Below are 140,406 nucleotides of genomic sequence, written 5' to 3' on the forward strand. Positions count from 1 at the left end.
TAGCCGCCTCTTAGCATTGGCAGGTCAGTATAAACCCCTGACTCTGATCAGGCCTCTGCGGACCTGATTCTGCCTTGAGCCGTATGAGGTCATCAGGGAATCACAGAACAGGACCCACTCAGGCTGCGTAGACAAAACTATGGAGCATGGGCACTCACACACGCATTCAGACAGATTGCAGACTCCCACCCAGGACTTCCCTGTCCTATATGGCGACTAGGTCACCTGCAAAGTGATCAAGCTTCCCTTCTGCCTCTAGGGCAGGCTTGATTTCTGCTCTGGGTCCCTGGGATCTTTTACCTGATTCAGTGGCCCATCCTGGCAGAAATTTCTGATTCCTCCTGGAGTCCATTCAACCGCAATGGTGGCCAACTATTATCTGCTGGTGAGGGTCATGACCCAGTGAAATCACTGGAGGGGCGCCTTCCTTTCCATTGCAGCGGCCTGCGATGAGTGGCCTCTCTGCTGGCCTCCGACAACGGTCGCTCAAGGAGCCAGCGGGGCTGCTGGCTTCCTAGCCAATGCACCAAATGTGTTACAGCAAATACTCGGCACACAGGAAGAGAGAAGCAACACGCGGTCGGAGAATCAGAAATGACGTTTATTTCACACCAGTGCCAGCTCAGTGGAGTCCTCTCCAAAGGCTGAGACCCCAGCCCTGGCACTAGCCTACTTTTATGCCTGGCCAGCTTCCGGGTACTTGGAAACTTTCTATCGCCTGCCCAGGGTGGGATTGCAGGGGCTCAAGGGAAAAAAGAGGGGGCATTTATCGGTTGTGCTACGTGGGCAGTTGGCTGATCAAGAGACAAGCAAGATTACAGAAGCCAAAAGCATGCAAGGGGAGTATCCGGGTTCGGACATCTGGCTGGCTCTATACCCAATGTGGGACTTGAACTTACAACTTGGAAGAGTTGCATGATCTTCCAACTGAACCAGCTAGGCACTCCTGGAAACAAAACAAAAAAAAAAAAACCCAAAAACTTTAAAAATTACACAAAGATAAATATCTGAGAGGAAATGTAATGAAAATATAATTGCAAGGATAAAAAGGAATGATATAAAATAACTGATAAAGAAGAGGTTGTTTGTTCATGTACTTTTAAAAATAGGTGATGGGGGAGGGGGCGCCTAGGTGTCTCAGTCGGTTAAGCGTCCAACTTCGGCTCAGGACATGATCTCCTGGTTGAGGTCATGATCTCAAGGTTTGTGAGCTCCAGCCCTGCATCAGGCTCTCTGCTGTCAGTACAGAGCCTGCTTCCATCCTCTGTTCCCCTCTCTCTTTGCCTCTCCCCAACTTGCTCTCTCTCTCAAGAAAGAAATAAAACATTAAAAAAGAAAATGGGCAACGGGGTATCAGATTAGAGCATTAAGATTACATGGACATATCTAATGTTTGTTTATTTTTGAGAGAGAGACAGAGTATGAGCAGGGGAGGGGCAGAGACAGAGGGAGACACAGAATCGGAAGCGGGGGCTCCAGGCTCTGAGGTGTCAGCAGAGAGCCTGATGGGGGTGGGGTGGGGGTGGCTCCAATTCACTGACCTTGAGATCATGACCCGAGACAAGGTTTAACAGACTGAGCCACCCAGGTGCCCCTATATGGATGCACTTAAAAGAACGACGTAACAGTTTTATTTTCAAATGTTGTTATGATATACCCGAGAGCTGCCGTCTGCACAGCCAGAAGTGCACCATTACCATATGATATACCTGAAATTACATCCTTTGCAATTCTTTATTCTTACATGCAAAATGTTAAATATTAACTAAAACCATGTAGGGAGATTATTTAGGGTTTTTTTTTTCTTTCATGGATTTTTTTACTGAGTAAAATTCACATAACAAAATTAACCATTAACCATATTAAAGCCTACAATTCAGTGGCATTTAGTGTATGTATAATATTGTGCAACCCTCACCTCTATTTCTAAGGATATTTTCATCATCTCAAAAGGAAACTCTGTACCCATTAAGCAAGAACTCCCATTCCCCCACTCCCTGCCCGTTTCCTGGCAACCATAAATTTGTTTCCTGTCTCTGTGGATTTACCTGTTCAGGACGTTGCAAATAAATGGAATCATACAATATGTGATCTTTGGTGTCCGGCTTCTTTTACTAAACATAATGTTTTTGAGGTGTATCAGTACTTCATTCCCTTTCATGGTTGAATGATATTTCATTGTGTATACCACATTGTGCTTATGCATTCATCACCTGCTGGACATTTGCCTTGTTTCTGCCTCTTGGCTATTATGAATAATGTTGCTGTGACATGAGTGTACAGCATTTGTTTGAATACTTGTTTCCAGTTATTTCGAGTCTGTACCTAGGAGCAAAATTGCTGATAATTGTCTTTAACTTTCTGAGGAACTGCCAAACTTTCCCACACTGCACCATTTTATGTTTCCAGCAGCCATGTACAAGGTTCCAATTTCTCTGCTTCTTCTGATATGCCCCGATTCGAGAGACCCCCCGAAAACAAACCACCAGAGTCCAGAATCAAAGCCAAGCGGCAAGGGTCGTTTATTGCAGGTTCGAACCCGGTCCTCCGCGCACTCGTTGCTGGTGACGCTAAGAGGCCCCGAGTAAGGATCTTACAGCTTCTTTTATAGACCCGCACAAACAAGTTAGGGACCTTTTTTAGAGGTTACAGAGCTGTTGTTGGTTAACATTTAAATTTGAACGCTCAGCAGAACTCGATTGGTTCCCGCCTTTATCTTAAACCATTCAGCAGAACTTGATTGGTTCCCGCCTTTATGTCAGACTACAACCGGGGCCCGCCCTGGCTGGTTTTGGGAACGGCAGGGGTGGGGGGGGGGGGAGATCTTTTCTTTGCAGTTGTGAGTACACCTGGTAATTTTTCTCTTAGTCTCTCACTTCAATATCTCTTGTTATTTTTTTCATTATAAAAAAGTTATGACTAACCTAATGGCTATAAAGTGGTGTCTTTTTGTGGTTTTGATTTGCATTTCCCTAATAACTCATGATGTTGAACATCTTTTCATGTGCTTGTTGGCCATGACTACCTAGTTTTTCCTATTTTTTCATTTTAAGGGGTGTGCAAGCAAAAATGCTGTGTTCCACAGCTGTAGAACGAAGCCACCATATTTCTGAAGATCTTGTCTAATGCCCCTCTGTTCTCCAAGCATTGTGCTATGGCCTCAAGGCTTTGCAACAGTTTGTCTGAGGGACACTTCTCCCATCCGGAGGTACAGGACTAAAAATTAAAAAAACTTCCTCTTCAGTGGGGTGGCTTTGAGAGTCTGTGCAGACTGAAACTACAACTTATAATACTGAATCTTCTTTCTCTGCTACCTGCTAAATTAGCCCTCCTATATTCTGAAGACTTTAAATTTGAATGCCAAAGTTAGCTAGCCCCTTGCACATAGTGAGCTTTTTTCCATGCTTATTTGTTGGTTTGACATGAAGTCAGAAGGGACCTTTAGCTGTGCAAACTGAGGGAGAGTGCTCTCAGAAAGACAGTTCTGTGTCAGGCTGGAGGAGAGTGAGGAAATGAGGGTGCGTCTGCATTAAGTTGTGCCTAGGCAGGGGGCTGTGAAGGTAACAGGAAAGTCTTGGGGCCCATGTGTCTGCTCTAGGACGTCAGGGAGCTTTATGATTGGCAGTCTCCCCTGGATAGGTTGCTACTTCACTGAGGGCAAGAATAGCATCTTAGTTCTATATCCACATATGTTCCCTAACTCAGAACCTGGAACATAGTAGTTACACACAGGATGTTTACGGGGTTGGATTGTGCACTGGTGATACTCTGTTCCCTGACACATTGAGCCCCCTTGCCTCCTTGATGGGAATTAGGAAGGAGACATCCTGGTTGCTGCTCTTGATTCTCACTTCATTCTGGTCCATCTCAGACTGACATCCTCCAACAGCTCCCCATTCCCTCCATTACTGTGTTCCTTAGGGGTCCCAGTGTGAACATAAAATATCACCTGTATCCTTAATCATTATTTCTAGAGTATTCCTTCCACTTCCTTTTTATTTCAGTTACATTGAAGCTACCCATAGGCATGGACATGTTTGAGGCCTTAGAATCACATCCAATCTTCTATAGGAGGAAAAGCTCAAGAGACTTCCAAATTTTTTGTTGATAGACCCTTACCCAAGATGTCTGTTAATTTGGGATTGTTCACTGCCCATTGCCTGTAAAGAAGGCTCTTCCAGGCTCCCATGCAAAGGCTATAACCCTGGTTGAGTGTTTGAGAGCCAGGTGGGAGAATGGGCAGGGGGCAGTGGTGGAGCATTGTGATTTTTCTCTGTTCAGTGTATACACTTTCATTCATTTCCTTGTTTTAAATCCACTGCTTAAATCTGACCCTTTGCTATTTTTCCCCCCAGAGAGTAAGTGTATTGTTGCAGGGTTTGGGAGAAGTCTCTGGGCTGTGTACGTGTGGGTAAGACCTGCAGGTCCAATTTCTCCTTGTACATCTGTTCTATGGCTCATCTCTGCCTTGCAAAATACCTGACACCTGATGGCTGATTCCTGAGCCTTTCCACTGGGTGAATCAGCTTGTCCTGTACTATTAACCATGTGTCTTAGCCACCCCTCCCCACCTGGCTCCCATGCAAGGCTTCCCTTTGTCTCTGGTTATCACTTTTCTATCCCTTTCCATCTCCCTCAACAGTGTCAACAGCTCTCCTCTGTTTTCATCCCGTTTCATTCTCATGTCCTTGTAGATTCTCATCCTTTTTGTACTTTTAATGTCATGTTATAGGGTCCAGGAAATGTCTGTGTTCTTTCTGCCTGTATTTCAGAAGCAACGGTTCTTTATGGTTATCAGTCCCACGCAGTGTAATACTCTACAGTGTTAAATGGAATAATGTACCTACATGTCTGGACCTGTGACATGGACAGTATAGAAAGTGAAATGAAAAAAGCAAGTTGCAGGTTCGTATGTATAATGTGAAACTGGTTTCATTAAAAACATTTTCATATTATAATGTATACATATACATATACACATACTACACACACACACACACACACACACACACACACACACATTCTCCTTAGCATTACCTGAGATAACATAAGTAAATATCAGAATTAATACCTAGAGAGCTACCTGGATGTTTTCATTTGGCAAAAAGACTTAAAAGGGTCTGATTCAGGGACACTTGGGTAGCTCAATCGGTTAAGCATCCAACTTCCACTTGGGTCATGACCTCATGGTTCGTGAGTTCAAGCCCAGCATCAGGCTCTCTGCTCTCAGTGCAGAGCCCTCTCAGATCCTCTGTCTCCCTCTCTCTCTGCCCCTCCCCAATGTATGCACGTGCTCTCTCTCTCTCTGTCAAAAATAAACAAACATTAAAAAACAAAGGGATCTGATTTAAAGGTCTAGGCAATCTGGTGAATCTAAAAATTTCCTTTGGGGACGCTGGAGCCAGGGAGCACCAGTCACATTGTGTTCTTTGTGAACAGAGCCCTGTGGATTTGCACAGCTGTGGTGGCACTTCCTGGTGGTTCCCCCAAAGAAGCCCCTGTCATCCTCCAGGGCAGCAGCTGGAGCAAAGGAGTTGTTACTCCCATGTGTAACTCCTTCTGGGCTGTTCCTGGGATGTGATTGTTTGTCTTAGTTAATGATCCTCCTGAACCACACTAGGGAAGCCAACTCCTAAGTGAGGCCAATAATCAGCAAAATTACATTTGTGGAGATGTACATTCTGGCAAGTTGTGGGAAACCTGCAGTTCCTCACAAAAGCAACTAACTCTTCCTCCTTCCAACCACCTTCAACCCCCAACTCATGATCAAATGGGAAGGTATGGAAACTTGCCAGTTAATACTCAGTGATAAAGGGTTGAAAGGAATTTAGCCACATATTCAAATATTCTCTAGCAACAGGTCTCCCTGTTGAGATTTTCCCCCTCAAACTTTGCTGCTTATTAAAATTACCTGGGAAGGTTTTAAAATTCCCATGCCCGGGCCGAACCTGTTACGTAAACAGTTGAATCTTTAACAAGCCTTCTCAACGTTGGCCCTACTGACATTCGGAACTATGTAATATTTTGCTTTGAGAGGCTTTCCTGTGCATTGTGGGATGTTTAGCACTGTCCCTGGGCTCTATGCACTAGAAGCCTACAACAAAAAGACATTTGCAAATCACCCAGTTGAGAATCACTGCCATAGGAGGTGGGACCCAGACATCTATGTTTTAAAAATCTTCCCAGGTGATTCCAATGTGCAGCCAAGGTTGAGAACCAGTGCCCTGATAGAGTTTCCTTTGGGAAGTGTTCCCTGGTGGAAATTCCTGGGACTTCTGGAGTGGGTTTTTATAAACTGTTATTTAATACTGATTCAGTAAGAATGGATATATCCCAAGCCAGATGAGTAGTTCCACTCATCCTATCTAGTAAGCACCTGTTTCTTTCTATCAAGAGAACTTTGGAAAACAAAGAGGCTGTGAACATCTGGAGAGGCTGGCAAAGCCAGCTGAGCCTGTAACTTATGGAGAACATATATAGAGTGCTGGTTCCGGGGTGGCTCAGTTGGTAGGGCTCCAACTTTGGCTCAGGTCATGATCTTGCGGTTCGTGAGTTCAAACCCTGAGTTGGGCTCTGTGCTGACACTAGCAGCCTGGAGCCTGCTTCAGATTCTGTGTCTGCCTCTCTCCTGCTTGCTCTCTCTCTCTCTCTCTCTCTCTTTCTCAAAATAAATAAATAAACATTTAAAAAGTTTTAAATGGGGAGAGCAGCCTCCTGGGTTCTCTCACCAAAGGCTGCAGCTTTTAACTAAGGCTGTTGTAAGTGTCCATTTGTTTTGGAGCATCCAAATCCACCAGTTTGGTACAAGAAACTGGTACACAGAAGTTATCGTTCCCAGTCTTTAATGATTACTGGACTTTGGCAAGAAATATCAGGACAGAATGTATTGTATATGAACTGTAAGAGGATAGTGAGAAGATAGCTCACTTATGTTTAAGTTGTTGTGTTAGTAATTAGTAATTACTAATTAATAATCAGTAATTTCTATTTAGGATAGTATACTTCATGAGTACATAGGGTCTCGTCCTCAGTGAAAAGAGGAAGGGCTTTCCAGATATTAGAAAAACAAGATCTCCCATTTGTGAAGGCTGTCTAGGTAAAGGCAATCACCCTATTCACAGGCTTATTTACCCTTGTACTTATGGAAAGTAACCCAGTGATCTAGGCAGAGTATTTCTCATCCATTTAATGTATTGATGCTTTTAAGAGTATTTTAACCTATTTACATTTATTGTGATAAAATTTGGTCTGATATCTCATCTTAATTTTAATTTTTGATGATTATTTCTGTCCTATTTTGTCCCTTCTGCTATTGGACTCTTTCTTTGCTCTTTTATCATCTTTTGCTATTCTGGAAGATATTTCTCCTATTTTTATTCTACTAGTGGTACGATTAAGATTTAAAACATTCTTAGAAATATTTTAAGTGTAGAAAATTATAGAGTATCAGAAACATCTATGTACCTCCCCTTAGCTTTATCATATGTAAAAATTTTGTCATGACTTGTTCACATGTTTCTAAGAATTAAAGTGTTACAGATGTAATTGAAGTCCCCTGTATTAAATTGCATTTCTCTCTCTGTGGCTCCAGAAGCAGTTTACCATCTGAATATGGTGTTAATTGTGCCCATAGATGCTTTTAAAGTTGTTATATATGGTTATTTCCATAAACATCATAACATTATTTTGCATATTTTGAATTCGCATAAATTCAAACTTTCTTTTAAAATTCAACATTGTGTAATTGAGATTTAAACACATTGTTTAATTCATTCATTTCCACTAATGTTTAGTATTTCATTTTTGCGGGATAAAGCTATTGACTTAGCCATTGTCTTAATAGTGGACATTTTAAGTTGTTTGGAATTTTTGGTTTTGAAAAACTGATACAGTGAACATTGTTGGACATGTTTCCTCATGCACATGTGAAATTATTTTTCTATGACATACTTAGAATTGCTGGGTCAAAATGTAGGGTGAGGGAAAGTACATTGTAGATGATGGAAAGAACATGTAACTGGCAACAAGGCCTGGTTTATTCTGCTTTGGACATTTTATTTTTTCAAGATACTATATATTTCCTTTATAACAGCCTCAGCTTGTCGTTGGTTGGTTGAGGTGATTGGACAATGATATTTAATAGTCTTATGATTTTTTGATCCTGTTGATTTTTCGGAAGCAATTCTTTTTTTTTTAATTTCATTTTTTATTTTTTAATTTTTTTAATATCAAATTTATTGTCAAATTGGTTTCCATACAACACCCAGTGCTCATCCCAAAAGGTGCCCTCCTCAATACCCATCACCCACCCTCCCCTCCCTCTCACTTATTTCTTAAGTGCAATATTGTTTTCTTTTTCTTAATATAGAACCAAGACTGCAAATGAATTCATAACAACAAAAAATATAGCAAAGGAAGAGATGATGTTCTCTAGTAAACTCCAGAGAGACATTTTCCAGGGAACTACCTTTTTAGAAGACTATGAATCAAAGAGACAATAGGAAATATCCATGGTGGGGAATAAAAGTTTTTTCCAGTAGGCATGGAGAGGATGAGAGTCTCCACTGGAGAGGTTATTTTAATCAATATACAAACATTTTATCATTTTCAGAGCATTCCCACTAGGGAGAGGTTCTGTGAATGTAAGATACGTGGAAAAGGCATCAGCTTTAATTCAAAACTGATTCAGCACCAAAGAATGTACGAGCAAGTGAGACCCTTCAAATGTATAGAGTGTGAGAAAACCTTTGGATGTAACTCCCACCTTGGCACCATATAAATCCACACTAGAGTTTTGAAGCTATATCAATGTAAGGAAGGTGGCAAAAACCTTTGATATGAGTGCAAAACTAACTTGGCACTAAGCCACACTGTGGAAAAACCCTTCAAATATGTAGAATGTGGAAAGAATTTCATATATAGTTCTTGCTATATTAGACATAAAGAATCTAAATGGAGAGAAGCCCTATAAATGTAATGAATGTTGGGAAAGCTTTCAATGTCAATGCAAATCCAATCAGGCATCAAAGAAACCATAATGGGGACAAACTTTATTTGTGTGTGGAATATGGGGATGGTTTCAGTTGTAATTCTATCTTCGACATCAAACAAATCTGCATGGGGAAGAGACTATAATGAGTGTGGGAAAGACTTCAAATGTAGCTGCCAATGCAGAAATCATCAGCTTATTCATACTGGAGAGAAGCCATTTCAATGTAAGGAACATGGAAAAGGCTTCAGCCTCAATGCAAAATTAATTCAGCATGAAAAAATCCACAGTGGGGAGAAACCATTAAGTGTGAGAAAGCTCTTAAATGTGTAACTTCACACTTTGCCAGCATCAGGAAATCCACACTGGGAAGACACCTTATGAGTGAAGTGGTTGCAGGAAAGCCTTCAGGTGTATCTTCCAAGTGAGTTAATATCAGAATACCTGTACTTGAGAAGAGCCCTCCACATTGTTAATGCAAAATTAATTGGGCATTCAGGAATCTGCCATGGGAAGAACTTAGAAACTGCTTGTTGTATGAGAAAGGCTTTAAATGTAGTTCTGCAAGTACCTCCCAGTTTGATATGCATCAGAGTATCTACACTGGAGAAAAACTCTACCAATATAAGTGCTACAGGAAAACATTCCATATTGTTAAAGAAAAATTAAATGAGCATGATGATAGGAAGAACCTCTATATGTATGAAGCACGTGAAAGGTTTCAGCTATAGTTGTAATGGTATTATGCATTACAGAGGTGAGAAATCCACTGACTGGAAAACAAGAGTTACATCCAATTTAGACAGCCCAGGGTGTACCCTTGGAAACAAGTTCTAACAATACATCTGAAAGCTTTAGCATTAAAGCAGAATGAATATAGCATCTGACAGTCCATTCCAGGATGAAAGTCTAAAAAAAGACATTAGCTTTATCATATGTAAACATTTTGTCATGACTTATTCACATGTTTCTAAGAATTAAAGTGTTACAGATGTAAAAAGACATTATTTATACTTTTAAATCTTTTGTTTTCAATGTGAAATAATTGATATTTCAATTTTCATGTACCCACAATCTAGGTTAAGCAAATATTGGCATTTACCAACATTTCAAAAATATTTCTTTCACAACTAAAGCCTTGTTTCCCCTGCCCTTCTTCTTTCCCCTGTCCTTCTTTCTCCTTCCCTTACCCCTCCTCCCAGTGTAAACACCTATGTTGGGGTTAGTGTGTATCAAATTATCCATAAATATTATATATATTTATAATTTATGTATTTTTTTAAACATGAAAACATTTTGCACTGTGTCCTTTTGTCACGTTTTTTTAAACTCAGCATGATTTTTATGAGATTATCATGTTGAAGCTTCTAGCTCTAGATCATTTTAACTAATGAATATAATTCTCTACAGCCTACTTACCTACTCTTACAATTTCCAGAAGTGCCATAGTGAATATCCTTGTATGTGTTAAACCAACTCAAAAAGGTCTATAGGGAGAAAGCCAAAGCAAAGGGGTCTTCATGTTTAATAGTTGGTAAGTTCAGGGGTGCCTGGGTAGCTCAGTCAGTTAAGTGTCAGACTTCAGCTCAGGCCATCATCTCACAGTTCATGGGTTTGAGTCCCGTGTCAGGATTTGTGCTGATAGCTCAAAGCCTGGAGCATTGCTTCAGATTCTGTGTCTCCCTCTCTCTCTGCCCCTTTCCCGCTCCTGCTCTCTTTCTCTCTCTCTCTCAAAAATAAATAAACGTTAAAAAAATTAAAAGAAAATAATTGTTAAGTTCATTCTACTTCTATAATAGGGGAGTTAGACAATGAAGGTAATAACTCAGTAAGAAATCAGTAGATGTATGGCACAAAAACAGACACTTAGATCAATAGAACAGAATAGAGAACCCAGAAATGGACTCACAAACATATGCCCAACTAAGCTTTGACAAAGCAGGAAAGAATATCCAATGGAATAAAGACAGTCTTTTCAGCAAGTGGTGCTGGGAAAACTGGACAGTGGCATGCAGAAAAGTGAACCTGGACCCCTTTCTTACACCATACACAAAAAATAAACTCAAAATGGATGAAAGACCTTAATGTAAGATAGGAAGCCATCAAAATCCTCAAGGACAAAGCAGGCAAAAACCTCTTTGATCTTGACCGCAGCAACTTCTTACTCAACACGTCTCTTGAGACAAGGGAAACAAAAGCAAAAATGAACTATTGGGACCTCATCAGAATAAAAACTTCTGCACAGCGAAGAAACAATCAGCAAAATTAAAAGGTAACTGACAGAATGGGAGAAGATATTTGCAAATGACATATCAGATAAAGGGTTATTATCCAAAATCTATAAAGAACTTATCAGACTCAACACCCAAAGAACAAATAATCCAGTGAAGAAATGGGCAAAAGACATGAATAGACACTTCTGTAAAGAAGACATCCAGATAGCCAATCAACACATGAAAATATGCTCAACATCACTCATCTTCAGGGAAATACAAATCAAAATCACAATGAGATACCACCTCACACCTGTCAGAATGGCTAACATTAACAACTCAGGCAACAACAGATGTTGGCGAGGATGTGGAGAGAGGATCTCTTTTGCCCTGCTGGTGGGAATGCAAACTGGTGCTGCCACTCTGGAAAACAGTATGGAGGTTCCTCAAAAAATTAAAAATAGAACTACCCTATGACCCAGCAATTGCACTACTAGGTATTTATCCAAGGAATACAGGTATGCTATTTCGAAGGGACACATGCAACCCAATGTTTATAGCAGCACAATCCGCAATAGCCAAAGTATGGAAAGAGCCCAAATGTCCATCAATGGATGAATGGATAAAGAAGATGTGGTACACACACACACACACACACACACACACTGGAGTATTACTTGACAATCAAAAAGAATGAAATCTTGCCATTTGCAACTACGTGGATGGAACCGGAGGGTATTATGCTAAGCAAAATTAGTCAGAGAAAGACAAATATCCTATGACTTCACTCATATGAGGACTTTAAGAGACAAAAGAGATGAACATAAGGGAAGTGAAGCAAAAATGATATAAAAACAGGGAGGAGGACAAAACATAAGAGACTCTTAAATATGGCGAACAAACAGAGGGTTACTGGAGGGGTTCTGGGAGGGGGGAATAGGCTAAATAGGTAAGGGGCATTAAGGAATCTACACCTGAAATCACTGTTGCACCATATGCTAACAAACTTGGATGTAAATTAAAATAATAATAATAAATCAATTAAAAAAATTAGTAGATGTAGTGTGCTCATTACATATTAAATGAATAAATTCAATTTCCTACAACAAGCATATACTAACAAGTACTTTTTTTTTTTTTAATTTTTAACATTTATTCATTTTTGAGAGCGAGAAAGGGCATGAGCAGGAGACAAAGAATCTGAAGCAGGCTCCAGGCTCCAAGCTCTGAGCTAGCTGTCAGCGCAAAGCCCAACACAGCGCTTGAATTCACAGACCACAAGATCATGACCTGAGCTGAAGTCGGACCCTTAACCAACTGAGCCACCCAGGGGCCCCAACAAGTGCTTTTTTGTTTAGCAAGTAGAGCATGCTAAAACAATTTCCCTCAACAAATATGTTTTTAAAAAAAGTTTGCAGTAATCGTATCATAATCTTGTCATCTAAAGTAGGGAGGCAAATATAAAATTTATGTAGTCAGTAGTAGAGCTTTCTCTTTATTAATGGAGGCATTAGACAGAAACCCAAATTCATTATAATAAGACACAGTGTGTGTTTGTCAGAGTTTAAGTAAACCAGATTTATTACATGGTTTTAGAAGCTTATAAAATAATTGGGGAGGTTGAAGAAATAAATTTTAGGTAAATTTCTGGGAATGACTCCCACAGCAACACTGCAGGTCTATACCATCAAAGGTCAAAGGTGCTATGATTCCTGCAATAGATTTGAAACTGCCTTCTAGATAACAGTTGGGGGCTTCTGAACCATGCTGCCTCTGTGGTGAACTGCACCACTTGAATCACGAAAGTTAATCCTGCATGAATACATCTATCAGTGGAACCTACCCAGAAACCCAGCCACAAGAATATGGGAGATTTGGTGTTTAGCTTTCCATCTTGTAGTACAGAAAGGCACATCAGAAGAAGGCTGGAAAAGATGTTAAGTGAGCCACTCCACAGTATCTACCACATATAGTATGCATTGATTGAACTCAGACTACACTGGCATCCCATCTGGCTAACGCTTCTCTTTTTAACGCTTCTCTTTTTAATGCCTTTAGGTAAATGGTATGTAATATTTTTAAGTGCTTCTTCAGAAAAACATAGGCATTGATTTCTCAAAAGCATGTATAAGAATGTTCATTCCTTTAAGATTTCTCATTAAATACCCTTGTTACTTGTGATTTATGGTATCAACAAAGTTTTGACCAAAACTGAATGAAAGTTTGGGGGCTTATAATTTTTTTTTTTTACATATGCCTCCATGTGCTTGTGTGCAAGTTTTTAAGGTTATAGGAATATAACCTACAGGGTCCTAGTGCATATGCATTGTCAGTTTTATGTGATATTGCCCAGTTGCTCTCCAAACATCAGTATATTCACATTCTCAAGAACAAACGAGTACCCACTTCCCTATATCTGCATCACTTGTTCTCCTACTTACTATTCTCTTCCTTTGGATCTTTATTAGCTGTATAATGGATATTCTGATTTTGTTCTTCATGTTTCTTCACTTCATTTGTATTTTCCATCTCTTTGTCAAACTGTGCTATAGTGTGTGTCTGTATTGTTTCACTAAAAGTTTCATCAAGTGCATCTCCTGAGGCTCCAAGAACATGAGTAGTTACCAGCTAGAAGCCTGGTTTTATCAGAGCAATAGACTAGGCAGAAGTCTGCCTAGAGTCAAAGTTCCCTTTGTATTGTTACTACATATTTGAATTTGAACTGAATCACAGAGCCTATAGTCGGACCTCATCAGGACCTGCTATTTATCTGTCTATGGAGATGTAGGACTGGAAGCGTTTGCAGATGCCCGAGTGACAATGAGAGATAAATGTCAGGGTCATAATGCAAAGATAGCCAAGAAGCCTCCTACATCACTGTGAGATCTCTGATATTTCATCTTCCTAGGATTCAGTTCCCTCAGTGGTATAATAGATTTGGGGGTGAAGAAGGCAAATCTAACATTTTGTTCTTTGTCAAGCCAAGGGCACTAAGACAGAATAAACATTGTCGATTTTGGAGCAGTTTGGGCGCTGATGATGCGTAATAAGAAATTAAGAATATGTAATGATTAATATCTAAAGAGGTACATCTAGAAGTCTAAGTAAATGTATTCATATAACCGTGCTTGTGTGTGTCTGTAGTTACAGCTGATTCCCGTTGCAGAATAGCTTGTAATAAATGTTAACGGCAGAGTTATGAATAATACTGCCTCTGCTCTTCATTATTGTGCCTAAGCCCTTTTAATAGCCTCCTAACTGCTCTCCTGCCTAACTTAAATCCATTTTTCACACTGCAGTTAAAACTCGATAGATCTACAATGAAATCCAACTTGATCCAATGAGCAGAACCAGCTTGTGTACCGCCAAATAAGAGAATCCCAAGATGCTAGCGCTCATCCAGGATGACCTTTGGTTTCCTCTACCCGGTGGGAAGGGTGAAAGGCTGTGCGACCGCAAGCTCCTCCGAGAGAAACGCCTGCCTCCTCCCAGGGGTCGGCCCAGAGGGAACCGGAGGAAACCCGAAAAATCGCCAGAATCCTAGAGGGGAGGAAGCGCGGAGCGAGAGACGCGCCGGGCGATGACGCACTTCTGGCGCGCCTCCTGCCCTATGCCAGCAGTCCGCCGGCAGCCGCCGGCCGCGGGAGGTGAGTGCAGAATGAGAGCCTTCTGTCCCGCGCCCCAGGCTGGCTGCTCCTAGATTCCCGAGGCGCTGGGGGAGGCCTACCTGGAATGGAGTCGGGTGATGGCGTGGCTCCCGAGGAGAACGAGGCGGTCTGCGAGCTGTCCCACCCTTCCCCGCACTCCCTTCACTCGTCGCCGCGACCGCATAAGGAAAGGGGGGTTGAGGGTGTGGGCCGCCAGTGGCAAATGTAGCCCCCTCGGATGACCCACATGCTACGGTTCTAGTCCGTTACCCCACTGAGCGCTTATTAAGTGCAGTGTATTTCAGGTTCCGGGGATGCAGCAATCAGTGAGACAGCCGCAGGGAACTTTCAGCCCAATGGGGAAGTGGATGTTAATAAATTCTGATAATACCCCTGCGCCTGCTCATAATGACCCCATTGATTTTGGGCAGAAGCACGTTCCGAATATTCACGGGCCCTCTTGGCTTGGCGTCTCGCAGCTTCTTCATCCTCGGCCTTGCAGCCCACTCCCCTTCCCCTGTTACAGGCTCCTTGGCCTTGTAAAACGTGGTTCTTTCGTTCAGTATGTCCCTCTGCCCCCGCCGCCGCTGTTGTGGGCTAGTTAATTCCACTTCTCAAGTCTTCCTCGGTTAGGGCATTACGCCTGCTTTCAGTAGCACTGTTGACATCATCATGGGGTTGCAGACCACCATATACCTTAGCACTTAACACAGTTGTAACCTCACATTTATTTTAGTGCAAGTCACACGAGAACAAGAAGTTTCTTTCCTGTGTTTGAATCCCTAGTGCACCAAATTCCCGTGCACAGAGTATACCTCAGTAAACATTGACTGAGAGGGCAAGCAAATATATTTGTAATTGCAGTGTAAGATACTTGATATAAGAAAAGAATACATGTCCAGCAGATCTGACTTAATTTGGATCTTCCAGGATATGACTTTCCAATTGAGATCTGAAGCCGTGAAAAGGAGTTGTTAACAGGTTAAAAAGGGGGCAAGTCAGGAAAGGCTATTAGAGGCAGGGGGAACAGCATATGCTAGGACATATTTGGGACCCATTCAGCCATTTAATACTTGTGTTATGACATTTCTTTTAATTAAAAAACTAATTCTATTTCTAGTTAAAAAATTAGGGAAATAAAGTGGCAGAAAGAAAAAATAAAAATCATCAATAAGACTACCATTCAGAGATACTGTTTTAAAATTTTATCTGTTGAATGGTTTTGTAGGTATAAGTACATATGTATGATTTTTACACACTTGAAAGTTGAAATATGAAATTTTTTCACCTGCATTTGAATATTTTCCTATGTTGTGAAATATTCTACAGCATGATTTGTGGGGTTTTTGTTTTTTTGTTTTTTTTAATTTTAGAGTGTAAGCAAGGAAGAGGCAAGCAAGAGAGAGTAGAGAAAATCTTATGCAGGCTCCATGCCCAGCATGGAGCCAGACATGGGGCTTGATCCTATGACACTAGGATCATGACCTGAGTGGAAATCGAGTAGGACACTCAACCAACTGAGACTCCCAGGCACCCCACCACAGCGTGATTTTTAATGACTACTTTGTTGTTTCTGATTTGTACCAAATTGTTGGATATTTAACTTTGTACCTTTTTCATATAAGAAATAACTGTGGTGAATGCTTATGAGCAGAAATCTTTGGACACATCTCAGATAAATTCCTCAAGTTGGAACTTTTAAAAATTGGGTTTAGGGGCGCTTGGGTGGCTAAGTCAGTTGAGTGTCCAACTTTGGCTAGGGTTGTGATTGCGCTGTTTGTGAGTTCAAGCCGCATCAGGCTCTGTGCTGACAGCTCAGGGCCTAGACCCTAGTGTGGATTCTGTGTCTTCCTCTCTCTCTGCCCCTTCCCTGCTCCTGCTCTGTGTGTCTCTCTCTAAAAAATAAATAAACATTGAAAAAAATTGGTTTTAATATTTAACTACCTAGGGGCACCTGGGTGGCTCAGTCGGTTAAGCCTCTGACTTTGGCTCAGGTTGTGATCTCATGGTTCATGGGTTTGAGCCCGGTATCGGGTTCTGTGCTGACAGCTCAGAGTCTGGAGCCTGCTTGGGGTTCTGTGTCTCCCTCTCTCTCTGCCCCTCCCCTGCTCACACTCTGTCTCTCTCAAAACTGAACAAATGTTAAAAAAATTTTTTAATAAAAATAAAATAAATAAAATTGAACTACCTAAGCAAATTTAAATAGTAGTACATGTGTGTGGTAAGAAAAAGAATTACCTGGGGTGCCTGGGTGGCTCAGTCAGTTGAGTGACGCTTGATTTTGGCCTAGGTCATGGTCCTAGGGTTGTGGGATTGGGCACCAAGCTGGGTGTGGAATCTGCTTAAGATTCTCTCTGTCTCTCTCTCTCTCTCTCTCTCTCTCTCTCTCTGTCTCTCCCCTTGACCCGCTCATACTCTCTCTCTTTCTAAAATTAGAAAAACAAAACAAAAACAAAAAAACAACCAAGTATGGCTCTTGAAATTTGGCAAACTTGGCATAAAATCCAAGTTTGACCATCTGTTCTTTGTGTGAACTTATTGAAGTGCCTTAATCTTTTAGCTTCTGTTTACTCATTTGTTTGGAGAGGTCAGTGGGTGGGGAATGACCCAAAAACCTAAATCTCATTTAAAAGAATATTGTGAGGTTAAATGAGAAGATGTGTATGAAGCATTTAAGCATGGTGCTGAGCATGTACAAGCTCTTAATGAAAGGAAGCTATAACTAAATTTGTATCTTAGTTTGTAGGAAGGTCAGCGTTTACAAAAAGTTTAATATTGATTGTTTCCATCCAGGATCATGTTTTGCCTTTTCATTTATGTTTCTCAGTAATATTTTTGATTTTCTCTACATGAATTTGTTATGTTTCTTATAATAAAAAAATTTTTTTTAATGTTTAATTTATTTTTGAGACAGAGACAGAGCATGAGCAGGGGAGGGTCAGAGAGAGAGACAGAATCCGAGGCAGGCTCCAGGCTCTTAGCTGTCAGCACAGAGCCTGATGTGGGGCTTGAACTCATGAGCTGTGAGATCATGACCTGAGCCACCCAGGTGGCCTTGTAATGTCATGTTTTTTATTAAGTTTAATCTTGGCTTTTTTTTTTTTTTTTAAGTGTATTTAGAGAGATAGAGCACAAGCTGGGGATGGGCAGAGAGAGAGAATGAGTGGGAGAATCCCAAGCAGGCTCCTTGCGGTCAGTATACAGAACTCAAAGCTGGACTCAAACTCAAAAAACCATGAGATCATGATTTGAGCTGAAATCAAGAGTCAGATGCTTAACTGAGCCACCCATGTGCTCCCTTGGCTTTTTTTTTTTTTTTTTTTAAGGTTTGATTTGTTTTGCTTTTGTTTGTGTGTATTTTTGCCCCACTGTATTGTTTTACCTAGGAAAGATAGCACTACCTAGTGGTTATGAATACAGCTCTTGTGGCCTAAGATAATTACTGAAACCCTCTAAGTCTCATTTATTTATTTATTTTTTTTTGGCAAAATGAGGACAATAGTTTTACATATCTGCTAGTACTATAATGAATGGAAAGTGCTGAGCTCTGAAGCTGGCACATTGCAAGGTAGAGTGAATGTCAGTTGTTATTAGCAGCTAATGCAGGTTTGCAAGTTTAAAGGAAAGTCACTGCCTGGGTCAATCTCACTCTTGGTTCTCTTCTTCTTCCCTCAGCCCCCGCCCTTCATTGAGAGGGAGCTCAGGTGATGGCAGCCCTGTGCCTGAAGGCCTGGCACCAGGTGAGCTGAGACTCCCTCAGATCCTTCAAGAAATCTTATTTCAGTGAAATGAGAGATAAGAGGGTCAATTCTGGCCAAAGCGTTAGAGCCAAAGCAGATGCCCCTGTTCATCCTCACAGCGGGACTGGATGCTCGGGGAGAGAGCTGATGATGACAGACTGAGACTCCAGGGTGCAGGAAACAATGGCTGGAGATGGCTAGAGAGAGTAGGAATCAGAAGTACAGCCTCATGCACTGCCAGGATCTCTGCTGAGCTGGAGGACCCCCAGGTTCAGTAGGGACCCCCACAGAGGGATCCGTGAGATATGGGACTCAGGCTGATGGTGGAGATATCCAGTGTTTGGTGGGAGTGTTCAAGATTAACAAGGTTGCAAGGTTCTTGGGAGGCAGGACCAGACGGATGGTAAGAGGAAGAAAAGAAGGGGCCTATACCATTTGTCTTCCAAAAAGAGAGCGAAGCTGGGGGTTCAGGATCAGTGACAAAAGAATTGGTTCAGGAAGGGCACGTGAATGTCTATCTCTCTCTCTCTCTTTTTTTTTTTTAATGAATGTCTGTCTTGAGAGTCAGTTGAGGGAAGCAGCATGCTGCAATATGAAACGTGGTACTAGGTGATAGGAAATTTCAGAGTAATTTCCCCATCAGCCCTCCAGGGCGTTGTAACTTTGAGTTAATCACTTGACCTCTGTGCCTCAGCTGACCTCATCGGTCAGATGGCAGGAATGCTATTCATTCCAGGTTAGGGAAAAGGATTCTGCCAGGTGCCTTTCAGCTCTGCAGCATGGTGGGTTGTTGAGTGCTGCTTGATGGGCTCTGTCTTCTTGGGACCTCTCTATGTCACATCTCAGCATCTGTGATCTTATCCCAAGTACCGTTCCCAGATCATCCATTGTCTGTGGGTTCCTTTTGGCTAATATCGCTTTGCCTGGAAGCCTAATCTCAACACATCAAAGCACAACTCGTTGTATCCCTTGCCCTTCCCATTCCTCCTGCCCTTCTGCCAATTGCTAGTATCCCCATGCCACCATCCCTGGTCACCATTTTTAGATTTTTAGTCATTATTGACTGTTCATTCTCCTTTGTCACCTTGTTCATTCAATCCAAATCCTGTTTTTCCTGTCTCAGCAACCATTTGTCTCTTCTTTGTATGGTTCTCCTGATTTTATCATCCCTTTCCTGGATATTGTCAGCAGAACCTGTCAATAGTTTCCTTTGTCTTGTCTTGGGCTTTCTTGTCATCTGACATTTATTGCCTATAGAGCTCAGGCTCAGGTTCTTGAATTTGAGTTTGTTGTTGTATGATGATCCATCTAAGAGCTTTAACCCAGAGAGTTGAAGTCAGATTGGCATTTTACAAAGATCGTAATAGGTGTTGGACAGAAGGTGGACTTGGGTGATAAACCTGGAGTTAGGGACCATTGCCTTGGTCCAAAGGACAGTTGCTGAGGACTTGAATTATGTGGTGATTAATGATGTTGCATAGGCATCAGATCCAAGAAATATTTAGGGGATAGAATTGGCAGCATTTGATTGCTGATTGCTTACCAGAACTAAGCAGTGACTAGGGGGATAGTTGAGAATGATGCTCAGGTTTCCAGCCAGGAAGACCAAGCTGAAAGTGGTGCTACTGATTGAGACAGAGGATCAAGATAATGACCAGCATCAGGTTTGAGCACTTAGTGTTTGTTTCTCCTTGTACTAGGCAGGTCATATGAATTAGAAGTAGCCATTTTAGGGAGGGTGACGAGTTCGGAATTGGACATGTCAGGAACATAACTGACATGTAGATCACTAGGGCATCTGAGGCAGGCATGTGACTGATGCCAGGACCATGTGAGACCTTGGAGGGAGGATCATGTCCATAAGGGGAAGGCACCAGGGAGACGAGAAGGACCACATTGGTGCTGTCTGAGAAGGAAGACTTTGGGCTGGTAGGCATTTTGGTTGATGGAGGACATAATATTTGAGAAATATAAAGAGAGATAGCCAAAGAGCCACCTAGAAGCAGTTAGAATCAGGAAACACTTTGTCCTAGGAAGACTCCCTGGAGGTAAGGATGCTCTTCCAACACCAGAGTCCTTTCTGCTGGAGGGGCTCAAGCAGGGGCAGCACAGCCCCCTTTTGTTAAGGGTGGAGGGGTGGTGGCACAGCCAGGTTGTGCATCAGGTGAAGGTTTCAGGGAACAGGGCCCTTTCTGACAAACCATGACTGTTCCCAGTAGGTGGGTGTGAGGATTGGGGTAGGGCAGACAGATGTGGACACACAGCAGCACTCTGGGTAAGTGCAGAGAGCAGGATGGATGGGCTGGACTCTCATCAGTAAAGTGAGGACAGGTAGCAGGGACATTGAGGGATGTCACCCATGAGAGGTACAGTTGGAGTCCAATCATCTGTTCATGGAGTATCTGAAAGACCAGAAGAGCATGCGCAGAAATGATGAGGGTTTACTTCAGGAGGGTGAATTTGTAAAAGATATTCTGTTTTAGTTTTCTGTGTTGTGACATTGTCTCTTGTAATAGTCTCATGTGCAGTTAGAAGAGGCTCTGATAGTGAAGGCAGTCTTGGAGTTGCTGGCTGTAGGTGTGGTCATTCATCAGCACTCAGGGCTGTGTCCTGTCACTCCTCATTTCCTGTCCATCACGGGACTCTCCCTCAGCCCCTACACTGTCCCCTGGGCCCCACACTCTGGCTCTGAGCCAGAGGATTGGCTCTGGTGCAGCAGGAACCTCTTGTTTTAGGAGGTGGTGACCTTCGAGGATTGGCTATCTACTTCACCCGGACAGAATGGGCTGGTCTTTCTTCTGCACAAAGGGACCTGTACAGGGAAGTGATGCTGACAAATTATGGGAACTTAACTTCCCTGGGTAGGCCACTTTGCCTTTGGGACTCAGACTCATTGGACAAGGGTAGGGTGGATTGTGACACGAATCTCACAACCTTTCACATATTTGCAGGGGCAAAAATTCCTAAACCCTCAGCCCCAGAATATGTCAGGCAGGGATGGAGGGGGAAGTCTGAGGTTACTTTGGGTCTAATGTGGGTTTGGCCATTCTCTGGTGAGAACAGTTCCCATCATAGGGCTTCTGTGGAGGGCACTGTGGGAAAGAAACATCCTCTGTTGAAGTTCATGCCTTCACCTCTCCCTGTGATCTAAGGAAGACATCCCTCATTGCTTTTCTGTGCTTGCAATGTCTTACAGGATCTCACGGACAAACTCTGCATGGTTTTTTACGAAGAGGTCACAAATGCTTAGTTTCCTCTTGATCAAAAAATCTCCTTGGGCTTCCCCACCCTCCAGCCCACTTCTGTGGGCCTTATCCTTACTGAGCTGCTTTGGGGTTTCCTCCTCCGACTGTAGACACAAGGTTACAGGGTACCTCAGGAGCACTAACACGAGACTCCCCTCCAGCACCATTTTCTTCTTCCTTTGCAGGATACCCTGTTTGCAGACGTGTCCTGATGTCACTTCTGGAGGAAGGGGATTTGTCTTGGGGCCTGGAGACACAGGATGATCCACCTGCAGAGAGTACCAATGATGTCTGTCAAGGTAGGTGAGGCAGGTTTAGAACCATCAACCACAGTCCTTTGTTAGATGCATGGTTTGCAAGTTTTAGAGCACTTGCTGTGTGCCAAAATGGAACTTCTTGGAGAAGCTCTGGAGGATACTAGTTATGGAGACCGATGTAGAGAGCTAAAACGGAGAGAATGTGTTAAGTGCTGTTGGTATATACGCAGCAGGCTGTGGGACACAGCAGGAGAGGTTAGAGGACTTCTCACTTAGAAGATCAGGTAACACTCCTTCAGTGGCAGGCCATGTGTTCTGTGTTCAGCATGTAAGAATGCATTGCAGAAGGAGTGGGAAGGGAAGATAGTCTGGCTGGAGGAAGGGAATAATAAAAGATCCAATATAATTTCTGGCATAATATAATATCTGGAAAAGGACTAGAATTTGGAGTATATAAACAACTCTCAAATTCAGCAATAAAAACAAACAGGCGGTTAGAAAATGTGTGAAGGGTATGAAGAGATGTTTCACCAAAGAGAACACAGAAATGAAAAGATGCTTGACATTAGCCATTAGGAAAATGCAATTTAAAACCACAGTGAGATATCACTACCCCCTAATCATGTATATCAGCATAAAATTGTGAAGAGCTTCATGGTTTGATGTGCAGGGGAATTACCTGGGGAGTGTTATTTTAAAATAGATATTTCTGAGGGCCACCTGTGAGCATTTATTCTTTTCTCTTTTTAAGTTAGCGTTCAAGAACATGTGGCTTAGGGGGTGCCCTGCGTCGGGCTCTGTGTTGATCAGTAGTCAACATAGAGCCTGATTGGGAGTCTCTCTCACTTTCTGCCTCACCCCACCCCCCAAAATAGATGAACTTTAAAAAGAAAAAGAACGTGAGGCTTAGGACTGAAAGCCTAAGTAGGACTTCCTTTTGTTGACTTCTGTGTTGTTAACATGGTAGCCACTAGCTATGTGTGCTTTATTAAATTACTCTTAAGCACTTGAAGGGGGCCTAATTCAAGGTGAAATGTCCTAAAAGTATAAAATACCATATTTTGAAGATTTAGTACAAAAAAAGTATAAATGATCTCATTTATAATTTTTATGTTGACTTTATGTTGAAACAGTATTTTGGATATATTGGGTTAAATAAAATATTTTTATTTTTGAGTGAAAGATTTCTGCTCACAATCCGCTACATCTATTTCATGACCCACTAGTGGTTCTCAGCCAATTAAAAAGAAAAATCGAGCTAGTCTGGGAAAGATAACTACCCTCCATTGGACCTGAACAGCGAAAGTAAGGAGAAGTGAAAGGGGAGAAGGGAGAGGAAGTACCTGCTGAGCTCTGCTAGAGGAGTGGGAAGAGCTGCCGGAGAGAGGCGCAGCCGTAAAGGGAAGGTGGGAAATGGGCGCCACCGTGTGGGAGTGGAGCGCGAGGAGGTTGAGGAGCACCTTTGAGGTCGTCTTGGTTTTCCCAGTGAGGAAGAGGTGGCAGTGACTGGAGAGTTAGGTAAGGGAGCAGGTGGGGCTTTAGGGAAAGTTGTGATTGCCTGGAAGGACCGCTGTGGGGAACCTGATCAGTCGAATGATAGGGTTCTAGGGTGTTAGAGAAGGAGAAGTGTTTCCTTGTCATCTGTTATTCTAATCTGGATAATGTGACACTTGCTTTTTACCAAACAGCAAGAGAAATTGAGAATTGACTTCCAGGCTCCACATTATTCTGGTCACTGTGCTTCAGATTATTTTGCTGTTCACAGTTTCATCTGTCTCCTTGTTCCTGTGTCCCAGCACTTCCCTTCTGAAGAAGCCCATTCAAATTCACACACACAGAGAACTTGGTAGATAACCCCCACTCCCTATTAAAATAGAACTTCTCAGGGGCACCTGCGTGGCTCAGTCACTTAAGCATCTGACTCTTGGTTTGGGAACAGGTTAGGATCTCATGGTTGGTGAGTTCGAGCCCTGCCTCAGACTCTGTGCTGACAGCGTGGAGCCTGCTTGGAATTGTCTCTCTCACTCTCTCTCTGCCCTTTCCCCGTTCACTCTCTCTTTCAAAATAAATAAATAATCTTAAAAAACATTTTGAAAAAGGGAAATATTAACCAAAACAAGTAGATCAGCCATTATAACATAGATACAATTATTTTTGAGCCATAATAATTTTATTATTGCAGTATATAAGTTGTATGCTTGTGTATACAGAGTAGCAGTTATTCAATCATTTATTTTATTGTATTTATTTAGTACCTACTGTGTGTCAAGAATTGCTCAAGACACCCAGGATACAGCAAGAAAGAAAACAAAGCCCCTGCTCTCCTGAAGCTTATGTTCTAGTGGTTTAAGATCAAGGACAGCTAATTTGTAAAGAAAAGGAAAGATAAACAAGCATTCTGCACATAATTTTATTGTGCAAAAGGCATAAAAATGCTAATATCTGCTTTTAGCATACTAATGTTTAATTAACAAGAGTACAGATTGATAAAGATCAACACTTAAATATGAAATTGAAGTTTAAAAAAAAATGGATCGAATTTTAACAAACTTAATTAAAATGTCATCTTCCAGTCTTTGGAAATACAAATGTCACTGGACAGGCTGTTATTGTTGTCTGTTTCTCACCTGAGGTTTTCCTGTTCCTCACTATGAAAAAGGGGGCATTGTGCAGTCTCCTGCCTCAAAGCAAGGTGTCCCCTTTCCGACTAGCTGAGCAGACACGTTTTGAGTCCCAACAACAGCACACACGCAGCCATTTCTAACAGTTAGATGGCATACACTCAACTCTTGTAGCCCATCAGGTGTTGCCTCTTGTTCTTAGATTCCGTGCTGCTTCTTCCATGAGCATTTTCAAGCATTTAAGTACTATGAAGTCACAAGTTAATAGGGACATGAAAGTCTGGAGAAGCTTAGGAAGTAGTCTTCATTGTTGGAAAGTGTAGTGACCTGGGTTCAAAATCTCATTTCCTGTTCCACAGCTTCTATTTTTGGCCTCTGTCATATTTAGCTCTTCCAGTTTAATAGGTTTATATTTCTGGCAGGCTACACGGACGTTGGAATAGTAATCTCTAAAGGTCCTATAATTTCAGTGCTCTGTTGTTTCTAGTATAATTCTCAGGTGGCATGTGTCTTCCATTTCTCATGTCAGATGCTGAGACCAACACTGACAGTGAGTCCACATCAACACAGGGAATTTCTGAAGAAAGAGATGTGATGATATCACTTGGGCTGCTACAGAGTGTTTCTCGGGAAAGTGAATTTCCAGGAACATGTGAACTGGAGAAACACCAGGAAATCTCCACAGCGAAAAATATTAAAAGAAAGGATGAGAGAATCTTCTGTGCAAGGAAACCCTTCAGATGTGAGGAATGTGGGAGATGCTTCAGCTTTTTTTCTTACTATGTTAGACACCAGAGAATCCACACTAGGGAGAAACCCTACCCATGTGAGGAGTGTGGGAAATCCTTTAATGGCAATTCTTCATTAATTCGGCACCAGAGAATCCACACTGGAGAGAAACCCTATCAGTGTGAAGAATGTGGGCAAGCCTTCAAGAATAGTGCCAATCTAATCAGGCACCAGAGAATCCACAGTGGGGACAGACCTTATCTCTGCAAGGAGTGTGGAAATGGCTTCCCCAGTAGTTCTGAGTTGGTTATACATCAGAGAATCCACACTGGGGAGAAACCTTATGAGGGTAAGAAGTGTGGAAAAACTTTCACTGTTAAGTCAACACTAAGTCGGCATCAGAGAATCTACAGTGGAGAGAAATCATACGAGTGTCTCAAGTGTGGGAAAACCTTTAGGACTTCCTCTTCAGCTACATCGTCCTGAGTATGCCCACCCTAGGGAGAAGCCTGTCCTGGACCTTGGTTCCTTTGGCCTCCCAGCATTTTTTACCCCCTTTTCATGGTAATTACTGCCTTCCTTTTTTTGGAAAGCTACTCTTCCCTTACTCAACAATTGATGTGGTATAGGTGTGGCTCTGTTCCCCACTGGAAGGGTGGTACTTGTGGTCTAGTCTAGCCCATCTATACTCTTCCTTCCCTCTGCCACAATGATAGGTTCAAGTGACCAGGTTCATCCATTTTTCCATCTTTCTCCAGATTTGGGAATTGACTTATACAGCATTGCTAGAAGTAGCTATGAGGCTGTTCTTTTTCTGTGCTTTGGAACAGTTTCAGAAGCCTAGCAGTTATCTGTTCCTTGGAAATCTGGAAAAAAAAAATCCACCTAATAAAGCTGGCTGGGCCAGTTGCTTTTGTTGGCGGTAGTAGAGGAGAAGAGATCTTTACTACTTTATAAGTTCTTTCTGTGGCATTGAGCCAGTTACATTGTCTATTTTTTCTTGAATCAGTATTGGTAATTTATAATTTTTTAATTTTTTAAATTTATTTTGAGAGAGAGAGAGAAAATGGGGGAGTGGCAGAGAGAGAGGGAGAGAGAGAGAATCCCAAACAGTTTCCGTGCTGTCATTGTGGAGCCTGAAGCAGGACTCGAACTTAAGATGACCTGAGCTGAAACCAAGAGTCAGATGCTTAACTGACTGAGCCCAGGTGCCCCTGTAATTTATAATTTCTTACTGACACTTACAAATTATTAGCCCTGACTTTTACTCAGATAATGTATCCTGTTTAAAATATTTTCAATATATGCTCCTTGGCATTCTTAAATTTGTTGGTTGACAAAATCTGTATGGTTCTATTACTCATATATTTACATGCAAAAGCTTGACATTTGTCCTTATAATGCCTAGAATAGCATGTCTGCCATTACCTTATAACCAAAGAAATGGCCTGGGTTATCCATCTAAAGCAGGGTTTCTCAAACTTGACACTATCAGCATTTGGGACCTGACAGTTTTTTGTTGGCGCTATCCTATGCACCATAGGATGTTTAGCTTACTCAATGACTTCTGCCCACTAGATACTATTTGCAACACTCTTGCCTGCCCCCACTCATGAAAATCAAAATGGTCTCCACCCATCTAGAGAGATCCTAAGGTATGTTTTTGTAAAAATAAGGAGCCAGTCCTCTTCTTTGGATGCATGTCAGTCTGTGCCCTGTTCCCTCCCATGCCACTTTGTACTGTCAACTACTTGTCATGACAATTCTCAATTCTCAGTTTCACTTCCTAAACAGTTCTGCAGTAGTATCCCTTCTTCACAGTCCTGGTCTTTCTTTTTTTTTTTATTTATTTTGGGACAGAGAGAGACAGAGCATGAACGGGGGAGGGGCAGAGAGAGAGGGAGACACAGAATCGGAAACAGGCTCCAGGCTCCGAGCCATCAGCCCAGAGCCTGACGCGGGGCTCGAACTCACGGACCGCGAGATCGTGACCTGGCTGAAGTCGGACGCTTAACCGACTGCGCCACCCAGGCGCCCCAGTCCTGGTCTTTCTTAATGTGACTGGATCTTCACCCCTAAGGAGGACAGGTGTTTTGTTTTTTTTTTTTTTTTTTTAGTTTGGTTGGTTTTTTGGCTTTACTACTTCTTTGGCAGTGAGATGACATTTGTGGACCTACTCTGAAACTAGTTATATTAAAATACAGTTAAATGGCTTAAAAAATAAACCTGTGATACAGTAATTAATATACGTGTCTCTACCATTGTGATGAAATCAAATGACAAGATCTAAAGGTGAGCCCTAATAACAACGACGGTAATTTCGAATTAAAGAAGAGAATAACTCATATTTTGAGATATCTGCATCAACTGTGAGGTGATATGAAAATATCTGTGATTTCTACTGGTGACAAAGGCACGGTACTGCTGATGGTACTGGGGTTTGTTGCCAACACATAATTGAAGGAAATGCTACATTTCGGTGAGAGATCAGGGAAAACCCCAGTCGGCTGCCTCTCCTTTACCGGGTCTCCGAGGACCGCGGTCCCAGCCGCGCCCGCCCGCCCGCTCGCCCGGCCGGCCGGCCTGGGGTGTGAAGCCAGAGAACCACTGAGCGGCGCGCTCTGGCTTCCTAGAGAGGAAGCACGTGAGGCGCGGGCCCCGCGGCCCCGCAGTGACGCGCTTCCGGTCACGCCGCACTTTGCGCCTTTTCTGAGGTGAGTGGTCGGTTCGTTCGCCCGGTCGTCTCCGCTAGCGGCGCGCCTGTCACCGCCGGAGGAGGCTGCCGCCTTGGTCCCTGAAGCCGTGGAGGAGGCCAGTGGAGGCCGCTCGCGGGCCAGCGCCGCCCTCGCTCGGGTGCCGTCGCTCGCCCCGGCCCGCGGCGCCCGCTCTGGGACAAGGAGGCGGCGGTTGGAAAAGAGACGCCCCGTGCGCCAGACGCAGCTGTAGAGCCCTGCCCATTGGGCCAGCCACTCCTGACCTAGCAGCCGAAGGCCAGCTGGTGCTCGGGGTTCCCGGGATGCAGTTGTAGGGGACACCAGCGTGGGCTCCGCCTTCGGGGAGCTTTCCGTTTAATGGGAGTCACGTAGTCATTAAATCTGACCAGTTCACTCTACCTGTTTGTAACCCACTGGCTGCGGCCGGTCGCCTTTCGGTCGAAGACTAACGCCCTGCATGGCGTCCTCTTATGCGACTTGTATCCGCTCGTTTTGCAGCACACTCTCCTCGGCTCTGCTACGGCCTTCCTGGCCATTCACCTCCAGAACATGTTTTTTTGTTTTTTGTTTTGTTTTGTTTTTTTTTTAACCTAGTTAATTCCTATCCCGAAATGTACCCATCTAGGATAGATTCCCTGGGCAGTAATCACAATTATGATCTTATTTATGAGATTCTTTGATTAATGTGTGCCTTTGCTTCAGACTGAGCTCCATGACAAGAGGGGTTACACCCTTTTTCCCTGTCTCCACTATATCTCACACTTGGCCTGGAATGAATGAAGTCTACCATAAATGTTGAGTGAAGAAAGCACAAATCAATGCAAGAGTATAATCTCAATCTGGGAGACGTGGTATACAGGAAAGTGAACAAAGTATGAGTGGAGTGTTTAACATGGGGAGCTGACTTGGTTTGTAGAGGATGTGAAGGATGACCTGGCATTACCTGCGGGAAGGATCAGGCTGCTGGAGAGTATCCTAGGCAGAGAGTATCTGTTAAAAAGATCCTAAGGTTGGAGCAGAGTAGTTCATACAGACACAACAGCAGGTATAAAGATCCCGAGTTAGCATCGTAGAGGGAACGGAAAGAAGGCCAGAATGGCTAAATCAAGAAGGGTGGCATAATGTAAGGCCAGCAGGAAATTACAGCAAGCAATGAAGTTAAGGAACATGCTGGTTTTGGGGCAGAATATGACCGCTTAGCAAGAACACAGAGTCTGTAGGGGATACAACTAAAATAATAACCCAGACATTTTGGCATGTTGAGGTGGCCTTTCAGGGTCCTTTGCTAATGAGTTTTGGTAATCACTGGGTCCTAGAATGGAGTGATGAGCAAAAAGATGCCTGCCCCAAGGTCCAAGAAAAGGAAGACTTCCCCTTTGATTCTTTTTCTGAATTTTCTCGGTGACTCTATCCTTCTATATTAACTTCAGAATCACTTTATCAGGTTTTAAAAGAAATCCTGTTGGGATTATGATTGGAAGTGATTTAATGTAGTTACTGAACATGGCCTTTGGAATTCTGACAGATCTGGTTTGGAATCCAAATTCATTCATCCACCACCTTGTGACCTTGGTAGAGAGAATTATTCTCTTAGCCTTGTTTTCTCATTTGGGGAGAAGAAAATTCAGAGGATTATAGTGAAGACTGAATGAAGGGATGTGTATTTTACATCCCAAAACTTATTTTTTTAACTTGTTATGTTTTTCAGTAAGAGTTTATTTTTAAAAAATAAAGGTCTGGGTTTCCTTTTCCTCTTGTTAGGTTTTGCTTTAGTTTGTTTGCTTACTTGTTTGTTTCTTTGGGGTTTTTTGTTTGTTTGTTTGTTTGTTTTTTGCTTGTGTGTACTCCTATCCCCCCTGTACTCATGTCTTATGCAGGACAGGGAGCATTGCTCTGGTGCCTGAGGGCAAGTTACTTACTCTTTCAAAATCTGTTTCCTCAGCATTCAAACTTCATTGTATAGTGTGGATTGAAAGAAGAAATATATGCCACTTACCCAGTGGGCATTCAGTAAATGATGGCTGGTATTATTACTGGCAAGCAGGTTTGTTGGTTTAAAGGAGAGCCTTTGACTGGGCGAAGCTCACTCATGATTCTCTTTTGTTTCTTCCCTCAGCCTCTATCCTTCACTGAGAGGGAGCCCAGGTGATGGCAGCCATGCCCCTGAACGCCTGGCACCAGGTGAGCTATGACTCGCTCAGGTCAACCTTCATGAGATCTAATCTGAAGGAAATGGGTTATGAGAGGGATAATTCTGGCAAGACTCTTAGAACCAAATCAGCGGGAAAGTACCTCTTGAGTCTTTCTAGTAGGACTGAATGTTGGGGAGAAAGTTGATGGTGAGGGGCTGAGCAGCCAGAAGTCCTACAAGCATTGGCTGGAGAAAGTGTCCAGGGAATCAGAAGTACAGCCTCCTGTACTCCAAGGATCTCTGCTGAACCGGTTCAGTAGGGACCACAAAGGAGGGATCTGTGAGAATGAGGGACTTGGGCTGATGGTAGAAGTATCCACTGTTAGTAGGAGTGATCGAGATCAATGAAGTTGCAAGATTCTTGGGAGGTGGGAGAAGAGGGCTGGTAGGAGGAAGATAAGAAGAGGGGGTCTATAGTATTTGTCCTTCTAAAGAAAGAAGTTTGGGCTTTACAATCAAGGAAAATATATCCTCCTTAAGGGCAGTGCTGCTGACTAAGGTGAGGCAGCAGCAGACTATGATACGGAAAATCTGCACTAGGTCAAATCTGCATTAGGGCAGGTCACCTGAATTTAGGGATCCCATCGGGCCTCAGTGGTCTTGAGCCAATCAGTTAAACTCTTTGTGTCTTAACAGACTTCATCTGTAAAGTGAACATTAAGTACCTTACATTTGTGGGACTAGGAAATTGATTTCTTGCTGTGTTGCTTTACCATTTCCTCATCCTGGGATTTACTTATCCAGTGACTTAGCATCCATGAAGCATATCCCAAGTCCCAGTCTTGGATTTCTGACATCTGGCAGGTCCCTCTCCCTGACTATAATCCAAACAGTATCTTCCATATAGTTTCCACCCTCTTCTGATCTTCTGTAAGTACTGGTGAGTCACTGGTACCACCATATCACTGTCCTGACCACTCAGTTTCCGGATTGCTGAGCAGTTGTTGACCCTATTCTCCCTTGATACCACGTCTAGAGAGGCACCAAGTCCAGCTCCTTCTGCCTGCTATCTCTTCCACTTGTCCTGTATTTTGTATTTCCATCTTTCAGGGTTTGTCATTCCTTCTCTGGAATTTTGTCAGCAGAGCATTCCAGTTAGTTTCTCTGTGTACAGTCTTGTGCCTCCTTCTCACTGTCTGCCTGTCACCTGATGCAGTTCAGTTTCCTGAGCTTGGACTTTATCCTCTCGTCCTGGGTTCTTAAATTTTAGTGCGCTCCAGAATTACCTGGAGGGCTCATTGAAGCAGAAATGCTCTCCAGTGGGGCCTATCAGTTTGCTTTCCAAAAAGTTCTCAGTTGATGCTGCTGCTGCTCTGGGGATCACACTTTGAGAACCACTGTTATGGTTAGTGGTGACTCATTAAGTCATTGAGTTGACTGGGTCAGGTTATTAAAAAAAATTTTTTTTAAGTTCATTTATTTTTGAGAGAGAGAGAGAGCGCAAATTGGGGGAGGAACAGAGAGAGAGGGAGAGAAAGAATCCCAAGCAGGCTCCGCACTGTCCAAACAGCCCAGTGCATGGCTCAGACTCACGAACCGGGAGATCATGACCTGATCCTAAATTACGAGTTGGACGCTTAACTGACTGAGCCACTCAGGCACCCCAGGGTGTCATTTAAAACAATTTTTTTTTTAATGTTTATTTGTGAGAGAGAGTGATAGAGAGACAGAGTGCAAGCTGGGGAGGGGCAGAGAGAGAGGGAAACACAGAATCTGGAGCAGGCTCCAGGCTCTGAGCTGTCAGCACAGAGCCTGACTCAGGACTCGAACTCATGAACTGTGAGATCATGACCTGAGCCATTTTAAATTGATGATTTTATGTGCTGGCAGAGGATGGATTCAGTGCAGGACAGCCTGGAATTGGAGCTGTTTAAGTGTCCCCCAGCTATTGAACTAGTGTACTGATTGTGTGATGGTGAAGAAGAGTTGGACTGTAGAAATATTTCGGCGGTGAAACTGGCAGGATCTGATTACCAACTGCATGCCAGAAATGAGCAGTGATTGGGGGCGAGTTAGTCTAGGGTGAAATCTTAAGTTTCCAGTGGAGTCTGGGCTGAGATTGGTACCATTAACTGAGGTAGGGAAACAAAATTGTTGCTCACTGTGCCAATTAGTTTATATGATTTAGAAAAGGAGCCAGTTTCAGTTTGAAGATAAATTTGGTGTAGTTGGTGGGTCAGACATATTAGGTCACCAGGGAGTCTGAGGCAGTGCTGGGACTAGTGGAAGGTGGGGATCCACAGAATCAGTTGAGGCATAAGAAGGTGGGAGGATATTCTTTGCATGTTTAGGTAACCAGTTTGATACCAAAGTCTGAGGAGTATAGAGAGGATCTAAACCAGATGCTAGAACTTTCTGGGAAGATAGAGCCTCAGGGCCATCAGAGAAGGGAAACTGGGGTTGTTGAAAAATCATGAGACTTGGTTGGTAGAAGTTATTATAGATTGTCTTGGAGGTATAAAGAAAAGCAGCTAAAAGAGCTGCCCAGAAGCAATTTGATTCCAGAAGTATATTCTCCCAGGAAGACACATCAGGAAGTCTGTCAGAATAGACTGCTCCAGGCGGCACTAAGCTTTCTCTGCTGGACGTTCTTGAGCACAGGCAGGATAGTTCTTCAAGCACAGATGGGGCTTAGATGAGAATGGCTCATCAGAGCAAACCATGAAATTATTCTTGTTAATGTAGGCTTGAGGTTTGGGGCAGAATGAACACATCTGGGAACACATGGATTAGCTGGGCACTGAGGCAGTGAAGGGGAAAACAGGTCCTGACATGCCACCTGTGAGTGGGTGTCTAGACCGATTGAAGCTAATGTCCATTTGTAGGTATAACAATAAAAGATTAAAAGTAGTTACAAAACCAAAGAAACTGCTTTAGGAAGCTCAATTGATGGGAAGCTTTCTAAGGCTTTTGAAATGTTACTGTGTTTTATAATGGTACAATTTATGTCCTAATGGAAGCTCTTCTGTTAGAGAAGTTTTAGGTTTTTGGTTGTAGAAAGTCATTTAATGGTCTAACATCCAGTTCTTTCACTTTTTCTCATTAGTCATCCCTAATAGGACCCCTCCCTCATACTGTACCCAGGCCGAGTCAGAGAATTGGCTCTGGGGCAGCAGGAACTTCTTGTTGTAGGAGTTGGTGACCTTTGAGGACGTGGCTATCTACTTCACTGGGACAGAATGGACTGGTCTTTCTCCTGGACAGAAGGCCCTGTACAGAAGTGTGATGCTGGAGAATTATGGGAACTTGACATCCCTGGGTAAGGTTGCTTTCCTCCTGGGACTCAGGTGTATGCTTTCCTGTTTCCTTCCTTGTTTTCTCCTAATAGGCTGGGTGTGCAGTGTGGAGAGGGAGTGGTTGTCTCTGGTATCCTCCAGTGTGTGGCTCCAGGGCTGAGACTGAATGACCCACTTCAAAGGTTGGTGGATAGGGAGAGATCTTGGATCAGTTTGGTCCCAATGTATGGAATTGCTGTCCCCTGGTAAGAGTACATCCCATCCTCCCAGGGGCTCTGTGCAGTAAGGAATACATAGTTTCCATTGCCAGAGTTAAATTCTTAGTTCGTCTAGGGAAGGGTGTGACCCCTTCCCTGTGTTTACATATATGTCTTGTAGGATCTCAGTAACTTACCTACTCTTGAGTAGGAAGGGTCATAAATGCTCAGTTTCTTCTTTATCAGAATCTTGGCTTTCCCCAATCCTGAGCCCTCTTCTGCAGATCTTACTCTTATGGAGGCTCTTAGGGTTTTCCTTATATTGACACAGCAGACATATGTCTGAAAGGTACCACTTTCTCCCCTTTTCAGGATATCAAGTTCCCAGACCTGCCCTGATCTCGCTTCTGGAGGCAGGGAATTTGCCATGGGGCCTGGAGGCACAGGATAACCTATCTGCAGAGAGGACCAAAGACATCTGTGAAGGTAAGCGAGGCAGGTTGAGAACAGGCACCTATAGAGCTTGAGAGAGCAGTGTATTTTAAAATGAACCATGCTGGGAAGGATTTAAATAAAATGGATTATTTCTCCTAATAGGTAATAATATGAAACTTGTCCCATTAATTTTAACTCTTATCAAGATAACAAATTCCTCTTAATCATTTCATGCAATTTTTGAATCCATTACTCTTTTCTGAGTTTCAGCATTTCCTGTTTTAGTAGTCCTCCTTCTTTGGACAGGATGGATTTGTTCAAGGGCAGTTTTCAGCACTTGCCGTGTGCCAAGCTTTGTTTTAAGAAGTTCTGGATGATACATGCTATGGAGACAGATGTAAAGAGCTGGGGGGAAAATGTGTTAAGTACTGGTGTTGGTATGTAGTAGTGGGCTTTGGGAGCACAGCAGAAGGAGAACTTGGAGGAATTCCCATGTAGAAGCTCGGATAAGCTTCTTCAGTGGCAGGCTGTATGTGCCAAATTTGACTTCTTACAGTGGATCCCATGTGGAAAAAAAGAAGGTGGATTATCTGGCTTGAGAAAATCAATAGAGGATCCAGTAAATCATTGTGAAGAATTTTGCAGTTTAACATGCAGGACAATCACCGGGGAGCATATTTAATCTAATTTTATTTATTTATTTTTAATGTTTGTTTATTTTTGAGAGAGAGAGACAGAGTACAAGCAGGGAGAGGCAGAGAGAGAGGGAGACACAGAATCTGAAGCAGGCTTCAGCTCTGAGCTGTCAGCATAGAGCCTGACGCGGCGCTTGTATGCACAAACTGTGAGATCATGACCAGAGTCGTAGTCGGATGCTTAACCGACTGGGCCACCCGGGTGCCCCAGTGGGGAGCATATTTTAAAATGGGTATTTCTGGAATATTTGTCTATTCTAGTAAGCAGTGGAAGAGCCTGAGGTTTAGACCTCAAACCTAAGCGAGACTTCCTAGAATTTGGGGCTGGCAGTTTACAGTATACCCTCACCCCCTTTACTCAGCCAGCGATGGAGATGAGTATGGTGGGGTGTCTTACCCATCGAACTTTGTGTGAAAAATCTAGATTGCAGAGTTTGTGGTGGACCTGAGGGCTCTATCCTAAACAACTTAGGGCATGGGAATAGGAAATGACAGAGCAGGTAAAACCAATCATGCAGCAGGAGCAGTGACCCCTGTCACAGTGACTTTGCCTCTAGTGACACAGGCCCATATTTGGTTGCATTTGCAAAGTATTAACATAGTATGTGCTTTGGATTGGTCTGAAAGAAATTGAAGGAATAAAATCTTATTAAACTATTACTATATGTCAAGAGTTAACTTTTGAGTGAGTGAATTGGATAGGGGATAGTGGCACTGCAAAAATGGAAAAGGAAGGGTGCCTGCATGGCTCAGTGGGTTAAGCGTCCCAGTTCTTGATCTCAGTTCAGGTCTTGATTTCAGGGTCATGAGTTTGAGCCCTGTGTTGGGTGCCGTGCTGGGCATGAAACCTACTTAAAAAGTTAAAAAAAAAAAAAATGAAAGACGAAAGAGTATGTGTGGAGCTACAGTCGACCAGATCTTATCAAAACTTGGTCATCAAAGAGGAAAGTTGACTCAGATAACACTGGGAAGTCATGACATAAAAGGAGCTTTTTAATTCGTGTGAATTCAGATGTGAGCGTAGAGTCTGAGGTTCCTTTAGAATATGTATAAGTGGATGGCCAGAGCAGGCCATGGAGAAGGCAAGTGTAGAGTCTGAGATAAAGGTCAGGTCTACAGATGTAGATGCAAGTGTACTCTACCGGAGTTTTAATTGAAATGACACCCAGAGAGAACAAAGGGCTGAATCTTAAATGTTAAGGGTTATTTAATTTTGTTGAGAGAGAGGGAAGAGAAAATAGGCAGAGGAGGGTCCCTATGAGGGAACATGGAACTGAAGCCAGAGGTAGGAGTTTCAGGATAGGTATTTTGCACAGAGGGAGGGAGTAGGAGATGACAAAATTGAGGCAGCACTTTAGATAAGTTTATTTTGGTAAGTTTAGAAATGGAATAGAAGTATATCAAATGTTTGTCAAACTTTTTTTTTATTATGAGCCTCATGGGGTATTACATTTTACATCAAAACCCTCACTATGTACTCTGAGACTGGAGTATCAAGAAACAACATTTACCTTGGCATTGCAATGTACGTGAATACTGTTCTATGTTAGGCTAGTGTATTTCATTTAAAAAATTGTTTTCATTTAAAAAATGAATTTCATTTAAAAAATTGACACGATGTCAATTTCTCAACTAATGAGTAGGCAGTTTGATTAAACACTACTATAAGAAAAGCTGGATGTGAAGGGAAGATTGTTCAGGTCAAGTGGATTTGAGGATCTGCAGAAGGAGGTTGGTGATGAAAAGGAGGGATGATATAGCTGGTAGAGTAGTGTAGCAGGGGAAGGGGAAGACATGGCATTGGGATGACTGGGAAGTGTGACTTGAGAGGGCAGTGGATGGCTTGGGACTAGTGGGTGTGGAAATGGAAGGGAAAGACATTGAGGCCACTGCATCTGGGCAGTTGTGTTCTTTCAGCAGGAAGGTGGGGGTAATGGCTAGAGACCTAGGAATGTGGTTGCTTAGAAGAACTGCTATGGGGAACTTGATCCAGATGAATTTCAGAGTATGAGGTAGCAGGAAAATAGAGTGTTTTGGTCATTGATTGCTCATTTCTGGTTTTATAGCAAGAAGGAGGCAGGGTATGAGAGCAGACCACCAGATCTCCATTGTCATGATCATCCTTTTCCAGACTACTGGTTTTCCCATTTGCTTCAGTCTCTGACATCTCCTCTCCCACTGCTTTCCTCGTTTAACTCACACTCAAAGGATGAATTTGATTAATGAGCAGATGAGTCCCAGATAACCCAGATTAATGTTAAAATTAGTCTAACATTTTGTATAAAATAGATTGACTTTAACTTAGGTAAAATGGCATCCAGTCTTTTGGAACACAAATGCCATTTTATAGGTGGCTGTTTCTCTTCCTTTTGCTAATATGAGAAGGACTGCTCTGCAGTCTTGATGTATCTAAGTAAACTGAATTCCTCACTTTCCATATAAAATCTCTGCATTTTTGAGATTCAGACTTTTGTGAGAGTCTGATGACAAGACAGGAATTGTCAGCAGTTTTGGGGTATTCATTGACATCTATGGACCTGCAGTTAATAACTTCTAGGGGTGATGTCCTGCAGTTAAGAACCTCTGAGTGTGATTTTTTTCTTTGTCTTGCCACAGCCTAGTGCCTTTAATGCTCAGTGTCTCCAGTCTTTTGGGACATTTGCAGGGTATGCATTTTTTAAAAAAAACAGTTCATGCATCACGTGATCTTTGTATCCTGATTCTGTTTTCTTGTACTTGCCAGCCCCAGGGTCACCACTTGCTCTTGGGCCCTTTGCCTTTGATATTTTGTAGGCCTATTACTATGATAAGGTCAGAAGATTAAACACACTAGAGAGAAGTCATTAAAAAAATATGGAGTCTGGAAAAGCTTAGGAAGCAATCTAATGTGTGCTGTGTATACCAATACCCTGTTTCTCCTCAACTGTTCTCTGTGTGATACTTGGCACTTTCATTTTAGTAGCCTGTTCTTGCTAACAGTCTGATGTGCGGTTGGAATTGTAATTTCTAAAGGCCCTATAATTTATTTTTTGTTTATTTGTTTGTTTGTTTTAAAGGCCCTATAATTTTTGATGTTAGTTTGTTTCTAGCATAATTCTCAGGTGGCATTTGTGTTTTCTGTTATGTTAGATACTGAGACCAACATTAACAGTGAGTCCACATCAACACAGGGAATTTCTGAAGAAAGAGATGTCATGTTGTTACATGGTTTGCAGAAGAGTGTTCTTCAGGGAAGCAACTTGCTAGAAACCAGTGAACTGGAGAAACACCAGGAAATCTCCACAGTAAAAAATATTAAAGGAAAGGCTCCAAGAATCCACTGTGCAAGGAAACCCTTCATATGTGAGGAGTGTGGGAAATGCTTCAGTTATTTTTCTTACTTTGTTAGACACCAGAGAATTCACACCGGGGAGAAACCCTTTGAGTGTAATGAGTGTGGAAAAGCCTTTAATGGCAATTCGTCATTAATCCGGCACCAGAGAATCCACACTGGAGAGAAACCTTATCAGTGTGAAGAATGTGGAAGAGCCTTTAATGATAATGCAAATCTGATCAGGCATCAGAGAATCCACAGTGGAGACAGACCCTATCTCTGTGGAGAGTGTGGAAATAGTTTTACCAGTAGTTCTGAGTTTGTTATACATCAGAGAATCCACACTGGGGAGAAACCTTATGAGTGTAATGAGTGTGGAAAAGCTTTTGTTGGTAATTCACCACTGCTTCGACATCAAAAAATCCACACTGGAGAGAAACCCTATGAATGTAATGAATGTGGCAGAAGCTTTGGAAGGACTTCTCATCTTAGCCAACATCAACGTATTCACACAGGGGAAAAGCCTTATTCTTGTAAAATATGTGGGCAGGCCTTCAATTTTCATACGAAACTAACTCGGCACCAGAGAGTCCACAGTGTAGAGAAACGCTTTGACTGTGTAGATTGTGGAAAAGGCTTTAGTGCTCAGGAACAATTAAAAAGGCATCTAAGGATCCATATTCAGGAGTCTTCCTCTTTATGTGCTGAGTGTGGAAAAGTCTTCACTAGCAAAAGAAATCTTCTTCAGCATCAAAGAATCCATACTGGCCAGAAACCCTATGAGTGTGTCAAGTATGAAAAAACCTTTAGGACTTCTTCCAAGCTAGGTCATCATGAACATGTCTACCCCGGAGAGAAACCTGTCCTGGACATTTGTCATTTTGGCCTCCCAGAATTTTTCACCCCCTTTTACTGGTAATAGTACACTAAATTTCCTTTTGGATTTCATCTTCCACTCTAGTGGGATGTGTGACACAGGCCTGGCCACAGATTCCTTCCCCTAAGCTATAGTTATTGGTTCAGATGTCAGTAGTTCACCCACAATGGTCCAATTAGAGCCCCAGGACTTGGTAAGAATTAATAGGAAGAAATGCTCTTCTTTTTTTCCTTAGTCTTACAGCGGAGAGGAAGTCTTAGATTCTTGTGGAGACAGAATAAAGTTAACAGAGTCAAAGAGGAATCAGAGTTGAGCAATCACCCTGGAATCTTCTGTTTGAACAACTGTGTTAAATCATATCTGAAGCCAGAAATACATCTGGGTTTTTTGATTCCAGTAACCAATACATTTAGCTTTGTTTTTGTTCTGTTGTGTTTCTTTGTTGTTGTTCAAGCAAGTTTAGGGTAGGTTTTCTTTCCTTGCAACAGAGCCTTACCAGCATAACAAAAATCTTGAGGGATAACAAATCTTAAGGAGAAGTGTTTTGTGTTTCAGCAGTTCCTGTGATTGTAACAAGAATGGAAAACCCGTTGTAATTCAAGAGCACGGGCTATATCAGGACACCAGTATATAGAAGTTCTAGCTATTTGAGGGGCACCTGAGTGGCTCAGTTGGTTGTGTGTCTGACTCTTGATTTCAGCTCAGGTCATGATCTCACAGTTCGTGAGATCAAGTCCCAGGTCAGGTTCTGTGCTGACAGCATGGAGCCTGCTTGGAATTCTCTCTCTCCCTCTCTGTCCCTCCCCTGCTTTGCTTCTCAAAATAAATAAAAACTTAAAGTTTTTTTTAGTTATTTAAGCTCTGTGACAAGTTTCAGTGTTACTACAAAATTATGTCTGCATCAATGAATCCATTCTCAAGATAAATCTTAACTATAAAGCCAAAAGCTTCCACTCTTAAAGCTTTCATTTTGTTTGCTCAGTTTTTATTTGGAATGGACGCTATTCTAGGGATTAAACTGGTAAATGCCAGGCTATTGTATCTTTAATAGTGTGGCATTTACCAATTTGTCTAGAAGAGCATGCCCACCTTGATCTGGTTAGTGTGCCAAGGAAAAGCTCTGGTTCTCATGAAGGGGTGCTGAGGTGTCTCAGTAAGAAAACAAAGAGCTGGCCCTTTAGATGATGAATGTAGTCTGCACCCTCTTTTGTCTAGTGCCCTTTTGCTGCCAACCATCGTGGCAGTCACCCTGCCATATTCCAGACTACCTGTTCCCTGAAATCCAGCACCTGGTGGCTTCACCATCTCTTCCTTATTTGCCGGCAGTTTAACGAGCAGTTGTATCATGTCCTTGCACTGACCAATGGGTAATAGGCTGGGGGATCGCTTAACTTAAAAATTGAGGTATAATATACATACAGGAAAATGCACAAATCATAGTTGTACAACTTAAAATGTTATAAAGAACATAGCCTTATAATCATGAAAGTACATACCAGGACCTGATGTCTCCTTGCACCCCATTCTAGTCATTACTTCTCTCTCATAGTAACCTCTTTTCTGATTTCTACCATCACAATTTTTTACGTGAATGGAGTCATCAGTATAGATCCGTTCTCAATGCTGCATGGTTTTCTGTTACTTGAATATACCACGATTATTGCCTACTGTTGCTAGGCATTTCAGTTATTTCTAGGGGGATCATTTTGAGAGCAGATAATTTAAAAGTCACTCAGAATAAAACTGGTGAAAGTAAACAGGCTTTGGGACTTGGTTTCACATGCTGCCATGTGAGCCACAGCTGCCCTTAAGTAAATGATATCACAGCAGTAATACCCTTGGCACTCATCCTATGCCAGGCACTTTCCTAGTCACTGCACACACTTAAACGATTCTCTCAAGTGGGTGTTGTAATTAGTTCCATGTTGCAGTTGCATGGAACATGTTCCATGTTGCATGATTAGGCCACCCAAGGACACAGAGGTAGCAGAGTAGGGCTTCAGACACGGGCAGTCAGTCTGGTTTCAGAGTGCACCTGTGTCCTAGCCATCCCAGTATTCCCCTATAGAGATCCGAGTTAAGGTCAGTACCAGAAGAGGGGTTATTTGAGGAGAGTGATGGACTCCTTAGAGATGGAAGAGAGTATCAGGAACAAGATCAGGAGGCCTGTGCCTGACTTCACACAGTGAGGGAAAGCATAGATTGAGCTAGAACAGTAAGACGTGTAGTACAGATAGTCTCAATATGGCATACCCAGGAGGCAGAGGACCTGGCTCTTAGGTCCCTCAACCCTCTGAAATGCCATTGGAAGATGGCTATTTTCTGTCATGTACCTGAATCAGCTGGCTCCTCTGAGGTGTTTTCAGGTTTGAGATGTGGTGAAAGCCTTAGTGATTAGTCATTTTCATCTTTGTGTACTTAATTATCAAGTAGTTTGCATTCATGGTCCCTGACCCCAGTGCCGTTATCAGAAAGCCTTCTCCAACTGAGTAACCGCCTTTGAATTAGTTATGGTTAGTGTATTAGTTTCCTATCGCTGTGACAAAATACCACAAATTTAGTGGCATAAAACAAAAGAAACTGAGTTTTGGAGGCCAGAAGTCTGAAATCTGTTTTCTTGGGTTGGAGTCAGGGTGTTGGAAAGGCTGTACTCCCTGGGGAGACTCTGGGACGAGTCTGTGCCTTGTCTCTTCCGGCTTTTGGTGGCTGCCAGCATTCCTTAGCTTGTAGCCACATCACTCCAATCTCTGCTTCTGTCTTACCTCTGTGTGTCTAATCTCCATTGGCTTCTCTTGTGGCATTTAGGACCCACCTAGGTTATCAAATGACACCAGTAAAAACTGCCTTTAAAAAAAAATGTAATTCTCAAACTTGTATTTTTTTTTAATATTTGCTTTTGAGAGAGAGAGAGAGAGAGAAATAGAGCATGAGCAGGGGAGGGGCAGAGAGAGAGGGAGACACAGAATCTGAAGCAGGCTCCAGGCTCTGAGCTGTCAGCACAGAGCCTGACATGGGGCTCGAACTCACGAACTGTGAGATTATGACCTGAGCCGAAGTCTGATGCTTAACTGACTGAGCCACCCAGGCACCCCTGTATTTTATATTTTTAAAGTGTATTTTTGTTTCTAATGGTTTTTTATTAAAATAATTTTTAATGTTTATTGTTTTTATTTAAAAAAAAATTTTTTTTAACATTTATTTATTTTTGAGACAGAGAGAGACAGAGCATGAACAGGGGAGGGTCAGAGAGAGGGAGACACAGAATCTGAAACAGGCTCCAGGCTCTGAGCTGTCAGCACAGAGCCCGACGTGGGGCTCGAACTCACGGACCGCGAGATCATGACCTGAGCTGAAGTCGGCTGCTTAACCGACTGAGCCACCCAGGCACCCCTAATGTTTATTGTTTTTAATTTAATGTTTATTTTTGAGAGAGAGAGACACAAGAGTGTGAGTGGGGGAAGAGCAGAGAGAAAGGGAGACATAGAATCTGAAGCAGGCTTCAGGCTCTGAGCTGTCAGCACAGAGCCCGATGCAGGGCTTGAACCAACGAACCCGTGAGATCATGACCTGAGGCAAAGTCGGATGCTTAGCTGAATGAGCCACCCAACTGCCCCATAATGTTTATTTATTTTTGAGACAGAGAGAGGGAGACAGAGCATGAGCAGGGGAGGGGCAGAGAGTTGGGGAGACACAGAATTCGAACCAGGCTCCAGGCTCTGAGCTGTCAGGAGACAGCCTGATGCCAGGCTCGAACTCACAGACCACGAGATCGTGACCTGTGTTGACGTTGGACTCTTAACCAACTGAGCTACCCAGGCACCCCTCAAATATTTATTTTTAAGTTTTCATTTTAAATTCTAGTACATAACATATAATGTAATGTTGGCTTCAGCAGAATTCAGTGATTCATCACTTAAACACCCAGTGCTTATCACTACAAGTGCCCTTAATACCCATCACCAGTTCAGCCCCTCCCCTCCCCACCTTTCCTCCAGCAACCCTCAGTTTGTTCTGTATAGTTAAGAGTCTCTTACGGTTTGCTTCCCTCTCTCTCTTTTTTTTTTCCCCTTCCCCTATGTTCATCTGTTTTGTTTCTTAAATTCCACATGAGTGAAATCATATGGTATTTGTGTCTTACTGACTTATTTTGTTTATAATACACTCTAGCTCCATCCATGTTGTTGCAAATGGCAAGATTTCATTCTTTTTGATGGCAAAAACTGCCATTTAAAGTAACATTTACAGGTCCAGAAAGTGGGACCTGGTATCTTTGTTTGGCTATTACTCATTTTTTTAAACTTTATTTTGAGACAGAGCACAATCAGGAGAGGGGCAGAGAGAGGGAGAAAGAGAATCCCAAGCAGGCTCCACACTGTCAGCATAGATCCCGATATGGGTCTCGATCTCACAAACCATGAGATCGTGACTTGAGCCGAGATGAAGACTGATGCTCAACCAACTGAGCCACCCAGGCACCCCTGGTTGGCTATTACTGAGATCCACAAATAAGGTGGAAGAGGAAAGAAGTTAACATTAATTGAGCAATGCCTGTATTGTATGTACTTTAAGTGAAACAGCATATAGTATTTACAACAACTATGTGCTATTACCCCATTTTTCAGATGAATGGAATTTCAGAAAAATGAAGTGATTGCCCAGTGTTTCATTGCTAGTCAGGGAAGGAGCCAGAACTCCTCAATGTGATTCCTACTAAGTCACAGTGCCTCAAAAGCTGGCTGGTGTTTTGAACTTACTGACTAGGCAGTGTTAAGTTAGTGCACTTGATAACACATAACAAACGTATTTGTTTCTTTTTCATTTCCTGCCCACCATCTATATTGCATTTTCAAATAACCTGAATATATAAAGGACATTGGGGTTTTAGCAGTTTGCTATTATCCACTGTGTTTTGTAATATAGCCAAACGAGATAATTCAAGGAAAACTACCTTAAGGAACCAGAAGTACCTGGTTTGGCTATAGATGTAGTCTTGCTTTTTTATCATCATCACCACCACCATCATCATGTATGATCTCTTGCTTTTTAACTGAAATATTTAATCACTTGTATTTAATATACTTATTAATTAATATTAGGTTTAAGCCTGTCATCTTCGTATTTGTTTTCTATTTGTCCTATAGTTCTTTCTCACCACCCCCTTCCTGCCTTTTTTTGGATCAATGTAATTTTTATGATTTCATTTTATCTCCTTTTGTGGATGTTTAGCTATAATAGTTTTTGTTTTAGGGTTCTTCTAGGATTTAGACTATATATCTTAAACTTAGCACACTCTGCCTTTAATATTATAGCACTTCATGTACAGTATAAAAACCTTATAAAAATGTACTTCCATTACTCCTCTCTTAATCTTTTAAGGTTGCTTGAAATTGTCCCACAGCTCACGAATTATCTGTTCATTTATTGTTTAAACTTTTAATTTTGAGATGATTGTAGACTGACATGCAGTTGTAAGAAATAATACTGAGAGATCCCATGTATCTTTTACCCAGTTTCCTCCAAAGGTAACACAACAATCAGGATACCGACATGGGTAAAACTCAACATACTACACAGTTCCATATTCACAGGGATCTCTCATGCTGCCTTTCTAGAGCCACTTAGAACCCTCTCCCTTATTCCTGGAAGCCACTAACTTATTCTCTATTTCATTTTTAAAAATCACTTTAAGAATGTTATGTAAATGTTACCAGACAGTATATAACATTTTGAGATTGGCCTTTTTGCTCAGAGTAATTCTCTGGAGATGCATTGAGACTTTTGCTACATGTATCAATAATCTGTTCGTTTTTATTGCTGAATATATTCCATAGTATAGATACTCCACAGTTTCTTGAACTACTCACCTATTGAAGGACAGCTGAGCCATTTCTAGTTTTTGGCTATTATGAATAGAGCTGCTATAGATAGACATTTGTATACAGTTTTTGTGTGAAAGAAAGTTTTCAGTTGTCTTCTTTTTTTTTTTTTTTGAGAGAGACAGAGAAAGCATGAGCAGAGAAGGGGCAGAGAGACTCCCAAGCAGCCTCTGCACTGCTAGCACAGAGCCTGACACAGGGCTCAAACCGAGGAAACTGTGAGATCATGACCTGAGCCAAAACCAAGAGTCAGATGCTTAACTGACTGAAACACCCAAGTGCCCTAAGTTTTCAGTTGTCTTGAATAAATGCCCAGAAGGACAGTTGCTGGGTCATGTGATAACTGCATGTTTATAGTTTCCTAAGAAACTGGCAAACTGCGGGTGCCTGGGTGGCTCAGGCAGTTAACTGTCTGATTCTTGGTTTTGGTTCAGGTGATGATCTCACGGCTTTGTGGGTTTGAGCCCTGTGTCAGGCTGGGTGCTGACAGCGCGGAGCCTGCTTGGGACTCTCTCTCTCATCTCTCTCTCTGCCCCTCCCCCACTCTCACTGTGTCTGTCCCTCTCTAAATAAATAATTAAGAAACTGAAAAACTGTTTTCCAGGGTGACTGCACCATTTTATTTTACATTTCCACCAGTAACATATGAGTGATTCAGTTGCTCTGCATCCTTGGAGGCATTTGGTGGTGTCACTGTTGTTTTATTTCAGTCATTCTGATAGATGTTTATTGTATTGTGGTTTAATTTGCATTTCCCTCATGGCTAATGATGTTGAACATCTTTTGTTTATTTGTCATCTGTGTATCTTCTTCAGTGAAGTGTCTTTTCACATATTTTGCCCATTTTCTAATTGGATTGTTTGTTTTATACTGTTAAGTTTTGAGAGTTCTTTATATCTTCCGGAAATATATTATCAGGTATGTGCTAGTACTTCTTGGATATGTGGTTTGCACGTATTTTCTCCTACTCAATAGCTTTTCATCCTCCTAACAGGATCTTTTACATAGAAAATTTTTTTAAAATTTTGATGAAGTCTAATTTAGAACTTTTCCTCTTACAGCTAATAAATTTTGTGTTAGGTCTAAGAACTCTTTGCCTAGCCCCAGGTCCTGAAGATTTTCTTTCATTTGTTTATAAACATTTTACATTTACATTTTCACATTAATGTCTGTGATCCATTTTGGGCTTATAAGTTGTGATACTCAGGTTGGGATTCATTTTTTCCCTCTAAATGCCCAGTTGCTCTACTACTGCTTTTTGAAAAAGCCATCTTTCCTCTATTGAATTGCTTATACACTTTTGCAAAAAATAATAAGTTCAGCATAGTTGTATGGGTCTATTTCTGGGTTCTTCATTCTTTTCCATTGATCTATCGTATATTCCTCTGCCAATAACACAGTCTTGATTGTTATAGCTATATGAGACTTAAAATTGGATAGACCAATTCCTCCCATGTTACTCTCCTTTTTTCAAGCTGTCTTATTCATTCTAGATCCTTTGCCTTTCCATATGGATTTTAAAATAATCTTGTTTATATCTTCAAAAAGTCTGCTGGAATTTTGATAAGAGTTGCATTAAACCTGTATATCAATTTGGGGAGAGCTCACATCTTTCTTATGCTAAATCTTCCTATCTATGAACCTGATATTTATCCCCATTTGTGTAGATCTTCTTTGATTCTTTCATCAGCATTTTGTGGTTGTCAATATTCAAGTGCTGTATATGTTTTGTTAGTGTTCATTTATTTTTTATTTTCTTTTCTGTGTCTTTTTCTTTCCCTTTTTTAACTTTCTAATGTTTATTTATATTTGAGAGAGAGAGAGCACGAGCAGGGGAAGGGCAGAAAGAGAGATGGAGACAGAATCCGAAGCAGGCTCCAGGCTCTGAGCTGTCAGCACAGGGACTGATGAAGGGTTGGAACCCATGAACCATAAGATCATGACCTGAGCCAAAGTCGGATGCTCAACTGACTGAGCCACCCAGGCACCCCTTTCTCTGTTTCTTTTTGGATAGTTTTTACTGCTATGACTTCAAGTTCACTATGTTTTTTTTAAAACGTGTTTCCTCCCCCCCGCCCCCCATATCTACTCAATTCTGTTCAGTGTATTTTTTTAAAAAAATTTTTAATGTGTATTTATTTTTGAGACAATGAGACAGAGTGCAAGCAGCGGAGGGGCAGACAGAGGGAGACACAGAATCTGAAGCGGGCTCCAGGCTCTGAGCTGTCAGCCCAGAGCCCAATGCGGGGCTCAAACTCAAACTGTGAGATCATGACCTGAGCTGAAGTCAGACGCTTAACTGACTGAGCCACTCGGGCGCCCCCTGTTTAGTGTATTTTTAAAAATTTATTTGAGAGAGAGAGAGAGGGAGAGCAGGAGTGTGGGGGAAGAGGGGCAGAGGGAGAGAGAGAATCTTAAGCCAAGCATGCCAAGCATGCCAAACATGGAGCCTGATGAAGGGCTCAGTCCCACAACCCTGGGATTATGACCTGAACCAAAATCAAGAGTCAGATGCTCAACCAACTGAGCCACCCAGGTGCCCCTCTGTCCAGTGTATTTTTTTTTTTTCAGTTTATTTATTTTGAGAGAGAGAGAGTGTGTGTGTGTGTGTACTTGGGGAAGGGGCAGGGAGAGAATCCCAAGCAGGCTCTGTACTGTCAGCACAGAGCCCGATGTGGGGCTCAAACTCACAAACTGTGAGATTGTGACCTGAGCCGAAATCAAGAGTCAGATACTTAACCGAGTCAACCCAGATCCCCCTGACATAGGACATTTCTCTATTTTCCATGTCTCTATTTAATTTTTCAATCTGCAGATGCAGTTATAATAACCTTTAAATGCCATTGTCTCCAAAATCTATAATGACTATTTCAGCAGTTTTCTAGTTCTTAGATTATGAGTTACTGGTCCAGGTAGGTAGTATTAAACTATGTATTCAGTAATACAGACTATAATTCTAAATTCTTAGGGGACATCCCCACTACCACTCTAAAACCTACAAAAGGACTTCTTTGTTATCTCTCTTTGCTAGTGGGAAGATTTTTTCCCCTAATTTATCCTTTCCTGGGTCCAGGCATTTTAGTGGGTGTATGTGTTTGTGAGAAGTCCTAATTCCTACTTGTTTCATGTGGCCTCCTGAATATTATGATTCAGCCTCCTCAGGTATCAAGATCTTCAAATCTCCACTGTTTCTACTTGTGTTGGCCAAAGCATTCAATGCAGCTAAACTCATTGGTTTTAGTTGCTTGTTCAGGTTTGGTACCTGGGTATACTTTCCTGTGAGCTAGGTATAAAATCATGTTATAAATTGTATCTTATCCTAAATTTCTGGATACTAGTTTATATCTTTCACTATATTGCCTTAAATGGAACCTTGCCTGATAACATTTTTTGTCTTAAAGTCATTACTATATTAATATAGTTAATGGTATTTTTACTTTAGCTTAACACTTGTCTGGTATATCTTTAACATTCAGTCCTTTTGCATTTTTGTTTTAGTAATATCTTGTGAATATATAACATTTTTGCCCTAGATAAACCTTAGAATCATCTTCACAAGATCCCAAACAAATCCTATTGTCGTTTTATTTGTGTAGGACAATTCCTTCCACTTTCTTCTTTTTTTTTTCCAAAATAGTTTGAAATTGGACTTACAGGTCAAGTCAAGATGAATGCCCTTTCTTTGAAAAATTACCTCTGCCTTTTCATTTATACAAGTTTTTATTGTTGTTGTTTTTGTTGGTTTAGTCCCTGAGTATTTAAATTTTCCTTCGTCTATGTCTTAAACATTTATTATTAAGTTTATTCTTAAGTTTTTTTTGGTTTCTTTGTTGCTTTTTTGAATAAGACCTCTCCCTGCCCTATTTCTCCACATAGTAGGTTGAGTGGTTTGTTAATTCATAATAAGTAAAGAGAATTTTTATAATATTGAAACATTCTTGAACTCTTGAAATGAACCCCAGACTTTGTTGTTTTCCCACAATTTTCTAGAGGAAACGCAGGTAGAACAACCTTTACTGTGTCATCTTAAAACTAGAAACACCAAAAAATATTTTTTTAACATGAGAAGATTTGTCAGTTTCTCCTGGTGGGCAAGGGAGGAAAGGTTTTAGGGAGGCCCTGGGACTGGAGGGGCAGAGGATACTTAGAGCCGAGCAGAGGGAAACATGGCTGCAAGCCCAGCCTTCCAGAGCAGCGAAATATGAGAACCAGCCTAAATTTTTAAGTTTGTTTTTAAGTATGTATGATTTTTCCATCATCCCTTATTCCTAGGGGTATTGGTAAGGCTATCGCTGTGGGTATTGATTTGAAGAACCCAAATCAGTGTGGTTAAACATGATGACAACTTACTTCTCACTTATGTATCATCTGAAGTTAAGCAGTCTAGGGCTGGTACAGCAGCTTTATGATACCACCCAGCAGCTATGTCAACCCTAGGAACCACATCCTCATTCACATGGTTCAAGATGCTCACCCCCTTGTCAGCGTTCCACCTAGCTGATGGATACTGGGACAGGAAATGCATGTTCCTTCTATTTAAGGGCATGGCATCACTTTTGCTTATAGTCTATTTATCAGAAGTTGGTCGTGTTGTCACGCTTGGATTTAAAGAGAGCCAGAAAACGTGTTATTTTTTCTGGACTGTCTTTGGCTTGCTATAGATTCTGTTACTATATAAGGGAAGAATAGAGATCAACAGACAAGTGGTCTCTGCTTCTTCAGGCCTTTTGTAACTTGGTGTGTGCCTGTCCTCATACACTTAGGAGTCAGAGCTTCATGGTTACTTTGGAGGCCTTATTTTCTTATCTGTAAGATGAGTGACTGATTTATGATCTAACATTTGGGCCCAGGACTTCTGTGACACTGTGATCTCCTAATTCCTTCCTATTTCTTCAGTTAAGCCCTCAGTCCTAGCTAAAGGTCTGCTAAAGGAAAACAATAACAAAAAACAAACAAACAAACAAACCACGTAATGCCAAGAACAATGTAATCTCCAGCTATCACTGTGCTGAATCCTGGGACCATTTTTCTATCTGAACAAGAGAGGCCATGAAAGTGCTCATTTTAGGAAAACAGTGATGATCAAGGTCAAGGCAAAACTGAGAAGGGCTCCTGGTCAATGTTATGATTCCAGGCATAATATATATCCCACCTCTAGTGGCACAGAAATGAAGAAGGGTTCTACTCTGGAGTTGGGGTTGGAGCCTTTGGACGATGTCAACGACAAATGTTTATTGCATACTTCCTTTGTGCCAGGCCTTGTGCTTTAGCTGAGGATAATGGTGTTGAACAAGATAGATATAGTCCTTGCTTCTTGGAGTGAGCAGAGAAGACAGTTAAATAAACTGGTATCATTAAAAAAGCACACATGTGCCAAGTACGGAGAAATACAGAGTGCTGTGATGGCACATAACTGGCGGGCCTGCCTTATTCTAGGTGCTCAGGGAAGGCTTGCTTTCAAAGGGAAATGGGATTTGAGCAGAGACTTCAAGGAATAGTCAAGATTGGAGAGTAGGAAGGGTATTCTAGGTTTAGGGAGCCCTGTTCGGAAAGTGGGGCTGAAGTTGATAGAGGAGGAAGAATAGGCGTGGTGAGAGGCTGGAGAGGTGGGTGGGACCTACCACCAATCACATTCCAGTGCTGTAGCATTGCGGGTCCCGCCTCCCCCCACCTCCCATTTTGGAATTTTATGGGAGTATTTTTGTTACAGTTTGGTGGTGTTTGATGGGAGCCTGGAGAGCCAGGAATCCTGCAATGCACAGAAGGGTTCCACTTATTTGAAATAGTTTTCACATACTTTCAGGACATTCATGTAGGTAAAAACTTGATAAATGACCTGAGTCTAGAAAGTGTTTTCAGCTAGACACAACTAATTTTTTTAAGTTAATTCATTTATTTTGAGAAACAGATTGAGAGAGAGAGCGCGAGCGAGTGTGCACGTGCACAAATGGGGGAGGGGCAGAGAGAGAGAGAGAGAGAGAGAGAGAGAGAGAGAGACAGTGTGAGAGAGGATACCAAGCAGGCTCGGCACTGCAAGATCCTGACCTGAGCCAAAGTCAGAGGCTTAACCGACTGAACCACCCAGGTTCCCCTAAACACAACGATTTCTACACAGTTTTAATTAACATACGTTGATTCTCCAGAAATATAATTACTATACCTATAAAATCAAACGAAGATTGTACTGTTTCACTTAAACTTTACCAAAAAGTATTCACCATTTTGGATCGTACCTTGTGATTTTGAAACACCAGCGTAAGACAGACAGCGTTGTGGCTGTGGCGTTCAGGCACAATCCATGTGAAAAGGCAAATTATCCACCACTTCATTAGGTCTCCTATAGCAGTCACGAGCATACATTTGCATATTGAAAGGTGTATTTTATCTCCTCTATTAAAGCATAATATTAGTTTTTAAAATGTAGGTTGTTTATATTACATATGATCTTCTAAGTCATGATCGTAAGTTTCACGACAGGAGAATAAAACAGTCACTAGGAAATATTTGTTACAAAAAGGCTGCCTTAAGGTCTGTCGGCGTGTGATCGATCCACTGGCCCAGTCCGGAAACTCCCGAATCCGGTAGAACCGGGAGCTTTACTAAGATACAGATCCCCGGCGTCATTGCCGGCCCCCGACTCTTCCCCAGCCCACCTCGAGGAACAACTGCCCTGCTGCTCAGACCTGCTCAGACCTGAGCGTAGGGCGCAGGAGCCTCTGACACCGAGACTCAGAGCGCAGAGGCGGGGCCAGAGTGCTACTCACTGGTAGCAACTCTGCTCCTAGAGAGGCTGGGCCGCGGCCTGGTGACGCACTTCCGGCCGCGCCACGAAGCTGCCTGCTGCGAGGTGAGTGTGGGGCTGCAGGCGGCGGGGGCGGTGCCCCGGCGGGTAGCTGTGGGTGCTGTGCGGTTGGGCCTCCCGCACTTGCAGGAGTGGGTAGAACGGCTGCCCGCGGTCCTCCTCCGCCCCTCCTCGACTCCCACTTTGGACTTGGTGGCCGAATACGTTCCATCCCGTGGAAGGCGAAGCCGGATTACCGTCACAACCTCGGAGCCCCGAGCATTTAGCATTTTGTTCGGGGAAGATACTACTGACCTTTTGGGAAGATATGTCGGAGCAGCCAGGGGGTGGAATATTGGCAGGAGTGAAGCGGCTTGAGGTGATATCACTAGTGTTTTAACATGTTGAAGTCGTACAGGGGCTCTTACCTATATGCATTTCAAGTATGGACCGTATGCCTCCTGACTCCTAACATAGGGTCGTGAATCAGGGTTCAGTGAGAGCGCAGAAAAAGCAGAGCCCTCCCAGACACCGGGGAGCAGAGCCAGCCCGGCTTTTGAAGGGCACTGTCTCCTGGAGCTGTGCGTTCCAAAAGGTAACTTGGCCCTACTCCTGGGCCGTTGGGATGACAATGATCTGGGGATGATTTATAATCACTTATTTGCGAAGTCCTAGAATACACATAAAATAGCCCCAGAATTCCTCATTCATACCTTCATGAGAAGCAATTTTACGAAAACACTATACTACACTAAATTATAGTAATTAACACATGAAATTACACACACACACACACACACACATATGTATATATCTGTCTATCTATCTATCTATATGTATATATCTCTGGAATGTGGCTGGTAGTGTATGCAGAGGAAAATTTATGGCCTTAATAGATTTTAATTGCCAAATAGAGAAGAATGAAATGAGTAAATAAATCATGTATCCTCAAGAAGCATTTGAGCACAGGTTTTTTTAGCCTTGTAGTATCTAGTTAAAACACTGTTTTCCAAAGTTATTTAGTTCTTTTCTTTCCCACCACTTCAGTGTGGTTATATTAGTCAATTGTAGTATAGTTAGGCTCATTTGCTGTTGTTTGTATTCCTTTTTGGCTCGCCACCCTATCCCATCCTGGTTGGTTGGCTTAATGTCTGTATATTTGGATATGTGAAACATTACTATGGTTATGAGTGTCAGAACAAAAAGGCACACTCAGAGAAGCCTGTCACGCCCTCCTTTCCCCTGCCAATCTCATCTACCCTATTTCCTTCCAGCCTGTTTGCATCACAGGCTCCTTTCACTTCCTACCCATATTTGAGACAACCATTCTCCTTAGTTTCTGATTTATCCTTCTATTTTTTTTTTTTTTGTACAATTGACCAGATACATGTGTATTTTCTTATACTCCCATTTTTTGGTACACAAAAGGTAGCACTCTACCTTTTGCATTTGCTTGTTTCATTTGAAGATATATTCTGGAAACCACTCCATATCATAGAGATAAGTATCTTTTTAAAAAACGTTATTCATGTATACCGAAGACTGCATCTAGCATGACATTTAAGAAGCATAATGGTAAAACGAGCACCCATGAACACACCACCCCTTTAAGGAGGAGAACATTTCTGGTATTGGTGCCTCTCTCTGTGTGCTCCTTCTCAACCCAGCTCCCAACTTCCTACCCCTAGAGGTAACAACTAGAATTTTGTATTAATCGTCATCTTACCTATTTATAAAAATAATTTTATCACACAAAATATGTCTGTAAACATTTTGTTTTTGAGCTTTATGAAAATGGCATTGTAGTGTCTCTAGTCATCTGGGGCTAGTATAACTCAATTTTTAAAAAAGAAAACATTTTTATTTTTATAATTTTATTTCAGTTAATTTTTTTTTTTGAGAGAGAGAATTCACATGTGTGCAGGGAGGGGCAGAGAGAGACAGACAGAAGAGAGAGAATCCCAAGTAGGCTCCACACCCAGCGCAGAGCCTGATGTGGGGCTTGATCTCACGACTGTGAGATCATGACCTGGGTTGATATCTAAAGTCTGATACTTAACCAACTGAGCCACCTAGGTGCCCCTCTTGTAACTCAAGATTATGTTCCTGAAGTCATCTATGTTGTTGTGAGCTGTTCATTTTTTATGTTGTTTGTGAGCTGTTGTTTGTTGTGAGCTGTTACATCTATGTAATTGTGAGCTGTTCATTTTTGCTGCTGGGTAATGTTCATTTTTTGGTGGGGGTGGGTAATGTTCATTTAAAAAATGATAGGACAGGGGCACCTGGGTGACTCAGTCAGTTGAGCGTCTGACTTCAGCTCATGTCATGATCTCATGATTCGTGATTTCGAGCCCCACATTGGGCTCTGTGCTGACAGCTCAGAGCCTGGAGCCTGCTTCCGATTCTGTGTGTGTCTCTCTCTCTGCCCTTCCCCCACTCATTCCCTCTCTCTCTCTCTGTCTTTCAAATTTAAACTAAAAACATAAATTTTTTTTTAAAAAAGATAAGACAGTTTATGTACTCTCAGTGGATATGTAGGTTGTTTCCAGTTTTTTTTTAATTAAAATACTGATAATAATTTTGTACATATTTTCTACATATGAGAGTTTCTCTAGGGCATACATTTTTAAATTTAGGCATGAATATTGAATTTGATTAAATTCCTTTGGCATCTGTTGGGATGGAGAGTGTGTTTATTTTTCTTTGATTTATTCATGTGAAAAAGTATACTAATCTGTATCTTGATATTGAGCTTTACTTGCTTTCCTGGGATGATCCCTTTTAGTCATGGCATGTCACTTTAATGAACTACTGGAGTCTATTCCTTTATAGTGGGGTTTTTTCTGTGAGTATTCATAAATGAGACTGGTCTGTGGTTTTTACATCAGTATTGTGCTGGCATCATAAAAAGGACTGGGAAACTTATTTTGCTGTTTTTTTTCTACAGTTTCAGTACTGTTAGAACTACTCATTTCTTAAAGACTTGAAAAGATTTGTTCATGATACATGTGGGTTCAGTGTTTTGTGAGCATTTGCTCTTTACTGGCTATCTCAGTTTAATTAGGTAAAAGTGATCATGGATTACAGAAAAATATCTGCGTAACAAAATAAGTAGAGTTGATTTATTAGATTGAAATAGAATTATATGTTCTTCCATTATAGGATAGGTTTTCTTTTTAAGCATTCGTAGAATTTTTTTTAGGCATTTCAGCTAAAAAAAAAAAAAAAGCCCCCAAAACTCTGTAAAGCAGAAGTAAATAGATCAGGTTATTTAAACACCATGCAATAAAGCCAAAATTATGAACAGAGAAGAAATTAATAACAAACCATCCTAAACAATTCTGTGGTCAGAGACAAAACACAGTTGCTGACCAGCTATAAAATATAATTAATATAATTAAAACATAAAATATTTTTTTCAAAACCTTTGGCCTGTGGGTAATAGTGTATTCAGAGGGAAAATTTATGGACATACAGATTTTAATTGCTAAATAGTAAAGAATAAACATAAATGAATAAATCATGCATCCTCAGGAAGGTAGGAAAAAACCTTTCGCAGTCTAGCTTCCCCCAGAAGCAAAACACAGGACAGAGGTTTCTGTGCAGGCACTTTATTTGGGAATGTATTCCAAGGGCAGAGTGAACAGCAAGGGGAGTAAAACAGAGGAGGGAGAGCCAATACAAGGATGTGTTGTCAGGCTGGCCTGTCTATAGGCCCCGGGCGCTCATTCTTGCAGGATCTTTGAGCAGCCTTGGAATCTCATGGCTGCTAATGTAGGGGACTAAAGGGGAAAATATTTATCCATTGACTTCTATCCCCTATTGGTCAAGGGTGGCCTCCCAAGCCTTTACTTATCTGTGTTTCGGGACCTAGCAGGTATCCACAGGTATCTGCAGATGTCCCACACAGGATGCCAGAAAAGCCCCAGGGCAGGAGCCAGCCACATGTGGTATAGATCCTTGAGGAGGCATTGGTAGATTGTCCCTGTGCAAAGCTGATCAAAGCCTCTGGAACTGGGCTGAGACCAGAGGATTTGGAGTGGTACATAAAGTATCTGTTACAGAGCTAAAGAAACAAAGAAAGCAGAACATAATGAAGGAAATAGAAGAGTGATGTTCTAAATAAATAGAAAAGCTTATTCTTTAAAAATAAAAGAAAACAACATTCAAATAGACAAATCATTGTTCCACTTGACTTTGTTAGTCTGCTCAGGCTGCTGTAACAAAATACAGTAAGTTATTCGGCTTAAACAACAGAGATTTATTTCTCACAGTTCTGGAGGCTGGGAGCCCAAGATTAAGATGCCACACAATTTGGTTCTTGATAAGGGCTCTCCTTGAGTTACAGTTGGCTGTCTTCTCATTGTGTCCTCACATGGTAGAAAATGAACTCTGGTGTCTCTTCTGCTTTTTTATAGGGGCACCAGACCTCTCATATTATGGCTTTGTTTAACCTTATTACCTCATAGGATCTGTATCCAAATATAGTCATGTTGGGGGAGAGGACTTCATCATATGAATTTGGCGGGGTGGGGAGACATGTTCCATCCATAACATTAACAAAGGGGAAAGGGTCTAGAAAGCACACATATTCAAAAGAAGTGGGAAAAACAAAGTAGTTCCAGATATGGAAGAAATGGAAAGAATCATGAACCAGTGTTTTCCACAGTTCTGCACTAAAGTGAAACCCTAGAAGACATAGATGATATTTTAGGAAAACACAGGTTTTCAAGACTGACTTTGGGAGCAGTAACCAGAAAATAACCAGTCCATGTGTTTTGAATACAATGAGCAAGGAGTGTTCGGTCAAGGGACCCTAGATAATTGAGTGACCCCTCTCTCAGGATGCTGAGGCCCTGGCTTCTTCACTATCAGAGGGCTGGAAAGTATGAGGAGGCAGCATGGGACCTCAAAGGTAAACCTGGGCCATGTGGGAGGCTGGCCTCCCAAGATCTCTACAGAGGTATCAGGGCTCTTGAGAACACTCAGTTATGTAAGGGAATAAGCAGGATGTAGGGGAATAGCTGTCTCCTCCAGCTCCCTGGGGCATGACTCTCAGGCCTCTGTGCTGGGGCTGCAGCTGTGCTGGCCTGGCTTCCCTTGCAGTGTAATCGAGGATGATCCTTGTTTAGAGAAAAAGAAGTAAGTCCATGATCTTGGTAATGTTCTATTTCTTGAGCTGAATTGTTGCTTTATTATCCTTTAGGCTCTCTATACATTTTATGTATGTTCTAGCGTATGTGATATGTGTCAGAATTGTAAAACCCTAGGGTTCTTAGGATCAGTGTCATCGGTGGGAGGGGTCGTGGGCACTGGATCACCCCCTTCTTCTTGTGGCAGCTCCCGCTTGCATTCCTGTCTGGACACTGGCTGCCTGTGTCTCACATCTTCTCTGAGGGGCTGTGTTGTTCCTGCAGGGGCGGGACTTCCTTCACATCTGTCTCTCTGTTTTTCCTCAGCTCCAGGCCTTCTCTGAGAGGGAGAGCAGGGAATGGCAGCCATGCTCCTGACAGCCTGGCCCCAGGTGAGCTGTGGGTCCTCCAGCTCTTCTTCTGAGCAGTTTCACATTGAAGAAGGGAAGCTGGTGAGCTTTTTGATGGAAGTTGGAGGGGTCCTCCTCGCTTCCGCCTGGAACTCATGGGAAGAGCGGTGACGTGAAGGGATGGAAACAGCAGGAGAGCATCCCTGAAGGCAGGGGTGAAGTGTTCTGCACACTGAGGTTCTTTGCTCCTCTGGTGAATAGGCAACAGGAAGCTGCCCATGGAGGATGCTCCGTGCACGGATGTGAATGGAGGAGGGTAGCACCGGCTTAGGATGTCCAGAGACCAGGGCATAAGTGAAAAGGAGTAGTAGGACCAGGTCAACACAAAGGATGGCTGTGCCTCTAATATGGTGTGCAGACGAGGGTAGTGGGGTCTGGAGAGGGAAAAAACAGGAAGTCCTATGGGACAGGATGTCTCATTGTGTCCTGGAGAGACTTTCAGGGCTTGGGTGCAGGGGCTCAAACTTTAGGTTTCTGATAAAAGCTCTGGACCCTCCCCCTCCCTTAGAAAAATAAGCATGCAAACCAAATTTTCCATACAATTTCAGGGACTTCACGGACACCCTGAAGCACATCCATGGACCTCCATGGACTACAGGTTGGGAATAATCATAGTCACAGTAATTCCAATAGCACTGTTTGCGGCTTGCTATGCTGCAGGCATAATACTAAGCACTTGCATGGATCGCTCAGTCTTGATTCCTTGCCCTTGACATAGGTGCTGTGTTGTGCTCACTCTGCTACAAAACATAGGAAGGCAAAGGGGAGCAGAGTGCCTTTCCCAAAGTCACACAGCTGTTATTTGATTCTTCTCTGCTCATTCCTGTGACCTGTGCAATCAGTGACGTTAAGGTGGTCAGATTTGTCATGGCTGTGTAGGGAATAATTTTCAGGGTGATTCAAGAGGAAGGTGTCCACTTAGAAAAAATTCCATTGGTCCAGGTGATAATGGGCTTCATCAAGGAAAGTAGTTGTTAAAAAAAAAAAAAAAAAAAAAGAACCCAATTCAAGTAATGCTTAACAAAATCTTTAGGATATGGAGAGTCAGGATTGAGGGTAGAGTAAGAGAGAGGGAGGAGTCAGGAACATTTCCCAGGATTCTAGCTGACGTTTCCTGCGCAGATAGTGGAGGGGGTGGGGTGGGGTGGGGTGGGGTTGAATTCAGGAGCCTCCAACTTGCTGAGGTAAAGGGTGGTGGTGGTGGGCGGTGAAGGTATTTAATTTTGTGCAGAGAAGTTCCTTGGCCCATCCAGGGTCACAGATGAGTGACGCTCAGACTCACCCAGTGGTTGGACTATGCTTGTTGATGGGTGGGGGTCAGTAGAATCAAGCAAAATCCTGGCAGAAAGGAATTGAGGGTATATCCCTGCCAGCGTGTCACCCAGGTTATTACAGAGGACTGAGGTGGGCAGGGAGAAAGCGCAACCAGAGGCCGCAGCTGCCCGGAAGGGAGGCATCAATCCTGATGCAGGGCCTGTGCCGGGTGCACGGTGTAGTGATGCAGAGATGAGCAGCTGGAATGGTGGCAGAGCACCTGGCCTCTAGGAAGGTTGATCTCCCCTCTTTCCCGAACCCTGGAGAAACAGTGAGTTCTTGGGTAAAGTTGGAGAGGATGAGGCCTGATGGGAGCATGTAACAAAATCGGGTTTTCAGCAAGACCCATCTGGAAGCAGAATGGGCTGCCGTTCCTGCCTCAGCCAGTCTGGGCAGCACTGAGCTGCTAGAGGTGCTCAGGCAGTTGCACAGCCCCTCGTGGCAGGGTCAGTGACAGGAATCCAGATGGGGGCTGGTTGAGATGGAGGCCGTAGCTGTTCTCTGGGGGTGGCTGGAGGTTTATGGGGGTAGGGATCAGGGTGGGCATGCTGGTGGGCAAGTCCTGAGCCATATCTGCCCCTGAGGACATGGCTAGCAGAAAGAATGGAGTTGCTTTTGGGGAACTTGATTATGGGAATTTTTTTCTGTCATCCCAACTTAGGATATCTTTTATAAATGTAAAATATGGCATGAGGTTTCCCTGCCATGAGAGAGGTCAGATAATTCTCCATGGTTTACTTTCCATGTGCTTTTTCTCAAACCTTTCCCTTTTTTATTAATTTTGTGCTCTTCACAAGCTCCCTCCCCAAGCCCTTAAACTGCCCTCTGCCCCTCACCTAGGGCCTGAGCCATGGAACTGGCCCTAGGGCAGCAGGAACCTGTTGTTTCAGAAGTCGGTGACCTTCGAGGACGTGGCTGTGTACTTCACTCAGACGGAATGGAATGGCCTGTCCCCTGCACAGAGGGCCCTGTACAGGGATGTGATGCTGGAGAATTATGGAAATGTGGCCTCCCTGGGTAAGGCCTCTCTCCCCCTGGGACCCAGACTCTGCCAGTTGGGGTTTCCTGGCTTATTGACCCCTGACAGGTTGCAGGTGGGGTCTGTAGAAATCCTTTACTGAGCCGGAACCCCAGGGGTTGAGATTCCTAATTCCCCTTGAGTTAGGGGTTGCTGGAAAGGGTGAATCCCAAGCCTTTATTGGGCCAATATAGGACTTTGCTGGGACTAGTGTGCACTCTTTATCCATCCTCTAGAAGTTGTGGTTTGGACACAGTGTGGGAAAAAGAAACTTACTGTTCCACAGCATTATCTTCACATTCACCCTCATCTGACCTGCATATCTTGGTCTTTCGGGCCCACGGTTCAGGCCATTCCCAACTCCTCCCACACCTTCTCAGGTACCCCTCCCCACCCCCCCGCAACATACACACATACACTTTCGAAGCCATTCCACCCTTTCCTGTCGTCTTTAGGCATGGGATCCCCTACAGCGCTTATTTTCCCTTCCCATTGCCAAGACAGTTGGAGAAGAGGCTTAAGAACTCATCTCTGGGAGATTATTCACCTCTCTGTCCTCTTTCTTTCCCCCTAAACAGGATTTTCGCTTCTCAAACCTGCTGTGATATTGCAACTAGAGGGAGCAGGTGAGCTGGGGGACCCATCTCCACTGGTGGCTGGAACAGAAATAGGCTCCCAGGGTGTCTGGACTGGTAAGGGACACACAGCTGCCTTTTATCGGGGAGTTAAACTCTTTAGGAAGAAAACCAACGTTAGCAATATATAAGCATGCCACATTTATGAGCCAGCTGTAGAAAATAAAATTTAAATAATGTTGATGATTTCTAGAGATATGTACAGTTGAGACCTGATTATTTTTGCAGTTTGCTGTTTCTTTGTAATTCCAAGAACAGATCTTTTTTTCAAATGCCTTATTCTAATTCTTTTCAGTTCTAATTTTGGAATTCTGCCTTTCTCAGATGAAATGAATAGATTCAGTATTTTGGGGTCCTTGCTACTTTCTAAACATTGTACACTTAATGTGATGGATGGAGAATTAACAGTCTTTTTGTACAGAAAGGCAGAATAGCCTAGTGGTTAAAAGTACAGTCTTTGGAGTAGACTTCCCTGAGGTTCAGTCCCAACTGCTATTCCTAGTTACAGGATTTCCTAATTGTGACTTTGAGTATGTCAGTTATTTGAGTTCTCTAAGATTCAATGTTTTTATCCCTGAAAATGGAATAATAAAATGAGAGAACAGTGCTAGTCTTGTGGGTTCAGGATTACATGAGATAATACATATTAAATGTGTAACTTACAGTGTGTGCTCAAGGAAATATTAGTTTTTATTAATTTTTTTTTTTTTTTGTGGAGAAGACAGCTTAAGCTGTGGGAAATAAGGCAGAAGGAAGTGCTCTCAGTTCAGTGCTTCTCAAATGATGTGCAAATGAATCACCTCTGGGTATCTTGTAAATATGCATATTGTCATTTAGTAAGTCCGGCATGGGGCCAAGAGTCTACATTTCTGTTAATTCTCAGGTTCTGCCAATGTATCGTTTCCCAGATCTTACTTGAAGTAGCAAGCTTCTCATTGGCTTAAGCCGAGTAGTTGCCAGACGATTTCCCATTTCTTGTGATTTCCTATTTACTTCTCTGCGTTTGTGGTCCATAAGATTCTCTTGTGTCCTTTCAATGAATCCTCTTATTTATTTACTTAAAAAAACTTTTTTGTAATGTTTGTTTATTTTAGAGAGAGGGAGAGACAGAGCATGAGTGGGGGAGGGGCAGAGAGAGGGAGACACAGAATCCTGAAGCAGGCTCCAGGCTCGAGCTGTCAGCACAGAGCCCCATGTGGGGCTTGAACTCATGGGCCACGAGATTATGACCTGAGCCGAAGTTAGACACTTAACTGATTAAGCCACTCAGGTGTCCCATGAATCCTTTAAAGATTCAGTGGATTTTTGTTTCTTGTAGTCATTCAACCAGATGATTCCTGACAAAGGAAGACATGTTTTGCAAAATCAAGAGTTTAAAGTGCATTGCATATAATATGGAGGAAGCTCCATATAATCGTGGATCTCCTCAAAGGAGTCTGGATTTCATTCCGTAGGCAACAGACAATCCTGAAGTCTTTGAAGTTTTTGAATAACCCATCATGATCTTAGCTGAGAATGGGAACATCAATCCAATTAGTTTGTGTTTGTTAATTGGAGTGAGGAATCAGATGGCTTTTAGATAGAAAAAAGCGGAAGGCCTAGGGCACAAGGTCCATGTCAGCCAAGTTGATTCTCTGTTAAAAAGCTTTTTCAGAAGGCCCACATAGTGACATCTGTTTATATCTCATTTGCTACAACTGTGTCTTCTGGTGCCCCTACTGCAGGAGAGGGAAGAAAATAGTTTTTAGCTGTAGTTTTTACTGCTACCTCAAACACATTGGAGGCTGTGCTAGTAAGGAAGAAAGGGAGAATGATACTGGTTAAGAAACTGGTAGCATCTGCCACACTGTAGGGTTTGGTAAATAGAAGGTCACTAGTATAGAAAAATTGGCAAAGAATATAAATGTTTGATCCACATAAGAAGTACAAATTTAAATCAATGAAAAATCTTCACCCTCAATAGAAACCAATGAAAAAGAAATTAAAACAGATGTTTCACCTAACATACTTGACATAGGCAGGGTGGGTCTGAAGACCCAGAGAGGGTCCTGCAGGGCCAGCAAAGATGGTCCTTGGCTTTGAGCAGGATAGAAATCAAGTTGCCAGCCAGGATAAAGTGAGAGCAGGGTTTACTGAATAGCATAAGTGATAGAGTATAGCAGATGAGTGTCTGGGAGACTGAGAAAAGAAAGGAGAGTGAGTCTCTCCTTTGCTCAGGGTCTGGGGTTTCTATTTAGAATGTACATGTCCTCTGTGGGCACCCAGGAACTGGTCAGAACAAAGACAAGTGTCCGGGTGTCCTCCATAATTCACTTATTCCCTGCTGCCAGGGGGTTTTGGCATCAGGTGTCTAGAGTCAGTGGTGTGGAAAACATACATGACAGCCTTGCTTAGTCATTCCATAGATGTTACCACCTGTGCTGGAAGAGTGTAAAAAATCATTAACTTCTGACTCACACAGGAAGGACATACATCATTTGTTCCATAAGGCATGTACGTGGCCAAAGTGCAGGTCCTAGAAAGAATAGAACCAGGAACAGAAGCAAGTAGTTTTTCATGGAGTCCCTTCAGTTTTCCTCGCTCATACTGAGAACAGTTATAGTAAGTGATGGAGAGAATACACCAAACTGGAATAGACTTCTGGAGGTGAATGTGAATCAGTAGTCTTTCTAGAAAGTACTTTAGCAATACATATCAAAAGCCTTTTAAAAGTTTGTCCTCGATAGCCTGGAAATTCCCTCCTAGGGTGTCCTGATAATAATCAGGGATATAAACAAAGATGTACATGCATGGAAGTTCATTATAATTTTATATAATAAAATGTTGGAAATAACCTGAATAATCAGGATAGAGATAATTGATTAAATTAACATGCCTCTTTAGGATGGAATGCTTATTTAGCCATTTTTAAAATATTTTTTTTTTAATTAAAAAAAAATTTTTTTTTTTTTTTAACGTTTATTTACTTTTGGGACAGAGAGAGACAGAGCATGAACAGGGGAGGGTCAGAGAGAGAGAGGAAGACACAGAATCTGAAACAGGCTCCAGGGTCTGAGCTGTCAGCACAGAGCCCGACGCGGGGCTCGAACTCACGAGCCGTGAGATCATGACCTGAGCCGAAGTCGGACGCTTAACCGACTGAGCCACCCAGGCGCCCCTTTAAAATATTTTTACAGAATATCTAAAGATACTGGAAAATTATCCTTATTAATGTTAGGGAAGAAAAATATTTTCATTTTTGAAAAAATGTTTTTAGAAGAATGATTGGAAGGAAAATGATTGAGGGAGGAAATACGTCAGAAGATTAGCTGTAGTTGTTGTTAGGTGGTTGTATTTCAGGTAATTTGAATTTTTTTCTTTGCATGTTTCTGATATTAGAGATGAATATTATTTTTATAATTGGGAAAAGACCAACAGTATTTTGAAAATGCTTGCTAGGGAAATCTAGGTCATTTGGATCTTTTGAGGGAGATTTAATGAAATACTGGGGAAGTGGGCTTATTACATGTGGTTGAGGAGAGATGAGAGATGAAAAAATAGAGGCAGCATTTTGAGGCCAATTTTAAGAGATTTGGGAGCAAAGACAGATCCTGGCTCCATTGGAACTGTAGGAATTCTAAAAAGAACGTTAGGGACTGACCACTTTCAGGATTGAGGGAGGAAGTAGAAGGAAAGACCAGGAGAATGCAGCAGTGTTCTGGATGGGTGGGGAGAGATGGATCAAAGGGATAAAGCGGGCCAAAAGATTGTCTTTTTTTTTTTTAATGTTTATTTTAAAGAGAGAGAGCGCACATGTGCATGCAAAGTGGGGAGGGGCAGAGAGAGAGGGAGAGAGAATCCCAAGCAGGCTCTGTGCTGAGTGTGAGATCATGACTTGAGCCAAAATCAAGAGCTGGACGCTTAACTGACTGAACCACCCAGATGCCCCTAAAGATTGCCTTTGTAAGCAGAGAAAGCAGAAGGTGAAGGAGGAATTTTAGAGAGCCTTGAGTTTAAGTTCCAAGAAAAGAAATAAGATTATTTCTCTTTCACTTCCTGGTGCTGCAAACACTTGCCACCCTTAGCGTTGCTACAAGTTGTTGGATCCTGTGCCTTTTCCTTTGTAAGCAGTTTCCATTCTTATTAACCATGGACAGCTGAGAAAAAAACTGCAGCGTGTAGTAAAGTGTGGTGTGATAAAAAGAATGCTCATCTGGTGGCGAAGACCTAGGATTTTGTTCTACTGCTGTCACTTTTTACTTTTATGTTACTGGAACATCATCTTAAATCATTCATGCTCAAAACTGTACAGAGAGTGTATAAAGCATACTGGAGAAACAAGTCGCTGAAACTTCCTGTGCCAGATTGCTCGGTTTCTTGTGTATTCTTCCAGTAGTTTTCTAGGCATACATATGCAAATCTATATGTATTTATTAGCCCGTTTTATTTTCCTTTATAGAAATGGAATCTAATTTATATCCATTTCTCAACTTGTTTTTCCATTTAACAGTGTATCTTGGACATCTTTTCAGGTCAGCATATATGGATTTATTGATTGATTGATTGCCAACTATATATTATTCCATCTTATGGATGAACCTTAGATTCTTTGACCTAGTGTGGCGAGTTTCAAGAAATCTTGATTAACTATGATTCTTTATTACTTTTACCACCATTCTTTTCTTTTTTCTAACATGGTTCTTACATGATATTTTGTTTTTCTGTTTTTTTTTATAGTAGATATTGAGAGCCAGACTGACAATAAGTTGACAAAGGAAATATATAAAGAAAAACACAATACATCATTTGAACTTCAGAGGGACTTTTCCCAGGAAACAGACTTTTCAGAAGCCTGTATTCTAGAGAAACAGCAGGAAGTCCATTTAGTAGGAAGCATGAAGAAAGAAAACAGCAGCATCATTGATGCAACGGTGAAAGACAACACCAGCCCCGTGGAGGAATGTTTCTTTAGTCAGAGTCCAGACTTCTTTCATTGTCACACCGTCACCACTGGACAGCAGCCCCTTGAACATATGGGATTGGAGAAAGGCTTCAGCTTTGATACAAAACTTATTCAGCATGAACTAATTAATTCTGGGGAAAGAACTTTTAAATGTGAAGAATTAGTGGAAACCTTCAGGTGTAACTCTCAGCATCAAAACAACTACACTGGGGGAAAGCCCTATCAGTGTAAGGAGTGTGGCAAAGCCTTTAGCGTTAATGCAAAATTAATTTGGCATCAAAGGCTTCATAGCGGGGAGAAGCCCTTCAAATGTGTGGAGTGTGGGAAAAGCTTCAGTTACAGTTCCCATTATATCACACATCAGACCATCCACAGCGGGGAGAAGCCCTATCAGTGTAAGGTGTGTGGGAAAGCCTTCAGCGTTAATGGGAGTCTGAACAGGCATCAGAGAATCCATACAGGGGAGAAGCCCTATCAGTGCAAGGAGTGTGGAAACGGCTTCAGCTGCAGTTCCGCATATATCACACATCAGAGAGTCCACACTGGGGAGAAGCCTTATGAGTGCACCGACTGTGGGAAAGCTTTCAATGTTAATGCCAAATTAATTCAACATCAGAGAATCCACACTGGAGAGAAACCTTATGAATGTAATGCGTGTGGGAAAGGCTTCAGGTGCAGTTCCCAGCTTAGGCAGCATCAGAGCATCCACACTGGGGAGAAGCCTTATCAGTGTAAGGAGTGTGGAAAAGCCTTCAGTAATAATGCAAAACTCATTCAGCATCAAAGAATCCACACAGGTGAGAAACCCTATGAGTGTACTGAATGTGGAAAAGCCTTTAGTGTCAAAGGGAAGTTAATCCAGCACCAGAGAATCCACACGGGTGAGAAACCCTATGGTTGTAACGAGTGTGGGAAAGCCTTCAGGTGTAACTCTCAGCTGCGGCAGCATCTGAGAATCCACACCGGGGAGAAGCCTTATGAGTGTAATGAGTGTGGAAAGGCCTTCAACGTTAATGCAAAACTAATGCAACATCAGAGGATTCACACTGGGGAGAAACCCTTTGAATGTAATGAGTGTGGGAAATGCTTTACTTCTAAAAGAAACCTACTTGATCATCATCGAATCCATACTGGAGAAAAGCCTTATCAATGTAAGGAATGTGGGAAAGCCTTCACTATCAATGCCAAACTAACTAGGCATCAGAGAATACACACTGGGGAGAAACCTTTCAAATGTATGGAATGTGAAAAAGCATTTAGCTGTAGTTCTGACTATATTGTACATCAGAGGATCCATACTGGAGAGAAACCCTTTCAATGTAAGGAGTGTGGAAAAGCCTTCCATGTTAATGCCCATTTAATTCGGCATCAGAGAAGCCACACTGGGGAGAAACCCTTTAGATGTGTGGAGTGTGGAAAAGGGTTCAGCTATAGTTCTGATTGTATAATACATCAGACTGTCCATACTTGGAAGAAACCCTTCGTGTGTAATGTGTGTGGGAAAGCCTTCAGGTTTAGTTTCCAACTTAGTCAGCATCAAAGTGTCCATGGTGAAGGCAAATCTTAATGAGGAGGATGTGGCAGAAAACTCTCAAGGTTAATGAAATGGATCATCAGATTCACCCTGGTAGAAAACCCTGAGAGGGAAATGAATGTGGCATCTTCACATGGAAACAAACCTTTTCCATCTTTTAAAATCCAGAATGAGGACTGGTTAAAAAGTAACATCCAAAAATGAATAGCTTGTTCTATACCAACAACCAATTAGAAAGTATAATGAAAGAAAGAATCCCATTCCCAACAGCATCAAGAAAAGTGGATTTTCTTGGGATAAACTTAATTATTATACACAGGTCTATGGAGAAATAAATCTCCAGTAAGGGCCACAAAAGGAAAAATTAATGGGGGAGAGAGAGAAACCTTGTTCTTAGCCAGGAAAACTCAAGATATTCACTCTACCTAAATTTACTTCCCTTTGACAACAAGCATGTATCACTTTTGTAAAGAGGATGAACAATAAAAATTTCCTTAGAAAAGATGATTACATTTTGTATTTTCATGGAATGGAGAAAACCTTTCCTGAGCACCATATGAAAGCTAGAAACCAACCATAAGCAAACATACCAAAACATTGAGTTTTCAAAATTAAATACATATGTTCTCAATAATTCCAAATATAGTTAAAAGATAAAGCACAAAAAGTGGAAATACCCTTGTAAATTTTGTGATATAAAAGTTTAATATATAAAAAGGTCTTACAATTAAGAGATAAGTAATATAATAAAACCCAGAAAATGATACTAGCAGGCAGTTTTTAAAAAGATGTAAAAATGACTAATGAAGAGATGCTCAGGCTCGGTCCTCTAAGGTGTGAAAAACCACGCACACAGTCATACACAGGGAGCCCACAGACCTCTCTTCCACAGACCCTCCCATAGATACACTTCTAGTCACAGACACAATGTACCCTACGTATACAGAGACCGTACACTCCCAGAGGCACTGACACCTGCTGCTGCATGCTGTGTAGCTTGAGCTACCGGTGTTGGCCAGGGGTACTATCTTGAGTATTTCAAAGGCACCATTCCTGTTAGAAAGCTAATGATGTGGTATAGGACCTCAGCAGAGTGTCCTAGGGATGCCATTGTTGTAGAAATCCCTATCCACTGCTCTGCCCCCAGGCTCCTGGGAACTAACTTGGCGTGGAGGCAGAGCCTGGAACCCCTCAGAACATAGGAGGGAACAAGGCCTTCCCCCTGACTATCTGAACCTGCACTTCTGGGTAGTTCCAGACTTCAAAGTGCCCCAGGCCATTTATTTAGAAACAGGCCCAAAGGTGGATGGCCTGGTCACCCAGCAGATCAGCTGCTAATGTCCCTTACACAGGCCAGAAAGCCACAGCACTCCCCAGCCATCCTGGTTCATGAGCAGCCACTAGTTGTGTCTGTGCAGTCCTGGCTTGCAGCAGCATCTGGCAGTTTCTCTGCTGAGGCAAGACCGAGGCAGGGATTCTAGGAGAGTCAGCCACTGAGGACAATCTGTCCGGGATCTGATACCAATGTTCTATGTGACCATGGTTTCTGGGTCTCAGGCCCTTGTCAGTGCAGGGTGAGGGCTGGCACCAGAACTCAAGGCTGTTCCCACCCAGATGGTCTCTGAGGGTTTTCTCTTTCTCTGTAGGTCTGTTACTATCCAGGGCAGGTGCTCTATTCAGATACTAAGGACAAGAGGAAGCAGAAAATAGATACCTGCAAAGCCTCATGAAGTCGAATGGCTCCATCACATCAACCAGTGGTCCTGATATCCTGTAGCCTCAGTGCTCATAGGTGACTCCAGCCCAGAGCTGCCTGGGCCCAGTGGAAGCCTTATCAGGACAAAGAGGAGCCATGGCACTGGAGACCTCTGTCCCCTCACAAAAGCTCTTCTCTTTTTCTGAACTGGAGCTGTGAGCCTGGAAGGGCCAGGATTAAATAAAGCCTTTGTCCCTCAGTCCCCATCAGCATGTTCTGTCCCTGTAGCACACCCTTCTACCCTGGCCTGTCACATTGGAAGGGTCCTCAGAGAACATCTGCTCCTGCCCTGTCCAGGTCAGGATGGTAAATTGAGGCTTAGAGGGAAATATGTCTGCCCAGCACCCAGCAGGTGAGGGGATGGCCTGGGGAGAGAGGCCAAGGCAGGACAGGCCTCCAATGTCATCTTGGGAACAGGAGGCCCAGCACAGCTACCCCTGGGCTATCATCCCTCTCCTCCTGGCAGAGAATTCTGAGGAGATGCCTCTGGACTCTTCTGTCCTCTCTACCTCTGACGTCTGCATTCTCCCCAGACCACAACCCCACTCTATGTGCTATCCTGTCTCCTGATAGGGAACTGAGGACACCCTTCCCCTTGCCACAGGCCAAGGTCGACCAAGTGCTGGGGACCAGGAGACGAGCGAATCTTGGCCTTCTCCGCGAGTCCCCAGTCTACGGGTTGGGAGAGCTCCCTGCAAGTCCCTTCCCCCAGCTCTGAGGCCAGTACGCAGCACAGACCACGTGGTCCCCAGCAAATCCAACTGGTCTCAAGGCTCCCGGGACTCTAGCCCCCCGTCTGAACCTGCTCTGCTGGGCCCTGGCTCCAACTGCGCTCGGGCAGCCAGCGGCCAGAGCCTCCCTCTTGCTCCAGCTCTGCCTGCAACAGCTTGCCAGTCCCCGGGTGGCTCCGGTGATCCTGCATTGTGCCTCCAGCCCCTGCCAGCCGCTGAAATCGCACAGGCACTCAGCACAGGCCCGGCCTCCAGGAAGCCCTCGCGCTGCGCGGCCGATTTCCTCCAGCCCGCCACGGTAAGGGGCAGTTCGGCCACCCGTACCGCGTGTCTGCCACCCGTCCTTGGCCGGCGAGCCCCGGGCCCACGCGCTCCCAGGGTGGGGACCTGAGGCTCTTGGTCCCATCCGTCCTGGGCCACAGCGCGCGGCGTGGGTAGCCAGGTGGCAGCCTTCCCACCAGGGCACTGTTTTGGCCCCTAAACAAGAAAGGGCAGGGGCGTCGGGCCTGCGTGCTCAGGGCTCTGGGACCCGCAGTTGAGAAGCCATTAGCAGCCACTGGCCACCAGCCTCGGCCCCCTGCTGCCCCCGGTGGCCATTTCGCTCACTGCAGGGCGCAAGAAGCCCGGGCCGCTCTCCACGAGGGACTGGAAGCACAGAGCCCCCCACTGTGAGGCTGCCCGGATGCAGGACCTTTCCTCCCTACCCTGATTCCAGGGGTGTTCCTGGGACAGCCCGGTCCGAGCTCTTGGTGGAAAACTCAACTGGGGATCCACCGGTGGTGGGGGTGGGGTGGACACTACCTGAGACAACCGGCAGGCCAGAGTTGGAATGCACAGAAGGCTTAGGCCAGGGCACTGCAAACTCTTAAAGAAGCATACTCCTCCACCGCCCCGCCCTCCCCCGCCCTGAGAAATCTTACTCAGAGGCGCATACTGCAAACTCACCTAAGTTGAGCCCCTGTGGGAGATTGTGAAGGGGCCAGTTGCCAGTGGGCCCGAGAGTAAAGGTCAGGGGGTTTGTGCCTAAAGATGTCTTGGAAACAGGGGTATCCAAGACAGAAATCGGAATGCGTTCCACAGAATCCAAGCGTTCCACAGCAGGGCCTCGAGTGTGAGTTGGGTAGGAAGAACAATAGATAAGGGAGGTGGGATCCACAGCCCTGGGAAGGGCACATAGTAAAGAACAGTGGGTTGGGGTCTCCCCATGACAGTGGAGTTAGAGGAAGTGCAGGGACCAGGTAAACAGTGGGCAGGGGCCCAGCCCTGCAGTGCGGTGTTCTTAATACCCAGAGGGCTTTCCCTGCCTTCACACTGAGCTCAGCCCAATACCACTGCCCCCTTGATGGCCCTCCCCCCTCTCCTTTGGGTCCCCTGTGCTGTGTCCTCCACCAGCTCTCTGAGCCCTCTACCTGGAGCTTGTGTTTTCCAGCCTTATCCTGTGGACCACAAAGTCACTGGGGGTGGGAGTGGGGACAGCTTATTGGGCTGGGCAGGACCTTGCTAGCTGAATAATTTCAGTTGAGTGGATGATGTTAGTAAATCAGTAAGGGAAGAAATGTTTTGTGTCTGTGTTTATATGGTTTATATACGTTTTCATCAGCAACGGGTGTCCACGTGGATTCCCGAGGAGGGTCGAGTGCTGAAAGAGAAACTCCTAGGGTCAGGGAGCCTCTGATGAGAGCAACCATCGAGCGCGCACGCTGGCCTGTGAGCGCAAGTCTTAGAATTTGGTTGCTTTCCAGTTGCCCGCCAAAGGGCGCTGCACCCCCCAAATAGAGATCTGAAGGTCGATATTTGAGCCCAGGCTTTGAGGATCCAAACAGTGACCTCAGTGCTTGCCCACTGAGTGCTGCTCCTCACCGTACCCCCCCCCAAACTCCCCCACCCTGTTCACATTCCCCACCCCCCACCCCGCCCCATGCTGCCATTTGACTATAGCTGACAAGGGTGTCTGGGGGCGGGGGCACCTGCAGCTGGCTGACTCTTCTACTAGGGGAGCAAAAGTTAAGAAAACCACCAGCTAAACTGCCTGGTATCTGCTGGATGAAGGAAGAGGAAAATTGCTATGGTAACTTGCGAGGCCTGTAGCTCATGACACAATGTCTGATTTTATTTTATTGTTGTAAAATACACATAATATAAAATTTACCATTTTAACTGTTTCAAAGTGTGTACTTCAGTAGCATTAGGTACATTCACAGTGTTGTGTACCCATCACCACTGTCTAAATCTCAGATCTTTTTCATCACTCCAAAAGGAACCCCGTATTAAGAAATCGCTCCTGGCTCCCCAGGCCCTGGCAGCCACTAATCTGCTCTCTGTCTCTCTGGATTTGCCAATTCTGGACATTTCATGTAAATGGGATCATACGACATGCAGGCTTTGTGTCTGGCTTCTTTCACTTAGTGTAAGGTTTTCAAGGTTCATCTGCGTTGTACCATGGTCAGCACTTCATTTCTTTTTATTGGTGACTAACAGTCCTTGTATGGATGGACCACATTTTGTTTATCCAGCCGTCCGTTGATGGATGCTTGGGTTATTTGTACCTTTTGGCTATTGTGAATAATGCTGCTGTGAATGTTGGTGTACAAAAATCTGTCTGAGCCTCTGTTTTCAGTTCTCTCAGGTATGTACCTAGGAGTGGAATTGCTAGGTTATATGGTCATTCTGTGTTTAACTTTCTTGAGGAACTGCCAAACTGTTTTCCGCGGCAGCAGCATCATTTTACATTCCCACCAACAATGCCCTGGCATTCCAGTCTCTCCATATCCTCACCAACATTTATCATTTTCTTAGTTGTTGTTGTTGTTGTTGTTGTGTTAGCCATCCTAGTGGATGGGAAGTGGTATCTCATTGTGCTTTTGGTTTATATTTCCCTAACGACTGCTAATGTTGAGCATTTTTAACTGGTCTCCAGACTCCAATCTTGCCGCCTTCCCCCAAACTATCCACTGAAGGCCTGGTCCTTTCAAAACACAAGTCCGTTCCTGTCTCCCCCAGCTCAGAATCCTTTGCTGCTCCCCACCTAGTCTCCCTAGATTAGAACACACATCCCTGCCCTCCCTGCCCTCACAACACACTCCCTGTGCTCCAGCCCCTAGAAAATTCTCCCGTTTGTTAAAATGCCTTCTCCAGAGGCGCTGGGTGGCTCAGTCAGTTGAGGATCCGACTTCGGCTCAGGTCATCATCTCATGGTTCATGGGTTCAAGCCCCACATTGGGCTCTGTGCTGACAGCCTGGAGCCTGCTTTGGATTCTGTGTCTCCCTCTCTACCCCTCCCCTATTCGCACTCTCTCTCTGTTTCTCAAAAATGAATAAACAGTTAAAAAAATAAAATACACTTCTCCAAACCTTTGTACCTGCTATGCTCTCTACCTAGAACATTCTCCTATGCTCTCCTCCCCATCCCCCCACCGCTTTCCCCACTGATGCCTCCCATCCTTCATGTCGCACACCTCACGGATCACTCGTGATCTTTCACATCTGGTGTGTCCCCCTTATCTGTATTCCCCTGTCACACCCTCCCTAAGTTCATCAGGTCACACTCTCCACTCTGATTTATAATTGACAGTTCAACTGTTAGTTTCACTCCAAAGACCTAAATTCACAAGGGTCAAGGCCAGGTTTGTAGGCTCAGCCCTGTGTCCTCCCAGACCAGTGCAACCAGGGAGCAGTAAAACTGTGCTCACTGGCCACTTGGAGGGAAGGGTGGTGAGTGAGTGGGTGGGTGCACAGATGCATTTGATTGCAGTCCTGGACCCATTTTGTTTCCTTTCCTGGAAGCTCCAACACTCTGGTTCACACAATTTTGGTCCTACCTGTTGGCCACCAACCCTAGTATAGCCTGGGCTCAGGATGGGCACCTCCATCCATGGGCTCGGCAGAGGGACAATAGGGTGAAACTGTCTTTGCCCATCTTTTTGTGGTCATTTTCCCTTTCCATCTCAAATTCCTCCTGTGCCCATGACCTCAACTTTTCCCAAGACCACAGGGGTCTTCCTTTATCATTTTTGTCCCTCCTTCCCCAGCCTCTGGAATATCTCCCAACTTCTTCCCTCTACCCTCTCTCACAATCTCTGTGCTCCTGTTACCCTTCTCTGCAAAACCCTCTACTTGAATGGTTTTCAACCTTAGCTTGCATTGGAATCACAGTGGGAGGTCTGAAAAATGCTGTTGCCCAGGCTGCTTCCCTACTAACGGGAATGGGGAGGGCACAGATACCTGAGCATTGGTAAGTACCTGGGTTACCTTAACTTGCCTCTGAGCTTGGGAACCACTGTTCTTGACACTGTACCCCACAGAGGCTGCCCCATTTCTTCTTTTGTTCAAATGTCTCAGTTAAGTACTCTGTACCCCCACTTCTGTTCTCAATGTCTGACGATTCACATATTAGCATTCTAGTGCTAATATGGCCCAAGAATGCACAGAAACCACCACCTCCAGGCTGCTGAAGCCAAATGGCCCCCTGTTCCCGGCATTTTCCATCTCCCTGCAGCCTGGAAGAGGGCCGTGTGGGGTTGTGTGAACCTGGCCTCAAACCCTCACTCCAGCCCTTCCTTGCTGTGTGATCTTGAGCAAGGTACTTAAACTCTTTGAACTTCATTTTCCTTAGATGTGACTTCCCTCCTGGGGCAGCCGAGAGGGGGCAGTGATGACACAGAGAAGCATGCCCAGTGCCCAGCAATGCAGCCTATTAGGATCCAGACCCTATGCCTCTGCTGGCAACTCTCTCCTCTGTGGGCTGCCTCACTGCACAGGGGACTTCCCACTGGCCTCTCTCCCCTCTCTTTTTCTTTCCTCTTCCGTAGGCCCCTAAGAATTGCTCACCCTCAGTGAGCATTTACTTGAAACCTGGCCTCTTCAAAGCCCTCTTAAACCTCCAGGTCTGACCTCAGCTTTAAGAAGGATGTAATCTTGTCATCTCCATTTTACAGATGTGAAAGCTGAGGCACAGGCTGGCAACCGAGAAGTGGCAGGCCTGGGCTTCAAATCAGGAGTTTGATGGAAGGGTTGGGCTCCTCACCATTTTGCTTGCTGCTTCCCCCTTCAAGAGAGGCCCAGGCTTCTGTCCTGGACCCTCTGTGTTCCCTTTCTAGATATTGCCAAGTTTTGTAGATTTACATGTAGAGGGTAAAATAGAGAAGCTTCTAGAATAAAACAATGGAGAGTATTATCATGGTATTGAAGGCAGAAAATATTTCCTAAATAAGACAAAAAAAAAGAGACTAACCTTAAAAGAATAGATAAACTGGACTGAATTAAAATTAAGAACTTCCATTCATCTACAGACACCATTAAGAGCTAAAAGGCCAGCCACAGGTTGGCAAGAGACACAGGCAGTGCACATGGTCTGCCAAAGGATTCATACGCAGAGTATAGAAAGAGCTCCTATGATTCATTACAGCTCTCTCTCAAGCATATTTTTAAAAATCAAATAGGCCTGGCTTTGGACCCTTGCTCTCCCACCTGTTCAGTGAGACCCTGGATAAGTCTCTGTGATGTTCTGACCCCCCGAATTAGTTCTCATATTTCCAAACTAGCAATAAAATCCATGCCTCACTGCTGTGTGTTTCCTGTGAGAATCAAAAAAGGGATAACTCGTCAAAAAAGGGATAACTCGCCAAAAATGGTCATGCGTCAGCTCGGGAATTACATCAACCACCCTCTGTCCTGCCCTCTCAAATCAGAGCTCCCTAAGGACTTGGGCCATGTCTTAGCTTGATCACTGGTCCTTGGCACCATGCTCAGAGTACATGGGAGTATAAATTTGACGCATGAGTGGACAAGGAACAACATTCTTGGATGAAGGAACAGCATAGGGAAGTATGAGGATGGAAAGGTGCAGTCAAGTTCTTTTGGGGTCAGGTTAGGGTGCAGTCAGGGAAAAAGCGAGAACAGGCTGAGCCTGGATGGGGACAGGTCTCAAATACTGGGCCAAGGATAATGCCAGGCATTATCTGGGAGACCACAGGCAGTAATAAAATTTTGGGGGATGAGGGGTGTGTTAGTGAGGGGGAAAGAGAAGGGGAGAGACAGTGGGTTTTGGAGATTAGGGGTCAAGATTTCTTTGTGGACAGCAGCCATTTCAGGACTGCTGCTTCAAAAGAAGGAAGCCAGCAAATGAGAAGGGAACCAGAGTGGAAGAGAGTGTGTTCAATTGGAAGGGTGAGCAAGAGCCGGGGGGGGGGGGGGGGGGGGGGACGGGAAGAGCAGGAGGGGATCCAGCTTCACCGCCATTCTCTCCTGCAGGAGGGGACCACCAGACTGAGGGGCTCGCAGTGGTTCTCAACTGTGGCACCCAGGAACCTGTTAGAAAGGCAGTCTCAGTCCCCACCCCACACCTACAGAATCTGAGTCTCTGTGGCGAGGGGGGGCGGGCGGGGGCTGCACTCCGGGTGTCATATTTAAGAACCACTGGATGAGGGGTGCCTGAAAAGAAAGGCTTCCCTGGTCTTCCCTTCTAGTGGCCCCCTTCTCCTCCCATCAAAGCCCATATTGGCCTCAGCCCCAAACCAGCCTTCAATCCCAAAGAGATTCACCAGAAGACATGAATCTAAACCAGCTCTTGGGGACAGCTCTACCCAGTTCTCGGCCTCTGTGCAAATGCTGGCTCTAGTGGGCGGCCCGAACCCGATCCAGAGACTTCCCCCACAAAAGTTTCTGGCTCCATCTTGCCTCCTGCCTTGACCTTACTTGGCAGACCTCCATCTTATCCCTCTTCCAAGGACACAGGGTCTAATTGGAAATGGCAGGTTGTGGCCACGCCCACCCGGGAATTGAGGAACCATTCAGGTACCATTCATGGCCAGGACACCTGACCCAGGTTCTGACCCAGGGCTTGATTATCAATTAAGCTAAGGTTTAAAAATAGCAGCAGTTTGCGGAGGGGGCTGTGCCTGGGTGTGAGAGGAAGAGTTTCAGCACCAGAGAGGTCTCCGTTCTGCTGCTGCCTTCCCTTCTCTGGGGTTTGGCTTTCTGCCTTCCAGGGTGAGTTTCCAGCCATGGGGATTGGTGAGTGCTTGCCTTGTGGGCAGGATGGAGCCCTAGCACTAGCGTTTTGTGTGGAACCTGGGGTAGGAGTTGCTTGGTAAGGGGTGGGGTCTCTACATTTGCAGCTCTGGGGATAGAGCAGAGTGGGGTTCAGTGATAGTGACTCTTCCTTCTGCTCTTTCTAGAAAGCCTTGTCTTACTCTTAGGGTGAAATCTTCTTCATCTGTGAAATCCTGGCTAAATGACCTCACTGCCTTTAAGCTTTACCCAAGGGCAGCTCGCTGCCAGTCCCCGCTTGCTCATCCTCGTCACGCTGGCTGGGAATGTGGGTACTCTGGGCCTCCACCCTCAGCAGGGTGAGCCAGCCCTCGTGGCCCATTTAATGCAGGCTGAAGGCGTCAGGATGAATTGGTTAAATTATTTAAACAAGTAACTGAGCATCACAAGGACCCCAAATTATCATTTGGGGGAAGGTGAGAAAGATGGATTTGGTCAAGGAAAAGATTCAAGGTCTAACTATTTTACATTTAGATTCCAGGAGCCACACAGATGCAAAAACTATCCCAGGTTCTACGGTGGCCAAATCTTCCATTCTTCTTTCCTTTGGGTCAATTTGCATTCCCAAAGACGACTGCTTTTCCTGATTTCTTCTGTGCATACAAACATATGCAAAGATAGGTTCTAATTTCCATCCTTCTTTTCACCAAAGCTGCTATTATGCACATTTGTCTGAACCTTAGATCCACCCCTCCCCTCCTTAACACACCTTGGATTTTTCTCCAGTCCTTGAAGATGCGTCCTTATTACATTTAACAGTTGTGTAGTATTACACAGAATGCATATACTGTGACATTTCACCAGTCCCTTCCTGTGGCCATTGGATTTTTCCAGTCATCTGCTGTCACAAACAGTGCTGTGGTGCTTCTGCTTGTACAGGTGTCCTTTTTGTGTATATTTAAGTGCACCTTCAGGCTAAATCCCTAAAAGTGGCAGTGTTAGGTAGGAGAGTAACCACATTTGTTTTTAAATTTTTTTAAATTTATTTTTGAGAGAGAGCGCGCGCGCGGATGGGGGTGGGGCAGAGAGAGAGGGAGACACAGAATCTGAAGCAGGCTCCATGCTGTTAGCACAGAGGTAATGTGGGCCTTAACCCCATGAACCACGAGATCATGACCTGAGCCTAAGTCGGACCCTTAACCCACTGAGCCACTCAGGTTCCCCAGGTAACCACTTTTGTAAAGACAGTGGATATTTGTCTTCCTTCTCCTCGTGGAGAGGCAGGAAAGGAGACTGTTTAGAGCCAGACAGGGTGGAATTTGAACCTTTTCCCTGTGCTTTCTGGTTAAATAACCAAAGTTGAGCTTCGGTTTTTAAAATCTGTGAAATGTGGCTCACACGGTTGTGAGGAGTGTGTTTGGTTCAAGGCTAAACACATAGTAAGAGCTCAAAGTGTTCAGAGGAGTGGAGTCTGGCGATACAACTACATCTTCCCAAAGGCAGGCAACCCGGCCTCTCTGGGGTGACCATGGGGCATTTGCGGAGGGTGGGTTCTGAGAACCAAGGACTGAGCTTGGTCGTCCAGGCATGGTCTCCATAGACAGGGGAAGACCCCCTCCCCAGACCACCTCTCATTTTGTGGCTGAGCTTTTGCTCTGCTGTGTTCTGGAACGCTGGGTCTCCCCAGGCCCGTCCAAGGGCTTGCTGTTGGGTGGCCTGGGGGAAGGCAGATGGTCTGTTTTAAATCCTCAAAGGTCTGGTCCCCGGCACAGTCCGCAGATAAATGCACTCACTGCCATTTAATGAAGGTCTGCCAGTAGCCTTGCATAATTCTGAGTATTCTACACGGGATTCCATTTAGTTCTCAGAATGACCATATAGGGTGGGATAGATGAATGTCCCCACCAGCAAACTCTCTGTGGTTGTGTGACCTTGCTCCATCCAAATGGAACATCATGTCTGCATACTGCCTTCGGGGATCCCCTGAAGGCAGGGAAAGCGCCTGTGGCATGAGTGGAGTTTCCCATTACCCCATGTTTACACTGGGAGTGAGTCCTCATCTGAAAGGTATATTGCCAGATTAAAGGGTGACTCGGATTTAAAAGGACTGGAAATGCCATCTGTCTAGATGGGTCTAGGAAAAACCCAACACCTGCTACTAACATCTCAAAGTGTCTGTGAGAAACGTTCACCCTTGACACCATCACTGCCATCATTTAGGGTAAAACATTAGTCAGCCACCCGTCTTTTGAATCCTCTCACCATGAGAGGTGTTCTCAGAGCCTCCTAAACAGGCCCTGAATGTTGCACATCTGTGTCTCTGCATCTGTTCTCTCTTGCTACAGGGGATCAGGATGAACTGGTAACCCGGGAGCTGTTTGATGGACTCATTTCTCAAGCCCAAAACCGGGTGGCTCAGACACTTGATTGATCTAAGAACATGAATAGAGAGAAGGAGGGGGCCTCGTTTAGTACACTCAGAATTTATGATGAACCAGAGGAGTGGAGGAACGTGCTAGAAAGCTCTGGCATTTCCTCCCAGCATGAGCACCAAGCAGAATCCCAAGCAGAGGGGGAGTGTGGGATGCCTCAGCAGCCCCCGGCTCCCCAGACGCCGCATGGCCCGGTTTATCAGGAGACGAGCTCTGGGACCCCACAACAGTGGGTCCTCCAGCCTCTGGACAGATCTGAGCTCCAGGCCAGCTGGCTTTCTGAGGCGGAGCCAGAAGCAGCAGCAGAACTGGATCGCAAGTAGGTCTCCCCTTGAACAAGACTGGTGGTGGGAGAGGGGATCCCAGCACAGAGCCCTGCATTTCACGCGCTGTCCCCTCTCTGCTCTCTATGTGTCGTAGCTTCCTGCCAGGACCCGAGTGTGGTAAGTCCCAGGTGGGACGCGTGGGCAGGGAAGGTGGGGGACAAGACTCAGGCCTGGTGTCAGGACAGCGGCCCTCTCGTTGAATCCTGCGGTTCTGCTGCTATCCGTTGCCCCTCTCTGTGAGCGGGTGGGTGTTGATATTTCCCTGCAGGCCAGCCTTGCCCCTCGCCACCTCCCAGTGAAGAAGTCTGGTCATTCCTCAGGGCAATTGTAAGTGTGTTATTTTTCCAAACTTGGGATCTTTGCCTTCCCCTGCCCTGCCCCAAATAAGAAGCTAGTAAGAAGAAGGTGAGGGCACGCAGTGTGTCCTCATTCTCTCTCCCTTAGGCGGTGGTGGTGGTGGTGGTGGTGGGGTGGTCCTGCAGCTCCCTACTTCTTCTGAGCTAGGCTACCCTGCCCTCGTCACCAAGATGTAGGGCCCTCAGCTCACAGTGTCACCTCTTCGAAAGCTGTGTCCGCGGGGGGCGCTGTGCCAGGTCCTGCTCTTCCTGCTGGTGCACAGAATTGTCTCAAAATGTGGCTCTGTGTGTCAAGGAGGGAAGCCTGGGCACCATGTGGCTAGTGCAGGAGGATGTCTATGGTCTGGGGTCCCCAGATAAGAACATGGTTTTGCCCCGGGTCAGAGAGAGCTGTTGGGTGAACAGTTAGGAATTCAGTCAGCGGACCGGCAGGCTGTGGATGACAGTAGGCTGGGGCAGTGCCCTTTGATGGCCGCCTACATTCTCCTGTCCCTAGCCTCCCGTACCTGATGAAGTGGTGGTCAGGCACAGAGCCCCACGGGAGTCCTGGAAGGTTGGCAATGTCCGCCATGGAAAGAAGGTCTACGCCATTGCCATCAGTGGCTCGACTCACCACGTGTACACGTGTGGGCATGGCTACATTAAGGTGTGGGACGAGAGTGCTCTGCATGCCTGCAACAAGGCCCCACAGGCCCAGCTGGACTTCCAGGTGAGGGGTGTTTGGGATAGGCTTGGGGAGCCCGGGTATGATCTCTGGCGTGAGACTCTGACCCCGTGCCTTAAGGTGGTGATGTGAGGGTGGGAACTGTCCCTGCAGGACCATCAGAGCCGTGTCCTCGCCTGCAAGCTGCTGCCTGATGAGCAGAGCCTGATCACTGGGGGTCTGTCCCGGAACCTGACTCTTTGGGATCTGGCACCCACGCCCCGCATCAGGGCACAGCTGGCCTCCACAGGCCCCATGTGCTATTCCCTGGCTCTCTCCTCCAATGCCCAGATCTGCTTGGCTTGTTTCAAAGGATTTGTCGAGATTTGGGACTTGCAGAACCAAATCTTGATCAGGTATGACCTAGGGGAGGGCTTGACAGTAAGGTGTTTGGGAAAGCCTGTGTCCCTTTCTGGACAGCGCTTCCCCGCTCTGTGTGGTAGGATCAGGGGAGTCTGTGAGGAGAATATATGGTGGGGGGGCACTCCTGGGGGCTTCCTGGGCCCAGAACTTCCCAGTGTTTAACCAGTGCGTGAATCTCTATGAGTTGTTTTCCCTCCAGGAAGCACGAAGTCCCTGAATATGGATCCCGATGCGTGGACATCGCAGGCAATAAGTTCTGGACAGGAGGTGAAGACGCCAGCCTGTATTCCTGGGACCTGAGGAGCTACCAGAGGGTGCAGGAGCACCATTTCCGGCATGAGGTGCCAGGGCTGAGGGCAGTCACGGTGGCTGGGAGCTGGGGGTCCTGCAGGAGGAAGGGACGGGTTTCAAGAGGAGACACAAATGATGGTGTTGGCAGCTTGGAGCACTGACTCTAGTCCTTTTTCTTTTCTTTTCTTTTTTTTTTTAATTAAAAAATTTTTTCTTAACGTTTATTTTTGAGAGAGAGAGAGAGAGAGCACGAGCAGAAGCATGGGAGGTACAGAGAGAGAGAGGGAGACACAGAATCTGAAGCAGGCTCCAGGCTCTGAGCTGTCAGCACAGAGCCCAACACGGGGCCTGAATCCATGAACTGGGAGATCATGACCTGAGCTGAAGTTGGACACTTAACCAACTGAGCTACCCAGGCACCCCTGACTCCAGTTTTTTTCCCAAATAGATCCTCAGCATTACCCATGACCCCAGTGAAGAGTGGGTGCTAGTAGGCTTGAGAAACAGTGACATCATAATCCTACACACGCACCGGAGGGAGAAGTTGAAGGTTTTCTTTAACAAATACATCCACCACCACAACCTCAAGTTTTCCTCCTGTGGTGAGTTGAAGCCAGGTGACACCTCTAGGGGCTCTGTCACTCCATGGGGTGTCTGTCTATCTGCAGAATCTGGGCCCAGCCTTGTTGCAGGGTCTGTTCCTCACCCTCCAGCCCCAAGCGCAGCCAAGCCAAGACCCAGGTGTCGACTCTCCTGCCTGCTGCTCTTGCCTCTGCACCCACCTACCCTTCCCCACCGCTTCCTCTCCCGCTGTGGTCTGGCACCCTGCTTGTCTTCTGTCCCCCTCCCTCTCCTTTCTGGCTCTCTCTGTAATGGTGCCTTCCTACACAGAACAGCAGCCTGAAGACACAGGCAGGCAGAAGAGACATGAAATCCCATCTGATTGTCCTTTTGTTTAGTGATACTGACCATGATCCCACGTGTAGCAGGAGGGTAGGACCAGATGAAGGAATGGCTTGGGTCTTATCTCTGATTTTTATAGATGGGGAAACTGAGGCAGAGAAAGAGTTGCCCTTTCCCTAGTCCCCTTGGGAATGAGGCTGGGATTGGAATGCAAGCTTGGTGTCTGGCCTCTCCATCTGCCTTTCCTTTGCCAGGGAGCTATTTTGTGACCACGCTGGATGAATCGATCCATTGCTTAGCCGCACCTTCTCTACAAAGGTTGTTTCAGGTATTGGGAGGAGGGATGGGCACACCCAGGCACTCAGAGCTCATAGCCTCAGATCCATTGTGTCAGGTCCCAAGGACAGTGCTGGAAAGTACCTCCGGGGTGGTATCTGGGCCGTTTAATACATCAAGGGGAATGAGGACCCAAGGTCCAGTGAACTCATGGACTTCACCTTGAACCACGAGACCTGCCCTGTTGTCTCCAGACTGAGGCTCAGGTCTGTCCTTAGCCTTGACACAGCCCTAAGTGAGGCCTTCATCTCTGGCCCAAGCCTGTCCCCTGCCTGTAGTCACTCTTGGCTTTCTTTCCTTGTAGGCAGAGGAGTCTACAGATATCCTGTGTTGTGATGTGTCCTCTGACAACCAGTATCTGGTCACAGGCTCCAAGAACAGTGCCACCGTTTACCAGCTCTTGTATTGAAGGTTGGCGTGCTGTGATCCTGCTGGCGAAGACCCAGGGAAGGTCAGCAGGTAGAGCGGATGACCACTTCCGTGCCCCGGATACCTCCACCTTAACCCTCGATGGACCGTCATCTGTCCATTCCCCCCGCCCCTGGCACACGCTCAGCCTGTGCTCTCAGGTTTTTATGAGATGGCTTAGGGGTTTTTCCTTTGTTATTTTTCTACCACTGATTTCTGGGTTTGGGTGGGGAAACCTGACTTTATAACTAACAAAATAGAAAAGCAAAAACCAAAATGGCCTAAGATGTGGTCAGTTTTTCCAAATAACAAACTTATAGTGATGGATTGCTTATGCCCCCGCTCAGCAGCTTCCAGGATGTGGAAGGAATTTTAGACCACACTTAGTTTTGTTTGTAACTTTTTGGAGGGGGGTCAGAGAATTCTTGGAGCCTTCAGAAAGCTCAGGAAGAAACCTATTTACCTGTGTAAACTTTCAGACTGTATTGGGGTGTCATTAGACCACCAACACTCAATTCTTTTTTTTTTTTTTAATATTTATTTTTGAGAGAGTGGGAGAGAGAGAGAGTGTGTGAGTGAATGAGGGGCAGAGAGAGAGGGAGAAAGAGGATGCAAAGTGGGCTTTGCACTGTCAGCAGAGAGCCCGATGTGGGTCTCGAACTAAAAAACCACGAGATCATGATCTGGGCAAAAGTCGGACGCTCAACTGACTAAGCCACCCAGGCGCCCCCAACACTCAATTCTTGATCCAGGTTAAGAGTCCATGAGCTGGTCTAACCATATCCCAAGGAAGGTCTCTCTCTCTCTCTCTCTCTCTCTCTCTCTCCTTTTAGCAACTGCTTGATGATACCTGGTTTTATCTGAATCTTTGAAAGGCCTGCTCTTCATTCTGGCTTTCTATAATATTCCATCTGGCCCTCTCCAGGCAGAAAAAGCCCATCTCCTGAAATCAAGCCATATCAGCCTGCTTTCTTGCTCATTCTGATTCTTCACTTGCTGGGTGTGGGCATGGCTGAGACAGCTGGCCTCCCACTGAAATTTGTAGCTTGTGTCACTGGGAGGAGGCACGAAGCCAGGGACCCAGTGTGCCGTTCTTTACTTTGAGATATTGTCAGGCACCTAGTTCTTGCTGATGAATCATGAGTGAGAAATGAATTCCGTTCCTGGACCGAGGCTAAAGGAGTACGGGGGTCCCCTCCAGGTTCTTGATCCCCTTCTACTAGCTCAAGGCAAAGACATGGAGGCCCTTGGGGATTGCAGAGCTGTGCAGTGGAAGCATCCTGTGTACATGAATCAAACATGGAGAAAACTGCCGGCTTTGGACTAATGCTGTGGAAGAGAAGCTGATGTTTGAGCTGTTACACATTTTGGAATCTATTTGTTACTAGTGCCTTGGAAACAGCAGACTTACTTAAGGGGCCAGATAGTAAATATTTTAGGTTTTGCCATATGGTTTTTGCCCCAGTCCCTCAACTCTGCTGTTGTAGCATGAAAGCAGCCATAGACAATAGATAAATGAATGAATGTGGCTGTGTTCCAATGGAATTATATATATATAACAGGCAGTGGGACAAATTTGGTGTGCTGGTCAAAGTCCGCCTACCCCTCCTATAGCCAGAGTGCCTCTAAATAATATACATAATTGAAATCCATTCAAAAATATGATACAGAGGGTAGAGGTCAATCTAGCCCACTGGGCTATAGACAAATAGACACACATTTATAACAAGTGTCCATTTATAGATGAATGGATTAGCAAATGTGATGTACATGTAATGTACACACACACAATGGAATGTTATTCAACCCTTAAAAGGAAGGAGATCCTGACACCTGCTACAACATGGATGAACTTTGAAGACCTTATGCTAAGTTGACATAAGCCAGTCACACAAAGACAAATACTGTGATTCTATTCATAGGAGGTATTTACAACATTCGTGGAGAGCAGAATGGTGGTTACAGGGCCTGAGCGAAAAATGGAAGATTAGGGTTTAATTGGGATAGAGTTTCAACTGTGCAAGATGAAAAAAAAAAACTCTAGAGCTGGATGTGGTGTTGGTGGCAAATTGTGTGAATATACTTAGTGCCACTGATCCGTACACCTTGAAGTGGTTAAGATGTTAACATTTATGGGTATTTTGCATAATTAAAAAACAAAACAAAATTGGGGAATTAAAAAGATCACATTTAGAATAGTAATCTCTGAAGAGGGAGGCAGCGAAATTGGGTCATAGACGGGAGCTTCAACTCTCTGCAACGTTTATTTCTTCAAAAAAAAAGTTCATCAAAATAAAATTGCTTCAAGGGAGACAGGAAAGGGGACAGGCAACCCATAGAAGGGGAGAAAATATTAGCAAATCCAATTTCTTTATATCCAAAATATATAAATAAGTCTTGTAATGCAACCATAAAAAGACACATAAGCCAATTTCAAAAAGGGCAAAGGATTTGAATGGACATTTCTCCAGAGATGGTATACAAATGGCCAGTAATCACATGAAAGGATGTTCAACAAGGTCATTAGGAAAATGCTCATCAAGCCCACAATGAAATACCACTTCACACCTGCGAGGACAATTGGACTAAAAAAGAGACAACAGCAAGTGTTGGTAAGGATGTGGAGAAATTGGAGCCCCCATACACTGCTGTTGGGATTGTAAAAAAAGTACAGCTGCTTTGAAAAACAGTTTGGTAGTTCAAAATGCTTAACCTAGAGTTACCATATGACCTAGCAATTCCACTGTTAGGAATATGTCCAAGAGAAGTGAAAAAAGAAAAAGCATATAAGTTGAGGGGGTCACAACCGGAGTGATAAAGGAAAAGAATTTAAAAATTTTTTTTGGAAAAAAGGTAAGAGTGCCGGGGCCCCTTGCTGGCTCAGTCTGTAGAGCGTGAAACTCTTGATCTCAGGGGGTCAAGAGTTCAAGCCCCATGTTGGGTGTAGAGGTTACCCCCCCCCCCCAAAAAAAGTAAAAGGTAAAAGTCCCAAATAATAGCAGTATTCATTAAGTCAAGTAGTAGCATTGGAACTTCAAGGTTAGTTACTAAAAGAATAGTAAACAAGGGTACAGTTTCCAAATAGAGGGAAAAAACTAGCATAATAGAATATAATAATAACACTAATGTTATTATTCATATTAATAATATAATCTATCAACTCATTAACCTATTAGTTTATTAATGTAAATATAATAAAGCGATCCAAAAGAAGATGCACAACAAAGAACAGGCAGAACAAAAAGGGAGACCTTATTAAAATGGTAGATTTAAATCCAAATAGATCAGTAATTATATTAAATGTAAATAAGGTAAATATTCCTATTAATCTGTAGAGGTTATTTGACTGGATTAAAAATATCTCAAATATACGCTTTTTTTTTTTTTTAATGTTTGTTTATTTTTGAGAGATAATCCCAAGCAGGCTCACCGTGGAGCCTGCCACAGGGCTGGATCTCACAAACTGAGAGATCGTGACCTGAGCTGAAATTAAGAGCTGGATGCTTAACTGAGCCACCCAGGCACCCCATGAAATGTAGGTGTTTAAAAGAGACATTAAAACATAAGCATAATAGAAGTAGGAAATTACTAGAAAAAGGTGTTTCTTGTACACACGAAATCAAAACAAGCTGATATTACATTAATGTTAGGCCACATGTAGTCTAAAATGAAAAGCAATACTAGTGATAAAGATGAACACTTCGTAAGTGTTCAATTCAGGTTTGATTCACAAGGAAGATACAAGAATTCTATGCTTTATGCATTTATTAATGTAGCCTCAAAGTATATACAAATGACAAAATCGAAAATAACCGATAGTTCAAACATACAAAAATATAACAAGAATTAAAAAAAGGATATAGAAGATTAACGTGATTAGAAAATTTAGTACAATGCACACAACCAGTACAGAATACTTATCCAAATATTCAAAATGCATTTACAAAACGACCATACATTGAGCTATTTAATTCTTATAGAATATATTCTATGACCCAGGCTCCTGGCTAGTTCAGTTGGTAGAGCAAGTGACTCTTGATCTCTGGGTGGTGAGTTCAAGCCTCTCAGTGGGTAAAAACTTACTTTAAAAAGAAATATATATATCATATTATATATATCCTACATCCACAATGCAACCAATTAAGATGGAAATGAATAATAAAACTAGAAATCGCCCTATTTTGGAAAATAAATATACTTCTAAATAATGGAGATTAAATCACAAAGTAACTGGAAGCTACTGTAAACCAAATAATCAAAAATTGAAGACTTCAGTTAGAGCCTTGGGTGGAGCTTGGCGTCGCCTGGGCTATCAGTGCCAGGCCCCACCTTTCGGTCCCGGGCCACGTGGAGGACGGGCGCTGACTACCCAGGTTGCCCCGCTCTCGAAAGCCTGGTCTGGAATAGAGCGAGGGTACAGTCTCTGGATACAGCCTCAAAAGAAGGTGCAGACACAGCTTTGCTCCGAGTAGAGGAAGCTGGGGAGAAAAGGGAGATCGGAAGTGGCCCAGGAGATTGGTTTTCACAGATGTTGTGAAAGACAGTGCACCGCTCGGCACCGCCTTGTCCATTTCCCCCCAGTCGCGCCAACACGGCGTGTTTTTTTCTCACAGGTTTTTATTCTTGGCTCGAGAGGGTGGCCGAGGTCCTTCCTCTTGCTTGCGGCTTGCTCTCTCGTTTAGCGAAGCTGGGGGATCTGTGTGCAGAGCCAGGATTTAGTTCCGCCGGGGCAGGACACTGCTTTACGGAGGGCATCCCTCTACCTGTGGTGCTTGTAAGCACCCTTCGTTAGTTTTTATGCAGACGCCGCGTTGGAGCACAGTAAAATGACCGTGCCCTCTCTGAGGCTCGAACTCAGGACCTTCAGATTATGAGACTGACGCGCTGCCCACTGCGCCAAGAGGGCCGCTGGAAGGAAAGGCTTCTTTACCACTAAAGGGAAGTGCCTACGGCCCCTTCCGCCGCCCGAGCTGCTTACGCGCGTCCATCTCTCCCTGCAGAGACCCGGGAGTCCCCGCCGCGGGTCCCAGGCCGCCGGCACAAGCAAATACGCGGGGATATTTGGGGGCACATGGGGAAGGAGGGTCGCTCTTCAGGGAGAGGAGCGGTCTTGTCAGACGGAACGCGCCCCGGGCCCCGGCAGCCCTACACGGACCCGGCCCCGAGCAGCCGCGCTCCCGACAGGTGCACAGCCTCCGAGGATGACCCCTCCGGCGCGCTCGGGCACTTAGAGGGCAAGCGCCTGGCTCCGGCGGAGGGCAGGTGAGAGGGGCTGCCCGAGCCGATGCCTTCAATCCTGACAACGACGAGCTGGCAAGTGGGCGGGCTGACCTGAGGCTCGCTGTGCTGACGGGTGGGAACTGAGGCTGGATGGGCTGGAACCGGCTGCGGGTGGGCGGCAGGAGGCGCCCCTGAGCCAGGGGTGGGTAAGGCCCTGGTAGCAGGCGGGCGAGGACAGAACGCGATGAGGAGAGTGGGCCTGAGAGCCGTTAGGGGCGTGAGGTCTCCAGGCCCAGGTCCTGGAATAGGGGTGGGAGTGAGGTAGGGGAAACGAGAGAAGATTCCAGAAAACTCTTGAGAGATGAATTCAGTAGGAAAACACAGGGAAGAAATTACGGTTACCTTGGACTTGCCAGTTTATTGGATTCTGTATTTTTGTATCCTCTTAACAATAATTTACTCCCTCGTTAAAAGGGGCATCTCGTCTTGAAGGGCAGAAGAGAGGCATCATTTCCCCTGACCAGGGTTTCACGTTTCATTGTGATAAAACTGCTGGGTGGATGGATGGGTGGGTGGGCAGAACATACAACCATTTCCAAGAAGGCATTCCTTCCTTATTCTCCCCCGCCCTTCTTCTTTATTCCTGCAGGAAAATTTCTGCTGCGGAAGGACTCATCATGCATCCCATTTACCCAGCGATTATTATGGGGTAAGAACATTGTGCTAACTTGTCAACTTTTTAGTTCTCCAGCTCGTGTGGAATTCTTGCTTTCGCCAGAGTAATAAATAATATGTTTTCATAGCTGGTAGGACTGGCCTCTTCCTCCTCTTTGCGCCTTTAAGGGTTTGGTGCTCGATTGGAAACAGGTTTCAGGCTGTCTCTGGTACCACAGTTCACACTGATTCCTTCTTACTGCTGGGATTTCCTAGGGCACGAAGTGCCTGTAGCACATCCTGTGGTTTGAGGTTGTTCTCAGTTGTTTCCTATGTGTTAGTCCTGCCTCCTCCTTTGGGTGTTCTGCGATCTAGGGACAGGATCTGAGCCAACCCTAAGTACCCCACATTCAGAAGGATGGGTTGGGGGGGCCCTGTGCCCCACCCCAAGCCACCTTCTGCTACCATCTGCCGCCCAGACTCCAAGCTGGAGGGAGAGTGTGCACTGAGCAAACAGCAGAGCACGGACAGTGAGCGGCTTGGCTTTGGTTTTCTCTCAGCCCCTACCCAACTTTGACTTTGTGGCTTCCCCTCCCTTTCATCCGGGGTGGCACAAATTCTGCCCCAAGAATTAGAGGTGGAGACTTGGCTGCAGGACAGGCAGCCCCCCCACCCCCCAGCTGGAGGGGTTCTCAGGCACTGTCAGAGCTGTGAAACCCGAGCTCCCGCTGTGCAGAGGGCAGGATACGGTTTGTTCCAGGAATCTCTCTAAACACATTTTGCAGGGCGTCCCGTTACTCAATCTTGAGTGGTTCCTCACTGCCCATTAGGGGAAATAGCCATCGGGGCCCTGCAGTGATAAGGCTGACCCTCAGCCTCCCAGCCAGACCAGACAGACTGTCCTGCAGAACCATCCAGGGCCTTCCTGCCTTCCTCCCTTTCTGTGTGCTCATCCTAATCTTCCTGGGCTCCTCCTGCACAGCGGCCTGGAACTAGCAGAGATGTTTCTCTCTCTCTCTCTGTCACTTCTTCCCAAACTTTGCTCTTTCCTTCAGGCGATTTCTCTTTCTTTGGGAGCAGTGGTTGGTTTGAAATGTTTCTGTGTCCTCTGCAGCAAGTACAGAAGAACTAGTTTTAGCTTATCCTGAGAGGCCTGAGAGGAGAGGCAGGTACAGTGGGGGGTGGGGGCATATTGGAAGGAGTCAGTGTTGGAGACGCCCCAGGATGGGGGGTGGCCAGGGAGTGAGGAGCTGAGAGGAAAAGCAGGCACCAGGGAATGTGAGGGGAGGCCCTGCCTTCTCTCTTTCCCCAAGACCTTCTCACTAACTTCTTCATTACTGAAATCTTGGCCTCTTCACTCTTAGCTCAGACAGGATGCCTGCCAAGAGCCCACGAGTTGGTATTTGATCTTCCCCTGTTTCACTCCAGCTCTCTGCTCACCACAGGTTGTGTTTCGGACACCCAACAAGTCATAACCTCTGAGGAGACTGACAGGTTTATTTTCTCAGATTCTGTCCCCACTGTACCCACCGCAGTGCCTCTCACATGAAATCCATTCCCTCAAGGTGTTTCTTGAGTCCGTGATTTCAGGGGTGCAGTGAGAGGAAAAACTGCTTTGTGTGTACTGGGCCCCTGATAGGACTTCATTGACAGGGTCCTGGGGATTCTGCAGGGGGGCACTAGTAAAGAAAGAAGACCCCATCCCCGGAGGGGCAGTGTCTCCAAATCTACCAGCATGCAAAGTGAAGCAGCCCAGGGTCTCTGGAAGGGGTGCCTGCAGGTTTCTGGCCCTTCCTCCAGGGGCAGCCTTGCATTGCCTCTAACACCTAACTGCTTTATAACAGATGCCAAGCACCTTGCCTATGAGACCTGGACTCCGGTTTCTGCTTTGACACTGACTGGCTTTGTGATCTGAAGAAACTGTCTTCACTTTCTGGGGTTGTTTCTCCTCTGTGAAGCAACAGGTTCAATCCCCTTCCAGCTTATTCTGGGATACTAGCATCCCATAAATCCCCAGGGCTAGGGCCATTTTATTTCTTGTACTGCCCTTAGAAGACCAGGTCTTGGAAACAGTCGTGCACAGCTGCCAGAGTCAGGTGGCTCTGCTCATCTCCAGGTCGGCCATGATTGGTTGTCCTAACCTCTCTGTTCCCATAAAATGGTGATCATACCCGAATCTACTTTGCTGGGCTCCCGGAAGATTGAAGGAAGATACTGTTCTAGAGTGTGCGTATCCACCTAGCATGGAGAGGCAGCTGTGGTGACTGTTACTCGTCACTGATCGTTTGACCACTGTGAGCTGGAGGACCTTTTCTGGCTTTGCTGAGCTCCCCTCCTCACTGCTGGCGTGAAGGGTCCAGCTGTTCTCAAGGGCTCCTGCGAGAGAGTGGCAGCAGTCCCCAGAGTCACCACATCCTGATCCCGTCGGTTATATTTCCCTGGTTCCCAAACCTGGCTGCACATCAGAATAACTGTGGAATGCTTGCTGTCCATCTACAGAAAGTACTTCTTTATAGCGTTAAATTCATTATAAATTTCGAAGTTACTTCTAGGGCTGGGAGGAGCTGAACTAAGAAGGTCATTCTATACAAGGAAACGGTGTAGGCAGTGATCTTTATAGTGGTCGACTGTTTCTTAAAACCCAAACCTCAGATTGTTGTCTGCATGTACCCTCTTGGGCAAAAGGAAGTTCTTACTCGGGGGAAGCACAGATTGTGTCTTCTTGGTGGGTCTAATGGAACTGTATGTGGAAGCATGGGGGTGGGGGGCACAGGAGGTCCTCTTGGGTGGAGCTGTGGGCTTCTTGGTGGAGTGGGCATCTTTGTTTTGGTGTGATCATGGAAATCATGGAGATGACTGGTAGTCTGTGACATCCAGCTCTTTAGAGGAGAAGGATTTCTTGCATCGCTTGGTGGGACCCCAGCTGTGTCTGCTAGGAGGCATGCCATGCACTTGAGGCCCCAAGTGACTCCTAGGAACTGGTTGTGGGGCCTCCAATCCAGGTTGAGCTCCTCCGGCAAGAATAAGACCCCACAGGCTGGCTTATTATTGGTGCTGGGAGCCAGATCTCACCTGTTTTGATGGTTGGGCCAGAGGAACTCTCTGGCTACTGAGGGTGTCTTTTAGGAAGTTTCTGGTGTCTGCTTACTTCTTGGAGCTGTTTCGAGGGACAAATGGTTTGTTGATAGTGAAGTTCATATGAAAAATAAACCTGCTAGAATATCCAGGGAAACACTGAAACATTGAAAAGAAAGAAGGTCTTTTAATGTCTCGTTCACTGGACATTGAAACAAACCATAAAGCCTCTGTAATTAAAGCAGTGGGGCTGTGGCACATGAGTGGATAGACCAATAGAAGAGAATAGAACTGAAATAAACCTGAACGCAAATGGAAACGTCACGTATGACAAAGGTGGCCTCCCCAATCTCAGAGGCAATGATAGACTCTTCAATAAATGGTGCTGGGAAACTGGGGAGTCATTTCAAAAGATAAAACTAAATTTGTAGCACACATCCTATGGAAAAATACACTCAAGTGGATCATTAATTTAAATGTAAAAAAGGAAACCATAGTAAGTACTAGTGGGAAGAACAAAAAGCCTGGGTAAATTCCACTTGACCTCAGTGTAAGGAAAGGATTTCAAACCGTGACTCTGAATCCAGAGGCAATTAAATGAATCATTGGTAAGTTGGACACGGCAGAACACACCATATACAAAGTCAAAAGACAACTAAAAAATTGGGAGAAAATAATCACAACATGTAAAACTGAGGGCTTTGCTACAAAGACTTAGAGCTAAAATCCCTAATACGCAGAGAACTCTTGAAAATTGAGTGACAGAGGATGAATGATCTGAAAGAAAAATGAGAAAAGACTCGAAGAGACAATTCACACACAATGCACAAATTAAAATGGTCCTCAAACATATGAAAACATATATAAGCATGCACGATCGTAAGGAGAGATATGTAAATTAAAACCCCCGAGTGCCGGATGGTAACCTGGATTGGCGCCTGGAACACGTAAAAAGATATTAGTGAGCAGCTGGTAAATCTGAATGAAGTCTGTAGATTAGTTAAACATATGTATGTTAATTTCCTGGTCTCCATCATTGCATTAGCAGTGACGTAAATGTTAACATTGAAGGGTATGTGGGAACTTTTTATTTTCAAACTATTTTCTAAGTCTAAAAGTTAAGAGAAAAAGTGAAAAATTAAAAACAAATGAATAAAAGTGAAAGCCCTTGGGTCTTCCTCCAGAGATTCTGATTGGGTAAATCTTAGAAATGGGGCTAGGGGTTGTATTTTTAACAAACTCCCTGGGTGTTTCTAGTATTCCAGTGTAGAGTCCCCTGGATCAGGTGAACTTTAATATCTCTTTTATTCATTCTGCTCAAGAAATATTTGAGTGACCAGTCAGTACTCAAACAGAATAAACAAATGAATCAATAAAGACAGGGTAGGTGTGATGTCTGCATGACAAGGGGCATGGTGACCTGGGTTGTGGGTATGGGCAATTTCATGTTTCTGTGTCAGGAAGTATATAGAACTTGCAGGCTAATTAAAAAAATTTTTTTTAATGTTTATTTTTGAGAGAGAGCACTTGTGCTCCCTCGCTGTGGAGCAGCAGAGAAAGAGGGAGACACAGAATCTGAAGCAGGCTCCAGGCTCTGAGCTGTCAGCACAGAGCCCGACGTGGGGCTTGAACTCATGAGCTGTGAGAACATGACCTGAGCCGAGGCTGGATGCTTAACTGACTGAACCACCCAGGTGCCCCGAGACTATTTTTTAATCAAATGCTCCCTCTGAATCAGATACTTTCTGATTTAAGTAAATCCCCAAATTTATTTACTTAAAATAGATTAATGTTTTTGTGTGCCAGGGCAATCAGTTTCGTGGGGATGGAAAATAAGTAGAGCCAGTTCCTGTTCCCAAGGAGTTTATGATTCACTGGGTAAGACACACACTGGGAATTGATTCTGACAGAAGCCAGACTGTGGTCAAGACTCAAGGGGGTTGGGGGGTACGGATGAGCGGATGACCGGTTGGTCAGTTGGAATGTTGGGGAAGGGAACAATCCGAGAGGCAGTTGGGAGACAGTTTCCAGGCTAAAGGACTGTTGGGGGAGTGAGAAGGCTGCTGGAGAGTGATGGGTCCAGGGGACAGCTTTGGTCTCAGAGGATGGGAGGAAAGGTGGCGCTGTGAGCCACAAGAGGGGAGCTGGGAGGGCTGACTGGTTTGAGATGGGTGAGTCCGACATTTGCTGTGCTAGGGTCTGTGAGTGGCCTCTGAGGACAGGTTGCTGCTCTCCAGGGCCCCTACTGGACGAGAACTAGACTTCTGGATAGAAGGAACCTAGTGCTTTCTTGGAGGTGCCTGAGGCTGAGGCTGGAGGACAGGGTCAGGAGCTTGGAGCTGGTTGGGTTTTAGGGGAAGACAGATATCCATGTGCATATATTTCACTGGCCTTTGGAAATGTGGGTCTGTTGATCAAAGGAGAAGATGGAGGCTCAAAGCAGAGTGAGATGGGTTCCCACAGCAGCCAGAGGAGGGGCTATGGAGGAAGAAAGTGTGGCTCGAGGGTCCTGAAGGAGCCCAGGCAGAGTCCCAGGCAGTCTCACTGTGGGGCCATGTGAAAGCGTGCTCAGGGGAGGGGCGTTTGATCCAGTAACCCCAGTCCATTCGGACCCCTGATGTGTGCACGTGGGAGCTTTGTCCTGGAGTTTCCTTTAGTCTTTAAATCAGGAAGGAATAGAACCTGTTTTCAAAGCACCATTGTAGGATTAAATGGCTTGCATATGTAAAGTGCTTTCACGTGTGTACAGTACTCACAAAGGCTACCATTTCATTAGGGAAAACAGGAGATTGAGGGAGCAAGTCAAGCGGCTGCAGAGGCTACCAAACCGGTGTAAAGTCCCCGAAGCCCTGGGAAGAGCAGGTTTTAAGAAGTAGAAGGGCGTCGTCGTGATTTCAAGCAGCTGCTAGATGCCAGGTAGGACTGAGTATTATCACAGACAATTCTCACTGTAACCTTATGAGGGAGGTTTTATTATTGTTCCCATTCTGTGCTGTAACAAGCTTAAGGTCACAAGAGTAGGACTTCTATTTCCTGTTCTGATCTGGACCTTGAGTATTAAATGGACCTTGGGTTAAAGACTGGCATCCAGGGGCGCCTGGGTGGCGCAGTCGGTTAAGCCTCCGACTTCAGCCAGGTCACCATCTTGCGGTCCGTGAGTTCGAGCCCCGCGTCGGGCTCTGGGCTGATGGCTCGGAGCCTGGAGCCTGTTTCCGATTCTGTGTCTCCCTCTCTCTCTGCCCCTCCCCCGTTCATGCTCTGTCTCTCTCTGTCCCAAAAATAAATAAAAAACGTTGAAAAAAAAAAATAAAAAAAAAAAAAAGACTGGCATCCCATGGAGACGGTCATTTGCAGGATGCCTTCAAGGGCCAAGGCTCTGCTAAATGCTGGTGATCTCAAGCTGTCCCCACCCTTCCCAGCTGGAGGGCAGGTTGAAAAAAATAAAAATTTTTTTTAAAGTTTATTTATTTAGCTTGAGAGAGAGAGAGAGAGAGAGAGAGAGAGAGAGAGAGAGGCAGAGAGAGAAGGAAAGAGAGAGAGAATCCCAAGCAGGCTCCATTCTGTCTGTGCAGAGCCTGACTTGGGGCTCGATCCCACAAACCATGAGACTATGGTGTAAGTGGAAATCAAGAGCTGGACGCTTAACCAACTGAGTCACCCAGTCGCCCCTGGAGTACAGGTTGATCAGAGCCACTGTAGAGAGACTGGGCACTGTTTGTCCTAGGAATCTTTATAAGCACACTTTTTACTATGTCCCTTTCCTGTTTCCAACCCTACAGCTGCCTCCTGGGAAATTCTCCTCCTTGCAATGTCCCACAGACCTCTCCTGGGCCTTCCTGCTCCAAGTCTTTGCTTCTTAACTCCGTCTCTCCATGGGGATCCTATCCCTTCCTGCCCACTTCCTCTTGTCTTGCACGGGGCGCAGAGTGAACTTGCTCCTTCCACCTAACTTGTAGAGAAACTTCCCTCAGCATGACTCCTTTGCACCTTTCCTGCTTCCCTGGGACGATTTCCCTTTCTTAGGGGCAAAGGATGATTTAGACTTTACTGAATCCCCTGCGTAAGAAATTTGTCCCATGTATCGAATTCTCCAGGGTCCAGATTGCAGACAGGCTTTTGTGTAGGGTTCAGGAAACCACGTGTTCATCAGCAGGGCCAAGGTAAAAGGGCTGGGAGGGTCATAGGAATCCTGGCAGACACGGACCTGGCCAGAGAGGCCAGTCAGGAGAGGTGGGGGGATTCTTGAGGTGGACAGCCTCCATGACCCATGGTGAGTTAGGAGGAAGAGCGGGAGGAAGGGGAAGCAGTTGGGACAAGTGAGGAGGAGCGTTGGCTGTGTCTGTTCCTGCCCCCAGAAATGCCTTTCCCCTCTCTCCATGTCTGTCTGCTTTTGTTTCCTCTTTAGACTCACCACATCTGCCATTAGAGCCCCTCTGACCCGTTTCCTTGGTAATTGGTCGGTTCTTCATCCCTTGGCTCTCAACCTCTGTCAGATCTTTGCTTCACTGTTTTCCTTGGTTATCTGCCTCATTCCAGAGACTCCACAGGGGTGGTGGTGGGGTTTCTGGAACAGTGGCTTGTCATTTCTGGTTCTTAAAGTACCAGACCCAGTGGCTGGGCCGCAGAAAGCCCTCAATATGTGATGCTGACTGGACACATTCAGGGGTGCAGCAAGGGGGAAACAGAAAAGCATGGTGGGCATGACTCCGCTACCAGGGAGCCTGGGGACTCCCCCGGGTTGTCTAGACTGAAATGAGAAACTCCCCAGGAGGGAGTGTACCCTGAACCCAGTCCTCAACTTTCCTGGGCAGGGAGCACAAGAAATCAGGGAGGCAGACGTGAGGCTTGGGTCGCTTAGCATTTAGACAGCAGGGGGCGCTCTGGCCCCACCTAGGGTCCCCACTTCTGGCGCCCTAGTCCTCTCCATCTGGAGCAGAAATGCTGATCCCAGTGGCAGGATGCCCACAAGTTAACACTAGCGCACTTGGCCTGGCTCCTCTTAGCTGGGCTGAATGTGCTGGAAGGAGACCCTCGTCTTCACAGCCTGTTCTCTAGGGATGAAAACTAAGAAGATTCTGTTGATGCCACCAGCTCACAAATACACTAAGGCCCTGGGGCCAAGGATGCGCTTTGACACACTGAGTACCTGTGTGGTCTTGACACATTCACTTCACCTCTCTGGGCCTATTTCCTCTCCACCAAATGGCCGGGTCCATAGCTTCCAGCCTGTTCCAGGATGCAGAGTACCCCCCAAATCATGCCGGGCTGTAGTGCTGCTCTGTGGGCCATCCATGCTTTGTGGTCTCAGACAGTGCCCTTAGGGGACCAGAATCCAGAAGAGCCACCGTCTCCTGCTGTGGGGATTGGTCCTGAACTGGCCATTTCCCATCCCCTTCCCAGAAGCCGCCTGTGCACTACTGGGGGTCGATGAGATAGCCAGTCAAAGGAAGCAGCTGGGGCCTCTTAAGAGATGAGCCAAACAGGGTGCAGATGTGGGCTGTATTGTACACACACAGCAAATGGGCTGGCTGGCTGTTGTTTTCTGAAACAGAAGTTTTAGATTTGAGGATGTGTATTTGCAAACTGAGAAAAATGTGCCTGTGAAGACAGTTTGCTTGGATGCAGTTTCCTGCTTGTCACAGGCCTCCAGGGATGCGAAGGTGCCACGCTGGGTGGTTTTCAACAGGAAGCCGAGGGGAGTCTGAAGAGTGGCCGCCAGGAAGTGAGGATGGAGGATGAATCCTGGGGCACAGTCTCAGCTGGGGGAGGTCCCTGAACAGCAGCTCCCCGAGCAACCTCTTGCTGTGAAACAAAGGCAGAGGCATTTTCGGGGAACAAGGAAAGGTTTAATGAAGGAAAAATGAGGAAACCTCGAGGACTCACCATCACTCATTATTTTCCAGATATTGGCTGGCTGTGGGCCTCTGAGGAGCACAGAGCCGGGCCTGGTAGAAGTCTGGGTGGGCAGCTTTGGTGGCCGCAGATGCACAGGTGATGTGTCTCGGAGCTGACTTGCTGACTCCACCGATCGGCTGCTGGTGTGGAAGGCCACGTTCACAGGTGAGCGCAGTTGGAGATGAGGAGGATCTGACCCAGACCGTGGCTTCCTGTCCTGCCTGATCCCAGGGCAACACCCGCCCAGACCTTCAACTTGGGAGAGTCGGAGCAGGGTCCCTCTCCCCGCGAACTCGGTGGCCACGGGGAGGGCACCGCCTCTGCTCTATGCCAGGTGTCCACGTCCGTGCCGTCCTCTGGAGCCGCTGTCCCTGCTGAGGCCAGTGTGATAGGGCAGCTGGCCAACCGTCTCCCAGCGAGTGGAGGGCGGCCGAGGAGTGTGAACCCCGCGGAAAGCCAGACTGGTGTCGGAGTGCCCGGTATGCGCTGGCAGCCTGAGCCTGGGCCATGCCTGCAGTTCTGCCACTCGCTGGCTGTGTCACCTCTCTGTACCTCGGTGTCCTTCTCTGTCACATGGTGATCCTATCTGATTAGATGGCTGTTAGGTTTAAATGGAACGATACGTGCTAGAGGTTCTTTAGAGCAGGGTTTCTTTTACTTAGAAGGATTTAAAAAATAGGAATACTCCCTAAGAAGAGTACCTGACCTCAATATCTTTGGGTGCCTGATACTGGGGCAGGGGGATGTTGAATGGCGTCAGGGACTGGTGAACCACCCCTTCCCAAGCTGCAAAACCTTGTGTCTGTGTCTGCGTGCATAAGTAGCTTTCCCCCTCAAGCACAGGGTCTACGTGCTAAGATGCCCAAAGGGTCATGACTCAAGATTGGATGCCTCGGAGGGTTCAAGTATCTTCATTCCTGACCAGAATTTCTCAGGCTCAGCACTCTTGACATTTGGGTCCGGATAACTCTTTGTCGCGGGGGCTGGGGGCTGTCCTGCGTGTTGTACAATGATCAGCAGCATCTGTAGCTCTTCCCCAGGAGAGGCTGGTTGTGACAACCAAAAATGTCTCCAGATGTTGCTAAATGTCCTCAGGGAGGTGAGAGGGAGACAGACTGCCTCCGGGGGAGAATTTCTGCCTTGCAAAGCTTTCTATGCCATGAACTCGCAGTTAGTGGCAGTGAGTGGCTGGCTGTGCTGAAGTTCATATACCAAGGTTATTTTCTGAATCTCAGTGTGTCTGCCTACTTCTATGTGCTGTCTGGGGGAGGGGGGGGAGGTCCAGTGACATCCTGACAGAGGGTTTTTCAAAGTTGATGGACCACAGGCTTTCCAAACCCTGGCCCCGTTTGATATAAATGACTGGTTCCTTAACCTGGCTGGGCAGCTGGATCGATTGGAACTTGGTTTTTATTGTATTTCTTTTCACTTAAACTTAAAGGGTTTTTAGAGCATTAAAATGCAACATAAATCACTCAGTCATTTACTATTAAAACCTGGGCTATAATGAAAGTTAAACAGTTCATTCTGTGGAGAACAAGGTCTTGAGGTAATCTTTTGTGAATACATTTTTTTCTTTTTTTAAACCACAAACCTCAAATTGGTAGTTCCTCATTCAGGCAAAAGGCCAGAGAAGGGTTTTAAGGAGAAGGCCCAGCAGGAAACAGATGTGGTAGAAGAATTGGAAGCATTTGACGTCCGCAGTGTTTAGCAGGTGGTCTAAGAATACCCTACACCGGGTGCCCTTGTGGCGGGAGGCATCCGGTCTATGATGAGGGTTTTGACTTCCCGACTTTTAAAGGATAAATCCTCCTCCATAGATGAGTAAGGTTCAGCTCTCCTTCTCTTGCTTAACTTCTCGTATGTCTGCTCTAACATCTTCCCAGGAATTCTTGTGTCACTGCCCAGGAGTGAAGAATGTTCCTCCAGACTTTGGCAGCTTTTTTTTTTTTTTTTTTTTTTTTTTTTTTTTCTGAATGCTCATGGAGCTTGCTTTTGGGCAGTTCTTCCATTGTGGGTTTGCCAGCCCAATGGTATCTTATCGTTGGTACTGTGATGCCTGGTAGTAGACAGCAGAAGCAAGGTTTGGAAATGCTGTGGTTGCAGCAAGCTTGGGTGATGGATTGACTCTGACAAAGGGGACCAGGGGCTGCTTCTTGCCTGAGTCTCTCCTCTGCCCGGTGGGGTTTGGGGATCTTGTCACTTAACCCAAGTATAAGAATCCACACAGAATCTGGCTCTTGGAGGTGCATGTCTATAGCACTGAGTGTGGCCATTTGAGTCCCCTTGGCATTTGTGTGGACCTGGACCGTCGTCTGCACAGCTGGTCCTGTGAGCTCAACGATAAGGATTCCAGCTAGCACCTGGTGGCACCACCATGGTGGTGCCATGACAAAGGTGACACACAGAGATGTCTAGGGTTGGGTAAGTGTTGTGAACCACAGCAATGATGCTAGATGCTTTAAAAACATTGAGCCAGCCCTCTGCAGGGCCAATGTGGCTCTTATCCTGGGATTTCTCAATCATGCACTAGGACGCTGCATTGTGTAGACCCAGTTGATGCTGCGGGTCCTCATAGCTGTTGGAGATTCCATTTCCCAGATGGGCATGGCAACAATGGGGCTGTGGTATCAGGTCTGACGTTAGTTGCAGGTGGCCCCTCTGAGAAGGAGTCTCTTCAAGCCGGGCGAACTGCACCAAAGATTGTGGTGCAAATTGTCTTAACAGTGTGGAGTCCTCCCATTTGCTGTGTGGACAGTAGAGCTGGTGCTGGAGGATGTCCAGTATCCACACAGTGGGGCCACAATCTCGTCATTCTTATTTGGAAGAGCCAGGAGGCTTGGTGGGAGGGGGCAGTGCTGACTGGGTCAGCCCAGGATTGGCCCTCTTCACGGCCACTGAGCTGGTTCCTTTAGGACACTGACAGACACAGTGGTTTTCCTGTGCTTCCCTGCGGAAGTGAAGGGTTTGGGCACAGCACAGATAGGGAGTCAGGAGCTGAGGCCCCAGATGAGCCCAGGACAAGGTGTGGGGGTGTGCTCAGCAGGCCTTGACCCTAGTCTAGGCTAAGCCGCTCCCGGGAGGGACAAGGAGGATCTTACAGTTTGGCTCATTGTTGGTGCTGGGAAGAAACAGGTTGAGCAGTGGTCTTTATAGTGGTCACACAGATTTTTAAAACCCCAAACCTCAGATTGTTGTCTGCATGTACCCTTTTGGGCAAAAGGAAGTTCTTAACTTGGGGAAAGTGTGGATTGTGTTTTCTCAGTAGCTACTGTCTAAGAAGAACCAAAGGTAAAAGGACAGGAGGTCCTTCTGGGTGGGATGGTGGTCTCCCCAGTGGCCTGGGCATCTTAGTCTTAGAAATCATGGAAATTGTGGAAACGACAGGTGGCCTGTGACATCCAGCTCTGTAGAGGAGAAGGATTTCTTGTCTTCATTGGTGGGACCACAGTTGTGCCTGCTAGGAGGCATGCTATGAAATTGAGGGCCCACATGACCCCTAGGAATTGGTGTTGTGGCTTCCAAGTCCAGGCTGGGCTCCTTTGGGAAGAAGAGAAAGACCCCACGGGTCGGCTTATTACTGGTGCTGGGAGCCAGGTCTCACCTGTTTTGGGGGCTGGGCCAGAGGAGCTCTCTGGTCATTGAGGGCACCTTCCAGGAAGTTTCTGGTGACTGCTTACTTCTTGGAGCTGTTTTGAGGGACACTGTTTGTTGAAGTCTCTCTCTCTTTCTTGGTGTGTTTGTCCTAAAATGTACCTCAAATTGGCAGGTCCCCTCTTCTCTGTGGCAAGAGCTCTTTTAACATCCTGTGCTGTGAATGAGAGTTCATGGCTCTCCTGTTTACAATACAAACGTAGATTTTATTTATTTATCTATCTATTTATTTATTTATTTATCTTTTTTTTTTCAATGTATGAAGTTTATTGTCAAATTGGTTTCTATACAACACCCAGTGCTCATCCCAAAAGGTGCCCTCCTCAATACCCATCACTCACCCTCCCCCCCCCACCCCCCAACCCAAACGTAGATTTTAGAGGACCTTTCCTGTTTTAAAATTTTTTTCTCCAGGTCTTGGATTTTCTGCTTGTTCATTTTCACCTCCTCAAGCAGCTTCTGCTCTTTGTCCTTCCTGATCAGCTGTCTGTGCATGAATGTGGCTTGTTGCCCATGGCCTTCGTTAGGGCCTGTATGGTGTTGCCTTCATGTTCCAGGAGAGCACTGACTGAATTCAGGGGGCATCTGCCTCCTTCATTGCTTTATGTTTTCTTCTAATTCTTGCCCACTGGACACATGATCTCACTTGGGATTGGAAGGCTGCATTTCTTTCAAACCACTCTCTTTCTTCCTGACTCTGTGTTGCGGAGCCCTGACTTGCTGCTGGTGGCCTTCTGAAGGCTTGTGTGATGTTCTTCTCAATTTTTTTGGTAGCTTTTGGGCCATACATCTTTCCAGTTCTTCCTGCTATGGCATAGTGATGCCCCCCTCTCCTTTTAGAACAGAAAGGGTTGCCCCTCTCCAGCCATTGTGGGCAGTATTTTGTCCTGGGATGATTGTGATCTGACATTGTCATCTGACTTTGTATTTTCTCATCCTGGGCTTCAGCTGCTTTCTGACTTGTGGCGCATTGGATTCTGGAGGTGTTGCTGGGAGCTGTGGTAAATGGCACAAGGAATTGGGGGTGTGTATGCACAGACTCTGTCCAGTCTCCTTGGCGGAGGGGTGCTGGCAGGTGTTAACTCTCCAGAACTTTTGTAGCCTCCTCACCTTTTTGGGCCAATTTCTTTTGCCTGTGACTCTTCATCTCCTTACCCTTTAAGCCAGCTATGGTTTCAGCTGCTTAGTCTTCGATGAAATATCCTGTTTTCTGAAGAGTGTGACTGACTTCAGTGATTTTCCCGAAACCAGAGGCCAAGAAAAGTCACCCTGGAAAGGGAGTCGTGGGCAGCAGCCCCCTTCCCAGGAGTCACAGAGGCCACCTTTGGAGTGAGACAAAGACTCTCACCTCTAGGCTGTGACTCCAGGAGGCAGCTGGCACCCCATCAGCTTTTCCTTTCTGTGAGCTGACAATAACCCCCCACCCCCAGGAGACACATGGCCCTGTCCCCAGCTGCCACAGCCAGGGTGGGCTGCTTGGGCTTTTGTGATTTAGAGCCTAGTTTTGTCATTGGGAAGAACTCTTCAGAATTTTACTTTGGGTTTTAAAACTACCATTCAGAAACCTTGCTTTTTCTTTAACCTTTAAATTCTGTTTGCAGTTTCTGCTCTAACAAATTTTAGCTATCCCTTTTAAGGGGAATTGGTGAGATTCTGGGTCCTATTGGAGCCATTGGTGATGAGAGCCAATCCCCTCCTCATGGCAAGACAAACTGATGAGCCGCTGCCCCACTGACCAGAACTGGGTTCTGTCGGCCTGTCCTGCTCTGCCCTGCCCTGCCCTGCCCTGCCCTGCCCTAGTGGTTGCCAGTTCGTTTCTCTCTCCGTGTCCCATGGGGGTGGGCGGGCTGGCTTCAGGGACTTGCAGCCTCTGCTTGGTTTAATGGTCTGCTGTCATTGTCTTGAAATTCTTCATAATTTTTGGAAGGAGGAGGCCGTGTGTTTTCATTTAGCGTTGGGAAGAGGCTGAGGTTGAGGAGAGCGAGTGCAGACGGAGGGAAGGAGCCATCTTAAAATCAGTGGGATGAATAGGATGAGATTAGGCATTTTGTATGGGACTCAAGGAGGCAAGAACAGCCAAGTGTTTATTTGCCATCTCATCAGACTGGGAGCCCCAGGCAGGCATGGATGGGTCTGCTTTGGTTCTTCACTCGATGACACCAGTGTGGGTGCAGACTCACCGCCCGTACCGAATGCTCCAAAGAATAGTTGTGGGAACAACGGCAGACTTCATAACCAAGCTGCATGACAGCGGGATGTGCTTCTTTGGCAAGGGGCGAGTTTCCTCCCGGTCAGCACGCCGGTTAGGCAGAAACCAGCTCCTCACTTGGTGTTGATCACTGATATTTCTGTCGTTGGTTTCACATGATGGAGCATGCCCTCTTTGGTACATACATGTCTGTGGCCCTGAACTTGGGGATCATTCTGTGCCTCCCGAAGAACTTTGTTCTCTCAGCCTTTGGCCCTCCAGTCAGGATTCTTTGTGTCTCTGCTGGGTTCCTTTTTCCTAACCCCCACCACCTCCCCAAATGGGCACCATGGCACTCTAGCTTATGCATGTCAAAAATGCCCACTGAACAGGATGACATATGCTTCCTGCACCTTCCCTCCCGTAGCCAGCCCTCCCACCCTCATCCCTGCAACTGAACAAACCATTTGGTCAGTGTGGGTGGTCTGAACATAATAAAGATGGTTGCATTGCTCCTGAGTGATCTACCAACCTCCACTGGCCTTCCCTATCCTAGGCCACCCGTGCTCCTTTGTTCCTTTACCACGCCTGGATTTGCTGGAGAAAATCCTCCAGGTGAGGCATCTCCAGGAAGGGAGATGGTGCCGGGAGCCTGTGAGAGGGTCTGTCTCTCTGTGGTGTCCACTCTGTCCTGGGCAGCTGCAGCTGGGTGGGAGAGCCCACAGGTGTTTTCCTTTGGGTGGGGGGTGTGGGAACCCTCCTCAGTTCTTGGCAGATCATTATCTGTGGTCTGTGCAAGGTCCTTCTCTTGGTGTTTTAATTCCTTTGGGTGAAATTTCCCATGGTCATTCCTCCCTCTCCCAGGATGCTGTCCTTCTGGAATGCTCAATGGGTGTCTTTGGTCTTTTCTTTTTTTTGAATGCTCTAACAAAACATCATTGCTATCTTGTGTATAAGCTCTTTTAATTCACATAGATGGTATTGTTATGCCATTTCTTATTCTTTTTTTTGTTTTTCATTCAACCCTATGTTCTAAGATGCGATCTTTCCCTCTCCATGCTTAAAACCTATTGGGATTACCCAAAGAGTTTTTGTTTATGTGGGTTAAAACTATCAATTCTTGCCACATTAGACATTGAGACAAACGTTTGTATTAAATATTTATCGATTCATTTGCAATAGCAATGGTGAACACATTGCAAATTAACATAAATAATATTTTAACATTATTATGAAAATAGTTTTGATCCTGCAGACTCCTAACATGTAGTAAAGTGTCAGTTTGTTCCAGAATGTGAAAAAGGGCACTATGGAGGATAAAGTTTGGAAAGTGAATTTCATTTATATTATTTTAAAAATACCTGCATCGGAAAAGAAACTATGAAATATATTGTATTTTAGCAAAGTTTGCTCAGGTTTGATGGGCTTGCCTCCTTGATTTACTGATAATTGCCTGCAATATGGAGGGTTATTCTAGATAGCAGAGATTCTGTGTCTTACCAGGACACTTTTTGGTGCCTTATGTTGCATTTGTCATGTCCTAGAATAGGTGATTTTAAAACACAAAAAACAAAACTCATCACTTATGAAAATGCCATATGTATACTTTCCTGTTTATTTTGCTTATTTATTTTACAATCCATATCTTGCACAGGCTTTTTTTTTTTTTTTAAGAAAACTAAGATATTATTCACCTTTGAAAAGAGTATTGGTTAGTGGTTTTTATTATTAAGCTGTGCAACCATCCCCACCATCTAATTCTGCCTAATTCCAGGTAGAATTCCTAATTCCTAGTTGTTAAGGCCCTAAAGAATCCCCAATTCTTGATATAAGCAGTCACTCCCCCTTACCTCTCACCCCTGCCCCTCCCACCCCCCGCCTAGGCCACCATTAATCTACCTCTGGTCTCAATGGATTTGCCTGTCATGAACATATAATATACATGGAGTCACACAATATGTGGCCTTTTTTGTCTGGCCTCTTTTACTTAATGTTTTCAAGGTTCATCCATATTGTAGCACATATCAGTACTTCATTGCATTTTATGGGCAATTAATATCCCATTGTATGGATATAACCGTATTTTGTTTATCCATCAGTTGATGGTCATTAGACTTGCTTCCACTCTTTGACTATTATGAATAACGCTGCTGTGAACACTGCGTGCAAGTTTTTGTGTGGACACATGTCTTCTAATTCTCTTGGATCTGTTTACTTTTAAATGTTACCACTTAATTACATGTGTAACCAAAGGTTTTTTTCTTGGGCACCTGTGATATAGGTTAATCAAGTGTCCAAATCTCTTCTGACAACTCTTTAGATTTTGCCTCACCAAATAATTTAATAAATATACAGGGGTGGGGGGAATGAAAGGGTACTTTCAGGATATCTTTCCAACCTACAGTGATGTTTGAGGTGCCCCAGAGGAATCCCGGAGAATCACAAAAGATTTGTTTTTGCTCCTTATTAAAAGAGAGCTGCTGGAAATAATGAGGTTTGTGTGATGTGTTACTGTTGTAAGATTCGCACAAGAGGGGTTGTCCGATCAGAAGACCCGTTCCGCCTTCCTGAAGTGAAGCTTACATGGATGCGATGTTAATGTAAGTATTTTAGAAAATGTGTGTGTTTGTGTTTTGTGGGAAGTCCCTGGAGATTGGTCAGTGCCCTCACTGCCCATATGTTTTTTCCCTCAGGGGAAGCACCCATCTAAAGTCTCAGGAACGAGTTCTGTGCTGTACCCAGATAGAGATGTCTACTCTCCTCCATTCTGATGATATTGGTGAGAGTAAGAAAGTAGGCACAACCGAGCCGTCTTTGCCACCTCACAGATGTTGTCGTTTGATGCTTCCCTGAAGGTTCTGCTCTAAGGGGCAGGCTGCAGTTTGTGTTTTCAGTGACAAAGGGCAGTCTATAGCCTCAGGATAAATGACTGTACCAGGTACTCCAAACCTTCTAGCCTTTAAAGAATAGACCCTTGGGTGCAGGCTTCTGAGCTGATGTCACTTGAGCAACTCTCAAGACTGTCCCAGTGGACCAAGTCAGGAATTCCAGGACTCTTTCCATTCCAGAAGCTCTAAGACAGCTTCATGAAAGCAGACTGCTAATCCAAGGTCCAGGGGAGCAAGAGTGAATTACATAGGACTGCACGGAATGATGAGGGCATTTTATTGTGGTTATTTATTTTTTTTTCCTTTTTTCCCTTCCTTCCTTCCTTCCTTCCTTCCTTCCTTCCTTCCTTCCTTCCTTCCTTTCTATGAAATTTATTGTCTAATTGGTTTCCATACAACACCCAGTGCTCATCCCAACAGGTGCCCTCCTCAATACCCGTCACCCACCCTCCCCTCCCTCCCACCCCCCATCAACCCTCAGTTTGTTCTCAGTTTTTAAGAGTCTCTTATGTTTTGGCTCCCTCCCTCTCTAATCTCTCTCTTTTTTTTTTTTTTTTTCCTTCCCTTCCCTCATGGTCTTCTGTTAAGTTTCTCAGGATCCACATAAGAGTGAAAACATATGGTATCTGTCTTTCCCTGTATGGCTTATTTCACTTAGCATCACACTCTCCAGTTCCGTCCACGTTGCTACAAAAGGCCATGTTTCATTCTTTCTCATTGCCATGTAGTACTCCATTGTGTATATAAATCTTATTGTGGTTATTTAAATGATTGGTACTATTTTATTGCTCTATTTTCTGGTTCTCTGAGGAAGGCTTTTCTCTTCCTCGGCTCCCTGTAACCCCCACAATTTAGTAGACTCTGCTTTTGTAAACAGAAATAAGGCTTTTAAAAATGGTACTTGGTTTTCACTGGTGTGTAATGGTTTTCATTTGCATTTCCCTGAGGGCCGGCGATGTCCCTCTTTTACTTATTTTTTTATGGCTATTATAAACATTTATTGAAAGTTTGATCTTCTGGCATGAGCTTCCATCCAGGTGCCTTTTAACTGGATTGCTGCTCTCATAAATGCCCTCTAAATCTTCAGGTTGGATATCAGTCTTCTGTGTGTGTGTGTATATTGGCCACTCATGTGCACTCCTTAGCGTCTTCCCTGCCTCTGCCAGGGGATCCATGTGTCTGTTGGGTCAGCTCCTCCGCCAGGGCAGACAGATCTGTTCCCTTGAGGGGTCGGCCACATTTGGAGGACTCACATCTCTGAAGGAGGAGGCAGTGCACCTTCCCAAATTGGGAACCAATTGGGTCCCTGTGAATCCTGGGGCAGCCACAGAACTCCCAGCTGGAGGCAGAGCAAGCTTCTGGCCCTTCAGCCCTAGCCACCACAGTAGATAGGATCCCATAGCTGCCATGTAGAGATATTATGGCACCAGGCACTGTGCCTGGTGTGTGTGTGCAACTAGGATTATCCAGGAAGATCCATTCTTGCCCACAGTTCATCATGTGATGGGAACACAGATACTAATGAGGAGGTGGACTGTGCCTTTGCCCGTGTAATCATTGCTGCAACCAGTTACCACGGACTTGGTGCCTTAAAACGACACATGTTATCTTATGGCTCTGGAGGTCAAAAATCTGAAATGGGCTAAAATCAAAGTATCATGGACTTCTGCAGGCTCCAAGGGAGAATCTGTTTTTCCTGCTTTTCCTAGTTTCTAGATGCCTCCTGCTTCTACCTTGAAAGCCAGCAATGGCTGGCTGAGTCTTTCTCATATTGCATGACTCTGACTTCTGCCTCCCTCTTTCGCATCTAAGGACCCTTGTGATTACTTCAGGCCTACTGGGGTAATGTCCCTAAAGTGAGCTGATTAGCAACCCTAATTCTTTCAACTACCTCAATTCCCCTTTGCCAAGTAAGATAATGTATTGACTACGTCCGGACATCTTTGGGGGAGCCATAATTCTGGGGAGTTGAGGGGTCCTAGGGGGGGAAGCTGGAAGGAATGGTGCCCCTAGGTGTGTGGGTTGAGCAGGCCTGGGCAGGACCCATGCAGGATGAGCTTGCCCGCCCTCAGGGGCTCCCGCTCTGGCCGGGGGAACAGCCGGAACACATACCAGGTCAGGTGCTCCTGGTGCCCTGGGGAAAAGATACTGCCAGGGAGGAGCTATGGAGTGCTGGGGTGCCGTGGGGTACAGGTTAATCAGAGTAGGCCTCTCTGAGGAGGTGACATTTGATGGAGACTAGAAGGAGAAGAGGAAGGGAGGAGTCACAGAGCAGCCTGGGGAAGCAAGGCATCAGGGCCCCTCTGGAGCTGGTCCTGTCTGGCCCTTGAGCTTTATTTCTCACTTGGCTCTCTGTGCTTCAGCTTTCCGTGCTTCCCCCAGATGAGCCTGGCTACCTTGGGCTTTGGTACCATCCTTTATGCTTTTTTGATTTTGATTTTTTTCCCTGGTAGGAATTCTCACCTGGGAATTCCCGCCCTCCCTGCACCCCCCCCCCCCCCCATCGCCAATCTAAGCTAAGGGCCTCTTTGGTTGCCTTCCCCGGATCCACTGCCTACCACGCTGAGTTGGCAGCTTCCTCACCTCACAGGCCCAGGCATCTTTAAGCTCTCACCAGGGCAGCCAGGGACTGTCCTCCTCACTACTGTGTCTCCAGCATCCAGCATCCATCTCACGATAGTTATTGAACACCCAGCAGTGTGAACGTGCCGTCTGTTTTCTGTTGGTATCTCACCGCCTGTCCCAGATCTTAATTCCTCCGCATCCTTCCCCCAACCTGTTCCTCTTCCACCTGGGTTCCTGGCATCTGTCAGCAATGCATCCAGTTACTCAAGCCAGCAGCCTCGGAGTCATTCCTGACTTGTCTGTCTCTTGCAGTACTTACCCAGCCCTCAGCAAGCCCCTTTGCTTTAGTCTCAGAGGCAGGTCGGGATCTGATACTTAATTCCACACCCACGCCCACTTCCGTCCAAGTCATCAGCATTTCTCAGCCGCACTACTGAATCCTCCTAAATGGTGCCTCTGCTTTTCCTCTTGCCTCCTATAGTTTAGTGTTCATAGAGGAGCCAGACTGACCTTTAAAATAAATTATGGAACTTCTCTGATGTAGCCCCTGATGGCTTCCCTTCCCATGATGAGATCAAGTCCTTTTTATCATGGTTTCCTGACACAGCACCTGACCTGGTCTCGCCTATTTCCCCACCTCATCTGTTCACCCCTGACCTTCATTCTGGTCTGGCCTCAGGGAACTTCTTTCTAAGTGTGCGAGGAACTCTTCTACCTCAGGGCCTTTGCATTTGCTGTTTCCTCAGTCTGGACTCTCTTAAGATGGCAGCAAGTTTCACTTCCTTACTTCAGTCTCTGCTTGAATACCACCTTTTCAGAGAACTTAAAATGGCACTTCCGCCTTTTCTGTCCCTTTCCCTTGTTGAACTTTTTCTTGAGAGTACTTATCCATACTTTATATTTTGATACCTTTATGTTTATTGTGTTTCACCTGAGAGGATAAGCTCCCATGGAAGTACTTAGTAAATACTTGTTATTGAAAGAAGAAAATGGAGCAAATAAATGCAAGGTGCCCATGTGAGTGGCACCCAAGCTAAACACTGGGAAGCCAGGGAGGGATTCCCAGGGGAAGGGACAGTTACTCCGTTACTGCTGCCAATCAGGTTTGTGGGCCATACAGTCAAGGTGGCTGTGGGATCACATGTTCCCTGAGCTGTCAGAGAGCCACAGCCTCTCAGTGCCACCAGACCTATCTCCCGCATCTTGTCTTCTTGTTGTCTCCCCATGCAAGTGTGGTGGAAAGTAGCTGTCAGGAAAATGTTATTAGCACTTTCCTGGAGAGGAGAACTGCAGTGGTCCAAACCCTAAAAGCTTCTTCCCAGTGACCTGGCATCTTGTGGGTTTGACCAGCCTGCTCTGGGAACCACCTCGTGTTGGCCCTTCCAACTCACTGAGTTCGGGTTGTGAGTCCTGCCCTCTGCCTCCAGACTTGCTGGGTGGACTTGGTGCCCCTGGGCATTTTCCTTCTCTTAGTAGACGTTTCTGCTGACCTTGTATTAGGAGCCAGGGAGTTGATGGAGTCGGCTGGAGAAACACGGGTCAAGGGAAATGCAGGCCTGGGGTGCACCTGGGAGAACAGGGGAATGCAGGCGCTCCCTCCAAAATGTGGTTACGTGGGTTTGTTCCAAAGGGAACTGTGTGTGATGACAGAATGCGCCCCAGAGACAAATGCCTTCAAGGTTGAAGTCTGTGTATGTATCAGCCTCTTGCAGGCCTGGGAAGCCCCTATCTGGAATGGGAAATTCCACTCAGCCAGTGGGGGGCTGGGCTGGGGGTCTTCCTCCCAGGGAGGAGTCCTGTTGGGAGCACGCTGGCTCCTGATGCATCTGCCAGTCAGGCAGCCATGGGTCTGGGGCTGATGGGAGAGAAAGAAGCTGTGGAGGGAAATTGCGATGCCACCCCACACTCCCTGTTGGGGATCACTCAGTGCAGACTCCCAACACAGAAGAGTCAGGACCTCATTCACGATGGCACCCACCATGGCACCCACTGTCATGGCCTCGGCCTCCTTCTCCTCCTTCCCTCTGTCCTTGATCAACGGGTATCTGTGTTCAGAATCAACTAACCAGCCTGGTTAGGTCTCCTGGAGAGCGTGAGCTTCCCCTTCGGCTGAGCAGAAAGCGGGCCTGGGAGAGGGGACTCCACCAAACCCCATCTAAGAGCTGCAAGCTCGGGTCCCAAGCCATGACAGCTGCTCCTCCCCCTCTTGCCTGGGATGCTTGGAGGGAAAGCGCAGGCGGGTGGAGCAGCTGTGAGACTGCATCCTCTGGGGATGCACCTGGTGGGCAGGAAGTGCCTTTGTCTGATGCCTAGGGAGGGCAGGGAAATCGGAATCCACAAGTGTAGCAGGGCCTCATGGGAGCTGCTAGCTGGCCCACCTGCCCTGCACCCTCTTTGTTTCTGTTTTGTATTCTATTCCTTCTTTCCTGTGTTTTTCTCTGCACGTGTTCTCCACTGCTCTCTGGCCGACTCCCTGTCCTAGTCGCTGGGTTCTACTCCAGCATTAGTTCGGGCTTGGTTTGGGATTGCCACCTCTTGCCTCCAAAGCTGTATCATCACCTAGCTTCAATGCCACACACTCTGATGGCCCTGGATGTCCACCTCGGGTCCCAGGAGACACTAACTGGCCCAGTCAGCTGAGGGCAGGTGGACGGAGGTCAGGTGACCTCCTGGGCTGTATCATGCAGGTGGGGAACAGGACGGGCTCCCTCAGGGGAGGGTGTGGCTGCGAAAGAAATGAGGCTTCTTTATGATCCCCGTATAGCCCTCCCTGCCCCCACCTCGGTGGTATACTGCCTCAGTCAAGTTGGTGACCAAGTGCCTAGCCACGCTGGTATACAACGTGGGAGTTGTATCACCCTGAACAAGTTAATGTCTCAGCTCCAGGTTCTACTTCTGAAAATGGGATCCATCCCATAGGATTGCTGCGGCATTAAATGAAGTAATGTCCAAATGCATCCTGTAGACAGTGAATGACAGCATTTGAAAAAATTCTCTATTTTAGGATCTTAGCCCTGTAGATCCATGTGAGGCATCAGATGAGTTGTGGGGTAAATTACACTTTGAGGAGGAGTGGCTAAATGTGGGGGGTCCAGAACTCCTGGTTGGAGGTACCCTTGCTGGGGGTGGGGGGCTACCTGGTCCCACTGTTGCCACACCCAGTTGGTGCCCCTACTAGAAGGAATGTGGATCCAATCTGTGGGATCCATCTCCAGGCTCTGTCCTGCACTGGCTCCCTCTTGGTCAGTAAGCGCTGCTAACTGTAGACAGAAGTCAACCACTTGCCCAGAACTGGGTGAGCTTCCACACAGAACGCTTCCCTTTATTGTCTGTAAACTCTTCTTTGGTAAACAAGGAGACAAGGAATCCACAGAGAAAAGGAGCACGCTGAGTCAAGAGGACAAAGGGCCGGCACCCTCCACGAACAGGGACTTCGAGAAGACAGCTATGCTATTAGCAAGGTGGTGGATGGAGCTTGGGAGTTTGGGTGGGTGGTGGCATGGGAAGGAGGGGAGCAGAGCGGGAGGGAAGGGTCCACTCCGTGGGACACAGAAGCCTAAATCGTACAGCGGAGGAGCTCATGCATCGCAGCGGAGAGGGGCAGGGAAGCTCCGCCCATGCCCCGCCCACCTCCCATGCGGTTGGTGCCCTACTGCAGGCTGAGCAGTTTGCCGGGTCAGGTCAGGGGGAGGGTGGAGGGGGCATCGGAAGGCCCGTCAGCAACCCTCCCTCCGTCTCTCCTTTTCTGCTCTGCGGGCTGGTGTGTGCAGGTTGCAGGGGCGGAGGAGGGGCGCTCACAATCTCTGGGTCCGGGTAGAAGTGGCAGGGCAGCCGGGGCAGGGTTTGGGGGCGGTGGAGAAGCAGCCCCTGGCCCCCCTTTACATGGGGGGCTCGCTGCAGAGGACAATCTCCAGGTCCTTGCGGTAGAGCTTCCCCGCCTCAGCCAAGGACATGACGCTCTTTCTGTAGTTGGTGAGCTGTTGGATATTCATTTCCTAGGAGACAGAAGGAATGAGTTAGAGACCCTCACTGGACGGCCCCACCAGAACGTCTCACCTACTCATTCGCAAACACTTGGGCCACAGCCTTTCTCTTCAGCAAAGCATGGGCTTTGGAGTCAGAAAGCTCTGGTTCAACTCTCACTTGCTGCATTGCTTTGGGGAGAGTATTGAACCTTTCTGAGTCTCAGCTCAGCTGCCTCATCTGTAAGATGGGTACACGAACCACAGTGTCTGCCTCATTGAGGTGTTAGGATGGTTAGCGGAGGGAATGGGGGTGAACACATAGCACGGCATCTGACATAGAGCATGCGCCCCCAAATAGGTAGCTATTGTGATGGCAGCCATTATCTCTGCATAGTTTGTATCTGGTCCTTTACTTCACTAGGCCTCCAGTCCCTCCGTCTGGGTCCTTGCATGTGAGGAAGAGAATGCTGGGAAAGTGCTCTGGTCTTGTCTGCAGGCCCCATGGACCATCCTTTCCTAAACCTCACCCATTTAAACAAGGAATTCTAACTCCTGCCTCCTCCAGCAGCAAAGCTCACCTCCTACTTCTTGTTCACTGGCTTCTGTGACCTTCAGGGCCCACTAAGACAGGTGACCCACGGACATATGTACATTGTCTCAGGTAAAATAGAGGCCAACATTAAACAGAACATTAATACCTGATATGCCTTGTGTTGAATACCTACTTTACAGTAATTGATTTGAACACAAATAACCATTAGGTCTGAAATATTGCAAGGTCATCCATGGCTTATACTATCTTATTCTTTTCCTCTCTTCCTGGCTTAGACACACCTTCCCTCCTACTCCCCCCCCCCCACCTTTTTTTAATCTTGAAAATGTTGGCAGATTTTCTTTCTTTTCTTTTTATCCCTATTCAACTAATGAGAAACCTGAGTATAAAGACTAAGGTATTTGCTAAAGGGCTGGACTAACTCTACAGCCATAAATATCCTCAGTCTCCTGGGTTCCAAGGTCTATCTAATATTTACCTAGCTCACCTGTCCTCAGTCACCTCTTTTTTTGGTGCTCGAAGGTCAGTCTTTTGTCATTTGGTTTTCAGGACATCCCCTTATGTGACTGGTTCTTGGTTTTGTGCCACTACCCACCCCAAGGGCCCTTGGCGAGCGTCTCTAGCTTTGGGAAGCGTCTTCCCTCAAGTTGTGAAGTCCGTGGAAATATTACCTAGTTCATAATACTATCTACCATTCAAATTAGGAGCCAAGGAAGGAACCCCATATATCAACCTGGAGCTTGAGACCCCTCCTCCCCTCCCCCTGCCCCACCGCCGATTCAATGTGGCATCAAGAATCTTAGCAGCGTGAAGGGACGGGCTGCACGGTTTCCAGGTCTAGAAGTTCTGCTTGGAGCCGAGGACGGCTTTCGCGAGCTGCAGTTGTCTCAGGAGTGGTGAGAAATATTGAGGTTGGGTCTCACCAGCCTGTTCCTCAGGAACATCAAACACGCGTCTGCTCAGAAACCGTATCTCAGTCCTGCACCATCAAAAGGGAATGTGGGTCTGCCAGGTGGGTTCACAAGAACGGCCTCTCCCTTCCCAGCTCAGGTGCTGCTGTTTACGGTCCTGGGGCTCTATGGACTCATCCTGTCCAGCCCCGGGGGCCACGTCTTGAACTTTGTACAGGTAGCAGGCTCCCAGGTAAACAACTGTATTAATATCTTTGTTCTCTAACCTTCAGGGGTGCTTCCTGAACCCAACCCCTGACTCTGTTTTTGTTTCCCCACCTCAAGTGAACCTGTGCAGCCATCTGAGCTGTATTTTGTGGTAATTAAGAAAGAGCCTACTTAGGTCACTTTCAAGATTTAATGCTTGGCTTCAGGGCTGATCACCCTCAGGTGTCCAGCAGGGCCATATGGAGAATAATTATGCTCATTAATACAATTACAGTTAAAGATATTTCCCATTAGGATGCCCAACATTCCTTGGACACATAAGGGTGCATAAATAATTTTCTTCTAGAATTTGATGCCAGGAAAAAGTCTGCCGAGTTCAAACACCTGGTGAATATGTCCTTCCTAAGTAGTATTTGTTTATAGTTTATTTTCTGCCTCTTTCAAAAAGCACTTGAAGATAACAAAAACAAAATAAATATAGGGTGAAAGGAATGGAGAATGATATTCAGGACAAAGATGAAGAAGTCAGAAAGCAATTGGAAGGGGAGACAGACTCAGAGGCTGCGATGAATTTTTTTCCCCCTGAAATCGAGCAGTAAATTTAGTTCTTGCCTGGCAGCAGAGGCAGTTAGACACCACAAGAAATTATAGAGTGTTCATCTAATTAAAGAAAACCGCAAAACTATTTGCTCAGAGAAAGGCATTTTCCTGGAGGTGAAGGAAAATGGCTACAAAAAGAGCTGCTGGATCCTGGTCCACCTGCCGCCCCACCCCCTCCCTGCTCCCCAGGCACCTCGATGAGCCCGTGGAGGGCCACATGGGGTCTGTCCCTGGAAGCAAAGTAATAGTTCTCCACCTTTTCTCTGAGCAACAAATGCTTCTGTGGCTCCTATGAGCCTCTTGCTCAGCCCCAGAGTCTGGAGTTAATTGATTTGGAATATCTTCACCTCCCACTGGACCCTTCTATCTCAAATCTCTCCTTGTGCAAAAAGACTTTTCTGATGGCAATTTGGCTGACACTCCATGAGCTGTGCTAGTCAGGCTGCCAGTGCCCCATCATAGCATCATTCAAAACTGCCAACAGGTGGAAACAACCCAAGTGGCTGTTGACGGGTGAGCAGAAAAAAAGATGGTATAGACACGCAATGGAGTATTACTCAGCCTTAAAAAGGAAGGACATTCCAACACATGCTACAACATGGATGAACCTGGAGGACATTATGCTAAGTGAGGTAAGCCGATCATAGACAAATACTGCATGAGTCCATTTCTAGAAGGCACCAAGAGAAGTAAAATTCGAGACAAAGTGGAATGGTGGGTGCCAGCGGGCAGTGGGGAGCAGGGACTGGGAGGGGAGGGAGGAGCAGAGAGCAGTTGTTTAATGAGGATGGAGTTTCAGTTTTCCAAGATGCCGAGAGCTCTGGGGGGTGCCTGGGTAGCTCAGTCGGTTAAGTGTCCAACTTTAGCTCAGGTCATGATCTCACAACTCTTGAGTTTGAGCCCCACGTCAGGCTCTGTGCTGACAGCTCAGAGCCTGGAGCCTGCTTCGGATTCTGTGTCTCCCCTCTCTCTGCCCCTCCCCCGCTCATGCTCTGTCTCTCTCTCTCTCTGTCAAAAATAAATAAACATTAAAAAAAACTTTTAAAAAAGATGCAGAGAGCCCTGGGCATGGTGGTAGTGATGGTTGCCCAACAATGTGGATTATTTAATACTGCTGAATGGTTATGATGGTAAACTTTGTGTTAAGTCTATTTTACTACATTAAAAAAAAACATAAACCAACCAGCCAATCATCCAACCAGAAAAACAAAACAACAACCCCAAAACTGCCATTGCTTAGTTATGGGTGATCAGAAGAGCAAAATGCACCCCACATTCCTTTTCCACCCTCCCTGAGAAGCCTCTCTCCTGCCCCAGAACCACCTTCCTAGGCCTCCAGACTCCGTTGTTTACCTTCTTGTTTTTCTCATACAGGTCCTTCAGCAGGGCATCCAGCTCATTCTCATCAATGTAGCCACTCCCGTCCTGGTGATGGGGAGCAGAGGAGAGGCAGCACAGAGCTCTAGAACTCAGGCCCCGCCACCCCTGACCTTGCCTCCCCATTCCCCCAACTCTTCCCGGGAGCCTGCAGAGTCTAACCTTCCCTTTACTCTGTGCAGAAGGTGTTCACACCGTGCGGTGCCAGGATGACACCTAACTGCTGACTTTACCAGTCAAGGCAGGAACAGGACATTTTGGGGCAAATTTGCATTCTGGTGTTTTTCATTTACATTAAAAATATAAATGAGGTTCAAGAAGCATTTAGCTAACTCCCTGCGATGTCAGGATGAATACAGGGGCTATTTGAAGTTTATCCCCCACCCTTCGGTTATGAGGGGGACTACAGGAGTCACACGGGTGGGGGCAGTAAAGGAAGGGCTGGTGCGTGGTCAGGAGGCCTTCTCACTCCCAACTTCTTAGCAAAACAATCGGCTCCAGTGCACAATTATGACCTGGCACCAAGGGCGCAGTACTGAGCGCCTCCTGATTCCGAAGGACAGGGTTGAGCCATTTGGCCAGGTGCTCCTCTGCGGATGGGGCCCCCTGCTTTTCCATCGCATGCTGTCCTCCCTCTTACCTTGTCGTAAAATGTGAAGATCGCATTGAACTCCTCAGAGGTCAGTTTCATGCCCTGTAAGGTCCAATGTATTAAAGAGAGAAGCAAAAGCCCCGGAGAGTGTGTGCGTGCTAGTGAGGGCATGTGTCTGTGCACGCGTGTGTGTGCATGTGCATCAGTGAGTGCATTTGTGTGTGCACGTGTATGTGTGCATGTGTGTGCATGTGCACAAGTGAGTGAGCACGTGTCTGCATTTGCATGTGTATGTTTGCATGTGCACATGTGCATGTATGCACAAATGAGCGAGCTCGTGTGTCTGTGCATGTGTATGTATGTGTGCGCGCGCATGTGTGCATGAGTGAATGAGCGCATGTGTGTGTTTGCACGTATATGTGGGTATGCACACGTGCACATGTATGTGTGCATGCACACACGTGCGTGTGCACTTGTGCACAAGTGAGTGAGCATGTGTCTGCATGTATATGTGTATGTGTGCATGTGTGTACAAGTGAGTGCATGTGTCTGTGTGCACGTGTATGTGTGCATGTATGTGCATGAGTAAGCGAGCACATGTGTCTGTGTGTGCACACGTATGTGCGTATGTGTGCATGAGTAAGTACGTCTCACTGTGCACCTGTATGTGTGCATGCACACGTGTGTATGTGTGCACGAGTGAGCAAGTGCATGTGTCTGAGTGCGCATGTATATATGTGCATGCACATGTGTGTGGAGGGTGGACAGGAGGGTGGCAGAGTGAAGCACACAGGGATGAGGGAAGGGAGGAAGTGAAGAAAAGCAGAGTGGTTCTTTTACCTGAAATTTAAGCAGGAAGTTTTCCTGTACAGGCAACAGTCTGGAAAGAAAGTGTTAGAGCAGAGCTTAGGAGACAGGGCAGAGGCAAGAACAACTTGCACGTGGGGGGATGCAGAAGCAGTGCCTGTACTTCTGGAACCATCTGTGAGCACTTAGGAATTAGTGGCAAGTTCTAAAAAGAGGGAGGCAGACACACTGAGGAACTGACACTCTATCTAGCTTGGTCTTGAGCTTCAGGACCCCTGAACTGTCACTCTCCCTGCTGATTGGTCTTAGAGCCAGGGCAGGTGGCACAGGAATGGTCTGCACAGGTCCTGGTAAAAGTGATCGTGGGGGTGAGGTCAGGCACTTACCGGGACATCTCCGAGAGGCCCAATTTGCCATCCCCGTTCAGGTCAAACATCCGTAGCTGTTTAGGACAGACAGAGGTGCCTGGGTTATTTGCTTTGACCTCTCATGTGGGACCTTGACCTGCCATCCCCTTCTACTGGAGAGGAAGGAGGATGGGTGGGGTGGCCTCCTGCCTCTTCTGAGGTCACCTGGAGGTCAGGGACCAGCATGGTCTAAATTGATCACTGCTCCTCTCTCCCCTTCTCGGGGCGAGGGCCACAGAAACAAGCCAGCCAGCACCAAAGGCCCACCCTCCCCAAGCCCATCCTCTCCTGGAGCTGTGGAGGTTGTCATGGAAACAGATGCTCCCAGTCTCCCACTAGCCCAGTGAGGATCTCAGAGAGAGGGTGTGTGGGGCCATGAACTAGCATCCCTTTTGCCAGTTGCCACTGGAGTCCCTTCACCTGGGCCTGAAGACTCAGCCTGAAAACCCAGAATCCCACTGGCTTGGGGCCCCAGTCCTATGCCCCTGGAGGGGTAAGGGACACTTCTGCCCACTTACTATGGTTTGGGTATATTCTTGGAGCTTGGGCTCATCATATGGCCGGTTTGCCTTCTTCAGCAGGTCAGACAGAAATCCCTAGAATACAAAAGGTCTCTTTAGAGCTCCTGACTCATTCAGTAGTTCTTCCCTCATTACTTGTTCAGTTAGTCAACGTTGTTTTCTGAGGTCTACCATTTGTATGGTTTCCATCCTTCATAATCCCCTAATCCCTAATGCTTGTGGAATGACCATGAAGGCCTGGAGGTAGCTCCTGGATGCAACTTCACCCCATAAGATAGGCTTCTCAGAGGGCCCAGGACACAGGGCTAAGCAGTGCCTGGGGATCACTAGTTCCAGAGGAATGTAGGGGTATATGTAGAAGTCAGAAGGCCAATCTGATAGGATTGCCTTGGAGGTGCCTGTCCTGGGCACTGACGTGCAAAGGAGTGCAGTCGGGTTGAACTCCGTGGCCCTGCAGCTCCAGGTTACTGATTTCACATGGCTGTCCTGAACATGTTCACCAATTCAGAGCCAGGCTTAAGTGTTCCTAGGCAGAACACGAACCCATGTTCCTCACCCAACGTCTCCTCCCTCCCCAGGTTCCTTACACCTACCACCAACTGTGGCCTCAGTCCCTTTCTCCATGCCTTCCATGCCCTCCCCCAGGCCCATCCTACCTTGAGCTCGTTGGCTTCAATGTAGCCACTTCTGTCTGTGTCATACTTCCGCCAAGCCTGCAATGGGAATGCCAACCCAGTTGCAAAGACCTGTCAGTATCTATAAGCCTCCTTCCAATTTCCTTTAATGGACTGGGCTGGGTCTTGATGTTCAAGAATATTACAGTGGGATGGGGGCATGGAGATGGGCTAGCCCAGTCCCTTTCAAGTCACAGAAGAAATGGGAGAAAGTGTCTTGGCCAAGGTCACATAGAGAAGGAAAAAAAAAAACCTGCTCGGACAAGGTCTCCCTACTCTATCTGGCTAAAGCCTGGGTCTCTTTTTGGATCATTTTGTAACTAGGGTTATGTTTTGTTTTGTTTTTTTGAATGGTTTTCTAACGTGCTAACCAAGCAACTTCTAGCACTAACATCTGATGGATCCAATTTTTGCTGTGGGTATATAGGGTGTCCTTTCACTGCTCTCAAATCTTCTCATTCTCTGGGTGGGGGACCTCACTGTACCCCCATCATGGTATACATGGCAGCCATGTCTGCATGAGAGCAGAACTGTAGTACAGTCCGCTTGTTTGGAGTATCCCAAGGCCACTCCCCATCTGTGTGATAAAAAAGCATTCCTTTTTCTGTTTTTAAGGAAACCACCCCTCTCCCTGCTCAATCCAGAGAACCCCGTTTCCCCAAATCTTTGATCTATGTTGGTGCCTGATCATATTTCTTTTATTTTCTTTCCAGTGTTCTTGCCTTGGCTTTTCCTCTCTTCTCCCTCAGCTCCAGACTGCACACTGGACACCAGTGACACTTGGTTTTATGAGAGTCAGCAAGCACAAATTATTTTGCCAAATTTGGATCTCCTGCCTCCCTTCCCCTTCCCATGCCATCTCTCCCTTTTATTGCCAGGAGTGTGAGTTTATGGATATCCTAGGATCCTTCTTCCATACCAGCAAACAAGGCTGTGTAATTCTCCTGGTATAGTTGTGGATCAGGATATCTGATAGTTTTCTTTTTATCCTGATTTTTTAAAAAGTTATGAGACACAAGCAAATCCCAACAAAAGGGCAGCCTTATATCAGAGACAACTTGGATAGCTGGTATCTGACTGTGGAGTGTCTTTTCTCTGGGGGGAAAAATGCTCTGGTTCCATCAAAATATTCTTTCTGATGCCCAGAAAGCCTGCCTTTGAGAAAGTACTAAGAAATATGTGCAGGTTTACAAGTATGACTTCACCATCCACCTGTATATACTTAGTACATTAGAATTTAGTTCATCCGAGTCTTGACTGGGAAAAAAGGCAGACACCCCCTAAGTTTCCTAAAAGGAGGGTAACCTGAAGGGACCCTAGTCCTCACTCAGAGCAAAGCATCACTTTGCTTTTCACTTTTTTTTTGGAGAGATCCTCCCACTGGGTCTGACCTCCCTCCCTCCCTGGATCCTCCCCTACCCCCACGCTCTCCACCCCCATGCTCGCGGCTCACTTCTCTCCCCACCAGTACTTTGTGCTCGTCCATCAGTGAGTGGGCCATTCTCTTCCCATTCAAGGAAAAGAGTTCAAGAGACCTGGGCTTTGTGAAATCTCAAAGAAATCCTGAGGCATCACTAAAATTAGAAATTACAATGTTGTGCTTAGCAGTGGGACAGAGCTATCTGACAGCACAAGGCTTTCAGAGCGGCAGAGGGACCAATTCATGTTTCCAGCTGATAAAAATGGAGCAAATGAACAACCCAGGGGGGTGGTACTGTGGGATGGTGGGGTCTCAGGAAACTTGGTGGGGGTGTTGGCTCAGCAGTTATACTGTGGATTAAAGGATGAAGACAGATAAGAATATGGAATTATGTCAGCTACACAGAGAGAAGCCACTAATGATTTTGACACACAGAGACAGAGACAGAGAAAGATATTTTTTGCTTCTCTTTAAGCATTTAAGCAAGCTATCGCCATCCCCATTTTCCAGATCAGAGGTAGAATAGAAGCCAGTCTTTGGCTGCCTTCCTATCAGTGAAGGAGCCATCAGGCATAACTCTCCCTTTCCTACACAGCAAAATCGACACCCACAAAAGCAGCATTCTTACAAGTATATGCAGACTCCTCACCCCCACCCCCATAGGCAAGAGAATGGACTAAGAACAAAATCCAGATTCAATTACTAGCTATGGAATCTTGCCATCTTGAAAACAAAAAAAAACTGGAGAAAATTCTTTAAAGCACCGTACAGTGAAATCCGTATCTGATGTTTAGGCAAGGTGCCACTTAAAAAATGACTTTTCTGCCCTTAGAATCGGTTATTTCCAACCAACTCTTTATCCATGAGGGGAACTCAATGCCATGTGGGGTTCTGGGCAGTAAGTCACGGAGAGGGGATTACCGGTGTCTGGAAAGGGATTTAACACGAGGAATGGCAACTTGAGTCAAGCTGAAGGCCAGTCATTATCATAGCAGGCAGTGTGTGTGGGGTATGGGTTGAGTTTCACTGTGAGGGACACATACATTGAATGGCTAGGGTGCAGAGTCCCAGAAAAATACCAAGAAATAATTGGTAGTTTTCCAGGTATCAGGATTAGTAATATATCTAGTTGAGCCATATGGAATTTGGAATTTTTGTAAATCAAAAATGGTCAAATAGCAACAATTTCACATGGTTCGATCTATCGTTTGAATATTACTCAAAAGACACGTGAGTAAGGATGTTCTATTTCACATGAAGATTTCAAAGAATTTCTGTTGCCAAGATCTATTTTAAAGGGGGGGGGGCAGTGAAGCGCAGACTACAGTTAAAAATCAGGACTGGAAGATACCACAAGCTGGAATTCTCCCTGGGTTTTTCCATCTTCAAGATGGCATATAAATCCATGCTCCCCACACATGCTGTTTAGAACCCTGACTTCAAGGGACACTAATGTTACTGAGAACAAATCATGTGAGATCTTGGAGCCAAATAATGTGAAACAGGCCTCTTCACTGCAGGATTTCTCAAAGAGACCATAAGATGCAAATGTCTATGACCAATTCCCAAAGGGGAGATAAGTGTGTACACGGCATTTCCCAAAGGTACTTGACCACACTTAATTCTCACCATACTCTCCACACTTTGACGTGCACATATCATTTGGGGATTTTGTTAAAATGTAGTTTCTGATTCAGTGGGCCGGGGACTCCGCATTGCTCACAAGCACCCAGGGGATGGTGATGCTGATGCCGCTGGTCCACGGACCCCACTTGGTGAGTAGGGCTCGGAGGGCTTTACCATCTCCCAAGGGACCATTCCCTGGCATCTGGGTGGGCCTGGCTCTGAACATGGGAGAAAGGCAGCGCCTCGGCCTCACCTCCATAAACTCGGTGCTGGAGCCCACGTGCTGCCTGAAGCACAGAAGGAAGTTCTCCTCCGTCGGCAGGATCTGCGCCAGCTGTGGGGGCCAGAGAGCAACAGAGACATTACGGAGGGCCCTGCCAGGAGAGTGGGCGAGTAGCCTTTCCTGTGGGGAGGATGGTTAAATGGCCAGTGGCAAGGCAGCGTGGGAGCTGCAATTTGCTTTCTTTCTGAGATTCGTCCTTCAAAAGGGAAGAAGGATGTTCTGAGAAGTGCATCTGGGTCACCCCGATTCTTAGGAGTATGAGCAGCTGGAGGGACAGGAAACTGGTGCCACTTTAAAAGGCAAGTATCCAGTCTCAAGAGAATACTTAGTAGAGCATTCATTCCATCTATATAAAATTCTAAAAAATGCAACCTAATCCTAGCTTAGCGGTTGCCTAGGATAGGATGGCCCGCACCAGGTGGAGGAACATTTTGACAGTGATAGAAATGCTGTATGTTGATCGTGGGTGGTAATTACATGGTTGTACACAACTGCCTCAACTCACGGAACGGTACACTTCAAATCGATGCAGTTTATTGTATGTAAGTTTACCTCAGCAAATCTGATTTTTAGAAAATGCAGATACCTTTGTTCAGCACACACTGCTGGCCATCCCCCAGTCCCCCACTTACTTCGCTCTGGGCTTCCCCTGGTCACGGGCACATTCTGATTGGGCTGGGTCAGCTACATGTGCTCTTGTTTCTCTTGTCAATGATTGGCTTATGGGTAGGCATGTGATCTCGCTCTGCCCAGTGAAGTGTGAGGGGAGGTGTGCTAAGGGTACTTCTGGGAAAGGTTTCCTTGTACCTGTGAGGGGCCAAATGAGGTGGATCCTTTGTGGTTGTGTGTGGATGTGCTGCCTGGAATGCTGCAGCCATCCTGTTTACCAGACTGAGGATGAAGCTGTTTTGGCGGCAGAGAACAGAACCAAGAGAGGCAATGGGGAATCTGGGTGGCGCAGTTGGTTAAGCACCCAACGCGATCTCGTCTCAGGTCATGATCTCACGGTTCGTGAGTTCAAGCCCTGCATCGGGCTCTGTGCTGAGGGTGTGGAGCCTGCTTGGGATTCTGTCTCTCCTTCTCTCTGCCACTACCCCACTTTCTCTGTCTCTGTCTCTGTCTCTCTCAAATAAACTAAAAAAAAAAAAAAAAAAAAAAAAAAAAGCAAAACCTGTTTGACAGGCTAGTTGTTTTTTAAAAAAAAAAAAGAACTGCAGAGAAGCAGGGCTGGGGACCTGGACTCCTTCATCCGGAGCCAACCTTTCCCATGGCTTTTCTCATTAGGACCCTCTCATAGTTTAAACCAGGAGTCAGTAAACAATGACCCATGAACCAAGTCTGGCCCAGTGCCTATTTTCTATAAATGAACATATACTGGAACATGGCCACGCCCACGTATTTACATATTGTCTATGGCTGCTTTTGTGCCACAGTGGCTGAACTGAAAGAATTGTAACAATGTATGGCCCACAAACCCTAAAACATTAACCATAATCTGGCTCTTTACAGACAAAAGTCTGGTGACCCCTGGCTGAAGCCCATTTGAGTCCAGATATTTTGAGACTTGCAGCTTTAGGAATCTGTGCCCTTGGTGCGTTTTCTAGATCCCCTTTAGCTTAGGCTGGTAGGCCATCCCTCATGATGTGAAGGATGACTGTAGTGGCTCATAGCTGTCCCCTGCAGGAGAGCTGCCCTCCACCAAACTGCCATTGCTCCAGTCACCCTCCCCCCCCCCCACCGTCCCCCCCTACAGGGGGAGGGAGCTGCCTGTACCAATGACTGACTGAAATGGGAGTACAAAGGGCCACCCCATGCTTTGCCTCAAGGTGAGACCAACTCTGTGGCACAATCTACACTGCAGAGCTCCCTGTGAGATCAGGCCACGACCAGGATCCAGCTGAGACCACATCCTTCCTAAGCTCCTTCCTCTGCCCTCTCCTGCTGCACTCTTCCCTTCTTTTGGGAGTTGTCTCCTAGTAAGTCCCATCGGCTTGAATCTCTGTCTCAGTCTCTACTTCCTGGGCACTGACCTAAGGCAGCTTCCCAACCAGTCCACCCTGGGAGGAGCTATGCCCAGGTTCATGTGCTGCCATCATTATTCTTGACCTCTAGAACACAGGTTCTAGAGCTGTTCTAGACCTCTAGAACACCAACTAACTGCCAGAGCTGTTCGGTTAGGCACGCACACACATGCATATTTGTATGTGTAAGTATGTATATATGTATGTATGAACGTATGTGTGTGTATACATAAGTTGTTTCATTAAACAAGGAAGCCATTAAACGCAGTGGCCTTAATACCTCAGTGGCCTTTGTGAGCAATCCAAAGGTGAAACAAGCAGCCAAAACAGCCAACTAGGCTTTCCCAAATAACCATTTAAGCTATAGCCAATCAAATAACTTCCTTGCCCTGCTCCCACTTCTTCTCTATAGAAGTCTTTCCCCGAGCTACTGTTGGTGGAGTGTTCCTAGCCACTTCTGGTTTGGTGCTGCCTCATTCGAATCAATTTTTGCTCAAATAAACTCTTTTTTTAAATTAAAAAAAAATTAATGTTTATTTTCAAGAGAGAGACAGAGTGTGAGCAGGGGAGGGGCAGAGGGAGGGAGACATAGAATCCGAAGCTGGCTCCAGGCTCTGAGCTGTCAGCACAGAACCCAACGCAGGGCTCGAACCCACAAACCATGAGATTTTTGACCTGAGCCAAAGTCATATGCTTAACCGATTGAGCCATCCAGGTACCCCATTCTTTAAATTTTTAATAGGCCTCAGTTTATATTTTAACAATATGTATATATCTGTGCATGTATAAATGTATGTATGTATATATAAATATATAAATTATACCTGCTATATATGTAAATTATGTGTTGCAATAATTAATTGATTAAAAATTTTGCCTTTGGATGCCTTTAGGTGGGGCATGAACTCTCTTGTTCTCCAGTCATCTCCCTCCTTTCTCTCTTAAGCTGGGCTCATCACACATTTGCAATAGCTGTGGGGACACTGAGAGCATTTAAGGTCTCCATCCCTGTCTTAAACCAGTGTTTGTTGCTTCTTTCCTTGTGAGACACAGAAAAAGTCCCACCTGTTCTCTTTGGTCAGCCTAAGTGTCGGAGGTGGGGTGGGGGCTCCTAGACCACCACCTCACTGGGAAGTGTAGAAAGGATGCTTGCCCACGGCACAGGACGCTCCCCCCCCCCCCCCCCCCCCCCGGCCCCAGCTCTTAGCCTGGACAGTAGGACTCACCTCTGCCATTTCGATTTTCCCATCCGAGTTCTTGTCATATTTCTGCATGAACTCCTTCATCTTCTCCCCAAAGTTGTCACTCTTTGACATCTGGAGAAAAACAAATGGGGCTGATTGTGCTGCCAGGCCCCATGCGAACCGTGGATCTCTCACCTGCTGGGTGCAGCACCATTGCAAATCATTTTGCGCCCCAACTATGCAGGCACAGAACCAGGCTGGGCCAACGCCCTGAGTGGTCAGGGCTGCACTCTTCTCCTTGCCAAGGTCCCTCCAAATCTAAGTAGTCTCTTCTTCGAGGCTCAGTCACATGATGTTCAAAGAGGGACAGGACATATGCCCCTGTATCATGTAATTTGTGTAATTAAGCATGCCCCTCCCTCTGCCTTTGAGATGGGATTAAACCACAGCTCTATCAGAAGGGTGAGGACTCATTCCCATCACTCAGATGTGAGAACTAAGGCCCCAACATTTTACCAAGGCAGCTTGTAATATAACCCAACTTATTCCAGTGCCCCCCAGTAGGTACTAAGCACTGCACCGAGAAAGGTGAATTGTGCATTTTCTTCTTTCAGATCTAACAGCAATTCACGATATTCTTTACTCGGACTGCATCCCAGGAGGAATGTAAGGAGAAATTCTTCAGAAAGCCAAGGTAATTTAAATCATCCATTAGATTATTGTGACCATTACAAAGACACAGAACTTCAAAAGCTTCTTTAGCCCATTGTTGCCTATCTTAAATCTAAGGCTCTCCGAAATTCTCAAATCTTACCCTGGTGTGGGTGCTGCAGATTTAATTATATGCATTAATGAGCTCTTCGTCATCCCTAACCAATGGTGAATCTGCTTGGGCAGCTGATGCCTCTCGGCCTCTATGACGACTCTGGGTGCTCTGTGTGCTTCCTTGAACTGGGCCCAGGAGAATCCTACTAATTCTTTACTTTAGAGTCTTTTCTGTATCCCTTCAATTGCTTTCTACCTTTGGAACTGGCTTCAATTTATCACTATTTATTCAACAATATGTATTGCTTTACACTTACAAGTGTGCACAGAATGATCCGAGGCTCTTATCACAGATGTGGTCATCCGATTTAGCTTTAACAACAGCCTCAGTGAGGTGAGAGGCCCGTCCATTTTACACACACATGGAGGCTGAGGTGAAGTGACTTCTCCCGAGGTCACCAGCTGGTGTAGCTAGAATTGGAACTTGTGGCTCTGGCTTCTAAGGCCAGTATTCCTTCTAGCATAGGACAGCTGCTCTGAATACCAGTCCTGGGTGGTGTCAGTTGAGACTGTTGTTGACAGACTTGAGAATCACCCCTGATGGCTTCTGAGGAAGGGAATGACTAAGATTTCAGACTAGAAGCACTTCATAAAAACACATTCCTCCTCCTACCCCATGATCCCAGAATCTGTTTTGAAGCCTGTATTTTCTGTCCTCCAGGCTTCATTATCCTAGTAATGAGGGGTGATGGGAGAACAGTTGATAAACAAACCCCATGAATCACCTCCATCGCCTAAGCCCATAGCCTGGACCTCCTCCTCACTGGGCACTCTGTTGAATTCTGGACCAGGAGCTCTTTGCTGGGTTTGTGACTCATCTCCCAAACTGTGCCGTGAAGACTTGCTAATAAGCAACGGATTGGCCAACAGACACACAGCAGGGGAAAGCAGAGAGACCGCCAAAGGACCAGTGGGACATGGGGTAGGGAATGGATCTGATTATGTATATTTGAGAACTAGACATGGGAACCACAACAGACTAGTTCCAACTACCTTAGCTTTTCAGTATTTCAGACAGTCCTCCAAAGGCCTTAGTGAATTTAATAGGGCCAGCTTGGTACTGTGGGAAATAATGACCCTGCCACTAAGGGGTGGGGATGCGATTTGGAGTTGCTTCAGGCAGGCTGAGAAAGGCAGTCTGACACCTCCATGAATGAGGCTGGTCAGTACTATCTGGTTCAGATACTGGTTTGGAGCAATCCTCTGTTTGCCCCTAGATCCTTGCTGAGGATTCTAGACTGGTCTAGAACAGTGGTTCTCTAGTGGGGATTATTCTGTGCCCCCCGCAGGGACATTTGATAATGTCTGAAGGCAATTTTGATTGTCACAACTTGGAGGCGATGCTAGTGGCACCTCACAGGGAGAGACAGTGATACTTCTAAATATCCTACAATGCACAGGACAACCCCACCCTCCCAACAAAGAATTACCCAGCCCTGTCAATAGTACTGAGGCTGAGAAACTCTGGTCTAGAATAAAGACACTCGAAACCCCCGAGGCATCCAATCTTGAGTCACGATCCCTCTGAGAATCTTAGACTCTGGACTATTCCTTAGGGGAAAATGAAGTTTTTATATACGCATACACAGACACAAAGCTTTGCAGTTTTTTGAGGGGATTCATTAACCCCTAGTATCCATTCATGAACACCCCTCAATCCCAGACACCCAAAGATATTGAAGCAAGGCTCTCTTTTCAAGGGATGATTCCAGTTAAAAAAAAAAAAAATCCTTACAAATAAAAGAAAAACTTGGAAGGTCAAAACCAGAGATGTCAGGCCGGCTTAAGAGATACAGAACTTGGGACAGACAATGCTCAAAGCCATGGGCTGGATGATAGAAAAATCAAACAATGGGACAGAGTACTGGTCTTACCATTCCAGAGCCTTTTCTTGCCTTCTCCAGCTCTTGGAAAAAGTTTTCTAGCTCTTTACCTTCAATATACCCATTTCCTGTGAAGAAAGCAAAGAACAAAGCAATTGACCTCAGAGCTAAATAGTGAGACTGATGGGGGTGGGGGTGATGGGGAAGTGAGGGGCTTCGTGGAGAACTTCTCACTGGTCAACAAGCAGGTGTCTGGGTTAGCCTTGGACTGTGTAGTGTTAGGGATGTGGGTCCTGCCCTCAGGGTGTTTGCAACTGATACAGCTGCAAGATTAATAGCTGTGTATCTTTGGGGGTGTACATTCAGTAGTCAGAGAACACTGGGAGGGACCAGCATCTGGGCCAAGCCGGTAGAAGTGAGCAGAGCTGGGAACTGTCCGTAACTGGCTGGGCAAGCAGCAGGAGCTAGAATCCAACAGGGGACAAAAGGTATCAGCATCTGGGTTTGTCAGCAGGTGGTAGGCCCTGGTCACAAGGGTGAGTGAGGTCCGAGGCAGAATTTGGGGCTCTGGAGTAGGAGGATGTACTGAGTCGAAGAATGTTTCCACACTGGGTGCCTGGGGGGCTCAGTTAAGCATCTGACCTCGGCTCAGGTCATGATCTCGCAGTTTGTGAATTCAAGTCCTGCTTTGGGTGAGCTGGAGCCCTGCATCGGGTGAGCATGAGCCCCACTTCAGGTAAAACACAAGTCCCACTTTGGGTGAGCCTTGCTTCTCTTTCTCCCTCTGTCTCTGTCTCTGTCTGTACCTTGTGGGATTCTCTCTCGAGCCTCTCTCTCTCCGCTCCTTGCTCACTTGTACCACCCCCCTCAAAAAAAAGTGTTCTCCCTGGGGCGCCTGGGTGGGTCAGTCAGTTAAGCATCTGACTTGAGCTCAGGTCATGATCTCATGGTTTGTGAGTTCGAGCCCCATGTCAGGCTCTGAGAGCATGGAGCCTGCTTCAGATTCTGTGTCTCCCTCTCTCTCTGCCCCTCCCCTGCGTGTGTCTCTCTCTCTCTCTCTCTCTCTCTCTCTCTCTCTCTCAAAAGTAAATAAACATTAAAAAAAAAAGTGTTCTCCCCTCCCCCCAAAACCATGTCCAATTAAGATGAGGTCATACTAGATTAGGGTAGGCCCTAATCCAATGACTGGTGTCCTTATAGGAGGCCATGTGAAGACACAAAGAGACACACAGGGAAGAAGACTACGTAAAGACAGAGACAAAAACTGGAGTGATGTATCTCCAGGCTAAGGAATGCCATGGATTGCTGGTGACCACCAAGAGCTAGGAGACAGACACGGAAGGACTGTCCCTTAGAGCCTCTGGAAGGAAGCCATCCTGCCAACACCTTAATTTTGGACTTCCAGCCTCTGGAACTGTAAGAGGAAAAAAAATTCTGTTGTTTTAAGCCACCCAGTTTGTGGACTTTGTTACAGCAGCTTCAGGAAACTAACACAGAGAGGAAAAGTGGGAGGAGAAAGGCAGGACATCTGTCCTTTGGGCTGGGGGCACCTTGGTCACCGGGATTACGTGTAGGGGAGACAACCCACTGCAAGGCAATGAGCAGAGGCCATGAGGTCTGTGAGCACAGAGTAAAGCCCTGTTCTGCACTTATTACCTGCAGGACTGTGGAAAGGCATTTCACCTGCCTCATGTGCAAAATGAGTAATTACAATTAAATGGGATTTTGTATGTAAAGCCCATCATCCAACCCATTGAGTGGACGGTAAATGCTGCTGTTGTTTGAGTTCAATTACTAGAACCTGTGTATAAGAATCTGGGTGAAAACTGCAATTATCTGGACCGGGCCCCAAGGTCAGGGCCTGACTTTTAAGATCAGGACAGGCGAGAGACCCTTTAGGCTCTCAAGTCTTGAATCCAGATAGCCCAGAGACCGGGTTAGCTGAGTCCATGGCCATGGTCATTAGTCTCTGCTGTGATTGAGGGGAGGCATTTGTGGCTGGGAAATCAGACAGGTCTAGGGCAGTGCTCCCCACACTCCTGCAAACTGGACTCTCCTGGGATTTAAAAAAAAAATACATGGACATCTGGCTCCTACCCTCAGACATGCTGATGTCATTGGTTTGGGGTATGAACTAAGCATCATGATTTTTTCTGAAAAAAGCTTCCCAGGTGATTTCCATGTGCAGTCATGTTTGGAAACCACTGGCCTAAAGTCAGGTTTCAAATCTGATCTAAAACAATTGAGCACGGTTCTTATAGAGAATAGTCAACTGGTAGCTTTTCTTCAAGGGCATTGGAATTACGAACGGCACAAAGAAAATAAAAAAGGGAGTATTTATCCTGGCCTTTGGGGATGGGGTATGTGTGGGGAGGGTCTTTCTCCCCCTTAACTTCCCCCCTCCCCCCATCCCCTGAGAATTTCCATTCCCAGTAAATAACCAGAGAGGAGCCCTCTAGTGGAGAAGACGCCACAATACACATTGCATGCAGAGAACAGGGGGGAGATAAATGATGTACTTTTGTCTGGGGTGGGGAGATGTGATTGTAATTAGGGTGTGGGGAAGGAAGACCTGAATTTCCTTTTTTCACAGAGCATACAGTGGTCATCGTTCTTGGGAGAGTTGGAATCTCATGAGTGTGCGTGTCTAATGGCTTGTGAGGCCAGCTGGAGAGGGGGAATGAGGGAAGGTCCAAGGGCTTTCTGGGCAAGAAGGCAGTCTAGTTGATGAGAACTCTGAGTTGAAGGAACAAGCAATTTTTCTCTTCCTCGGTACTCCTTGCAGTGGTCTGGCTATTCCCCCATTTCTGAGGCGGAAAGCTGAGATGAATTCTGGGCCCAGGCACAGCTTCCAGAAGCCTGGGGCTGGGTTGGAGTGGGGCTCAGAGCCGGCACTGTGAGCCCGTATTGGGATTCAAACCGGCAGAGGCCCCAGAGGTGGGCCTCAAGGCGGGGTGGGACAGATGCATGAAGGAGGGAGTGTGAGTCTGTTTTGTGAGTGTATTAGGAGGAGGTGGACGCGGACTTGAAGGGGTCAGCCCCAGATGCAGGAGAATGGATTTGAAGGAGCAGCTGCCACTGAGCTCTGAACAGCACCCCTCACCACCATTGCTCCTGCTTTGCATGGTGGCAGCAACGCACTGTCATTTCTCCGCTGGCTCCCGAACCTGCCGTGGAGGGGTGGGGCGGGGGTGGGGGCGGTCATTCGCACTTCTCGTGGAGGCACCCACACCCAGTTATCTTCCTGGCTCTACCACTCACCGGTTCACTCTGGGGTGTCGCCTCTCCGAACCTCAGTTTCCTCACCTATAAAACGGGGCTAATGAGGGTGCCTTCCTCACACGGTTGGCAGTGAAGACCCACGGAATAATAACACAGATAATGTGTTGGCCCACAATGAGCCTCCGAGATGCCAGTGGTCGTTACCACCATGGCGGTGTTTCTGCTGGCTGCCCAGGCTGGGGAACACCTTGGCTTTGGGCTGCTTGCTTTGGCTAGTAAAGTTTGGGGTGCAGAGGGAGGCCGAAGCACGTGAGGCCAGCACTGAGCCATGTCCCACTGAGCAATCTGAACGGGAAGAAGAAAAGCATCAAGGTGCAGACCTGTGTGACCCGCCTTTTCCTTGGGGTGTCTCTGAAATTTACAAAGCATACGTGTATTTGTGTTTATTCTTGTTCTAGAAAAGTTTTAAGGTGGTTTAACAACCTTAAGAACCAGACAATCAGCCAGCGCCTAGCCCAGCAGGAGAGCACGGACACTTGTGAATATCAGTTACTCCTCACAGATACAACACTTTTAATCGATCAAAGCACATCTGCTTCTCTCTTTGCTGCAGCAGATCATTTGAAGCCTCACTATGTGTAAGGCCCTGTGTAGGTTACCATGTGGGGGTATGACGATGTACAAGATCTAGCTCCAGTCTTCCAAGCTGTCACAATCCTTTCAGACACACAGGATCACAACAGGGCAGAACAGAATCCTTTTCTTGTGACAAAGAAATTTGAGGCACAGAGAAGGTAAGCAATCTGTTCAGGAACACACAGCAAGGCAGGACCAGAATTGGAGTATCCTAATTCCTGATCTAGGTTTTATTCATTCACTCATTCATTCACTCAACATTTATTGAGCATCCACTTTGTGCCTGCTGTATGCTAGGCACCAGGGATGTAAAAGTGAGGTAGACAAGGTGTGCCGTGATGGGGCTTATGTTCTAACTGGGTGGGGATAAGGGAGGGGCAGATGGACAGCAAGGAGAAGGAATGATGAGGCAACAGAACAGAGATGGACCTGCCAGGGCTGCTTGATAGGGTGGGCAGGGAAGGCCTCTCTGAGAAGCCCCAGCTACTGGGCAGGGAGGACAAAGGGAGGCGTAAAATCAGACATGGAGAGGAGCCAGGATAGTGCCACGGTAGAAACCAGTCCCCTCCCTGGATCCACCTTGCACGGCGTGGGCAGCAGGACTGTCCCAGAGGCTGGCAAGCCCCTCTCACCCTGCTGAATATCCCACCACCACTTCCTCTCTGTGCACCCAGCAAAGGGACAAAAGGTGCTTCAATTCAACAAACATATATTGTCTGAAGTAAACAACGGTTCAACTTTGTGCCCGGTGCTCAGGGAGCTGTAGATAATTCTAGATGTGGGCTCGTTCCCAGGGAGCATTTAATGGTCTAGTGGGGTGAGGCAGCCAAACAAGAATGGCCAGGATCTACCAGCTGAAGGTGGAGGGAGAAGAGCAGAGATGGGATAGGGAGGCAGGGGCTGTGGGCCTGGAAGGAGCATCCTCCATTTTTGGGGGGGAAAGGCCTTTGCTACTTGATCTCCCTCAGAGCCGCCTCCGTCCATCACCCAGGCGGCAGCTACTGTCTGTCTGGCTGGCCAACATCCTTCCAGGGAGGACTCTAGCACTAGACAAATGCATTGCTTTTTCTATGACCCTCTTATCAGGGGTGACCGGCCACCACAAAAATCTCAAAAATCTCATGTGGATGGGCATTGACAAGAATGTGGTTACCATAGCAACTGCTACTCCTCACCTTCCTATCAAACCACTTCCTGTGAATGTTAGGAAGGGGCTGGGTGGGAGTCAGGGACCCTGCCTCTTTCCTTATTGTACTCTTGCTACCATTCTTCACCACCATGCCTCAATTTCCCCAAATTTATTTATTTATTTATTTATTTATTTATTTATTTATTTATTTTTAATGTTTATATCTGAGAGTGAGAGAGAGAGAGAGACAGAGCATGAGCAGAGGAAGGGCAGAGAGAGAGGGAGACACAGAATCTGAAGCAGGCTCCAGGCTCTGAGCTGTCAGCACAGAGCCCGACGTGGGGCTTGAACTCCCAAACTGCGAGATCATGACCTGAGCTGAAGTCGGATGCCTAACCTCAATTTCCCCAAATTTAAAGTGAGACAAAACTGTTTTACAATGAAGCTGATCACAGACACTGGAAAGCCTTGACCAAAGGTTGCTCTGCCCCATGCTGGAAAGAGGCCGACTTGTTTCTCACTGAGACTTGTGTGTACATCCGGAGTTTCTAAGACCTGAACAGGCAAGGGAAATTGGAGTAAGAGGTAACAGCCACCAGCTCTGTGGCTCCGAGCCTCAATTTCTTGATCTCTAAAATTGGTATAACTATGTATGCCCTTTCTACTTTATAGAGCTGTTGTGAGAGCCACACAAGGTAATGTTGTGAGAGCATTCTGGAAAATGTAAAATCTCATACAATTGGAAAGCATCATTTTTATACTCTGACTTCTGAACCAGTCCATGGCTGTAAACTCTTCAGCTCAGAGTTTAGAGCATTGGTTCTCAGCCCAGGAGGTGTATTAGAGTCACCTGGGAAGCTTTTAAAACAACACCATTGCCTGATTCTCCCCTCCCCCCGCCCCCCCCCCCCCCCCCCCCCCCCCCCCCCCCCCCGCCCCAAGCTTCTGATTTAATTGATGGGATGGGGACTTCTTGTGGGCATGTTTTCAAAGCTCTCTCTGTGATCTGAACGTGCAGTCAGGGTTAAGGACTGCTTTAGAGCAGTGAGTCTCAAATGTTAAGGTGTGCAAGAATTGCCTGGGGATCTTATTAAAATGGAGAGTCCAATTTAGTAGGTCTGGAGTATAAGGGCCTGCTGTTCAAATTGTGGTCTCTGGAACAGTAGCATTGGAATTGCCTGGGAGCTTGTTAGAAATGCAGAATCCCAGGCACTATCCAAGACCCACTGAGGCGGAAGCATTGGGAGTGAGGTCCAGACATCTGTGTTTTAACAAGCCCTCCTACACGCTCAAGTTTGAGAACTACTGTCTGTGTCTCTCTGTGATGCACAGGTTAGAGAAATTGAGGACAGGAGTTACGAAGTTTCAGACTCCTCGTTAAGAAAGTGTTCATGAGGCCAAGCCACTTGGTTGTTTGTCTGGGGTTCGAATTTATGGCAAGGCAAACAGCCCTGTACCTCCCAGCCTAAGCACCCTTTGAGACAGTCAAACACCACCCTTTGGGGCTAGAAATTGGCTTCCTGAGATCCTGCCCTGATACTAATATTACTTTTCATGGTGTGAACCATTTACAAAGAGGGTCCTACTCCCCACCCCTGCTGGTTGGTCTTCAGGACTCGGCCAGGTAAGCAGACAGGTAAGGATGCTAGAGAGAGGGAAAGAGATGAGTCACAGCATAGAGCCTGGTGTCCTATTCATCCCAGGGACGACCTCTGTCCAAACCTGCATTTGTCTTGGCTTCTCTCTTTGTCAGTCACCTCAGTGACTTCTAGGGGTGAAAAAACACAGTGCAAACAGCTACTGGATGAATGTTCAGACATGACTTTGAATCTGTTTCTGGGCTGCGCCACTTCTGGAAGAGTGGTTCTGGGGCTGGGCTGGGTCCCCTGAACCTGTGGACATCTGGCAGCCTAACGCTGGGCCGATTCCCAGGCATGGGGGAGGTCAGAAGGATGGGCAGATTGGGCGAGAGAGGAGGGAGGACAGTAGAGAGCCAGGGAGGAGCGGGGGAGGGCCGAAGCCAGAGGCCCCAGATGGGCCTGGCTGGGCAAAGGAGGGCATGGGATGCCGTTGGCCAGGAGAGCCACCAGGGAGAGGCACTGTTTTTGAAGAGCCTCGCGCCTGCTCTAGTAATTCTGGCTCCCCAGGTGTTAGAAGAGATTTCCCGGAGGGGTCTTCTTAGCCTTGGAAACCTCCCTCAGGGGCTCAGCGAGTGCAGCCACTGGAGTCTAAAGGGGAATAAACAGGGTGAGCGGGCAGGGACGTAGGCTCCCTGGGCTGGTGGCTGCCCTGGCGAGGCGGGCTCAAGCGTTTTGTTTGTCAAAACGGGTCTCAGGGCTGCCTCCCTGGGGAGCCCCAGTGCCTCCCTGGCTGGTGCAATCACCCCCCGGAGGCAGGCTGCTGGGCCTGGGGCACACATGGAGGCCACCAGCTCAGGGCCGCCCAGCACGCCGTGAACACTCCATACCAAAGGGCACTGTTAGAAAAGCATTTGGGAGTTGAGGGGTGAAGCAGAGCGGGGGACTGATTCCTAGGGCTTACTCTGGATGGGACAGGAGGCTACTTCCAAAGAACCCCACATCCTGCCATCACAAACCCCAAATCTATGCTCTGCTCTCCCAGATGGACACATGGACCTGACAGAGATTCGCTTGACGGGTAAAAGAAAGCCTCCCTCAGATAACTCTGAACTTGGCTCCCTGCACCAGATGCCTCTGACTTTTTTGTGCCAAGAAGTGGTCGTTTTTATGAGTCCTATAGTCACCTTATGAATAGCACAGTTATAGTGCATTGTAAATGTTGTAGTATTTGTGTAAATAATATATACCGGATATTCTGTAACCCTGTTTGGGAAAAAAAAGTATCTTTTTTCACTGTTCCAGGAGCCTTCATTTAGTATTTCAGTGCGAGTGGCCCAGTCCTCTCTCTCCACCTGGGTGAGGCCCTATGGCTTAGCTCCCTGCAGGTCACAAACTTAGCAGTGACCCACACTCTGGCAGAGCCTGCCTGGGCGCTCGGGTTGGAGGGTGTTCGCGGTGCGTGTGTTTTAGGGATGTTTCTGTCACTCCCATTGGGTGTAGGAGGGCAGAGCAGGGAAGAAAGGGCAGGGCCTCCCTCTCCCTAATTTTCAAAGGTCTGCAGGCCCACACAGATAGGGAACACAGCTTCCTCTCTGCAAGAGGCTTTGAGAACCACCCCGTGTCACCAGGGCCATCTGGAGGCAGACGAATGCCCAGAAGAGTCTGGGAAGATTCCCACAACTGGAGATAAATAACTTTTTACATCTTTACTGTTTGGCAGATGAACACAAGAAACACAAGCTCTTACACAGTTTTCAAACATGACAGAAATTAACTTAGTAAAAGCAAATGCCTTTTAATTTTATCTCAGCCAGTCTGTAGAGAGAACCACTGTTCTCTATTGTCTATGTTATATTCTGTCAAGTATCTTCCAGCAACTTGCCTCATGAATAATGAAAATGGGGTCATACTATAATCATCCAGCTACCATTTAAAAAATCTTTCTTTTTACATGTTTAAAATGTTTATGTGTGTGTGTGTGTGTGTGTGTGTGTGAGAGAGAGAGAGAGAGAGAGAGAGAGAGAAAGAGAGAGAGAGAGAGAGTGGGGGAAGAGCAGAGAGAGAGGGAGACACAGAATCTGAAGCAGGCTCCAGGCTTTGAGTTGTCAGCACACAGCCTGACATGGGGCTCGAACTCACACACCATGAGATCATGATCTGAATCGAAGTTGGACGCCTTACCAACTGAGCCACCCAGGTGCCCCATAAAAAAAATCTTAATAGTACATCTTGGACATTTTCCCACAGCAGTACAAAAGACCCACCTCACTCTGCTTGGTTGTATAATATTCTGCTCTAAAGACTGGCGTGATTCATTTTTCTCCTCACTAATGAAGCACATTCCCCCTCAAATTTTCAGTATTCCAAAGAACTCAGTAAGAGACTCCTTCTCATACCACTTTTTGCATAGGTACAAGTGTACCTATGTCAGATAGATTCCTAGGGTGAGTGGGATTCTCTACTTGGATCTGGGATGTCTGCTGGCCTCTGGGAGAGAATCCATCTTATCCCTATGATTTCAGTTGCTTCTGAAAGCTAAGGTGTTTCCCTTTAGGGCCACGACTTGGTTCTCCATGGAAATTCCCACTAGCAGAACAGGAGGCTGGTGGCCTGTCTGATCAGAACCACTCAGCTGCTTGGATCTTGCAGAGTGAGGATATTCCTGACAAAGAAGTGAGCAGGTAACAACAGGGCAGTGGACTCAGATATACAGGGCCATGGAAGGGTCACTCAGAGCGTGGAAGTGGCACGTGGGCCATACGGTGTGCCTGGCTACTGTCTTTCCTACCTCTGCCTTTGAGAGATGACATCTGAATCTCCCCCAAATGCGTGAACTTGGGTGACTGAGGAGGAAGGGTTCAGGGATGGTACAGGATTCCTGGCCCCCGCCCCCAACTTTGCTGTGTGATCTTGTACAAAGAACTTTGACTCTCTGAGTCCCAATTTCTCTCTCTCTCCAAACACCCACTCCTTCCTTCCTCCACCATGAGACTGATGATGATTTTGAAAAGACTCTAACTCTTAGGGCAAAGTCACCAGGATGACTCTTTCTCCTGGTTAGGAATAGGCTGAATTAGAGTCAGAGCCCCCCACATCATCTCCACTCTCTTTGGCATTCAGCTTCTCCTAGATCTCCTTGTCTTTGTTTCCTAGGGGGTCCAGGAGGAGTGGGGCGGTGGCTCCCTGCCCCTGGTGGCTGTGCCTAACTGGGCTCCAGGGACCTGTGAGCTGCAAAAGAGAGGCCTGCCAGAGCTCTTTAAGTTTGTGAGTGGCAGGGGACTCTGTATCAGGAAGAAACCCCCAGATGAAAATAGAAGCCAGACTTAGCAAGCGGGGTGCTGGTGGGGGAGCAGATAGTGCAGGGAGCTACTGGGGCCTCCCCAGTAGCCTTTCGGTATGCGGGACAGGTAGGGTAAGGAAGGTATGGAGCAAGGCAGCCCACAGCCTAATAATTCTGGGTTCTTTAGTAGAATGCTAACTTGACCGTATCCTCATTTTTCTAAAGCACCTCTGAGCCATCTCTGGCATTTTAAGCCCTTTTGTCTTCTTTCTCTGTTAGGTCTGCAGCCCTTTCTTGGGAATTCCCTGAGGCCATGACCAGAGAGGGCAACGGGGTGTCTGGTGGACAAGGAACCAAGAAGCAAGCATTTAGCTCCCCTTTCATTTCGGAGGAGACAGCCAGAGGCACAATGGCTTTGGGGGCCTTTCAAGACTATTGTGTCCAGTGCTACCTTAGCTATGCTCCAGCCCAGACAAGGACCCATTTCTGAGATTAAAGGAACTGTCCATCACCTCCAAGCCTGCGGATTGTGGAGGCTCTTCTGTGGGCAAATGAGAGGGCAACTTGTACCTATCATCATGGAAAAAACCCTCTTCCAACCCAAACGCATGTCCAAAAAGTAGGGCATAAACACTGGCCAGGAACCAGCCCCACTACTACCTTGCTATACAACCTCAGAGAATTCACGCCTTGTGTCTGGTTCCTTGTCCGCACAAGGAGAACCGCGACCTGCCCAGCAGCCTCACAGTGTGGGACTCAAGAAGGTGTGATTGTATATTGAACAGTACGAGGTCTCAGATAAATGTAAGGAGTCGCCTGATTATTGGGAGTGCTATTGGCTGTCCCCCCGAGCATAGGGGGGAAGTAGATCTATGGAGTCCTCTGTTTATTATAGCTGACTCATCTGGCAGGAGGCCGGTGGTGTAACCTTGGCCACTTGGTAACTTTCCTTGAATCCTGAAAGTCTCTGGTGCAGATAAACTGGCAGAAGGATCCTTAGGGAAGGTGCACGTCATCTGGAATATTAAGAGGCTGCACCTTACAGCCCTTTTCACCAAGGGAGTTTTATGGCACAAGCTGGAGATTGGAAGTACAACCCCTCCTTAGCCCCATTTTACAGATGTAACAGTCTACCCACCTCCTTCAGTAATTCACAGGCAGATCACTGTCCTAGCCCAGGTATTGCTCACCCAGTCCTTTGCTTGGCTCCAAGAAAACAAAACTTTACTAATGAGCATCCCTGGACATTAACCTTTGCCTCTCCAAGCGCTCTGGGCGGAGGGCCTCTGTTTTGTCATTTTCATGCTCTAGGGAGGTGAGGAAAGGAGGAGGGAAGAATTAAGTGAACCAGGGACTGATCCTCTCTCTGGTTCCCATCCCCCTCACTGTCAATCCCAGGATAAACACCCTGAGCCACCACCCTGCCAATGGTCTGAGATGCCAGAACATTTTGGATGCCAACCCCAGCCGGGAATTCAGAGAAGGGAATCAGATCACTTAATTTTTTTTGGAGTGGTGGAGAAAACATTTCTAGTGATATCAGAAGCTCCTGAAGGGGGGCCTCACTTTATGCCGGAGTCAGACCATTCATAGACTCTTAGAATGCCAGCGCTGAGAGCCACCTCCAAAGGTCATTCAGTCCAGCCCTCGATTTCTGGGTAAGTCGATATCTCAGTTGCATTTAAGATTGTGCCTCCCCCACCCAGAGATGGTGTCACCCAAAGCACCCAGGATTATCACCATGAGGGAATGTCAGGTTTGTACCTCACCCCTGCCCCCACCACACCTACTGCTGCTGTGTACGGGACTCGTCTGCCCAGGGAGGATGGGAAATGGGCAAAGGAAGCCCAAGGGGTGTTCAGGGCCCCGATGTCACTCTCCACTCCCGCTCCCAGCCAATCACTCTGGGGAGGCCAGGGGTTTCCCTTCGGTATCCCCCAGCTCGCCTCAGCCTCCAGGACAGTGACGGGGGTCGGGGGGGAGGTGGGGGGTAACCTAGTATTAAACAAAAGGGGAACCTCAAGAAAGAAACGAGTGGGCTTTTGAGACCTGTGGCTGCAGCAGCTGAAGGCAGGCCATTACCTTGAAGAGAAAGGCGGGGAAGTTAAGATGGCAGGGGGAATCATGGGGAGCCTTGCTGGCCCAGGCCTCCTCCCTGGGAAAGCTCCAACTTGCCCAGAATGAGGCTGCAGAAGCTGGTGGGCTCTCTGCCGTCTGTGTCAGGGAAGAAAAGTTGCTGACAGTTGTCACCAGAGCAGCCAGGTGTTTCCCAAACTCCAGACCCCGACCTC

The 140,406-nt window shown here is 45.9% G+C and overlaps 5 protein-coding genes, 2 long non-coding RNA genes and 1 other non-coding gene across 30 annotated transcripts in view; 5 read left to right on the top strand and 3 right to left on the bottom strand.

Moving 5' to 3' along the window:
- Positions 1–361: 361 nt before the first annotated feature.
- LOC102972125 (zinc finger protein 19-like) lies at positions 362–26,495 on the top strand. The gene is made up of 5 exons (XM_042968084.1): positions 362–385; positions 14,647–14,849; positions 18,525–18,589; positions 22,020–22,133; positions 25,242–26,495. Exons 1-5 carry the CDS (start codon positions 362–364, stop codon positions 25,925–25,927), a joined length of 1,092 nt encoding a protein of 363 aa, XP_042824018.1. The 3' UTR covers positions 25,928–26,495.
- Positions 22,055–39,806, top strand: ZNF19 (zinc finger protein 19). Of its 3 annotated transcripts, none has more exons than XM_042968130.1 (5): positions 22,055–22,133; positions 30,272–30,336; positions 33,479–33,605; positions 34,152–34,265; positions 38,039–39,806. In XM_042968130.1, exons 2-5 carry the CDS (start codon positions 30,304–30,306, stop codon positions 39,139–39,141), a joined length of 1,377 nt encoding a protein of 458 aa, XP_042824064.1. In that variant the 5' UTR covers positions 22,055–22,133; positions 30,272–30,303; the 3' UTR covers positions 39,142–39,806. The 3 variants fall into 3 exon arrangements, with proteins under 3 accessions (XP_042824064.1, XP_042824065.1, XP_042824066.1); XM_042968131.1 differs by lacking the exon at positions 22,055–22,133 and adding an exon at positions 28,127–28,155; XM_042968132.1 differs by lacking the exon at positions 22,055–22,133 and adding an exon at positions 28,219–29,200.
- ZNF23 (zinc finger protein 23) lies at positions 30,272–67,379 on the top strand. 11 transcript variants are annotated; one of them, XM_042968118.1, is made up of 6 exons: positions 30,272–30,336; positions 34,152–34,265; positions 57,216–57,340; positions 59,503–59,629; positions 60,209–60,322; positions 64,982–67,379. In XM_042968118.1, exons 3-6 carry the CDS (start codon positions 57,248–57,250, stop codon positions 66,772–66,774), a joined length of 2,127 nt encoding a protein of 708 aa, XP_042824052.1. In that variant the 5' UTR covers positions 30,272–30,336; positions 34,152–34,265; positions 57,216–57,247; the 3' UTR covers positions 66,775–67,379. The 11 variants fall into 11 exon arrangements, with proteins under 11 accessions (XP_042824052.1, XP_042824055.1, XP_042824058.1 ...); XM_042968120.1 differs by lacking the exons at positions 30,272–30,336; positions 34,152–34,265 and adding exons at positions 51,863–52,135; positions 52,234–52,351; XM_042968121.1 differs by lacking the exons at positions 30,272–30,336; positions 34,152–34,265 and adding an exon at positions 51,799–51,822.
- Positions 65,011–71,046, bottom strand: LOC122234013. Its single transcript, XR_006211692.1, has 3 exons — positions 70,174–71,046; positions 68,456–68,658; positions 65,011–65,268 (listed from the first exon to the last, which is right to left on the bottom strand). It is a non-coding gene; the product is annotated as an uncharacterized LOC122234013 (long non-coding RNA).
- Positions 69,191–82,595, top strand: TLE7 (TLE family member 7). The gene is made up of 10 exons (XM_015542834.2): positions 69,191–69,526; positions 78,561–78,966; positions 79,068–79,090; positions 79,242–79,300; positions 79,826–80,038; positions 80,147–80,388; positions 80,595–80,736; positions 81,135–81,288; positions 81,844–81,917; positions 82,230–82,595. The coding sequence occupies exons 2-10, from the start codon at positions 78,656–78,658 to the stop codon at positions 82,332–82,334; spliced, it is 1,323 nt and encodes a 440-aa protein (XP_015398320.1). The 5' UTR covers positions 69,191–69,526; positions 78,561–78,655; the 3' UTR covers positions 82,335–82,595.
- Positions 82,596–87,166: 4,571 nt separating this feature from the next.
- Positions 87,167–87,239, bottom strand: TRNAM-CAU. Its single transcript has one exon. It is a non-coding gene; the product is annotated as a tRNA-Met (tRNA).
- A 6,058-nt stretch (positions 87,240–93,297) lies between these two features.
- LOC102969404 lies at positions 93,298–138,873 on the top strand. Of its 11 annotated transcripts, XR_006211682.1 has the most exons (12): positions 93,298–93,453; positions 94,059–94,198; positions 97,186–97,342; positions 105,541–105,619; positions 105,713–105,798; positions 111,828–111,933; positions 112,859–113,098; positions 115,193–115,340; positions 126,235–126,314; positions 127,107–127,367; positions 129,469–129,684; positions 138,395–138,873. It is a non-coding gene; the product is annotated as an uncharacterized LOC102969404 (long non-coding RNA). The 11 variants fall into 11 exon arrangements; XR_006211683.1 differs by lacking the exon at positions 127,107–127,367 and having other exon boundaries at positions 93,299–93,453; XR_006211685.1 differs by lacking the exons at positions 127,107–127,367; positions 129,469–129,684 and having other exon boundaries at positions 93,301–93,453.
- CALB2 (calbindin 2) overlaps positions 111,933–140,406 on the bottom strand; it is a 28,744-nt gene continuing 270 nt past the window's right edge. Inside the window, exons 2-11 of the mRNA XM_007074900.3 lie at positions 128,320–128,396; positions 125,663–125,752; positions 122,386–122,466; positions 119,069–119,125; positions 118,410–118,487; positions 117,871–117,926; positions 117,518–117,557; positions 116,726–116,779; positions 116,062–116,133; positions 111,933–112,467 (exon numbers count right to left, since the gene is read on the bottom strand). Of these exons, the coding sequence (XP_007074962.1) occupies positions 112,351–112,467; positions 116,062–116,133; positions 116,726–116,779; positions 117,518–117,557; positions 117,871–117,926; positions 118,410–118,487; positions 119,069–119,125; positions 122,386–122,466; positions 125,663–125,752; positions 128,320–128,396 (722 nt within the window). The 3' untranslated portion in view covers positions 111,933–112,350. The remainder of the gene's footprint in view (positions 112,468–116,061; positions 116,134–116,725; positions 116,780–117,517; positions 117,558–117,870; positions 117,927–118,409; positions 118,488–119,068; positions 119,126–122,385; positions 122,467–125,662; positions 125,753–128,319; positions 128,397–140,406) is intronic.

This window comes from Panthera tigris, chromosome E2 (assembly GCF_018350195.1).
Source record: "Panthera tigris isolate Pti1 chromosome E2, P.tigris_Pti1_mat1.1, whole genome shotgun sequence".
In the NCBI taxonomy this organism is placed as follows: Eukaryota; Metazoa; Chordata; class Mammalia; order Carnivora; family Felidae; genus Panthera; species Panthera tigris.

Bases quoted from the DNA above. Each gene is read 5' to 3' on its own strand.
- LOC102972125 (XM_042968084.1), top strand. From the start codon at position 362: ATGGTGGCCAACTATTATCTGCTG. The intron at 18,590-22,019 runs GTGAGCTGAGAC...CTTCCTTTGCAG, and splicing joins GCCTGAAGGCCTGGCACCAG to GATACCCTGTTTGCAGACGT. The intron at 22,134-25,241 runs GTAGGTGAGGCA...TTCTCATGTCAG, and splicing joins TACCAATGATGTCTGTCAAG to ATGCTGAGACCAACACTGAC.
- ZNF19 (XM_042968130.1), top strand. From the start codon at position 30,304: ATGGCAGCCATGCCCCTGAACGCCTGGCACCAG. The intron at 30,337-33,478 runs GTGAGCTATGAC...TTCTTGTTGTAG, and splicing joins CCCTGAACGCCTGGCACCAG to GAGTTGGTGACCTTTGAGGA. The intron at 34,266-38,038 runs GTAAGCGAGGCA...CTGTTATGTTAG, and splicing joins GACCAAAGACATCTGTGAAG to ATACTGAGACCAACATTAAC.
- ZNF23 (XM_042968118.1), top strand. From the start codon at position 57,248: ATGGCAGCCATGCTCCTGACAGCCTGGCCCCAGGTGAGCTGTGGGTCC. The intron at 57,341-59,502 runs GTGAGCTTTTTG...CTGTTGTTTCAG, and splicing joins ACATTGAAGAAGGGAAGCTG to AAGTCGGTGACCTTCGAGGA. The intron at 59,630-60,208 runs GTAAGGCCTCTC...CCCCCTAAACAG, and splicing joins TGGAAATGTGGCCTCCCTGG to GATTTTCGCTTCTCAAACCT.
- TLE7 (XM_015542834.2), top strand. From the start codon at position 78,656: ATGAATAGAGAGAAGGAGGGGGCCTCGTTTAGTACACTCAGAATTTAT. The intron at 79,301-79,825 runs GTAAGTGTGTTA...TCCTGTCCCTAG, and splicing joins GGTCATTCCTCAGGGCAATT to CCTCCCGTACCTGATGAAGT. The intron at 80,389-80,594 runs GTATGACCTAGG...TTTTCCCTCCAG, and splicing joins CAGAACCAAATCTTGATCAG to GAAGCACGAAGTCCCTGAAT.